A 144179-nucleotide genomic window follows, 5' to 3' on the forward strand; every position below is an offset into this window, starting at 1 on the left:
CAAGCAAAAGGAAGTTAATTCAGCAAAGGTTGGAGTAACTCCGCTGCAGGGCCGCAGAAAGAATAATCGATTGGGCCCTGCTCTCTGAACTGGGTTTTATTTTACACCCCATAGCCTCTTGCTGTACACTCCTGTGGATGGCAAGTTGAAGGTAGCAGCCAGTTACCAGTTAAAGGTGAGGATTTTTTTTTTTTTTGTTAATTCTGGCATAAATAGCAACTAGAAAAGCTTTGCTTTCAAACTGAATAATTCTCTTGATGAAATTAATAATTCATCTTGTTTAAGAAGTTCATGACCACACCCCAATCATTTACACTCTAGTGAAGGTTTTAAACCATTTCTCACCCCACTGCCCAACTGTTGATCTGGAACTGCACACTCTCAACGAGGAACTCCAGATTAAGAGTCTGTACTGAATAGGTATTTTTATATTTCTCTTCTCCTAGAGCATGGCCTCTTGAGAAGTTTCATATAGATCTAAAATGTATCAATACAACAGAAAAAAAGCTCAAATAAGTTTTTTTAAAATGCTTGAATATTGTGCTTTTCAATATTAAACAGACCTAAAAATCAGTTTGTATCATTTCACAGGTTTACTTGTGTGTGTAGCAGGAGAAACATCCTTTCATCCTAAAATATGATTATAAGATACTTCAAGACAAATCCCATTTGCACACAATTCACTGAATGTAATATGCAAATTTTACATTTAATAGAAAAAGGATAAAATCAGAAAAATGTAAAACCAATCAAAGCAACAGATCTATACAATCTTACTGAAATGGTAGCAATATCAAATCCAGCATAAAATATTCATGAAATATGGCCAAGCATAGTTCTTAAAAACCAACACTCATTGCCGGCTGGCTTTTCCATTTTCTGTTGTTTCCATTCTGAAATACAAAAATAGGTCAAGAAGACTAGTCAGTTAGAGCATATCGTTTACTTGTCATGCACTCAAATGATTAAAAATAAAAGGCAAATCTGTGAATTTATATAAACATTTCTTTATACTTTTCTAGTGCCGCAACACTATTTTTTTAGAGACCTCTTTATACAAATATAAAGTATATACTATATACACATATATAGTAATCATTAAACCAGAGGAAAGTTTGCTTTCAAGGAACTTTCTGCTTACAACTAGGGTAAATGAGCAATAAGTTCCATACAGATGCTCCCTGGGTTACGCAAACCTGACTTATGCAAACCCGCACTTACAGAAAAAGTTCCGTTAAGTTTTTTTTTTTTTTTTTTGTAATTGTCGGGTATGATTTGCGCAAAATTTGACTTACGCAAGGCGTTCCGAAACGGAACGCTTGCATAAGTCGGGGAGCGTCTGTATATAAAAATCACAGTTAAGACTGACGTTACATTATTGACTCCAGCAGTGGTTAACAAAGGCAAGACAAAACACAGACTTGTGTCTGACTGTGGAGGGTCTGCTCCTCTGAATCTCTAGAGCTGTACCAGTTTCTGTCAAATCCTTAATAGTATTTAACATTTTTCCCTGTTATTTTTATCCTTTTGCTCAATTTGTTGGCCACTCCCATTCTAACGATTACTTGATGGCAGTTGGATTTATGGGGATGCAGGAGATGTTATTATTCCTTTAATGTGTTGTACAAGATGCAATGGTTTTATCTCTGCCATGTTTGATTTACTACTTTTATGGAGATTTTGTTTTGGGGAGTTTGGGTCTTAATCTCGTCTCCTATTTGGCCCCCTACAAGCATAAGGAGGATTGTGCTGTGTAGACAGTCATTGGGATAGACAGTAAGAAACAATCCAAGACAACAGGGTGGCATTCAGCCCTACTCAGTTACGGGGAGGGTTGCAATGAAGTAGGGGCAAATGGATGAAAACTGAGATTATAAAATTTCTTTGTTGTAAAAAAAATAAATAATTTTTTTTAAATTTTGATTAGTGCAAGAGGTAAGGAATCCTCTTAATAGATTACTACTATGACTAATTTATTCCTGTATATAGCACATTGACTGTTTATAAAATATATTATGTATTCAGCAATACTAACCCATTTTCCTCTTTAAGATGTTGATACAGCTCAGCTTTATTGTTGACAGAGTTCAGACGACCAATAAATTCTTGGTGTTTCCTAGAATTGGCTGTATTAATCCTATTGCTCCACAAAGACAGCAAGGACATTGGCCCTAGGATTAGATTTGAAAATAGAATCAAGGTGATTTGATTAAGGAATTCTCAAATACTAATTCAATATAAGTTTACAGAACAAATTATACTATTTATACAGCACCAGCATAGCACATTAAAGACCAATGTAAGACATGGTCCCTACCCCAAGAAACTTACACTGTAGGTTAGATGAATAAGACAGCTGCAAACAGGTAGGAGGTTTAGATGGTACACCTCTTCCCCGATATAACGCAACCCAATATAACATGAATTTGGATATAACGTGGTAAAGCAGTGCTCTGGTGGAGGCGGGGCTGCGCACTCCGGCGGATCAAAGCAAGTTCAATATAATGCGGTTTCACCTATAACGCGGTAAGATTTTTTGGCTCCCGTTATATCGGGGTAGAGGTGTATAAAGTTATGAGGTTACCTTTTCCCACATTATGTTAGTTCTATATGGTTTATTTTATGGTTTAAGTACATTTGACCAAAATGGATTCTACTATTTTGTGGGCATGAAGCTGGGCCAGGCTTTGTGCCTATGCAGAGCGGTAAATGGATCCAAAGGAGGCAGACCCCATCCCGTTCACAACCCGTAGCAGACAAGGAATTGCTCTGCATCAATCAAACCTTGTCTCAGAGGCAGAATTGAAGCTGTGGCTGCTCTACTGCAATATATGGTAGTGGGGCCATCAAAGGAGCAGTTCCTCCCCTTGATATCCCAGCCTAGGGACTGGTCTCTCCAGCTGATTGACAGTGAGATTGTCAAGTGGTCACTGTCCTTTATGTACCAACCACTGCTGACAGCTCTGAAATACAGCTGTTCAGCCAGCAAGAATGGTGGCCCACTAGCCCAAAAAAACTCCCCACCCAGAACTACCAAGGACAGTGGGTAGCAACAGAGCCCTCTGAGCTTTCCATCAGCATATGTTACATTGGATGAGGGGAATCTCAGTCTGTGAACTACCCCATCCCACTCTTTACCTTTTGTAGACTGCTCCAGAGAGTACTCTAGCTCCAGGTCTGCATAATGCAGCTATCACTAGAACCTTCAGACCACACCACAATATTCTATTTTATATAGTATGTCGATTATCTAATACAGTGATTTTCAACCTTTTTTTCATTTGTGGACCCCTAAAAAATTTCAAATGAAAGTGTGGACCCCTTTGGAAAATCAGCCAGCGGTCTGCAAACCTCCACCATAGAAGTCTTAGCCTGAAAACTGATATTTTGTAAATGTCGTATATGCTCAGCATGGCATTTGATGCAACGTGAGAAAGGGCACTAAACTGTGGACGTCTATGGTAATGACAATACTTCTGGGTTTTGACCTGTAGGTGGGGGGATTCAAATACTTTTTATTGATCAGAAAAACAGAATGCCTTTTCTGGGATCTGAAACTTTATTTTCACAGTCACCTTTTGCGGACCCCTTAGACATAGCCTGTGGACCCCCAGACCATACGTTGAAAACCACTGATCAATAGATTATACACACACAAAAATCAGAAGACATCTCTCAGAATTCACAATGTTCTAATTAAACTAAAACTAACTCTTCAAATCTCTCCAAGACTCAACTCTTCTGCAGTTGACTCCTCACTCTAGGATAAAACAATTTTATGTCCCCTGCTAAGGCTCATTCATTCTGCCTTAACTTGGCTTTTGTGGCCTTCTTTCCCATATAGGTGTACGGTGCATTGTATTCCACCTGTATGCCTTTAGCACTTTACTTGTTGAGGGTTCTTTTCTATAAAGACACACTACCCCAAAATAAATACATTATATATTTTCTAATAACTCTTCCGCTCTCCTCTGTGTTACCCTCATGGCTTTTTATTCTACATTAATGACATCTCTATACAAGGAAATTAATTTTGAACCCAATAAATTTACTACCTAGATTAGGACAAGGCTGTGATCTTTGTGCACATTGAGAAGCTCCTACTCCAGTTGTAATTCCACCGAAATCAGTGGTACCACATACAATGTAAGGTACTAACCACATTTAAAACTATCACAATCTGGCCCTTAACGAACAGCAATCAATCAGATGGAACTCAAATCAGGAACATAGAGGCTTTGTATCAGTCCCCTGAACCTTCAACCTCACAGCTCGTTTTTCATCCCTCCACCTGGACCAAAACTATTCAACTCATAGTAAGATTCTGCTTGACCCCCTCTCACCAACCACTTTGTGTATAAAGACTTAGCCATGACTCTCATTAGCACTGAATGATTAAATCTACACACAGGATATTCAAGAGGTGCACCTTTATCTTACTCAAGCAAATATGAACTGCTGTGACAACCGTATACAAGCTCTTGCAATTCACACCAATTTTACCTGATTTACTATTTTTCAAAATCATTTTGACTTACCTTTTGTTTTTTCTACTGGAGGTATTTCATCTATTGTAATAAGAGGCTTTTTGTTGGGTGGTTCGGGAGAATCAGGAGAATCTTTTATAACTTCAGCTTCTGCCAGTTCCTCTTTTTCGCGATCCAATACACCTTTTAATCTTAAGTGGGGAAGGGAGGGAAAAAAGGGGAGACAACAGAGAGCATCAACACCACACTTCTCATTTACAGTGCTCGTCCAAGTTTATTCATATACCATCCGTCCTAGTGTAACGAATGCTTTTTTTGAGAGTCATGAGATGGATGAAAATAACTAGCAAAGCCATTGGCTAAGTATTTTCTTGGATGCAGACCAAAAGGAAGTGGGAATGAGCTGAAACTCAATCTCATTTCAATTAGTTACCAATATTTATATGGCACTCATTATTGTGATAATTGGTTGTGCTAGAAATTTAAAAGTGCAATTGTTGCTAACCATCCGGACCACACAAATCTACTGCTGACTCTGGGTTTGAGCCTGAACCAGTTTGCTGCCAACTGCATCTCTACCTTTGTCTCACACTAGGAAAGAAAGGAAATCATAGTATTGGACTTGACCACATGCACAGGTAGATCAGCATGCTCACAACACTGCAGGACAAAACATCCATCTTCCCTAGTGGCCATGCTCGCACACAGAACAGCACATACAAGTTGAGCTTAGAGCTGATTAACCATTTTTTCTGAGTCTCAACTTTATGACTTCTTTAGAAGAGACGTTTGAAAGGGGGAAAAAAAAAAAAGTTACTCAAGAAATTCATGACTAGACAGATTAACTGATCCTTCATGATCACGTGTCATATCAGCTAACAGGACAACTTTTTGTTTCTTAAGGCATAGAAAGCAGGTCCATAATCAATAAACCTTGATGCTAATCTACACAAAACTCAGCGCAGAAAAACCTGGAGCATCTAAATGTCTATGAGGACACCTAAACAGTCAATCAGCCAGAGTTCAGGATAAATGAAATTCACTTGTCTATAGTTTTCAGTCTCACTTCATATTAGGGTTTGTTTATACAAAGTTATTAACAGATGTAGTATGTTACAGATGGGTATACATCTAAATAGAAAGTAGAAAGTGCTATAGATGGTGAAGTCACAAGCAAGCAACTTACTGTTATTTTGGCCATTATAACAATTGATTAAACATTTATTAAAAAACATGTATCTTTTATTATCCCCATTCTAAACTATTTATAAGTGTACCCTTAATATAAGCATGAAACTAAATGTCATATTTGGGAAACTTATCTTAACATCAGATAATTCGGGTTTCGATACTTATACTTACACTTACACTTACATTTGTGCCTTTTATAAACAAGCTAAAATCATGTTAGTTAAATCACTTAACCTTTTAAAAATTCTAGCGCTAGACTGTGCTGCATATGCCACATTACATACTAGTACGTGAAAGCATATATTAATTCAGAAAATTCACCTCTCTGATTCCTGCCAGGGTTTTTCCAGTTCATAATCTTTTCCTGATTTCTCTGACTTGTCTTCTTTATCTTCTCTCTTCCTCCCTCGTTTCTTGCGCTCTTCTTCTTCAGGAGGTTTGCTCCTGCAAGCCAGGAGACACTCCAAGACTCGCTGGTGTTTATCCGAGTTATTTATATGCGCTCTAACAAGGGTCTCCAATTCGTTCCACATAATCCGGTATTGTTCATCTCTATCCACAGGCACAAAATAAAATCTTCACATATTTACACACACACTCTCTCTCTCCCCCTCCAGCTTGTAAGAGCCATTTATATATTAAATAATCAAGGTTCAAAACAGTTACTGTCTAGTAGATTGAGCCTAAGTTTTTAAGAAAAGTCTCAGTAAAGTAGGTTTTCTCCAACTCCCTTTACTGGAATTCTGATCACCCTGTATTGTTTCATTCTTGGAAGCATCGGAGCCGCATAGTATGTGGACATGCTCAGTTGCTTCCAACAAACCTGAACTTGTAATTAAATCTAATACCCAAATCTCCCCTTGAGTCATAATCATCAATTTCCCTGGGTCAAAGCTATTGTAGAGACATTGCCAAAACCTATTAATGTCACTTGAGCCAACCAACTCAAGAGGCAAGAAGAAACCCTCTTTTTCAATGCTGGGACAGGTAGAAATCCATCTGTTCATTGCCAGATTCAAATGAATTTTAATGTTTTTCTCTTAGACAAAAATTAAAGACAAAATAATAGGGAATCACTGTAACATAACACTACAGAACTGAATAGTTCAAGTATCTTTTGTAGCTGACTTTTTTTTCATACTCAGGAAACCATCCTGCCTAGGATTAGATTGATGTACAAGAAATGCACATCATTATTCCAATGGATGGGATATCATAGACTTCCAAATTTGTTGTAAGGGAAGTTTCATCTCTTATATAAAATGTTTCAACAATGGTATGACTACTTTTAAGATAATCAAATATTAAAACTATTTTAAATACACAATAGCTTTGGAAGTGTCTGGTTTCCATGAGTCCAGTGGTGACCCGCATTTCCTCTGTTCTAACCTACGTGAGGCTCAAGATGGTGTTTTCGGTGTGATTTTTTTCCCTTTAAAAAGTGTCTTAAATATAATAAAAATATTATTCTTTGTAAGATGTGATTGAATCTGTTGTTTCCAGTTACAACTGAGTTTTTTCTTTAACGTGAACCAGGGGAATAGGATTACAGCTCTAAATTATGCAGCCAAATGATATACAACATTTATTTTGCACATGTATGTAGTTTAGTGGACTCTAAATTACCTTTGATTGTCCAACTTAAAACACAAGGTTCATCTGGAATGTATGCAGATGTGATTTTTTTTGTGTGCAAAAGTACAACAAAATTAATAAATGTTAAACCTTTTTGGACCCTTTCCCCTGGTACCAACTGTTGAAATTGGCAGTGGATCATTTTTCCTCTCCATATCTACCAAGTTGTATATTGTTTTCTGACAATTCAGCACATCCTCATCTGTCAGAGCTTCTTTCACAATAACACTGGCTAATGGCACTACCTTCAAGACAAAACAAAACAGAACAAAATCTGCATTTAGTTAGGGGGTGGGGATTTAGAAGCATATTTGAGCATGACATTAAGAAACAAAAATCCTTTAACGTAGATTCTGAAGTGTCCCCAGCATGCATTACTACATGAAGTCTCCCCCTTAACCCAACAGCTTTGCATCCAACTCAATTCCATGTAATGGGAGTCATTTGGGTACAGAGTTATAGTTGTAAAATATACACAAAGTACTTAATCAAAAGTGAAAGCCAAAACCTTATTCTAACTGATTTTGTTTTTGTTGATTTTTCTATAGTGTGCTATCAGCTATGCAGTTTTTACTGATATTAACTCTTCCCTAAGTACAGTTTTAAAAACTTACTACAGAACAGAACAGAAAAGTTACAAATCCATGATCACTTACAGCTTGCATGTTGAAGATGGTGGTTTGCGAAATAATCATAGGCCAGTAACGAGTATGTTTCTCTAACTGATCTTTTGCTCGTTCCAAAGGAATCTCAAGACTTCCATCGATCTTATATCTGGGGTCTAGAAAAGGAGTTAATCTGTTTTCCCTCATAAATTCACCAAAATCCTAATGATAACCAAACAAGATAAAATTAGGAACTTCTCTAATAAAGTAACTTTCATTGAATGGGTCAAACATCATTACCTCCCTTATGAATAATGCAGAAAGGAAAAGGAATGTAGCCCTAAAAACTATAGGTCTGTGTTCAATATTCTTATGAGCAATTCTACTTTGAATTCATATAGAAAGCATTTAAGGAAGAGGTTTGTCAAATCTTAACTTCATGAAACCTTAACTTCAAAAAATTGTAGGATGTGGGAACAAATGCTCTGCTTTGGATTGGTAATAACGAATTACATATGTTAAAGTTTTATTCTGTTTGTTTACAGTCCACTTTTTGCTAATGTGCACTGAATGCAGAGGATATCAAGTTAAAAAGTGTAAAATGTTTTTTTGTTTGTTTTTAGAGTGCCCCCTCCACACCTGAGTCTATAAGCATCAGCTCTTTTTTATCTGTACAGTCCAGCTATTCTCAAAGACCCTCATTATGACAATTATCCTTCTTATAGAGGGCTGGGTGCAGGGCTATCTGGATCCAGTCCACTTCAAACCTTTGTTGAGATAAACAGTGTTTAAAAAGAGTAACCAATGAGAGTATTTCAGAAAGTTCATATTGCCTACACAGCATGCAAGCACAGATATGGGATAGCGACAGAAGGCTTCTATAAAGTGGTCATATGTGTGTGTCAATAAATGCTATCAATAATAGAATGAAGAAATAGTTGATCCAGGTGTCTTTTTTTTTTTTTTTTTTTTAAATAAGTGACCTACAATTTCTTATGATACAGAATGTCTGTTTCAACCCACCTCACTCCTCACCCCTGAATTCTGATGAATTGTTTAGTAAAACTAAAAATATAAAATAGTAGTATCTTACTGTAATCCTGTAGTCTGTGACTCTCCCACCACATCCTTCACTAATTGAAGGGGGATCTTCTAGAATTGATCGAGAACTGCTCAATACATGCAGGAAAATCTCTCCTCCGTGGCTACTAAGCATGTGGCTAATTACTTTAGAACCAGACTTGCGTGGTTGTTCCAACAAAACAGAACGGCCTATTAAAATTGAGATCAGTTTGATTAGCTACTGAGTACAGCAATTTACATTTAAAAGGTATTCTACAGGTTTATATTTAACCACCCAACCCCCAGCGGTGTTAAGCTAATGTAGGTCTCTTACTAAACTCAAATTAGTAGATCTACAATTGTTTCCTATGGAACTTTAATTCCTGCCTTTAGATAGGCTATTATGGAACATAGCACTCTTCTTGCATTATATAGAAAGGGCTCAAACTATGTACACCTCTACCCCAATATAACACGACCCGATATAACACGAATTCGGATAGAACATGGTAAAACAGCGCTCCGGGGTGGCGGGGCTGCGCACTCCGGCGGATCAAAGCAAGTTCGATATAACGTGGTTTCACCTATAATGCGGTAAGATTTTTTGGCTCCCGAGGACAGCGTTTTATTGGGGTAGAGGTGTACTTTATTTGTTACCTTTTGATCATTCAGAAAATATAGTTCTTATGGAGATAAATGTTTGTAAAAAGTAATGAAAGTGCTATACTGTATTTGGCCAACTCATTATTTTCAATAGTTTACAATATACCTTTGTCAACCAAACACATAACTTGTTTTCACTGAAGACTAAGAGCATGGTAAATATACAGTTTAAAAAACTATCTTGTGTATTATTTGAGCACTAGGGTATCTTAAATTTCTTTGTTTCAAGGGACACTATTTCATGTTCACAAAAGTCAAAAATGGCTTATTTTCTTGAAATTAAGAGTATGCATGAGAAAACTCTACTAAATATATTCTTTTGAGGGTGAAGGTTATGGTAACAGTTGAATGATAAACTGACTAACCAAATCCTTGGTTGACCTCAATGCTAATTAGTATGTCAGTTTCAAGCAGGCAAAATGCCCTCCTAGTATATGAAAATAAATGTAGGAGGTCACATGATTACCTAATTGGATCAACTGTGGGTGGTAAAGATAGTAGTCACCGATCCTTGATTCTGTCCTGATTGCTGACAGCTGCCTATCCTCTCTATATATGACAGAATATATCATTGCTACCTTAGCTCAAAACTGGATTACACTTAAAATGAAAGTTAGCAAGTTTACAGTGTTGAATAGAAGGGAAGATATTTTTTATCTCTTGAATGAGAGAGAGTGAGGGAAAGAGGAATACATTGAGAAGTTCCTATTCTGTTCTGAATCTCTGCAGCATGTTTCAGAGAAACTTGCAAATGCTTTGCAATATAGAACAATTTCCACTTAACTCATAAGAGCAAGAATACCTATTTTCCAGTTTTCTGATGGAAGAACCCTTAGTTATTACATTTCTATTCGGAAAGAATACTCAACACTATTAAGCATTGTGATCAAACATATTATTATCAGCTATATTGTAATTCAAGAACAGATGTAATATTAAAATAAATGTATATTACTAAACACAGAACCTATGTTGGGATTTAGAAAAAACAACCACCATCAGGATTCCTCTCTCTTTCCCATCTCTTCTCCCCTTTTCTAGATTTAAAGTCAAACTGTAATTTTTATTCCATTTGCCTTCAAATATAGTTATCAGTCCAACAAGCATCTAGACTATCTTGCTTCTGTATTATTGTCCTTTACACAGATTACGTGTTAATATGACATCGGTAATAAGGTGAATATCTAACTTTTTAACATTTTGTACAACGTGGATATACCTACACACTTTAAAAAAGGGATCTGCAACATTAACAATTTTTAAAATGTTTAACCAAGAAAACAATTTACCATTGAGAAGAAAGTTGGTAAGACAGGAGGAAGGTCGGCTATTTACATCTACAGGTGAGATTCTGTATGCTCCAGTGCAATAATGCAATTCTGAAAAATAAAAATGTAGAAAGGTTTTTAGCTTAGTTCCAAAGATAGAAAAGAACACACTACACAAAGGGCCTGAAGCTACTCTCTTACAAAATACCTAAATTAGTTGAAGTGATTTGTTTGTGAAATTTCTTTGAGAGAGGGAGGGAAGAAAAAAAGCTGCAGAGCAATGTTACTAGAGAATTATAATACATTTACAAACTGGTGATGCAAACCACAGAAAAGTAATGGAGGGGAAAATACACTGAACACTTTTAGCTAGCGAACAAGCAGTTTACTTGATAGAGCGAGAAAAATCCTGGTTTCCCCTCTCTCCTACATAAATAAGTCAGTGATTAGTCAGCAGCAGGAGCATTCAGTCTGACAAGATACTGACTGTACGGTATGCCAAATCACGGCAGTAGATGTTGCAGCCTCTTTGGAGGTCTGCTGGATGCAAAGTAGAGCTGTGGCAAGAGACACTGGGTATAGGAAACAAAAAGGAGAGGAACAGTAGTGCAATCACCAGGGAATATTATTTCTATGTTTGGATGCCGTTTGGGGGGGGGGGGGGGGGGGAAGAGAACCTAGTGCAGGACAGAAAGTGTTTCTCAAACATTTACAGAAAAATACAGTACCTACCAACACTGTTTGTTCGCGGCGTGCACCATTTTAATGTTACGGTTTCTTTAAATGTACCCTCTCTGCTATTGCCACCTATATGATTATCACCTGCAACATCAAGTTAGAGAAAATGTACCATAATAAATTAGTCAGTAGTCTTCAGTTCATTACATTATAGAATACAAAAATCTTGCAATTATAACCCTTATATAAATATATGATGGTGCTGCACAAACCCTCCTATTATTTGAATGAGAGGGTTTAACGTACAAAATGTCTTATCTGGAATCTGAACTTGATTTTCGAAAGAGAACATGATGATTTTTAAAAAAATAAATATTCAAAATAAGCTTAAAAACATCCCCAAACCCAGAAGTTTTCAGAAGTAACATCTACAATTTTAATTTTTTTTTATTTTTTATTTTTTTTAAAGTGAGCAAAGTTATTGCAGTACAGACAAACTTGGGTGTAAGAAACCATGCATGCAAAATACATAGGTGTTCAAGTAGGCATGTTCAACGTAACGGCTACATTGAGGCTCCTGAAAAGGTGTTCCTCTAAGTCTCATTTTATTATTTAAAGCAAAAATATATTTACAATACTTTTATAGTTGTAACAGGACAAGAAGTTTATTTTAAAAATATGTCTAATATGCTCAAAGGATGGATAATGGCCTTCTGTGCAAAAATTCTGCACCTCCTAGGTGTCAGAACCTTTGTTTTGAAGTGATCAGTTATAATTAAAATTTTATTTTAAACAGCACATCCCAAAAATCATAACTGAAAATATATCTCAAGAGCACATTTGACAAGTTGTATCGCTTTCTTCCCGTTTGCAAAAAATAGTAGGTATTGTTATCGATCTCTTTATCCTTTCTTGTCCAATGCGAACACCTCTCATCATGTAGTTCTGGCCATGTATATTAAGATACATTGCTAAAACACTTCCTTTCAACCGTCTTATTTACAGCTGGTCTGACAGGAAGCAGTGAATTACAGGAAGGCAATAAAATATATAGACATATCATAATGCTTCCAAGACAATGCAGTAGATTCTTACTAATTAGTGCTTTGCTAATCTGAACTTCCAATAATCTGCACACACTAAGGAAAGATAAGTTTTACATGAAGTTTCAAATCGCTGGTGTTGCCACTTACAAAATATTCTTGAAAATATGACACTCTAGACCAATAACTCATGGCTGAACTAGATGCAAGAGTCAATGGGTATATATTGGGTTATGTGGGAGGTCAGACTAAGTGATAAACACAGTCCATTCTGATTATGAAATCACAGAAACATGTACTAATGGGTCTTGCATGATCTGTCCTTTACTTCTACAAGTAGTCTTTACAAACAAACAAACAAACAAACAAACAAACAAACAAACAAACAAACAAACATTGAAGTCAACCCTGCAGGTTGCTGTTAAGGATAAGATAATGGCAATAATTTTATATACTCAAACAGAGATCTTCTAAAGAATGTCAGTCAGATCTATTTCATCTCAATTGTGGAGCAGCCACAATGCCTTAAAAAAAAAAAAAAAAAAAAAAAAAAGTCAAACTGGTTCAAATTACCACTTTCCTGGTCAACAGAGTTAATGTTTTTAAAATTGGAAATGCTGCCTAGTTTGCTCTCTCCTGTCCAATATATTCCTATAGACGCGCTTGAAAAATTCATTTTGCTTCATAAACTTGTCCAAGTAAACTTTCCCAGGTGAGTGTCAATTGACTTCTACAGAATCCAGGCTTCTGTTTATGGCTGCAAAGAGAACATTCTAAATCTGGACAGGAAGTAAACACTGCTGTCCTGCTTTTCTACAGACTACATCTGTGATGCTTCTCACAGCTTTGTTAAACTGCAGCAGACTGAAAACTTAACAGTACTAGCAGTGTGGTGGGGCAGTTGCCCCACACAGGGAGAAGAAGGGGTTAAAAGCAGCAGCAGGGAGGCTGCGCAGAACCCAGGCATCAGGAAAGGGCTTACTGAGCCCATGGATAGGGGGAAGGCTTGCTGGAGCAGCCAATCAGGGCCAGCGAGAGTTGTATATAAAGGGCTGTTCAGCTGAGCAGAGGGGAGTCTCTCCCTGGAAGGCAAGGGAGGAGGACTGGCTAAGAAGCGCCATAGATAGAGCAGTGCTGGGCAGGAGCAGCAGAGTGTGAGGGTGAGTTGCTGGCTGACCACTGCCAGGCTGGGGCCTTGCAATAAGAGCTGAGAGCGTGCTAGGGCTACAGGGGAAGTAGCCCAGGGAAAATAGGCAGCAAATTGCAGGAGGGCAGTAGATCGCTGCCGGCTATTGGGTCCCTGGTTTGGGACCCAGAATAGCAGGCGTGCCTGGGTCCCGTCCCCCCCTTGCCAATGAGGAGGTGGCTGATATCCAGACTGCAGTTTGCCCCTGAGGCGAGGGGCTGGACCTTGGACTGCAGTTGGCCGCTGAGGCAAGTGGTGAGACTAAGGACTGCCAGTCACCCGGAAGGGGGGAGATACCAGAGTGGGGGCACAGCTGGAGGACCGTGCGCAGAAGAGGATGCTGCGGTCCGGGGAGCGATGCGGGTCCAAAGAATGGAGACAGTAGTGACAGCAGGTGTGACCCCACTAGCTGAAGGCAGACCATGGAAGGGCCGAGAGCTAATTCCCAGGACGGCCAGCGGGAAGCACCGCGGTGGTAAGTCCTGCCCCCTTACAAGCAGTATCACTAAATAAATTCAGAACCCTGGATCAGTTTCACTTTCCTGCTGGTTGGGAAGAGAACAGTGTAGGGAAGTACCTTGTCCATCTTTGCAAAAAGGCTTTCAGATGAGAATGATCCTTCCAGAAGCCAAAGGCTTACTGAGGGCGTTTCAAATTTTTCAGACACCTGACATCTCCCAGCCACAGGAAGATATAAAAGATGGAGTCCCAAGGAGGTTTCAAAGACAGTATGCAAATAGAAAACCCTGCACTCCCACCTTTCTCAGTAGCTGGGAGGGGAGGGGGCCAAAGGGTGTAGGCCTCCATATTTATAGATTTACACAGAGAAACAAAGAAAAACCCACATTTTACTGAACGGACTGTGGATGAAAAGAAAGGGGGTGGGGGGGGAGAAAAGAGGATGGAGAAGCAATTTTATTATTCATTTAAGCTGGGAAGACAAGAAAAGACACTCCCTGGCTTATAATACATGTCCAGACCAGTATAAATGCATTATTTTTAAGGATACAATTCTGTCGCGGAGGTCATGGATTCTGTGACTTTCCAGGACTTCTGGGCCTGAGCGGCAGCCGGCCCTGGGGCTATCCAAGCAGCGGCTGGGGGTTGGATCAGCCCCCCTGAGGCTGGAGCAGCAGCAGGCTGGAGCAGCTGAAAGCCCCTGGCAGTGCTTTATTTGTCCATCCTACTGCCCCAGGGTGTTTTTAGTAAGAGTCAGGGACAGGTTGCAGGCTTCCATGAATTTTTGTTTATTGCCCACGAGTTGTCCCTGACTTTTACTAAATACCTGTGATAGAATCTTAACCTTAATTATTGTACATCCCATTATCTCTCTCTTCCCTCACTGCTTCAATTAAAGACAAAACTGCATAACACTTTTGATCACACATCATTCAAATTCTTTGACAGAATAATTGTAAAAGACAATTAGGTAGTTTCTCCCTCACAGTAACCCATGGTAATTCAATCTCTTTCTAAAAAACCAACACACCTCATTAAAACAGGCCACCCGCTTACCCCCAGCTCAGATGGTTCTAAATGAAAAGGGTGGGATATCTGCTTCATATCTTTCAATATTTTAAGGGTGGAAGTTTGTATCTGCTCAAAGTGAGTAAAATGTTTTAGTTAAATCCAATTTTGGCCTTCCAATATTTGTACGCTAAATTAGAGCTCAGACAGCCATACCCTGTTTCTAGACCACAAATATTCTACATGGCAAAGCTATTCAAACTAAATTTATTTCTAAATTGCACTGGAGTTGGGTTAAACTTTATCAGAGGATAGTAAGAGATGAAACCAAAAGCTAAAGATCATACTGGAAGAGAAAAAACTGTGGGAGAATAAGGTTAAATTCTCAAATAATCTCTGTCAATTTTAAGAGGAAGGAATTACTGTTCAGTCTAATATACTGCACTTGTCAGTTGTCAGTATTCTACAGGAAATTTAATCTAGCATGCCCAGATGTACATCAAAGAGGATGATACTTTCATATGCACATTTGATTGTCTCAAATTTTTGGAAACAAGTCTGTGTGTCTGTCAGTGAAGTAATTGGTTTCCATATTTATTTAGACACTGACATGCAGCTACCTGGATAGAGAATACTTCCTATAACATCAAAGAGAATTTGGCCTGTCACACGATCCTCTTGCTCAAAAACTCCTGGACTTTTGTTTAAGCATCTGGTCTCTTTTAACTCATGAACTGGCATTCTTACATCCAAGTGACAAATTGAAATGCCTCTGGTTCCATCAAACACACATTCTGAATGCATGTCTAATCTAGTTTGATGTTTATATGTTATTCTTTCCTTCATTATGTCTCCTCTTTTTAAAAATAATCAGTTAAATTGAATATTCCAAGACCAATTCATTTTACATTACATTTCAAATTGTTGTAAAGAAAATTTAAAATTTCAATTAAATCTGCTATACTTAGTTAAATCTTGTCCTTGCTGAAGAAGCTTAAAGTTTGCATCAATTTAAAGGCCAGATCCTGAGCTTTTGAATGATCCTAAAACAGTTTTTATAAAAGTGTTCTATTAGGCATTTTTAATTCTTAGATTACTCCACCACTTACTTTTTACATTTTCCCCCTACTTACCACTTTTTATAAAGTCTACATGTGCATCTTTGTGATGAAGAAGCTCCACATCATAATTGGCAGATGTGTTAGCATGTTGTTCTTCCTTTAAATAAAAATAAAATTCAAAAAGAATCTGGTTTATTTTTTTTAAATGATTGTTTGTTGTTTTTATAAATGGAGAATGATATTCTACATTTGACCTTTCAGAAGAAAATAAAATTTCAAGTGAATCAGACAATAAGGGGTTGCAACGTTGAGGAAACTGTTTGCTTTCTGATCTATTTAAAGATGCAATAGCCAGCTTTTTCTTTAAATCTATGATATTGCTATTTATATAAATGCCATAAATGTGCACAATGCCTAACACACAGCTAAATGACACTGACAAATTCTAGTTTTTTTCCTTCTTCTTCTTCTCTATATAAAGCTTAAAGATGTAATTTAAGAAAGATACATAGTAGCATCTTACACCCAGAGATGCAAGAAACAGATTGGGAAACTTGTAATTTCCTAACCAGCACCCAGTAATTCTAACTACTAGAGTCTGTTGGCAAAGTCACTTTTTTTTTTTTTTAAATCTTCCGAGAATTTCTTTTTAACCTGAACTAACGAAAGAAACCACTTACAGTAGCAGTTTATCATGTTTCTGCGGTTAAGAACTAGAAGCTATTCAATAGTTCTAACTGCAGGCATGAAGTTAAAGACTGGATGTTTGTTAAAAGAAGGACACAGCATCTTTAAACAGCTGCATCAGCAAACACCATGTACAGTAAATTAGCAAAAACAGAACAGTAATCTTGGGGAATTTATTTTGAGTAAGTAGTACACAGGGAACCCAACATATTCTATTCCTAAAAAAGACAAAGGTAGGAGGAAGAGGCATACCAGCAGCACACAGGGCAGTAAGTTACAAATAAGGTATTTGTGAAACTAAAAGAAAAAAATATATATCTATCACATTTATACTATGATCCATGTTAAAGCTGAAAGTTGTCAAAACAAACTAAAGTATCAGTTTACTTAATTTAACACACACAATCCATACACTACTATCATTTATTCATTTTAAAGAAGTGAGCACTGGGTAATAACTTATTTTTCCTTTTGTGCATTCTTTAGTTTTGCTAATAAACTTCCCCCTCTTTCAATATCGGTGCTCTTGGTCTGGCAGTAAAACGTAATTGAAGCTGGGGGGCTCCTACTTACTAAAAGCCAATCAGAATTTTTAATTACATTAATTGTCATCCCAGTGGCAATGAAGATTAATTAAAAAGAAAAATAAATGAGAAGTAGGGATGTATGTAGCTTCTATGGGGGGGAGGGGAAAGTCTTTTAATATCTTCCATTACTAGAGGCAAAAGTAATGTTCCCCTCCCCCTCTTGGTTAAGCAGCTCAACATCAGTTGAAAAACCATTATCCTTTGGTCAGAAACTATTAGTTACAAACACCTTTATGGTTGGGTGGGCATGAAAATGACACAGAGGAAAAAAGACTCACTAAACCACTAAAATGCACAAAGGTCAAGAATATCTAATGAACACAATTATAAGAGACAAAAGAATCACAGACAAAGTAATTTGAAGTAAACAAGATTATATTTATATAAAATAATATGAAGTGGACTGAAATAACACTTGTATTGCTGAATCGAATTGCTGACATAGCAATACAGCATTTTGTTCTGTGATCCTTCCTTTTTTTCCTTCTTAAAATGTACTAACCTGGTCACAGACATTGAATGTGGGCTAATAAAAAACAGAAAATATGATATGGAGAGAAAAACAATGTAAAAATTCAATTAAAATAAATATTAAAATTTCAAAACAATTTAAAGTAAGTGATTCAGCTACTTATCATAAAGCTATAGATACAATCTTACCTTCATAGGGATATTGGTTATTGTGGTTGAAGCCAGATCGAAGTGCTGCTGTACTAAAACGTTCAGTTTTGTAGCCAGATGCCGTCCAGCACGGACACTATGTACTTCGCTGGTTAAGACTGGAGAAAGCTTTTTTAAAAAAAAAAAAAAAAAAGACAGAATGTACAGTATCAGTGTTTTCAATCATCAAAATTTTAAGCTTGGTGACTTGCATCACCAAGTTCAACAGAAAATGTGATGTATGGTTCCTTAGAAGGATATAAACAGTTTAAAGTCATCTTAGGTGCAGTGATGTTATATAGAACACTTTGGTTCAGTTAGTCATCATAACTTTGTCAAACACCCTGAACACCAGAGTTGTTAAACTGTGACCCTTCCTGCCAACAAGAGGCCACCTCAGTCAAAGTACCGACAGGTTGGTTAGAATAACATATATGTAACATTTAACAATATTCATGCTCTGGCAGGCTATCAAGCTCAGCAGCAACAGAAATTTGTATGGGGAAGTAGAGGTTCCTGGTGGCCAGCAAAGTGTTCTTCCATGGATACAGGAAGTCCCAGTGAAGTAAATATCTCATGTAGGTCTTGTTTTTTCATTGTACTGTAATCTCCCTTCCCACAAATTAAAACTAACGGTTTTCCTTTCAAGAGGTCACTAAACAGCTCAATCTGCAAAAACTATAAGATGAATGGCTTTACTGCAAGTCAATAGTTAGCAAAAAAACTCAAGCAGGCTGACAAAAGAGATACCATAACTGCATGCCGATTGCAAAAGGAGGGGAAAATAGTTATCAGAAACAGACACTGAAAATGTCAATAACACTTCTATGATGTCAGCTTCTTCAGAAACTGTCACATATGCCTCTTCCTTTACAGATAGTTTCCCAGAGACCGGATACTCAAAACATTACTGCTAAATTTTCAGCATGTATTTGTCTACCTAAGGCCAGGACTACACTGCAGACTTATGTAGGTATAACTATGTTGCTCAGAGATGTGAAAAATCCACACCCCTGAGCAACAGTTATACCAATCTTAACCCTTGCGAAGGCAGCGCAATGTTGACAGGAGAGCTTCTCCCGTAAACATAGCTATTGCCTCTCAGGAAGTGACAGGAGAGCTCTCTCCTGTCGCTGTAGGAGTGTCTTCAATTAAGCACTAAAGCCGTTCCTCTGTGCCAACGCAGGGTTTTAAGTGTAGATCTGCCCTAAGTTGACATTCAGTATAGTGGTACCATTTTTTTAAAGCAATTTAAGCTCCTTACCTCTTTTTTAAGGCGATCTGAAACAAGGCTATCTTCACCAACTGGATAGGTGTGGATTAAGACCAATTCACACTTCTGGATCTGCATGAGGCTTAGAAATCAAATGTTCTATTTAGTAGGTCAGCAATGCAGCTGTATGCCGCATAATTCGTGTCAACTCTCTTCCATGCAAGACTAACTCGATTTCCTGAACACTGCGCTAGTCAGAAGCACCAGAGACAAATTCTGCTTTTGAGTAAGTTTTGTCAGGACTTGGTGTTTGTTTATTCCATTTTATAAGCACACAAATCTCCGTCACTGGAGATTTTAAAGAGCAGGTTAGACAAACACCTGTCAGGGATGTCTAGATAATACTTAGTCCTGCCATGAGTGCAGAGGACTGGACTAGATGACCTCTCAAGACCCCCTTCCAGTCCTACGATTCTATGAATTTATAACTGAAAATATGGTCAGATTTCCAGCTGAGAGTTTTGAGGTGCGAAACAACACTGTAGTTCTGTAGCACCTTCCATTTAAGTATCAATGGGGTAGATAGATCCTCAGCTAAAGTCAGTTGTCATAGCTCCACAGAAGTCAATAAACCTATAACAATCGATACCAGCTGAGGATCTGCTCCTAAAAGTGTTTTGCAAATATCAATTAATCCCCATTGGGTAAGGAAGAAAAAATGGAAATTAATAGCCTGAATGATGCTGAGCACCCTCCCCTCCCAATTGCTGGAGTTCCACACACAGCCATTATGCAACTTGCCTGACGTTTTCACAAGAAAACTTTGGCTGCTGGAAAAAGAACCCAGATCTTGTACCTCCAATCCTCCATTGTTTCCAATGTGACGTGTTTTAGCCACAAAATCTTTTCACCTTTACATAGCATTTAAATAAAAACCTTATTTCCTGGGACCCATAGTACCATTTTAACATTTATGAAATTGTAAAAATGCGAACGGTAAAATGAAAGTTAGATGTAATGTGGTGGATTATATTAACAAAGGGGGGAGGGATAGCTCAGTGGTTTGAGCATTGGCCTGCTAAACTCAGGGTTGTGAGTTCAATCCTTGAGGGGGCCATTTAGGGAACTGGGGTAAAAATCTGTCTGGGGATTGGTCCTGCTTTGAGCAGGGGGTTGGACTAGATGACCTCCTGAGGTCCCTTCCAACCCTGACATTCTATGATCTATGAACATGTATTTGTATTGTGAAAATGCCTACAGCCAACCAGGATAGGGCCCCATGTACAATGTAATAGACAGTTCCTGCCCTCAAGAGCTCATAATCTAAATAGACAAGATAGACAGAAGATGGGAAAAGGGATTTAACATAACATTCCTTTTTTTTCCTTCTTCAGTATTTTGTTTCTCAAGTTTCAACAGAGATACCAGGCCAAAAAAAACAAAACAACCTATTTGAAAACTAAAAGCAATTTCCAAGCACAGAAGCTTTTAGTAACTGGCATGTAAAACTAATTCAGTGCTACCACCAATATGCATTGCTCAAAGCATTAATCACCAGCAGTATCAGGTATTCTTCAAATAAATGATTAGTTACAGAGATGTTTTCCACAGCTGGGCTAAATTATCTTCTTTACTCTTCTCTTTTATACCTCCCTGCTTTAAGAGATACCAATCTAAAGAAGCACAGTCTTGTGCAGGGCTATGGTACAGGAAAACATAATGGCTACAACTCAAGACCTCAGACTACAGGGTTGTGTTTTAGTATCTTCCTCATCTAGTTTCCCCTCTCTGTTAAGCTTATCTTGAGGGGCCATTTGGATGTTCTCAATAAACAGCATCATATAGATCAGTGGTAGGCAACCTGCGGCCCATCAGGGTAATCTGATTGCGGGACGCGTTGATCCCCCATCTCCCAGTGGCCGCGGTTCTCTGTTCCCGGCCAATGGGAGCTGCGGAAAGTGGTGGGCCGCAGGGACATGCTGGCTGCCGCTTCCCACAGCTCCCATTGGCCGGGAACAGAGAACCACAGCCACTGGGAGCTGCGGGGGGCCGTGCCTGCGGATGGTCAACGTCAGCAATATGTCTCACGGCCCGCAATCAGATTACCCTGATGGGCTGCATGCGGCCCGTGGGCCAGTTGCCCACCACCGATACAGATCAATATTTCGTAAAAGGCACATCAAAGTTGGCATATGCGAGATAAGAAAAACTGTGCTTGCAGATTGAACACTCACTGATCTGAATTAGCTGCAAGCTTGTTATGCTCATGAATAGTTTCCTGGACACAGTCTTCAAGCATTCGAACATGGCTGTCACTAAAAGAAGAGGGGGAAAAAATTACCTTAGAAAAAGAGAAAAAATTAACCCAAATACTTTAGTAAATGGCTTATTACTTTTACAGGTCAAGAGGATTTTGAAAAACTTTTGTGGCTATATTTGTTTCACTAACATATTGCTCTTACTGTTTTGGCATGTAGATGCAGCACAAATAATAGCAAATGTCTGTTTAAAAATTCTTCAACAAAAGTATAAATAAGTTTTCTTTTGTAATATTTTAAAAAGTCAAAGTATAATTTTAATTAAATATACACAACCTTATCTTTTTCCTAGATGCATGTACAATTGAACAAAATTTCAAATCTTATACACTAAGCCCCAATCTGCAACTTTTTATGCGTCTGTGGACTGCTCTGCCTGTGAGCAAGAGGCACAGGATAGGTCAAAGGACTTGTCTACTCTTGAAAATTAATTTGGATTAAAATATGTTGTGAATTTCAAGCACACTAGCTATTCAGGACTGTACAGACACCCCTCCCTCCTTCCTTATTCATGAATAAGAGTACCTTCTTCCAATTTAGTTTAATACACTCTGATTCCTGAATAGCTCCATGTTCTGTATCAAAATTACTAACCCGTCATAAACCATTAATCCCAACAGAACTACGCTACTATACTCCTTAGCCCACCAAAACTCTTTAACCAACTCTCTCCTGGAAACTCTCTACCATTAATGCTCACTTATGTAAAACAAGGAGCTGTTATCTTGAGTGCCTCAGCTGACCTTTCCTGGTAGAGTACATTAGGAGAGAACTTGTCTGTAAAGTACTGGTAGCCAAAAACTAACTATTAAAAGGCATTATATGTCAAAATAAAAATACTGAACTACATAAAGAAAAAAAAAATAAGAATCAGAAGACAAAGGATCTAGCCTATTTATAAAACCATTAATTTCCAAAAAAAAAATAAAAATAAAAATTGTATAATCCTGTAAACACCTTTTGGCATTCGTAATGCAGATTATTCTTCCTCTGTTTCCAACACGTTCTGCATTTTCCATTAGCATGGTTCGGGCCTCATGCTGGTATTCTGTGATTTTGCAGAGTGTTTCTACTGCTGCAACCAAACCATGCAGTATGCTGCAGCATTCTGGGTCCGCACGAGGATTAGGTGGTCCGACAGCTGCTAGAGCTGCCATTAACTGGTTAAAAAGAAAAAAAAAGTTTTGTTGTGAAGTTATGATCTTCGCTATTACAGTAAAATGATCTGTTACCAGAAGTCATTAATTACAATTTATTCTACATACAAATTAACATTGTCGGGGGGGGGGGGGGGGGGAACAGTGCTCTATTTTCAATATTCAATTGATTTTGACCCATAACCAACTTGCTGGGCTAAATATTTAGCCCTAAACTCACCGTCCCCAGCAACAGCGCAGAAGTAAGGGTGGCACGATATGGTGCATTGCCACCCTTACTTCTGCACTGCCTGTGGAGCTGGGCCCCTGGCCAGCAGCCACCACTTACTTACTGAAGGGCTTTACATGTTTATATTTTGCTGTCTATAAATACACATTCATGCTTTGTTACAACACTGTGAAATTTAAGATTTAAATATTAAAACCGTGAAATTCAAGATTTTTAAAATGTTATGAGCATGAAATTTACAAAAATGGACAATGAATTTGGTAAGGCCCTAGCTAGTAGCCAAGACACAACCCCATGTTCTGAGTATCCCTAAGCCTCCAACTGCCAGAAGCTGGGACTGGACAACAGTGGATGGATCACTTGAAATTGCCCTGTTCTGTTCATTCCCTCTGCACCATCAGGCACCGGCCACTGTCAGAACTAGATGGATCACTGGCCAGACCCAGTATGGCTGTTATGTTCCTAAAGTTGCAAAACCATTTCAATTATCTTCCTTTATTACACACTTCTAGTTTTCTGAAAGCTACTTCTTTTGGGCTGAAAACATAATTTTTATTATTTCACTAATATAATTAGGACCAAAAAGAGGCTCATCTGAATTAAGATTTTTATGTAGGTCCTGACAAAGATGTTCTTGATAGTTCTTTCTTACCAAGACTATGATCATTTGCTGTTTCTGATGGTAAAATTAGACCTTTGATAGTTTACTTCAGATGTTAAAATTAGAGCAGGCCAGGAAACAGGAATTTTTTTGGCCCAAACTGGGACAAAAAAATTGAAAAACCTCAATTTTTCATGGAACTGGGAGTTTTATTTTGCTTTGGAAACCAAAATGTTCATCTCAAGGGGAACATTTTGGTGATTCCAACATGAAATATGATCCCCTAGGTCCCAGGCTCCCTGGAAGCTCTGGGACCCCCACTCTGAAGTAGCCTGCCTGGCAGGCTACCTAGAAGCCCTGGTTCCAGGGCAGCCCACTAGACAGGCTGATTTGAAGTCAGGAAGCCCTGTGAACCCCAGCCTCCCAGAGGAGGGAGGGGATAAGCTTGCAGGAAACCAGCCTGGTTTGCAGGTTTACAACCAAATTTTGACAGAATCAACATGTTTCTGCAGATCAATCAAATTATTATTTTCCAATGAAAAACTGTTCCATCAGAAAATCTCTAACCAGCTCCAGTCAAAATGCAAACGGACTATGTGATAGCACTTATTAGGCATTCTCTGCCCCAAAGCTGGAGGTGTCAACAACCTGACAACCCCCTTCTCAGACTGGGCTACCTACAAGACTTACTCCTCCAGATGCTTAAAAGGACCAGCGGGAGACACTGACCAATTGGGAGATAGCAGGCCAGTTAAGGTGAGACTGGGAAAGAGGAGTTACTTGGTGCCCTCCCAGAACCCCAGGGCCAGGTAAGGGCCTTGCTTTCAAGTGCTGCAGGTAAGTGCTTGCCTTGGCCAGAGAAATAAAAATAGACAAATTTTGAATTTGTCAACTTTTTTGAGACTGACCCTGAGCTTACGGCACAGACCTCCCTACTCCAAGCAGGTGACCACAACTTATAGACCAGTGGTTTTCAACCTTTCCAGAGTACTGTACCCCTTGCAGGAATCTGATTTATCAAGTTTCACCTCACTTAAAAACTACTTGCTTAAAAAATCAGACATAAAAATACAAAAAAGTGTCACAGCACACTGCTACTGAAAAATTGCTTACATTGTCATTTTTACCATAGAATGATAAAATAAATCAATTGGAATATAATATTGTACTTACATTTCAATGTACAGTATATAAAGCAGTATAAACAAGTCACTGTCTGTATGAAATTATAGTTTGTACTGACTTCACTAGTACTTTTTATGTACCCTGTTGTAAAATTAGGCAAATATCTGGATGATTTGATACCCCCTGAAAGACTTCTAAGTACCCCCAGGGGTATATGTACCCCTGGTTGAGAACCACTGTTCTAGACTAATGCAGGGAGTGCTTACAATACTATCCCTGGCCCTGCAAGAGGTACTACAGAGAAGTCAAACCTGTGATGGAGTACCTTTTAATTTTGTCTTTAAATTACTACCTTTTTTCCCCTTTGTATTCCCACTGTGTTTTAGTGAATTTCTTTACAAGATTATTTTGGAACTTTTTGCAATAAAGAGAATTTTACAGCTCTTGCCTATTTTCCTTTGTTATAGTTACATTATTGTGATTTTAAAGGATGAATAATGAATTTTTATTTGGTGTTTCTTTTAAGTGAGTTTAAAAGAGGAGCTAGTTTCATCTAGATTTGTAAGAATACGCAAATAAAATTAAAATTGACACAAGAAAGCTAAAAGTTGTTGTCTCTATTTAAACCATTATCTTAAGATGAAAAGAAACTGAACTGCACACACACAAAACCTTATTCTGTGAGAAACATACAATCTTGCTAAATCCAGAATTCTCCTTCAAACAAATGAATCAATTTAACACTTTCCAATTATTATTCTCAGACAAAATATACAAGACAAAAAACTAAAAACATTGATATGTCATACCATGATAAAATGCTGCCTACTGAATATACTAAGAAAGCATATTCTTTCACTATAATTAATTTAAACTAGCCTCACAAAATAAATAGAGGTATCAAGTACTAATCATACCTCCTGCAAGTTTTGGTCTTCTTGGGTCCAGGAATTTAAGATATGAGCCCCGGAATCACTTACAATGAAATTCACCTAAAAGGTTACAAAGCAAATTTTAAGGTCACAGTAATGTATTCTTTCTTCTTATACGATAATTCTCACATGCCCATAAATAGAGCCTTGCATGGATACAAAATTTTTATCTACAGCCAATCCGCAAAAATGGTCTGCGGATAACTGCATCCGCGGATATAATGTGGAAATCCGCGGCTTAGCAGGGCTCTACTAGCAGCTCCATGGGTCACCATGCACCAGTGACACAGGCCTGTGCCAAGCCCCCAATCGCCCCCTCACTTCTCCCCAGAGATCTCCTGCCCCGCCTCCCACTCTGCCCTCGCTGCACCTCCTTCCCCAACTCCGGACAGAGAGGCTACAATCCTGGGCCCTCGTGTGCGGTGCCGCCCTCCCAGTAGGGGGCTCAGACATCGCTACGCAGCCACGTCAGCTCTAACAAATGCAGACCTGGCCAGGACAGACGGGGCAACAATTACTCTCCTCACAGCACCCGTCGTTGCTGCCTGCTGGTTTAAAGTACAACGACACCTCTTTCAAAATGGCACTTGGCTCACTGCGCAGGAGCATATGGTCATGCTCCCTTTTGGGAGTTGTACTTTAAGCAAGTCTAAGCAAGCCAGGCACTACAACCACCAGAATGCTCAGCGGGCTATTGCGACATATCGCAGCCCCCTGCTGCAGGATTCAAAGAGCTGAGCGGGAGCCTGAGGGCTGGGTGACAGCGGCTCCATTTGGAAGAGTGTGTGCTGCAGTCAGAGCTCCATTCCCACCTCCTCCCCCCCATACCTGCTGTTGGGGCCAGAGCGTCTGCCTTGCCCCCATCCCATCTGTTACAGCGTCACCCTGATTTCTGTGGGGAGATCGCTAGAGCCCTGCATCCAAGCCATGAGCTGCCAAAAATGGTCCACGGATATAAAGTGCATATCCACGGATTTGCAGGGCTCTACCTATAAAAGGCCAGAGTGCCGGAGTATTATCTTTATAGGTCACTCAAACCTCATGTTATTTTTACATCAAACTAACTTATGCCCACAGGTTATAACAACTGTGCTAAATCCCTTTAAATCCCCGCCCGAGCCCAGCTGCCAGAGCTCTGGTGGTGATTTAAAGGGCCCAGGGCTCCCCGCAGCAGCTGGAGCACTGGGCCCTTTAAATCACCACCGGGGAAGCCGGTCCAGTCCAGCACGAGCCGGTACGCCGCACTGGACCCGATATAATGCGTTATATCGGGGTAGAGGTGTACCAATCAATCCTGCATACAAACAAATAGACCAAGAGGGCAGTACATTTTACTGTCATTTCAGCAACAGAGTCAGATATGCCTTGCTTTTACCGTTATCCCATTAAGTACCACTCCATACTAACTTGGAGGCATCTGTGACTAATTATGTGAATGATTAAATAAAAGAGGAAAGTGAGTTTCTCCTCTAAGATGACATACCAAGTATTTTATGTTTCTTATTTTTTCCATCAAATTTTACAAAAGTTATATCCAAGTCTGTGTAGCGTTAAAAGCTGGATTACGTAAAACCCGAGATCAAAAGAAATGATTTAATGTTTAAATGTATGTCAAATAATAATTATTAATATTATTATAGTTGGTATAGATTTAAAAAAACTCACCCACAGGGTTTGCAACCAAAGCAATGAGATAGAGCAGATAACCAGAAAGTGAAAATGCTCATAAACTAAAATAAAACTATTTTCATTGTTCAACTGAGTGAAAAGGGTAATGCAACAGCTTAAACGGTGAAAAATTCAATTTTTAAAGGTTCCACTGTTTTTAATCTAAGACACCTGCTTTTCTATCTGAGAGCATCCAAAAATAATTTTAAAAGAGCACCCATTAAAATGAGATAATCTCTACAATAAGCAGTACTCTTAGAAGCACTTACCAGTTTTTTGAAAGGAAAAATATCATACATTATTCTACAGTATTCCATAGATGATTCCACCGAGCAGGTCCACAGTGATTTTGATATGGGTGCCAGGGGTATGATTCCTTGGGTCCGATTCTTTACTAACATGTCAAACTCAACATGTTGTCTACATGATTCTGCCATATATGGGCAGTGATCCACAACAAAAACAGTTTTATGGGACTCCGAGAAAATTTTCATTTTCCTCCTGAAATGAATAAATCCTGAAATTAGACAAAAAACTTACAAAGCAACAAGAAAAGACCACTATATGAACTTTAAGTCTCTGAAGATGTTTAGTGTTATTTTATTTAAATTTGTACTACAAACATTAACTTTATTAGAGAGCTGCTCTTGGTAAGATTTTAATTAAATATGCACAAATATTTCCACCATAAATACATATTTTCATTGTTTGTTTGCCTTACTTATGGTTGGTATTTAAAAAGAAAATCCTTCTGAACTAAAAACTAGTAATGCACAATCCCTGCCCAGGAAGAAGCTACTTTCCCCAGAAAGGGAAGAAAACTGAAGTGAATGTGATAGAGAAAGCATATAATAAATAGGTATTACTTTTTTGCAGTTCATCCTCACATAAGGATTAAAAATGAAATTAGTAAGCAGTCATGTTTTTTGCTTTTATTTTTAAAAATATACCTTAAAATATTATTTCTCAAAATAACGAATTACAGAGCAGTAAGCAATTTTTCAGCAGCCAAAGTAGTTCATTGCAGTGACCTGAAGAAGAGCTCTGTGTAGCTTGAAAGTTTGTCTCTCTTTCACCAACAGAAGTTGGTCAAATAAAAGATATGATCTTTCCCACCTTGTCTCTCTAAAGTAGTTCATGATATTTGTAGGAGCAGCGCTCAGCACACATAGCAAACCAAATTCAGTCAACCAAATTTAGCTTTCTCAATACATGATTTTCACACCAGAAATTATGCTAACTTGTGCTAGCTATTTCAACTTTTAAAAAACCACTCATCTGTATGGTCTTTTGTTTTTTGTTTTTGTTTTTTTTTAAACCACTTATAGTAAGTAATCTTGGGTGGTGGTACTTAAGACAAACAGTTTTTAAGAGCAAAGAAACTTTTCTTTTACAGTTTGTTAGTTTGTGCATTTGACAGCATTTTGAGGATTGTCAGTTTCTCTTCCACCTCTGCAGACAGAGATTTCCTTTTTGTTCGTATGGATCTTTCACACAGCAATAGGAAAGAAAAGCATTTTAAAGAATAGGAAAATGCGATTGCAAAGTTAAAAATTGTCATGGAAACTTGGGGGCACAAATCTATTACCTGAAACTATTTTAAACTCATTATTTGAAATTAGAGATTAAGTTACCTGTGTCCTTTCAAAATTGTCATGCATCAAAATGTTATTTCCCTGTTCAACATGGAGAACTATTTAAACAAAACATTGCTATCAGAAACCCTACTGTAGTCTCCCCAACATCAGCATCAGGATTTTTGGACAGTTTCTAAACACAGCTAAGACACCATTTGTAACCAGGTTGAATGTGGATGCAAACAGTATTATAGCTGTGCTTCCAAACAAATTTCAAACATTAAAAGGAACACAATTGTCTAAAGTTGCTATTCTATAAGTAAACCAAAGAATTCAGTCCCCAGACTATGACCTATTTAAGACTACCAAGCTTTTGTATCTGTCCTTACATACAGTTATGTTTTTCAGAATCTCCTATTATGAACCATTCCAAATGAGTTAAAAGTATTCTTGATCGATGCTGACCAGACAGGAGAAGAGGTCTTTTAAAAACTGACAAAACTCTAAATTCAACTGTACAGTCCCCTGTGATTTTACTACCACAGTTCTCACACCATTTGGATGTGACATAATCTCCTTCACAAACACAGATTTAAGGTAGAAATCAAGATGTTCAACTTTTAAGTGCCAGAAGAGAATGAACTCAAGATTATGTTCTACCAACCATGTTTCTTCATATTCTGGGCTCAACCTATGATCTCTGTATTTGGGAGTAAGTCATGCCAGTTAAGTAATGGAAAGGTTTCACAGACTCTGAATCATTTTTAAGTTTTCTCTTCAGAATTAAGCCAATGTTAAAGACCTGGTGAAATGCCATGATATGCTCAGTGTTGAAGATGGCATTTTTCAGAACCATCCATGCTGTCAATGTTCTGTTTTTCCACTAGAATTTTGTTGCTGTTGTTGTTGTAGTTCAACAGCGCATTTGAGCTTGAAGATCTAAAAGAAACTCACTTTCTGCATTTTTTAGAATGAGCACAAATCATTCTACTTAAAATAAAATGTAAACATTGTTTTAACTACTGACAATCTGTTTTTATAACTTCAGTCCACTGAATCACTTATTTCTTACCATTTTCTTCAACTCTAGGTACACTAAGTCAGAAAAATTCATACCCTGATGTTTGGTGGCAGTTTAATAATCACCATTCATTATGCGCAGCACTGACCTGCAGAATTCAAATATACTACGCTTACAATGAAAAACAAGCAACCACTTAGTGAATTCAGCACTTATGACTTAAAAATATGAACTAGCCAATGTTATATAGAACAAAGTTATCAGATGCATTCCCCACCTTACAGAAATTTTTGTATTTCAGCAAACCAAGCCTCACTAACACTTAGCAAATCCCTATCCAATTTACAATGGCTGGTCCCACACACTATCCATGTCACACTCCAAATATTCCTTCCAATCCTATTCCCCTCAAGCCTTCTAAATTTTAGAGCTTTCCTGTTACACCCATTAGGAACACTGATGTTCTTATTGTATGCCTTTTTAGTAAGCAGTCATGTTTTTTGCTTTTATTTTTAAAAATATACCTTAAAATATTATTTCTCAAAATAACGAATTACAGAGCAGTAAGCAATTTTTCAGCAGCCAAAGAAGTTCATTGCAGTGACCTGAAGAAGAGCTCTGTGTAGCTTGAAAGTTTGTCTCTCGTTCACCAACAGAAGTTGGTCAAATAAAAGATATGACACGCTTTTGAGCTTACCTAGAGCTCTTCTTGCCAGACCTAAAGTTTGAAGCTTGTCTTGCTCACCAACAGAAATCAGTCCCATAAAAGATATTATCTCAGCCACCGTGTCTCTCATATCCTGGGACCAACACGACTATATCACCACTGCAAACAAAGTTTGAATGACAATGCAGTTTAAAAAAAAAATAATAATAATAAAGGAACCAAGCAACCCACACACACGCTGGGTTTGTTTCCCCCTGGAAATAAACAAGCATGTTTTTTGGCCTAGTGTGGACAGGGTCATACCGTGCTCCACCTTCACGTGAGGTTTTCTTCTTTCAGCCTCTAAAGGCTTATTGACACGAGCGAGCTCGGTAGATGATCTCAGCAACAGGCGCAGCTGTCCGGTTGTTAAGAACAGGTTAAATACGAGCACAGACAGACCGTAACCTCTTCCAGCGCCGTGCGAAGACGACTTGGGCCCAGCATTAGTGGAGGGAGCCGGAAGAGCCAGTGGCAGAGCCGGGAACAGAACCCAGGAGTCCCACTTCCTGGGAGACACACACAGGGCGCGAGGGAAGGGGGGGGGGTGTTCTTACTTTTGCCTGATCCTCTGCCGGAGAAGCGCCGCCTGGGGCGGCCTCTGCCCTCCCAGGGAGCGCGCAGGCGCACTTGGGCTTTACACCGGGACGAGAGGGCGGCGCGGCGGCCTGGTTCCCTCCATCCCCCTCCTGCCGCCGCTGCCCCACAGCCCGCCCCTAACGCTGGGCCGCGCTTCGGCCCCGGCACCCGCGGGGAGCAGCCGGGCTCCCCGCTCCGCTCACCCCTCAGGCTCCGATACCCGGAAGCTGCCGCTTAAGCCAGTAGCCCAGGAGCCCGTCGCCGCTGCCCCGGGCCTGGCCACAGCGATCCCCCCCCACCTGGGTCATTCACTCCCCATGCCCGTGCCTGGCTACCGTAACCACAGTGATATCGCGAGACTCGGACACCACACACCCACCGTCCGTAGAGCCTCTCGCGGGACTTCCCAAGGGGCTCGCAAGAGAAACTGACACTCTCGCGATATTTGGCTGTGGCACTTTACCACAAGCCGAGCAGGTGGAACGGGCTGGAAGTCTCGCGATATCTAGTCTCTATTCCCTCCAGCCTCTTCGTCCCGGCGGGTAGCTGTGGAGCGTCTCGCTCCCCCCTCATGGGGTCTCTCCTCGGCCTGGCGCCTCCCCCCGCACTCGCCGCGATTTGAAGCGGCGGCCTCCGCCCGCTCCCGGCGCCTAGCGCTGCCGGAGCCACCGGCTATGAGTGAGTCGGGGACCCCCCCTGACGCCGGGGGAGGGCTACAGGGAGCGGGGCTGGGGGCGCTGTGCTCTGCCGGGGGAGGAGGCGTTTGTGACGTTCGGGCGCCTGTGGCCGTGCCCGGTGAACGTTAGCCAGAGAGGGCCTCGTCCACCCGCGATACGTGCCGCTGTCGTGAGGTAACACTATCGGGCGCTGCCGCCCGCCTTCCTGTCCCGCCCAGCGCGCGACGCCGCGGCACCCAAACAGCCCTGTCGGGCACGCGCCTGTGTGGCAACTGGAGCCGTTCTCCTGCCGACGTCAGGCTGGGGCAGCCCGCCCTGGCCAAGCACCCCTGCACCCCCCCCCCCGCTCTCCTACGGCTACGGTCCCCAACACACCGCGGCATCGCTTAAATATTTTGCTGTCAGGCGCGGAGGGATTCGCGTGATAAATGTACAAAGGGGGATGGATGCTGCTCGCTCTGTGTTTTACAAGAGAGGTTGCGTGCAGTGCTCGCCCAGAGGTGCCTTTGCCTCTTTGCCCAAGCTCCGTATGGTAAAACTGTTCCGTGTTAGAAAATTAATCATCAAAAGGGAGAGAAATTAAGAGAAACAAACCGGGCAGAGAAGTTTTTAGCAGAGATGGAGACAGGCAGAAAGACACAGGAAGGTTATGTGTGTGTAGGGGGGTTGTATGTTTTTAAGGCAACTGAGTTTGATAAGATTCAAAGTAATTAGTTAACGACAGGAAGTGGCAAGAAGTGAGCATGTAGGTGGCTGTATTGCTGTGCTGTCAGAGCTGTTGATCTTGCTCTGTGCTAACCCTGACATTTCTGAAATCCCTGAAAAAGCCTGGCTTGACATATCCACTTGCCATTTAGATGCATTTCCTTGGGGGAGGAGGGAGGCTACTGTTCTTATAGAATCTAAGATTGTAAGTGTTAAGTTTATTGCCCTAATGGTTGCAAAGAAAACCTTCCAGATATATAGATTCAGTGATGTATTCCCAACTCTGTAGATAGACTGGTCACATCTCTGCTCAAGTTAAAAATGATTTTTCCAAAGCACAGCCCAAACTGCTGAGTAGAAAGTCTCATAAACTCTGTGGTGTAGGGATTATCCTTTTTTTTTTTTTTTTTTTTTTTTATGATTGTACAGTGCCCAGCCTAGTGGGTTCCTGGCTTAAGGTTCCAAGAATGTCAGTCTGTGTGTCACTCTGAAAACTAAAATGAATGTACAGTCAGTGTGACGTGATGGAAGCAGCTACAAGTATAGTTGAAAGTTCACTATGTTTAGAATCTCAACCAGGTTCAGTCTGTTACTGTCCAATTTTTACTTTCTCAGGCACTTTCAGCTGTTTTACACACGTGGCATTACAAATTGCTCCCACTAACATCAGAACTGGGAGTATTTTCTGCACCACCTGGGCTCCCACTATTTTTGGTGGGACATATGTTGCTGTATTTCTCCTGGACTTGCCCCTAAATGTCAGCTGTGCACAAAAAGTCCCCCAGAGCTATGTTTATGCAGGATGTGTGGTTTCATTTCACAGGCTTTCTTAAGTCATTCACTGTAATTCAGAACCTTGCTGGTTCTGCTACAAACAGGCTTTTTACTGCAATGTAGGAAGAGCAAAATTGATTATTTGCCTAGAAAGGTGCGTCAGCACTGAAAAGTCCAGTAATGGTGTAGTCGAATCAAAGTTAATGATATATAAGCTCCAATATAGACTGCAAAAAATGTGCTCACTGTAAGGTGTGAGGCTCCATTCACACCTGTGCTGGAAAATAAATTAAAGAACAATTTTTAAACTATCTAAATATGGTTCTGGCTAACCTTGCTTCTATCACAGTTTTGCCAGCCTGTGTGGCCAAACTTTTTGTGTTTGTTGTTGTAAGTGTTCTCACCTAGAAATAACAAGAACACAGATTTGAAGTGGGGGGAAAAACATATGAGCCAACTCTCCATTAATATTCATAAAAAAAAAAAAACTAATGTCAGCCCGATTAAGACAAAACAAATCAATCTGATTGTGTCTGGTAACCCACACAATTCTGAAGAATTTGGCTAGGTACTGCAAACGAAAAAGATTAACCCACAAGATTAACTGTTAAAGATGCACTTATTTCCTGTAAATGTTTGTAGTGTTAACAGCCATTTACAGCCAGCCTGCATCTGCCAGTTTTTAAGTGAAGCTTACTTGCTGAATAAACAAGCTTTTTTCCATTCTCTACCAATGGGATCCCTGAAAAGGCACCTGGCTACCTTTACATAAATACAAAAGTAAACATGTTTGTATATTACATGTTGTATTCAGGGCAGAGAGGGAGTCTCCGGTCAAATTAATCAAATTAAAACTTCTGTGTAACTTAAATAGATATCAAAATCTTTGCAGAATTAGATTTGCATCATATTCTTAAAATGCCGGAACACTGTTGAGCAATCATAAAATTATTCTCTTTTTTCCCCCCTCCTGATCGTAGTAAGGCAGGAATGGGGATGATTTTGCTTCACGTGTAAATGTTTGATTCATTGAATCATTCTCCCTCTTAACCAGCACACCCTGGACTAGTCTGTCAGAATAATCAGTAGTGAAATAGGGGCTTCATTAGGATCTGCTTAAAATCTTGGCTGTGATTTTTCAAAGGGGCTTAAGGGAGTTAAGCTCCCAACTCTTCTTGACTTTTTCAGGGAAGTTTGGCATCTAAATGATCTCTTGTGCTTTTGAAAATCTCCCCCTTGGCAAATGTTCGGTAAGCATGCTCAGAAGTTATTATTTTAATAGTTTATAATTTTCCCCAAGGCAAATAAAAGCCCTACTCTTCATTGAGGGCTACTATTATGCCGAGTTTCAAACTCTTGCTGTCTTTTTACTGTAGCTCTTTTTACTGCTCAAAAGCATGAGCAGGGTTTTTTTAATGGAAAAAGTGTGTGGGTTTTCCTCCATACTCTGAACTCAACAATGACTGAAGAGATTGCATCAAAATCTCCAAATAAGAAACCAAATATAATCTGAGTACCAAGACTAAGGGTATAAAATCTCATAAGGCCAATGTTTTTCAAATTTGAATATATACAGTTTTGCTACCTTAGCCATAGCGAGGGCCTGGTCACAGTGGCTGTAATGTTAGATCATGAAGTTTTAATTGATTTCTGTATGTTCATTTTGTGTCCTAAATTGATGTGTTACTCAGTTCAGTTAAAAAGTCCATATTTTGACGTGAGGAAAGTATACTGCATGCAGTGGTAGCTGGAGCCATTTTTAGACATAGATAAAAATAACCTATTCTGGACCTCCAAATTTTTCCCTGGGTGATTTCCTCTTGCCCAGTTAGTGGTCATCTCTACACTCAAGATTCATAAAAATGTACCTTTATTCCTAGCCTTTCAGCATCAGTTCTAGATTTCCCCCCCTCTCAAATACATCACTGGGACCTTAAAATATAGGGGGGGAATGACACAACTTTTTTTTTTTTTTTTAGCTTCAACACCATGATCTCTTCAGTAACCAAATTTAGAAATAATTTTTGATTTTCCTCTTTTCATATACACTTCCCAAAAAGGCTATTGCAAGTCACACCACTGTCTCTTCAACTCCTCCAGAATTCTGTCCTTCCTGCTTATCCTTCTTTGCAAGAAGTTGGTCCTCATGTCTCATATTGACTGCTGTAATACCTTCTGGAGGAACGAGCCAAAACAATAGTCCAAAATGAAGGTGCCAGCATCACCTTTCCCCTTATGCTCTGAACACATCTGCCCCTCTTTTCTTTGCTCTAGTTTTCCTTCTTGTTCCATATTAAATTCCAGCTATTCCACTTTCAGAATAGCGAATAACCTATGGTTCCATCTCTGCCCTGTCTTACTGAATTTTATGGGATAAATTTAAGTCTCAGAAACAGAACTCTCTGGATGTCCTTTGAACATAGTGTTCCAGTATTAAGATTGCCAGGAAATTAGCTGCAGTAATCTGGTTGAAGTGTAAATAAAGGGGAAAAGTGCTATTCCTGTATTTTTGATAGCCTTTAATTAGGTGTCTTTAATTTCAGTTAATGTGACATAACTTTTTGTAATTGCAAAAGTTTCAGCTCTTGGCTGTAGTGAATTTGGGGGATTAAAGGTGGTGAAGGAAATGGGGGCCTCAGGGTTCCATGGGGGATGCAGAGTTTCCTTGTTCCCCAGGAGAAAATAGTTCCTGCAATGTGAAGATGTTTCTCCTTATTTGGGGATGAGGGAAAGACTGTAACTGACTGCTTCTGAGTTAATGAAAACACATTTGATGTGTTTGAGGTATGACATGGTGGTGATACAGCTGCATGATAAATTGTCCTTGTTTTGGAAATAATTAAATTTATTTTTTTAGAAATGAGTTGCACAATTGAGAAAGCCCTAGCTGATGCTAAAGCACTAGTAGAGCGACTAAGAGAACATGACAACGCAGCAGAAGCTCTTATTGAACAGACTACAGCTCTCAACAAGCGGGTGGAAGCGATGAAGCAGGTTTCTTTTCCCATTTTGCTTACTCACTTAAAAAGACACTTTGAAAACCCTTCAAACATCGCTATTTAAAACTGGTTTAAATATTCTCGACTCCTACAGTATAGTGCATTATCTGTTTAATATCCAGGACCTCCTCTGGTGATCTCATGGGGATTGGGATGAAATCTATGATCCAGTAGGTCTCTTGTCTCTAGTAATTATGATTCTACAAACAAATTACTTGTCGGTTACTATGACCCCATCCTGCAAACATGTACATGCTTAAAGTTAAGCATGGTCCGGTGTCTGTAGGATTGGGTTTTATGATTTATTGTGGCACTTTCAGTGTCCATGTGCTGCTCTTCTATGAAGTAATTAAAAGTAGTTTAATATTTTTGCTTAATTTTGCACATCTCCGCTAATAAATTTTTGTATAGAGACTTACATAAGAACAATCTCTTGTTTTCCCTTGCGTGAGTATTCTCATCTCATCTTTAGATTTTCTTCTGTGACAAAGTAGCCTATTCAGCTTATTTTGAGTGGGTAAAAATTTCCTTTCTGCTGTTATATTAACCAATGGATATTACTAGATTCTGTGGGTGGGTCGGTGGTGATAAAGGCTGGGTGGTATCCATGTTTGGGAGACCCATCCTGTCATGTTAACAATTTCAGTAAAGTAGAAAAACTAATAAATGTGTTATCTTTATTTAAAGTTGTGAAGTAAATGTTGCATCTCAGGGGAATTATAATGGTCAGCAGAACCTTCAGACATAAGATTATTTGTTAAAAATTAGCTCTTGTTAATTAGGGTTACCATATTTGCACAATCAAAAAAGAGGACACGGGGGGGGGGGGAGGAGCCCCGCCCCTGCCCTGTCCCACCCCCATCCACTCCCTCCCACTTCCCACCCCCTGACTGCCCCCCTCAGAACCCCCAACCCCCCCCCTGCTGCTTGTCCCCTGACTACCCCCTCCTGGGACCCCTGCCACTAATTGCCCCCTAGGACCCCACCCCCTATCTAAGCCTCCCTGCTTCTTGTCCCCTGACTGCCCCCTCCTGAGAACCCCCCACCCTAACTGCTCCCCTAGGACCCTACCTGTCCCCTGACTGCCCCGACCCTTATCCACACCTCCACCCCATATTCACACCCCTGCCCCCAGACAGACCCCCGGGACTCCCATGCCCTATCCAACTGCTCCCTGCCCACTGACAGGACCCCCAGAACTCCCGACCCATCCAACCCCCTCTGCTCCCTGCCTGCCTCGATCCCTCTCCACACCCCTGCCCCCCTGACAGCCCCCCCCAGAACTCCCGACCCATCCAACCCCCCTCCCCCCCATCCCCTGACCAGGGCCGCCGCTCTGGGGCCTGAGCCGGGCCGGAGCCGCTGGGGTTGGGGCTGGCGCGCTCGGCCGGAACCGGGGCTGCCGCGCCGGGGCCGGCGCCGCTGGGGTCGGGGCCGGCGCGCTCGGCCGGAACCGGGGCCGCCGCCCTGGGGCCCGAGCCGGGCCGGAGCCGCTGGGGCTGGGCCGGCGCGCTCGGCCGGAACTGGGGCCAGTGCCCCGGGGCCCGAGCCGGAGCCGCTGGGGCCGGCCAGGGCCGGAGCCACTCGGCCGGGGCCGGACTGGGCTGCGCCGCGCCTCCCCGGAGCCCTCCTCCTCGTGTTCCCCCCCACCCCAGCTTACCTGCTGCTGCCCGCCTGCCCCTGCTTCTTTTCAGATTTCCTGCAAAGATCTGATTCGCGGGAAGCAGGTGAGGGGGAGGAGCAGGGGGGCGGAGCGTTGAGGGGAGGAGGGGGAAGACAGCTGCGGGGCCGGGGGCGTGCTAAGGCTGCAGGGGATGGAGGGAGCCGAGAAGGGGTTTTGGCTGCCGAGCAGCGCCGCTTTTCGATCTATAAATAGCTGACCGGGGGGAAATCCCGGACATTTTTAGAAATCCTCCCCAGACGGCTATTTATAGATCGAAAAGCCAGACATGTCCGGGGAAATCCGGACATATGGTAGCCCTATTGTTAATGGTCTTTAAATGATTGTTAATTAATAATAAGCAGTGTATCAAAAGGGCTATTTAATATTGGTCAGATTCCAACTTTGAAACTAGTCAGTCAGGACTAATACACCTGCTTGCCTTCATTTACACAAGTATTTTTTTTTTAAAATCTGTTTAATTCTACTAGTACCAAGAAGAAATTCAAGAGCTTAATGAGGTAGCAAGACATCGGCCTCGATCTACATTAGTAATGGGTATCCAGCAGGAAAACAGGCAGATCAGAGAACTGCAACAGGAAAATAAAGGTGAAGCTTAATATTTTCTTCTTTAAGGATCTGATCCTGCTCCATTGAAATTAGTGGGAGTTTTGTCATTGACTTCAATGGATGTAGGATCATATCCTAAGAAATTTTTCTTCTAATCTTAAATTCTTGTAGTACAGGGGTTCTCAAACTTCATTGCACCGCGACCCCCTTCCGACAACAAAAATTACTACACGACCCGAGGAGGGGGGACTGAAGCCTGAGCCCCATTGCTCCAGGCAGGAGGATCAAAGCTGAAGCCCAAGGGATTCAGCCCTGGGCAAGGGGCCTGTAACTTGAGCCCCACCACGCAGGCTAAAGCCCTCAGGCTTTGGCTTCAGTCCCGGGTCCCAGCAAGTCTAAGCCAGCCCTGGTGACCCCATTAAAATGGGGTCGGGACCCACTTTGGGGTCCCGACCCACAGTTTGAGAACTGCTGTTCTAGTATAATCAGTCATATACACTGGTTGTGTAGACATTTGGAGATTTGGCATCTTTATTACAATGGTGAACAAAAAAACAATTCAGGCATACTATTTTTCCTTTGAGATTTTTAAAATGTAGTTTTGCTGGTAATTTTCTATAGGTCTTATAGCTCTTATTTATCCTGTGACTTGACTATTATTCACTGTTACTATACAGAATATATCTATCTGTATATGTCTTACTGTTAAGAAAATAACTTATTTATGTACAGGGGAGGCTTCTATTTCTTTTAAAAAAATTAGTCTAATGAAATATCTTCTGACTTGATGGTTTTGGGGTACTCTAAACAAGGGGGCAGTTACAGATTCATATTCACCATTCTCTTGTCTCACATAGGAAGTTATCTACCCTTCTGTAGGGCACTAGAAACTCAAAGATCAGCCCTGCTTACTAAGTACAATTCCACTCCCTTTATTAATTTTGTAATGGTTAATTGCTTTGAGTCTTTGGTGCAAAAAAGCTTCGTTTTGGGAAAATTAACTGCTGGTGCTATATACTGAAGAATCACAAAATATTGTATCTCAAAACAAAGTTTTGCTCATGTTTAAAGTCAGACAAACTCTGCAGAGTTACAGATCAAAACAGTAACCTAAGTAACTTCCAGATGGACTCCGCACTGGGTGTTTTAAGTGGAGCACTAGGAGTGAGATCCTCACTCTTTTCTCTGACCACTTGACTTCAGTTAAAAGGGCTGGAGTAGCATAAAGGGACTCTATAGGTTCTGGCTGTGGGAGAACTTCTCAGCGCAAGTGCTATGCAGACTTTGTTTGGTGGTGTCTAAGAGCTTGTATTAGTTTTCTCAAATGAAGTATTTTTGCATGCAAGTCTTGAAGCAATTTTTAATTGTTTTGGTAGAACTACGTACATCTCTCGAAGAACATCAGTCTGCTTTGGAACTCATAATGAGCAAATACAGAGAGCAGATGTTTAGGCTGCTCATGGCCAGCAAAAAGGACGATCCAGGTATAATAACGAAGTTAAAAGAGCAACATTCCAAGGTAATTTTTTTTTTTTTAATTCTAACTTGTAGTCATGTGTCAATATAATAAGATAATTGAGCAAATGTCATTTTATATTAGAAAGTGCTTTAGCAATTCCCAAGTTTTATAGCATAGCCTAGTTATGGACAGGAAGCTTGTTCAAACTAACAGATCAATCTTACTAGATGCTTGTGATGTGTGCTTATGCATTTATCAAAGAGCATTTCATTACTACATTTCCATAATTCTCTTTTTCCTCTTGTAGACCTGGGGTGGGGGGGAAGGGAGAGGCAGCTGTGCCATATTGGACTTTTGGCTATCCTAGTCTCCAGTAATAATTTAGATCAGTTCAGTGTTCCAGCATGCACTTGTGACTTTAATGGCTTCTGTGATCAGTGCTGGGTCAATAAGGTAAGCCTTGTTTTATTCAATATTCAACCGCTTTTCTGAAGGTATTAAACTAGTTTTGAAAAAACTCTTGAGAGAACCTTCTGAATATTGAATAACCAGGCTTATATTTCTTCTCTTCTCCCACCCCTTCAGGCAGGCTTCCTGTTTCAGCACTAATCAGAGATGCTATGGAGTAACCAGTGCATTGTAGGATGTCTGAGTGGATCTGGAAGTTGTCCATATTGGGTGAGCTGCTTGATGATCCTGGAAAGCTAGAAGAGTAAAGGGTTACTAAAAGGCAATGTTTTTCTAACCTGCCATCAGTGGGATATATATGTAAGTGTGAGGCTATTCAGCTCCTAGTTAAAGCTAACCGATGTTATTTTGGTTCTTCACTTTTTTAATAGGCTTTGCCAGAAGGTGACAATGTTCAATTCATCTTTTTAAAGTAATTAATACATGTATTTAAATTGTACCTTTGTAAGATGGCACAATAAACTAAGTAACTTCACAGATAAATGCTGAGAATAAAACAGTGGGATATTCCCTCAGTTCACTTCTACTTGGAGTTTCCTGTTAACCTTTTGGGTTAAAAATCAGAAAAACTCCCTCTGTGGAAGAGAGAATTTCAAATAGAACGTACATTGATAGATACAATAGGAGTTAAAAAAATGTAGGTACTATAAAGTGAGTTTGTGTCTAGAAAAGTATGAAGAAGAAGCATTCAAAGAAACTGCATTTGTTTCAGTAACAGTTTAAGTCCTAAGCAAGGAAACTATACATCTCCCTCTGATTTATCCCAAGAGTATTTTGTTTGGGGAAAGTATTATTTTAGCAGAGACATTTCAGGGCCCTCTTGATCTTTTTGGTCCAACTCAATCCCATTTGGTATGTCTGTTGGGGAGACTTTAATGTGTCTAGATGCCTGGAATTTCACCATTTGTACTTCTTACTAGTCTGTATAGTCAGTAATGTTGGATAATCTTGAAGTGCAGTCTAAAAGCATCTATCTCTTATGGGCATTAAGAATATAATTACTCCAAATTTTGTGTCCAAGGAATTAACCTTGCTTTACCAGTGAACACTGTTCTACCAAGTGGCAACTGTTGGCACTTGTCTACTGAAGTTTTCCACATTGCTTTCTGCAATTGATTTTTTTTTTCAAACAGAAATTTGAAAATATTTATACCAGTATCATATATACCAGAAAAATATCTGTATGGTGTTAAGTAGTGAAAACTGGTCTAAATATGGTTTAGAAATATGCTCTGAATTTAAACTTGTCATGCAGTTTCCTGCTATGAACAATTTAATCTTAAACTTCCTAAAAACTGGTTTGACCATTTAAAAAAAAAAAAATTATTTTGCAGGCACTTGATCCTTACTGTGGATAGTGCCATATGGTAACTGTTAAAACAACCAAGTACTTCAAACAACAGAGCTATTGCAACTCAAACACTGGTTACTGCACACCTTTTAACTTTTTTTGTAATACTTTAATTTTAAAGTTTACATCCATATTAACATTGTAATGACTCTAAACTAAAGATTGAAATGTGTCCTTGTAACAACAAGGACTCCTCTTCATCAGTGCAGCTCAACGTGTCCATGAAGCACTTAATTATGGACTGGAGAGGAGGCAGTTGGCAGCAAATCAGAATGTACATTTTAAAATTGGGTTGTGTTCTCCCCCCCCCCCCCCTCCAGATCTTATTTAGTTTTACTTTACCTTTTTGAAAATAGTAAACAATAGAAGAATATTATTGTTGTGACCCACACCAAAAAAAGAAAATTCCAAATCTCTTGTAGCAGATGTCCTGAAGATCAGGCATATTTAGCAAGATCATGGGCTTTTTCAAGCCTCTGCAATACGTAGGCACAATGGGGCAAGCTAAAGATGGAATTAACTTTGTAACTTACTTATTAAAGCCGAAACATTATTTCAACTTCTTAAATAGTTACAACGCTTTTGATTTCACCTTCATTTTAATATAAACCCTCCTGGGATATACAAGGAATTCCTTTGTTTTGGGGAATCGTTTGAGCTTTGTTGTTTAACTAATATTTGGCTTTCAGATGCTCTTGAATGATTTTAGTGTAGCCATACTATTTTGATGTCATCAGATATACCAAGCAAAGCAGAATTTAAATGGAATACGTCAAAATCAATAGATGCAGAAAATGGTGTAGGTATATGGGTGACATGCATTCCTCTGGCTTGGTGTAGAAACAATTCCCCAGCATGGTGGGGGGAGATGACAATAGGGGACTAATCTTCCAGGTGAGGTGTAAAATAGAAAATTTTGACCAAAGAACAGATGTGTCTTTTAGTGGGCAGGCAAGATAACAAAGATTGATTAAAGTGCAAACATAGATGAAGGACACCTCATAAAAACTAGAAGTTGTCTGGACCATCCCACAAACAGAGATGGAAGTAGTAGATGTACTGCAAGGACTGTCAGGGATGAACAAGAGCAACGAAATCATTATTACCTCTGTAGGGATTATGTGGTCAGTTTTGGTGATACTGTAGCAAGCTTGATCCAGACTTCCACAGGCATGAGACTGAAGAAGAAGCCTTTTGCAAAGATAACTTTCTTCTTTTAAAAGTTTACTGGATAAATTGTCACAGTAATATTAGTTAACGTTGTGGGGCTTTTTTTACTGCTAGATCTAAATTATTGTAGAATTCAAACTTCTGATAGCTGGCACAGTAGTTAAAATGCAGTTAATGCTCACTTTTATTAATGCAGGAAAGAATATATTGGTAAAGCTTTTTATTTCACTTATGGTTTAGGATCTACAAGTGCATGTGGACCAAATTACAGAAATGGCAGCAGTAATGAGAAGTGCCATTGAAATTGATGAGCAGCAGGGTTGCAAAGAGCAGGAGCGTATTTTTCAGCTTGAAGTAAGTATTCCATCAAAGAAGCTATGGCAGCCACAAGGTTTTCTCTTCCCACCTCCACCGCTAAAGTGTTATCACATTTTGAAATAAAATTACAATGTAGCATGTATTTTTAAAGCAGAGGAACTTTCTAGCTTTGAAATGCTCTCTTGCTCAACATTACAAGGGTTTGCTCAAACTTAAAGCTATCTCTTTATTTGACCACCTATTATATATCTATTTTTTTAATCTACATCCCTTTTTTGGCATTAAACATATTTATTTTGCTTGGCCCATCTCCTCTCTCTATCCACTTTTAGTCATGGTGACAGAAGCAAGTACTTGAAGTGCAGAGTTGCTGAAATAAGTGTTTATATGAGAATTGGGCTACATACTATCTACATATTATGCCTAGGCTTAATTGAGTGCATTGGGACCACGCTCAGCTTTTATGTCAGTGGAATTAGCCTTTAATACATTATTTCCTTTTCCTTGCCCCCCCCCTTTTCCCCTCTATTTATTCTTCTAGTTGCACTACTTGGCCACTGTGAAAATTCCTTGTTGCTGTCCTGGTATGATAAATTGGGAATATGCCTGTTCAGTTTATGAATTGTGTGAGATTGTGAAGCCTATATTTGTGTCAGGCTGCAAACTCTCTATTTTGAAAATGCAGCCTTTTGCTTTCTCTGTGGTCTGCCTGCCTCCATGTAGGGTTGCAAATTCCAAAGGCTGGTGGCAAAACAAAAATAGAGAGTAGTTGTCTCAAGTACCCACTCACTGGAAATCTAGTCACTCTAGACAAGAGACTGGTCTCTGCCCTGAAGAACTGCTTTAGCAGGTGGGAAGTGACTTTGTGCTCCTATAGGGAAGCTGGCATGAGTGTCACCTGACAGATGGTGAAGGTTTTAAAAGACCACAGGCTGGTCTCTGCTTGGGGGCTGTTTTCTGCAGTCTTTCCTTGTGACAGCATGCATGAGGCAGGGGATACCCTGCCCACCTTGCAGAACACAGATTATTCTTCAACAACTTCCAACAGAAAGGTGAGCTAGTGAGAGAGATTGTTGTTAAGATGTTTTATTATTTTCCATGGTCTGTTTTCTCCTGTGCTTTACAGGATTAAGTATAAAAGAGGATAAAGGTGTTGGACAAGGGGTGGGCAAAATACGGCCCGTGGGCCAGATCCGGCCCGTCTAACATTTCTTTCCAGCTCGCCATGACTAACATTTCTGTCCGGCCTCCTCTGCCCCCTTGCGATCTCTGAGTCCGGGCCGCTAAAAGTCCCGCTGCGCAGTGGGGAGCTCAGGCAGGCTGCATGCCTGCCGTGGCCCTATGCCACTCCTGGAAGCGGCTGGCTGCTGCTGGCATATCTCTGCGCGCTGCCTCCGCTCCCAACGCCGTCCTCACAGCTCCCATTGGCTGGAAACTGGCCAATGGGAGCTGCAGGGGTGGCGCTTGCGAGCGCGGGCAGTGCATGGAAATGTGCCAGCAGCAGCTGGCCGCAGCCGCTTCCGGGAGCGGTGTGGGGCCATGGCATGTGGGCAGCCTGCCTGAGTCCTGCTGCGCCACCGCCAGGAGCCACCTGTGGTAAGCGTCTCCCGGCCAGAGCCTGCACCTCGCACCCTCTCCTGCACTCCAACCCCCTGTCCCAGGTCCTACAACCAAACTCCCTCCCAGACCCCGCACTCCCTCCATTAATATAGTAGAAACGTGCGGCCTGTGACGACGTACCAAAATTAGTGAAGTGGCCCTCCTGCGAAAATTATTGCTCACCCCTGTGTTAGACTGTACAAAGTGTAAACTGTAAGTGTGTATGCATCACAACTGCTGCACTGTAAACTGGAGGCTTCACACCTTTTGGGTGGCATTCTGGGAAAGGGGTGGGTTTAAGTGCAGGGGAGTCAGTGCTGAGCTAAGAAGGGGTAGGTGGCTGGATAGTGGGTTCACACTCAGAAGGGGTGCCAGTTAGAAGAGAGATGCCCTGAGATTGGGGCAGTGGCTGAACTCCACTCAGGCTCCAGAAGCTTAACACACCCCAGGGGATCCAGAGCATAAAGGCCTGGGTTCCTCACATCAGTTCTGGGCACTCACTAGATTCTGAGAGACACTTGTCCAAATATTTTCCTTGGCTCCAGTTGTCTACCTTGACTTCTAATCTGTCTCCTTAGATGCTATATTCTCTGCAACAGTGTCCAGACTAGAGAGAGCCTTACCAGTGGCACTTCTTTGTGCCCTTTACAGAATGCTATGCTATTCAGCTTAATTAAAGATCTGTATGAACCATTCAAATAACTGTTTTCAACATTCATCACCTCCAACCATGAAGTCTGCAAAGCCAGTAATTTTGAAGAAGAAAGCTTAATCTTCTCTACTCTTATTGCCATTTTAATCCCGCATGGCAAAGGATGCTTTGCATTCTTGGTTTTCAGTCTCCGCTTCTGTTCTATGTAAATTTTCCGATCCTGTTGTTCCCATCATATTAGTGCCACCCAAAACAACCTCATCTCATGACAAAATTATCAAAATGTAATATGTTATTGAATTAGCTTGATCTAATTTATTTTTATGCTCCTATTTGCATTATGCTCTATTTGGACAATAAGACTAGTCAGTTTTGCTCTGTTTCCAACTCTTGTGATTTTTTTCATGAGTCCTGCAATAGGATGTTTTATGTAAAGTTCCAGCTCCTAGAGAAATGATTGAGGGTTTCAGCTTTCATTTTTAAACAATTAAATTTTTAGCCCTCATGGTTGTAGACAAAAGCTTTAAAAATGTGACAGGAGTGTATCCTGAAGGTTCAGAAACTAGAAGGCAAATAGCCTCCAACCCACATGCATGTCTTTGTCTTAAAAAACATTTTTTAAAAATATTTTTGGGATCGCTTTTTGAATGTTTAGGGTAGGCAGTGCAGCTTTCTGGTTATGTGCTTGCACAATGCTTTGCCACAGAGAAATGTTTTAAATAAGTGTTTTGCCATTGGGGATGAGGGGGGGGAAATCTTAACTTAGCTTAAATTTAAGCTTTGTTTAAAAAAAATCTTCTTCCTTTGAACGCTTTTCTTGATACTGAAGATATCTGTTCAGTACAACAAAAAATAGAACTAAATACTCCCTCCCTCTCAAATCACAGGTTAATGTAAGACTACTTTCTTCCTCTTCCATCCCAAACAATTAATCTCCTCCCCAAATAGATCTTATTTTCATTTTCTTTGTCCTGATTTCCACCGGGAATTATTTTAAGTGTCTCTTTTTTTTATTTTGGCATGGTCTAGCAAGAAAACAACGGCCTGAGGGAAATCCTTCAGATCACCAGAGAATCATTCCTGAATCTCAAGAAAGATGATGTATCGGAGAGTACATCTCTGTCAGCATTAGTAACGAGCAGTGATCTGAGCCTGAGGAAGAGCTGAAGATTCTGTGAAGTCAGCAAACTTTGTTGCACATTTAACAGCTTAGGGTATCAGGGTTCACTTGTCAAGCATTTGTTACTGAATAGGGCACCAGAAAGCTCCTGTATCTTAAATCAGACTTCAGGTTAATGCTTTATACAGTGTACAGTATATCAAGGTTTTTAGCACCAGATTAGTTGATTGCCATAGACCTAACTCTTGTAGGAAATTGCTTCTCAATGCAGTTGTGGAATTGGAGATTTTGTATTAATCCATTCAAAACAAATGACAAGCTAAACATTCACATATAGAAAATGTGTATAAACTACTGATCATAAAAAGGACACCTGCCTAAATAACCTGACACTTGAAATCAGTCTCCTTGGCCAAGAGTAGTTAAAGTAACAGGTAGACCCTATGTACTATCCATGTTGCTGTTTGTCTTTTAACAAATTTTATAGTCAAAACTACCTTTCACAACAGGAATTGGTAATACTAAGGGCCTAATCCAATTCCTGGTTGAAGTCAGTGGAAACACAGACCTCTTGAAGAATCCCTGTTCAAAATATGATCATCACTTGCATTTGGTATGACAGTTAGGAAATAGCTAATTTAAAATGACACGTCTTGTTATTCCTAATGCTGTTAATCTTTATCAGCACTCAGCTGTAAACCAACTTGTAAATAATATTTAATATTAGAAGGTACTTTCTGTAGGTATCCACAGTATGTTCTGCTCATATGTATGTGCAGTTCTAAATACTTCTGTTAAAGTATTTTGCAGATACTGAATCTATTTTTAAATTGTTTCAGTAACATTAAAAGAGCTGCTCCCATCTTGCTCAGTTCTTTATGTAGCCAGTCACCTTTAGAGAGGGGAAAGGGTTCAGACTTTTGTTTCAAAACTGTAGAGGACTAGGTTGGTCTGTTTCTAGTCTGTAATTCGATGTTTGTTCATCACAACGTGGGAAGCAGCAGTTGGGAGACACCCAAACTGAAGTAGCTGAAATAAGGTATACTGAAAGAACCATTAGAGGAAGTTGGCACTCTAGCAGGCTCTAATAGTGCTATTAATCCCTCACTTTCATGAGGTACTAAAAATGTTTTTAAAGTTTGCTTCAACTCCATTTATAGATTGAGTTGTGCTTTTAACATGCTTCACTGAGCAAAATAGGGCCAGTTCTTTAAGTCCTGAGGCAAATGCAGAAATGAAAAGTTGGCACTTCCCAATTAAACTGTTGGAATCACACTAGATGGGCTACATGTGCTGCAATATGTAAGTGTGAAGTGAAAAGCTGAGGAAATAACTCTTGCATTGCTTTTGTCCTTTTTGAGTGTAAATTTGACAAATTGCTTCCCTGAATAAGAAAAGGAGGTAAAAACCCTCAATTGATGTGTGGCTTCCTTTACATATTTTTTTGTCTGGCATGTAAAACAATTCATAATTTAAAGTAAATCTTCAAATATGTATAGTAAAAGCCTTCACCAAAAATTGTTATACACACAAGCACTAGCCAAATCTGAATACTTTGGCAGCTCAAACTTTCACATAGCAAAAGTTGTTTGAATCCTATTGCTCTGCTACTCAAGCTTCATTTGATAAATCAGATTAAATACTGTAAATGTAAACCAATATTTTTTTCAAATTAAAAAAACCCAAAACTCTTGAGCCCTTGTAGGCTAAAACGTATCATGGTATAAATGTCTAAGACTGAATTATTAGCCTGTGGAAAAACTTGGGTTTATAAAGTTACTGATTGAACCATTGGTATAGAGATGCTACTAATTCCCACTATAATTCACATAGTAACTTCCCCTCCCTTGAAGCAAAAGATTAAGTCAAATATTAAAAGTAATTAATCTGTATGAACTTGCTTGGTGAAGACTGTAAATATGCAAGTTAGTCATTGGAATAACTGAACTGCTCCTATGGAAGTGATAAAAGGCATTGTAATGATGAGAACTCAGACAACTGTGGATTGAGTTCTCCAAACTTTCCAAGGAATCTTGCTTTTTACAAAATAAGTTCATAAAAATTATTGAAAAGATCACTCGTTCTGTTTCTTGACAGTGACTACACAATCAGCATCTTATCTTTTGGTTTAGGAACTTAGAAAAAACTGCATGTTATAGAATGCCTCTTTATTGCATCAGCCTTGGAAAGATTTTATTTCCATTTGAGAGCTGTAAAAAATGACAATTTCCCTTTAGCCATTACTGACTGGTGTCCAAAGACATCTTAAATTTTATCTTGAACACATTTTATATTTTTTAAAATGTAATTTCCTAGCTTGTATAACAGAGGAAGCTGTTAGTCTGTGGCAATTCCTTAAGGTTGCTCTATTATGAAACAATGCTTGATTAGTGCTTCTTTGTAAATACAAAACATGATTTTAATTTATCTATTCCTAATCTTCACCTACATGTATTGATATTTCTCTCCATCCATCCCCCAAACAAACTCAATTTTAGGGTTTTAAATATATTTCACATTGTGTGGAGTGACTACTTTGCATCACATACCCACTATTTTTGTAATGCAGATGCTTGAAGTGAACATACGGCTGGGAATGTGTATTGTACAGTAAATTTATTTTATGAATAAAGATGACTGAAAATGTAGATGGCTTAATGATTAAAGCAACATTCTTGAATGGTACGTTTTGCTAATTAGCATGCTTAGTATTTTATATTTATAGAAAAGATGTCCAATTGGTGGGGTCGTGGCCTTCCCTGAACTTCCTTTAAATGTTAAGGAGGCAGGTTTTCTTGTAAAGTGACAAGGAACTAAAATTTGAAAATCAAATGTACTTTTCACTTAATCTCTGTAGACTCTGGTCAGTTTGGACAAGTAACTGCTTAGTCACTTTTAAAGGTTGTCATGCAGCTTTCAAACCAAGTATTACAGGAGTTTGCTAATACAGAACACTTTACAAAATTCATTTTTCTTAAATTTTGAAAACACTTTGTTAAAATCTGACTTTTCCTTCAGGGTTTAAAAAAAATTTAAATCAGCATTCAGGTTGCTACTTCTGAGTATTAACTCACATATATAATAAAGTTGGGTGATTACTAGAGCTGTTGATTAATTGCAGTTAATTCACACAATTAACTAAAATGTAATTGATTAAAAAAATTGGTTTTAATCAGTGTTAAATATTGGATGTTTTCTACATTTTCAAATATTGACTTCAATTACAACACAGAATAAAGTGTACAGTACTCACTTTATTACAAATACTTGCACTTGTAAAAATAAATAGTATTTCAATTCATCTCATACAAGTTACATAACTGCACTCAAACATGTAAAACTTCAGAGCTGACAAGTCCAATCAGTCCTACTTCTTGTTCAGCCAATCGCTAAGACAGATGCATTTGTTTACATTTACAGGAGATAATGCTGCCTGCTTCTTATTTACAATGTCAGCTGAAAGTGAGAACAGGCATTTACATAGCACTTTTGTAGCCACAATTGCAAGGTATGTGTGCCAGATATGCTAAACATTCATATGCCCCTTCATGCTTCAGCCCCCATTCCAGAGCTCATGCTTCCATGCTGATGACACTCATTTAAAAAAAAAAAAAAAAAAAAGAGAGTTAAATAATTGGTGACACAATTCTCCCCCAGGGAGTTTGATGTCTCCTGCTCTGATTTACTCACATTCTGCCATATATTTCATGTATAGCAGTCTCAGATGATGACCTAGCACATGTTCATTTTAAGAACACTTTCACAGCAGATTTGACAAAATACAAAGAAGGTACCAATGTGAGATTTCTAAAGATAGCTACAGCACTTGACCCAAGGTTTAAGAATCTGAAGTGCCTTCTAAAGTCTGAGCAGGACAAGGTGTAGAACATGCTTTCAGAAGTCTTAAAAGAGCAACACACTAATGTGGAAACTACAGAACACCAAAAGAGAAAATCAACCTGCTAGTGGCATCTGAGTCAAATGATGAAAATTGACATGCATCAGGGCTCACTGCTTTAGATTATCAGGAAGAAGAAGTCATCATCAGCAAGGACACATGTCCTCTGGAATGGTGGTTCAAGCATGAAGAGACATAGGAATCTTTAGTGCATCTGGCATATAAATATCTTGACACTGGCTACAACAGTGCCATGTGAATGCCTGTTCTCACTTTCAGGTGATATTGTAAACAACAAGTAGGCAGCATTATCTTCTGCAAATGTAAACAAATGTGTTTGAGCAATTGGCTGTACAAGACGTGTAGGCTGTAAAGTTTTACATTCAAATATAAAAATGCTTTTTTTGTACATAATTCTACATTTGTAAATTCAATTTTCATGATAGATTGAACTGCTGTACTTGTATTAGGTGAATTGAAAAATACTTGTTTTACACAGTACAAATATTTAATCAAAAATATAAAGTGAGCACTGTACACTTTGTATTGTGTTATAACTGAAATCAATATATTTGAAAATGTAGAAGACATCCAAAAATATTTAAATGGTATTTTATTAACAGTACAATTACTTTTTTTAATTGCTTGACCATGTCCTTTACTGGATTTAAGTTCTAAAACTTATTTCAAGCAGTTTTAGAACTTGGAGGTTTTATTGAACTAAGTATGGAGTTGGTCAGTACAGTAGCCTCTCTTTAGTTTCAAATTCAATCTCATGCTGTCTCCATCTTGTCTTCACTATATTGTAGATTTTGCATTGATAATACCTAAATGCATTAGGGGTGGTAGTAGGAAATTGGAGGGCCTGAGAGCTGCAAAGGGTGGGGAAGGCTGGGATAGATAGATAGCTACATGTTTTTTTGAAAATGATGCATGAAATAGTTCTGAAACCTGTCACTTAACCATTTAAAAAAAATAGGCTAATTCATGTCTGAGCTTTTGTTTCAGGTTGACTGTATACACTAGTTGAGTTTACATTCTGCTCATGCTTTCAGCATTAGCCCAGCAGCTATAAGAACTAAAGATTCTTGAATAAAAACAGATTCTGGAACAATTTCGCAGCCACAGGGCCCTGAATACAACCATCCCCACAACAATCAGTACTGTTCCCACTGGCTGACATTTATAACTATCTTAGAGTGCTTTACAAACCAATGTGCATTATAGTGATCATCTCACATTAAATTGACAAACAGCACACTCCATGGAGAGTATGACCCTTGCTCTCTGGCCCACATGGTGGAAAATTGACAGGGCCCATTTTCTCTCACCCAAAACTAGTAGTCCTAATGATTAAAGGAGGTAGGATACTTTAAGGGATAGCTGTGGCATGGCCAGTAAGAGTCAGACAAGAAACCTTGGTTTGAGGGAGGAAGTAGCTCTAAAGTCCTGGTTGCTAAAAAGTTGTCATAGCAATGTAAGAGTTTGGTGCTGGTAATTGACTACACTAATGTTGTTACAGCTGCAGTGCTTCATTAAGTGTCTAGGGTCAGAGGGCATGTGGGCTTTGTTGTAGAAGGGGAGCTTGGTGTCATGTTAATCTTTCACAAGTCATGACATGAATTCATAAGTAGGCATAGGGATCAATGCTGGAAAACATGGAGCAGTGCTGAGGATAGAGTTACAAAAACCACTGCAAAAGGACATTTCTCAGAGCACTCAAGTGGATTAGAAAAAGCTTTGTTCAAAATTCAAGAGGATGGTCACAGTTAAGGCTGTGACTGGGACACAGGAGATCTGATTTTCATTCCCATCCCTGCCAATATTTTCCTGTGTGACCTTGGGCAAGTTGCTTAATCAATTTCCTCAATGTGTAAAATATGGCTATAGTTTTCTTTCTCCAAATCTTTGATTATGGTGTAAGGTCTTTGGGACAGGGACTCTGAGCACAATGTGGCCCACATCTCAGATGGGAACTCAAGATTTTACTGTACAAAAGATAAAATGAAGCCTCCATACTCACCTTTTGAACGTCTCCACAAGAGACTTACAGAACAGACAAAAGGTGTTTCCACAGATTGGTTTTGATCATGTTTGTACAAAAGGTGGTAAAACTCTCTACAAGAGCAGACTTCAATTCCATGTACTCTTTTAAAAAAATCTTTATTATAAAAGATAGGAACAAATGCAACTCATTTTCTCTTTCACAATGTTAATCATGGCAATTATAAAAACAAGGTAAACATATATAAGGGTAGTTTCATATCCAAGTTAAGTGTTTGCTACTGTGGCCATCGGATGTGGCAAAGTTACTCAGTATCATCAGTGCTATGAAAGGTAGTCAGTGAGCATCAGTCCAGTAGATGATGAGAAACAGGTTTTCCTTGAGACACTTGAAAGACACACCAGTTGAAGATATGGTCCTGAACATGCTAAGTCAACATAGTTCTATTGATTTCATTTGAGCTATGCTATAATCTGGCCCTTGTGTTTTAGCTCCCACAATGAATGACTGATTTAAGATTAAGTTAAATCAGCCTTTGAAGAAACTGTGAAACTATGCCACATCTTTACTAATTTTCACCCCATAATGAACATTTTAAAAATTAGCTTAAGTAGTATTAAAATGGTCTGAAGTATCAAGATTTCAAGGGAAGGCTTCTTCTTGTTGTTAAGGTTGTGGTCCACTCATGCCATCAGATGTTTTGCAGCTTTCAAAAGCTATAGTTAAAAAACTCGATTCTTTTACCACTTTGTAATTCAAGGTGGTATCCCATATTGAAAGAATTTCAGTTTAGCCATCAAGTTGCACTGGTAAGTTTAGTATTTTACTATTTGTTAGTGGTTGTTCTAATACAAAGTTGAAGAGCATTACAACAAAGCAAGAGAGGTCAATGCTGTTTGCTGCCTAGGAGTTAGAGGTATACAAGTGGGGGTGATGAGGGAAGAGGAAGGAGGTACAACTGCCTGCATAAGCTAGATCAGGACTTGGGAGGTATGGACTTTATCGCCACATACACACGCAAGGGAAAGGACTGCATTTGGAGGCCGGGGAGGAGGAGCTGGAGGAAAGCTTGGATTTGTGGTTTTACTGAGTGATCCAAACTAAGCCACTCTTGTTCCCTTCTCCAGCAGTGATTAAAAAGAAAAGGACACTAGCTCTCAGGAATATGAAGGATGGTCTGGTAACTCCTTTCACACACAGTGTGCTAACTGGAGTGTCAGAGAAGTGTATGTATTACCAACCAGCAAGGCTTCAGGTCGATGCTTTACCTGCAGTATACTCTTCCTATCCTCAACCCAAAAGGGGAGGGGAGGGAAAAGCACGGATTAAGAGGCAGGGTTAGTGTTTTGAGCAAGCTCAAAAAAAATCTGAATTTAAATACAGAAGTGCTGAATTTGGGGTTATTCTTCTATGAAGAGCTAACAATCAATTCTCAGGAACCAAAAGCTATTTACAAAGTACAGTAGCCGAAACAAGGAGGCCATTAGCCCTTAGGTGTTCCTAGCTCAAAGAAGCAATTAGGGAAGCTAAAGCAAGGGAGGGGACTCTCTTGTGTTTGATCATCTCTTACAATTTACAACTCCAGCTTTGCCTCACTGCTTCTTGTAGTTCTCAGGGCAACTCTTCAAGCAGAGACCAGACAAGCAGCTTGGTACCGAAAGGACATCATCCCACCCCACAGATAGTTTAAAAGGGAGGGTGAAAAGGAGCCTTCTTATTCTCTCTCTGAGGCAGAGTCCAGTTGCTGAACACACAGGAATACAAATATTAATCCAGTGCAATTAAAACACAAGTACAGTTTGTGATGGTTCAGTAATAGACCTATTAAAAACCATTACTGTGTTCAGAGATGTAGGTTTCGTACCAATATTGAAGGTTTAATAGTTGTGAAGACACTGCAGTTAGGATACTTCAATATCTAGTCTGTCTTTAGTATTTCTTCCCTTGTATGTTCGGCATAGGATGCTCATGTCTGGTGAGAATCAAGGTGGTCTCTTGAAAATCCATTACAAGATACAAGGGAAGAGTTTTGACATTGCACATATTTAAATCACAAGTTACCTTCTCAGGCTTTTGTTTTTAGACTTCACATACCTAAACATTTCCAACAAACACAAGACTCACAAAGAGAAACACCTTAGTCATTGCACTCAAATATACTCCACCCTTAGTGCAAGGTCTCTGCAGGAACCAGAAGTTTTTACAGCAGGACAAATGGGCCACTGAGAAAGAGCACAGGACAGCATTCAGCTTATCAGCTAGATAAAGGTTTGTCTTCAACGTCCAGCATACACTGTAGCTTTGTTAAGCGGGATTAGGTCATAAGAACACCAAGTCAGCATTGCTGGACAGATGCTGGTCATCACCACCTCAGTTTAGATGCTTAGAGCCCTTTTGAGTAGCTATCAATGTGCACCATTTGGTTAATTACAGAAGCAATGGAGTTCTTTCCCCAGCTGGCTGCTCTTTTCGGAAGAACTCCTTGATCTGCGATAGTTTGTTATGGATCCTCTCTCTCAGAGGAGGGATGTGGTGGCTAGGATCCAGGATGTTAGTAATCCTGCGCTCCCTTTCTCGCTTCCAGATACGATAAGGGTGTGGTGGAAAGGGTATCTCACGTCTCTCTCGGCGAAGCTGCACCATTATTCCACCGACTGCCAGCATCCCCCATACTGCCAAGATGATTAAATCTATAGGGGAATAGGAAGCCATTCATTCAAACAGTATCAGAAGGAAGGGATTTTCCCACTCCAGCGACGTTGCTTTTGTGGGGGGAAAAGGTCAGGTTCAGATTTAGATGCTGATTTGCATACTGACATGGCTTGGAGCAAACTGTCAGAGGGGAATGGAAAATACAGGGCTGGGTACCTACTACACACACAGTATGTTTGTAGAGGGAGAGGGGGCTCTTGTAGTTGAAGTACAGGACTGAGTTAAACTTACAACTCCAGCTTTGCCTCACTATTTTTTATAGGACTCTGGGCAACTCACTTAAACTCCGTTTCTACATCTATAAATGGGGGATCATTTGTCTCAAGCATGTTGTGGTGATTAAGATTTTTTTTTTTTTAAAAGTGAAGATTAGCATGTGGGGAGAAAGTTTCCAAAACCAGTTCTTAATCATTAAATGGACACCTTCGCCTTGGCACGATCCAGGCATTTGTTACAGGATTCACACTGGGTAAAAGTTAGCCTCTCTTAAAATCGGATTGGAATTTGGGATTTTACAGAAGCCCAGAGCCTTTAGTTGCATCTGGAAGCCATGTACTTCAGCCTATCCTTGCCAAGTAGCCTGGAGCTGCTCTAAAGAAAGTTGCAAAACCCACCTCCTCACCCATTAATTTACATTCAAGAAAAGCCTCAAAAAATCCCTCAGTAGAAAGGGAGAGAGAGAACACAGTCATCTTAATGCATGGGAGGTGCTCACATACCACAAGGCAGAAGCCATGGAAGTTCCAGATAGCTATGGCTCTGGAACAAGTAGCTCTTCTCAGTAAGAGCTTCAGAGTCATTTTACTTACTTAGTGGTTTGTGAAGAGACAAAACCTAATTACTCACCATTTGTTTGGAAGGGCACATTGGTGTAAGCTTGGCTGAAATCGTCATTCAGAACCCTCCTGAGTAGGTCCAATGTGATGTAAGCGAGGCTTGTGTACAGGTAACAAGCAATAGCTAAGATGACTGAATAAGAGCCTATTATGCCACAGGCCAATATGTTCAGCTACAAAGACAGAAAGGTCAGATCTTTCAGTAGCCAGCTAAAGAACATCCTCTTTTTACCTTTTCCATACTGACAGCACAGGGAGAATTCTTTTTTTAACCTTGTCTTCCCTCCTATGTTCCCCATTTTTATTTGTTTCAAAACACTTGTTGCAGCTTGTTTCAGTGTACGTCTACACTGCGGCAGGGCAATTGCAGCACGTGTAGACATACCCGAGTTTGTTATTAAATTTGCTAGATCAGAGCTGTAAAGCAACGGCAGCTTGAGCTGTACAAGCCCGACCAGGACCCCAGATATGTACTCTAGTGCAGTGTTTTTCAAAGTTTGGGTGGGTCGTGGCATGTAAGGCAGTGGGTTGCCCAGGGACCCTAGCGGCTCTGGTCAGCACCTACCTGTTCCGACACCGCACTGCGCCCCGGAAGTGGCCAGCAGCGGGTCCGGCTTCTAAGCAGGGGGGCCACAGGGCTCCGCGCACTGCCCCGGCCCCGAGCACTGGCTCCGCACTCCCGGCCAATGGGAGCTGGGGGGGGGGGGGGGGGCCATGCCCTTGGGCAAGAGCTGCGCAGAGCTGCTTGCGTGCCTCTACCTAGGAGCCAGACCTTCTGCTGCCCATTTCTGGGGCACAGCGCGGTCTGTGGTGCCAGGACAGGCGGGAAGCCTGCCTCTGCACCCTGGCTGTGCCGCTGACCAGGAGCCACTAGAGGCAAGTCCACGCCCGAACCCCACGTCCTAACCCCTGCCCCAGCCCTGAGCCCACCCCCAAACCCAGAACCCCTTCCTGCACCCCAAGCCCCTCATCCTCAGCCCCATCCCAGAGCCTGCACCTCCAGCCCAGAGCCCTAACCCCCTCCCGCACCCCAACCGAAGTGGGTCATGACACGGTTTTAATGGGGTCCCCAGGACTGGCTTACACTTGCTGGGCCTGGGGCCAAATCCAAAGCCCGAGCCCAACTGCCCCGGGTGGCGGGGCTCAGGTTACAAGCCCCCTCTTGGGGCTGAAGTGCTTGGGCTTAGACTTTGGGCCCCCGCCCCCACCCGGTGGTGACTGGGCTTTGACTTTGGCCCCCTACCTGGGACAGCAGGGCTCAAGCTCAGGCTTTGGTCCTCCTTCCAGGGGTCGTGTAGTAATAAGGGATCATAGTGCAATGAAGTTTGAGAACCTTTGCTCTAGGGGCTAGCCCATGCTGCCATGGCTTCATTGCTATTGTCTGAGCTAGTCGAATCAAAGCTAATTCGGGTATGCCCACATGTGCTGCAGTGACACCTCCGATTGCAGTGTAGACAGACCCTTAAAGATTAGAGTCTCTTCAGGACTGGTTTTTGTGTCTGTACTGTACCCAGCACAACGGGGTCCCAATGCAAACAAAATATGCCACAAATTATGTATTTAACACACAAGAGAGGAGCAGGCTCTAAAGGTTTCGGCGAGTCAGGACTCTTTGAGAGCTGCACAAGGCTCTTTGATTACATCCCTGGGCAAACCTCTTCCTCTACCAAAAATTTTAGAGGAGTATGTTGTTTTCAGAGATACACATATGCTCAACCGTTGTAGAAAGTGAAGCCAGGTAGTGCAAATACTTACAATTCTTGGACAGCCAACAAAGACTATTGGCACCATCAATGCTATGCAGGAAAAGGTCACCCAAAACACAGCATCGTCACGAAAAACCTTGTAGTCTCCTGTGGAGAGACACCACATTGTGAATCAGCCACAAGTAAGACTTCATGTGTAAATGGAGTTGATTTTGCAAAGTAAAGGACCACAACACTTGATAATATTTTAAGACTAGAGTCTCATTCCAATATACAGGGAGTTCTGGGAATAGGTTCCCAGAGTACTGTGAGGTGAAATCGTGTAGTTACATATGGGCAGCAGGACAGATCAGCCACTGAATTTCTCTCTTTCCATTTCTGTCCATTGTGTTATACAAAATCGACATCTTCATCATTTGTGGTCCATCGCAACAGTCAGTGACCAGTCTGCTGGGTTTACTGTAACTACTGTACAATAAATGTACACAGTAGAACTGATCCAAAAGTGAAAAAGTTGATGAAAAAATTTGCAAAAAATCATGTTAATATCTGAAATGTCAACAAGAGATTTAGAAAAAATTCTTAAGATTCCAAGCGGTTCTCGAGCACAGTTTTACACACAAATGAGAGACTGTCTTACTGACTAGATGGGCTTACAATCCAAGGCCCCAATCTCACAAGCTCTGCATGGGCAGATCCCTGTACCAGTTTGGAATGCCACTAGACTTCAACAGAGGTCTGCACACAGATACTGATCCTGCAATAATCTCTAAGTCACGCACTAGTGAACTCTTTCATACAGTTCATTTAACCTAACTGAAAACCTACAGCTTGGAGCTGTCCCTTCTCCCAATCGGATCTTTGGCTTGAGGGTTTATGCTAGCTGGAGAGAGAGAGAAAAAAAGACAGCCGATCAATTTTGAGTTCAGTATTGCCATGGCACAGCAAGATGAATGCAGTCTCTGGAGATACAGAGAAGGAAGCAGCTTTGCTGACACCACTATCCCAGAAGTACTTGAGTTCAATAGCCTAGCTGTACAAACAGCCTTTTAAGTAGTGTCTTTTTTAAGATGCCCTAGGGGGAACAGCAGCCGCACCTGTTAGTGAAGTCAGAATAGACACTGAAGAGCACATTGGTACAGCTAGGAGTAAAACTCCTCCCTCCAGGACATGACTGTGCACAAGGCTTTTTGTTTGTATTTTAATCTCCCAACACTCAAACCAGAAAAGGAGCAGCTCTCACAACATCTTCAAGCACAGTCCCTTCCCCAAGTTACAGGCTTGTAGACTCTTGGTTGGTGCAACCTGAATCAGTTTGGGGGGGGGGGAAGGGGGAAGGGAGAAGCAAGAATGGATCTACGTGCACAGGGACAGAAATCTAATTTAAATACCAAGCACTCTGGGGGGAGCCCCAACATATTCAAATACAAAGTCATTTGCGGTCTGCCACCTTAGGGGATCTGGTTTTTTTAAAAGCTCCTATTATAAACAGCATTCTGTCCACGTGCAACGACACTCATCGCTTCAAAAGTGCTGCAGACACACTACATAATCCTCCCAACCATTCGGAAGTACATAATTAGTTAACACCCATTTTAATGCTCCAGTCACTTGCCACAGATCAGCCAGCACATGGCATCCTCTCCAGAAGCCCAGTCTCAAGCTGCACAGGAAGCAAGACATCAGAATCTACTTCAGAAGCCAGCCCCCACCCCAGTAGTTTGGTGTTACTGCAGCAGTACAGTCTCTGAATGACTATTCAGACAGTAACAGAAAATGCTACAAGGCATACCTAGTGGAGTGAAGAAGATCACTGATGAGAAGAAGAATCCCAGCACAAGTCCAACAATTGACATACAGAGAAGGACAAAGCCAAATCTCCACCAATAAGCAACCAAGAGAAGCCCTCCAACGAGTCCAGCTACTGCTGTCAGAATCAGACAAACTGTAAAAGAGAATGGGGGGACGGGGTGTGGTAAGAAAGTGTGTCCAAGATGTCCAATTCCTGTAAAAAACAGTTTTGGTAAGGTCCTAAAAGATCGCAGTTGTTGAGCTGGTATGCAATGCTACTTCAATTATATAAGTTTATTAAGTCTACCCTTATCTGATGAAACCCAAATGTTAATGAAGCCATTAAAATTGGCTATAGCCATGTGTACCTGTTGAAATGCCTTCTGACACCGATCAGAATACCAGAGAGTCAGTATGAGACAACAGAAGTATTTCTGGATTTTGTACGGTCATTGCAATAAGAGTGCCAAGCTCATGCCTTAACCACAAGACCATCCCTTCTTACTGCAATGACAGTGGAGGAAGAGGCACAATACAACTTCACTACTTTCTAAAATAATGGCCTTCCTCTAGTATCCAAATCCAACCAGTGTAACCTCTGCCATCCTACAGTTCACTCTAAATCAAAAGTAGTAGCTCATGAGCCAGCAGTTACTCTGGGCTTTTGGATACTATTGGGACAATCTGTATTATGGCTCAGGAAAGTGATCCAGCTTTTTAATTTTAAGGATGGCACAGTCACATGTTAATTCATCATAACAGAATCTTGTTGGCCTGGTTTGTGTCCGGACAACTTTTACTTCTATCAAAGAGCCATGATCCAGTCCCAACGGATTTCAATGGGACATTGCCATTGACCCCAATCTTGCGCACGCACTTACACACACGTTTGTCCTTACTTACCATCATAGCTAAGGGAGGTTATTCTAGCAAATAATACAAAGAAAATGAAGCCCATGACAATGAAGCCCATGTAGAACAAATCTAAAAAAATAAAGAGAAAAAAATAGTTTGATATGCTCTGACAATTTTCCATTCTAAGCCTACTTTTATGTACAGTTAAAAAGACATCTATTCTCCAGGAAATGAGATTTTCGTTATAAAAATGTAGTTTGCATAGAGTAAATAACCAAACAGCACAGGCCCACCCAAATGTCTGGCACTGGTAAATAAAGTTAGCTCACTTCTTCAAAACTCAGCTAGTCTATGATAAGACTGCCCTGTCCCCTCCAGCTAGTTTTAGCTTCCTGTTCTGTGACATCTATAGCCAGTTTCTCACCAACTGCAGATACAAGTTTTCAGTCCATTATAAAATTGTGGGATCAAGAACAGGGGGTCCCCTCCCATAACACTTACAGCAAACCTCATTAAACAGGAGATACATGTGGGATCAAGAGTGAGGATTATGCAGATTAAGCTTGTTCAATCTACAGCCAGGAAGCCCTATTACATGCAAAACAAAGACAGCCACACCTCAGCCCCCACAATATGCAGTACCTGTTTTCCAGAACCTGTGACCAAAGAAGCAAATAAAGAGACCAAGAACAGCAAAAGTGGTGAAGAATATTTTGGTGGAGAGTCTTCCTATAAGGAAACAAAAAATAAAGTTGGGCGTGCATATACACACACAGATGTGAATAAGGTAACGAGCCATGGCCACATATGCTTTCACTGTGGACACTATGGGTATCGACAGCTCCTACACATGAGTACTGCATGAGCTGAAGGAGCATCTCCTTTAACAGAACAGGGTTTGGAACTACTGGACAGTTCCAATTCCATCCCACAGAGGGTAGTAGTTCCTTCCCATTCTAATATCAATGCAGGAGTGGGGCTCCAAAGAGTAGAGCCCGAAATAGAGCCAGATTTTCCTGTCCCCATATATCAGGCAGGCGTAACATGCTATAAGCATTGGAATGACAGCTTGGCTTCCCTCCCTCACAATAATCCCCCATGCCTCCCACTCACTTTGTACAGGTGTAAGCAACTTCGTGAGCTGCAAGGAAGCGGCGAATCAGGCACTACACTTTCCTGCGGTCGACACTCACTTGTGCAGTTATGGTCAGAAAGGCAGTTATGTAAAAAATAATGTCACCTTCTTACTCAAGAGATTAATTCACTACATGCAGAGTCATATTTCAACAGCTTGGTGACAGATACACTTCATACTTTTTTTAATTCCCTTTTGCACTACCATGTTAACACAACTATTGGAGAGAGCTGGGTCCTATTCTAATCCATATGCCATATTCATTAGCCAATGAATTTCATTTGCTGCATCCTTCTTACTGGTGGTGCACGAGATTAAGAATACAGCTTGGGTAGGCAGTTGAAGTGTAGATGCTATACCTGCACTTATGTACTTGACAAGTTAGATCTGGGGTCACTGAAAGAAGCTAGGGAAACTCCCTATCATAGAATCACTTCTCATGCTAGTAACACACTAAAATGCCATAAAGTTGGCAGTTTCTTGCTCTGCGTTAGATATTCTCCAAAGCTGCTGACAAATGCAGAAGCCCAAGCCCAGGTTTGAGCACGTTAAATAGAGCAACTCACACTGAAAGCACAAGTCCATATAAAAAAAAAAAATACAGGTCTACTGGACTTACTGAGAGAGAAACAATTATCCACGAGGGCAGTGAGGCTACAGGCATAGGTATGAACAGGTACATATGCAGCAGAGGTATTCCAAAGTGGATCCCACACAATGACATTATAGATCACTCCTTGTCCAGGGAGTGAGGAGAAGTGGACATTGGTCTTTTCGTCAGTTGTTAAGGAAACCAGCTGAAAAAACAAAAATTTGTCACTGTTGATAAATACTCTTGTCATCTTACAAAGGGCTCTGCCCCTTTCCTCCTTTGCATCACGCCTGGGGCACATGCCATCCAACCAGGATGCCTTGGTAAGCCTATCTAAGAAAGTTCCGAGGTTAATCATGTTGGGTATTGACTCTGGAACAGTGTTTAAAGATCTAGAGGCAGAGTTAAGTAAATGTGGGATGTAATCCAAGAGTCATCTGTGTGCCAAAGCCTCATTGACTTCAGTGGGAATTCTGCCTATTAAGAGCCAGTTCACACAAGCCGTCGCTCAGTATTGCCAATCCAACCCAAAATTCATGGATCAGATGCTACATCTACCCCCCAGGCCAAAAATACCCCCCCGCCCCCGAGATTTTTAACACCAAATCATGAATTGCATTTTTTGGGCCTGCATTTGATCCCCCTTCTGCACTTTTAGTAGGAAGCGACCCGCTCCCAATTTGGGAGAGAGCGAAGGGTCAAAAATTCAGCGTTGAATAAATATGAAAGTGCAGCCATACTGTTCACAGGGAGCTCTACTTCCCCGTCTTGTCCCCTGCGATGTGGAGAGCTGCCATTCTACCCCGCTCTAATCCTCTCCCTAGCTAGACTGGAGAAGTAGTGTGCTAGTCACATTCTCTCTGTGCTCCCCAGTCTCCTGCAAGCCCCCCACATTCACTTGCTCCCACCCCACATTTCCTCCTCAGCCGAGGGATAGAGTGGCCATGTTGCTGGGGCCAGCCTGTGGCCTCAGCACCATTGCTAAAAAGGAGACATGGTGGCCATATTGGCTAAGGCTAAACTTCAGGATTGAAGGCAGAAATCAGATTTTTGATCATTCTTAAATTTGTATTGAGACTCACGATAAAAGTTAAAAAAATAAATAAATAAAGTCACAAGGCAAATATAATCAAACTCCACAGGAAGTTAGAACCCAATTTCCAGGTAGCTCCCTACACCAAAGCTCTCTAACAGAGCATCAGTTTAGAAGTTCTCCCATTATCAGAATGGGCCAGCTAGCTGATCATACCCCTGAAGGCAAGGCATATATACAGCAATTTCTGACAGTTAATAGCTCTACGAGATACCCATTTCACAGATGTCACACTCCACAAGTAGAGGTCAATAGTTGTGGTGTTATGACATGGAACAGAACCCAGAGGGAACATAGCATCCTGGTGTTACAACACTGCAACTGTTTCACTCCTTCCCCCACACATTCCTTTGTTGGCAATCCAAAAGGCCAAAAACTTACTCTAATGCCATTAGCTCGGACACTCTGCACGTCAGACATCTTTCGCAGGTGGTTCAGGAGTGCAGTTTCCGAGAGATCATTCTCTGGTAAGAAATACTGATAGATGTCATAGCGCAGTCGCCATCTAGAGTTCTGGCCTGTCCCTGAATCACACGAGGGAGGGTTGGCACCTCTGGAATTAGACAAACAAAAGTTTATACTAGCCACATGCCCAGACCAAGAGTCCTGATCTTATATTTGTATCGATAATTGGCAGAAGCAGAACTCCAGATCTGAACACTGATATTTCAACATCCAGATCCACATCTGGGCTTCGGGATTTGGCTCTTTCTAAAGAAGTTCAGGCTCAGAGTTTAGATTTCAATCTGTCTTCAAGCTATACATGCAGGTTGTAAAATCTTCTGGGAAAGAGAATGTTTTACTTTGCATTTCTAAAGCACATACAACAGACCTTGCCATTATAGCTAATGCTTAACATAAGCCATTGCAAGGAAATAGAACACAGATTTTCCAAGTTGTCATTTAAATTGTCACAACAGCCAGACAGACATTAGGAGAGAATTCACATTTTTTCCCCTCGAGTAGGTTAAAATGCAGAACAGATCAACCTTAGAATCCATCCAACAACATAGAGCTTTAGGGCTTGTCTACACTGGCACTTTACAGCGCTGCAACTTTCTCACTCAGGGGTGTGAAAAAACACACTCCTGAGTGCTGCAAGTTTCAGTGCTGTAAAGCGCCAGTGTAGACAGTGCACCAGCGCTGGGAGTCGCGTTCCCAGCGCTGGCAGCTACTTTTAACGTTGCCAGTGAAGACGTGCCCTTAGAAAAGCCCTTCCTTAGAAAGAGTTTCTGCTTTGACAAAGGCACAAATTCCATCTGGCCTTATATCCTTCCCCACCCTCTGCCAACAGCCATCTATCATGATGCATTACACTATGCAGAAGATTAGGACTGCAGGTGATAAGCAGTAAGATTAGATAAGACTTCCAGACAAGGATCCTGCTATCATGGTAATAGAACAGGGGTGGGCAAACTTTTTGGCCTGAGGGCCACATCGGGGAATAGAAATTGTATGGCGGGCCATGAATGCTCACAAAATTGGGGCTGGGGTGCAGGAGGAGGTGAGGGCTCTGGTTGGGGGTGCATGCTCTGGGGTGGGGATGAGGAGTTCGGGGTATAGGAGGGTGCTCTGGGCTGGGACCGAGGGGTTCGGAGGGTGGGAGGGGGATCAGGGCTGGGGTAGAGGTGTGGGAAGGGGTGCAGATTCCAGCTGGGAATGCGGGCTCTGGAGTGGGGCTGGGGATGAAAGGTTTGGGTTGCAGGAGGGTGGTCCGAGCTGGGATCGAGGGGTTCGGTGGGCGGAAGAGGGATCAAGGCTGGGGCAGGGGGTTGGGACACGGGGAGAGGCTCAGGGGTGCAGGCTCCAAGCAGAGCTTACCTCAAGCGGCTCCCAGAAGCAGTGGCATGTCCCTTCTCTGGCTCCTATGCGGAGGCGCGGCCAGGTGGCTCTGCACGCTGCCCCGTCTGCAGGCACAGCTCCCATTGGAGCACGTAGGAGCTGGAGCGGGGCCATGCCACGGCTTCCGGGAGCTGCGCAGTGCAGCCCCCGGCCCTGCACCCCAGCCGGAGCGCCGGAGCGGGGCCGAGCTGCGTGGTGCAGCCCCTGAGCCAGCGCCCCGGCCAGAGTGGGGTTGAGCCGCATGGTGTGGCCCCTGACCCAGCGCCCCGGCTGGAGTGCAGCAAGCCCCAAACCCCACTCCCCAGCGGGAGCTTGCGGACTGGCTTAAAATGGCTCGCAGGCCAGATCCGGCCTGTGGGCCATAGTTGCCCACCCCTGTAATAGAATGAAGGGGAAAAAAACCAAAAAACCAGTTGTATAGAATCGTTTCTAGAACAGAACAGATGTTTTCCGATGAAGAATCATTAGTCCCAATAACTGTGTATTCTTCACTAGGGTAAACATCAGAAATGTTAGGTAGTATAGCTTCTCTCACAATCTATGGATAGTCTCCTCACCCCATTTCCTCTCTCCCGCACAAAATTAACCTATTTTGAGGATCAGCTATGCATCTCCCCTCATTTGCTGTCTAGTTCTTTTGCTATATGCAAAATTCTCTCTTGCTAAGAGAGAGAAACAACCTTTCCAGCAGGATAATATTGTTTATTAAGCATTTCCAGCTCTGCACAAATGCAATACAAGGAAGGCTATTTGTTAAGTTACACACACCTGGCATATCCCAAGTTTGCAGGGGCAAACTTGATGCGTGTGTCAATTAAGTTATACTCTAAATAAATATTGGGATCAACTTCCAAGTTAAATTCCAGATTGCAGCCTCCAGGGATAGGATCTAAAAACAAACAAAATAAGACAGTTAGATGTAGCAAATCTTCCTCTCCCTCATGCAGCATTCTCAGTAGTGCAATGGAATGAAGCTATAGTTCGCTTTTGTTGTATTTATTATTAGGGCCTCATTTGGTATGTACCAATAGGCATAGTCCATTCTCCAAAGATCTTGAAATCTAGAGTCCTGATCCTATAGGTATATACATACAAATAAGTCACATGGACTCACCTTAACTGATTACTCTCGTTACAGTTGGTATGGCAACACCCATTTTTTCACATCCTCTGTGTGTATATATATATATATATATATATATATATATATATATATATATACACACACACACACACACACACACACACACACACACCTTCCTACTGTATTTTCCACTGCATGCATCCAATGAAGTGGGTTTTAGCCCATGAAAGCTTATCCTCAAATAAATGTTAGTTTTTAAGGTGCCACAAATACACCTCGTTCTTTTTGGACTTCAGTGAAACTCTGACTAGTCTTAAACATGGGAATAAATGTTTGCAGGACTGGGGCTCTAGACTAGCAAAGCCTGTACAGCCAGCTCCAATATAGCAATTGCTTTAATGTTAGATCTCAGTACAATCAATCAGTTGATTAAATGCTGAACCCAGATTTGGCATCCATTCCCCACAGTAAGTGTCAGGACTTCTGGTGTGTTTAGTGCAAGCTCTATATATTACTGGGCAACAAATATGGCCCTCCAGAGAAAAGATCTGTAGTTTAACTCTGTTATCCCAGAACAGAATGAGAGGGAAAGAAAATTTACCTCTCTCAGAATAAGCAAAAGAAACGGCTGTGCTCAACACTTGGCTGGCATCCGGAGACTGCAGGTACCATGTACACACACTCTGCTGAGGCCGAAGGATGGAAACTAACCCTTTGTCCACTCCAGTTCCTGAGCTATTTGCAGAGGAATTCTGAAAACAAACAGATAAAACCCAAGCACATTTTAGCAAAGCAGTAGGTTTTTGCAGTGACAGACACACAGAGAGCTCGTTCCTGAAGGCACACATTACCTGGGGCATGCATCCCATTGCCAGCTATTAGATCACTGCATACTCCAGACAAGTCAGCCAGCCACAGGCTTTATTTTATCTTTATTCCTTTAAGAGGCAATATCGTTTAGTTTGGGCTCAAAATATGACACTGGAGTGATTAGTCTGAGGCAATGTTCTCAGTCTTCTAAGTACCTATGTTGCATTTGTGATTTTTTTACATTGATCATTCTGTTGATTTTTTTTTTAATTATTATTATTTGCTTTATTTAGGACCTACATAAAAAGCAATGCTTTATGCAGTTACCTCTGCAGCAATAGTTTAGTACTACTGAATATTCCAGAAAAGCGAGTGGGTTAAAGCGTTGGGAGAAGAAACTTGCACAGCCACCACCTCCACCAATCACAAGTTCCCCAATTTTGTCCCAAATACCCTGTGAGTGAGTCCTTGCTGAAATGCCCATGAAAGTTTTGCTTAGGAGAATGGGGTCAGTCACAGGAAAGCTACCTAATGGTACAGAGATTATACTGAAGAAGGTACATTTTGTCCCACCAACTAATTACATCCTCCTTGCAACAGAATTAGATTACGCTGTCCATTGCTACTGTTGCTGAACTGAGCCTAGAGTTCAGCAGCAAGAATGTTTATGCTTCATTAGAAAGGGGGGGGGGGGGAAAATCATGTTTGTGAAAGAAAAACGGAGAATGAATTTGAGCTTTTAAGAGCATTTCTCCCCCTCATCCCACACACTAAAGTTAAACAAAAATAAATCCAGAAGCAGCAATTAGGGGAACAAAACAAAAGCCATACACAAAATTTTAAGAAGGGCCCTATAACATCCACACCTATAAATATGAATTGCAACAGCCAAAGATTTGTATCCTAGTGGAGACCACTGAGTGGGGAACTGGTATATTGATGTCAGTCCTAGGTCAAATATGAGATGTTACAGCATGTTTCAAAGGTCATGTGACAGAACCACATTTAAAGCTTCAGAGCAGTTTGCAGCCAACTGCTCATTCATTCAGAATCCCAATATACAAAATGGCTCCATGTTTTTTGAGAGACATAAGCTACAAGAAAGTTGAGTAGACATGAGAAAGATTCTTAGTTCTAAAGTCTGGGAGCTAGACTAAAACTTTAAAAACATATGCATGGTTCATGCAGTTTCATTCCCCCCCGCCCCTCCAACGTAAAATTTATCCTTACCACAGAGTGTTTTTCTAATCTTCCTCTTCTAATGGTGAGTACCATTAGTTAATGTGAACACAATGGAGGAATTTGGATTCCAACTTCATACGTACCTTATCAAAAGAGATGGTTACATTTTTTTGGTGGGAATGTACTTGAAAAATAATGACAGTCACGTTGCTTGCAATATTCCTTATTACAGCTTCCACTGGGATGGTCTTGTTCAGTAGCACATTTCTGAACTTGTCCAAAGAGAGTTCAAGAAGACCTGTATTAAATAAATATCCAACAATCAAAAAAGTTATATTGGTATCTTTGAAAGGGAGGGGAGGAAGGAGATAGATGTAATGAGTTTAAAGATTTACGGGGTCCAAAATTAATTATCTGGAGACAAAACAGAATTTGGTACAAAAAATAAATAAAATTAAATTAAAAAAAAAATAAATTCACATCACAACACCACAGACCATAAAAAGATCTGCTTCTCCAGAAGAAAGCCATAATGAGCGTTTAAGCCTGGGACCCACAATGAGTGTACATCAGAGGGGCTGTCCTCACTAAAAATCTTACATTGTGCAGAACTGAGTTAGCCGACAATGCTGGCCATGCCTGAACTGACTGCAAATAAGGCAAACGGCATTCGGTATGGAATAAATATGATGAGTTGAGTTAGCTGACATGATGCTGAATGCCACTTTCCCTTGTCTACTGGCATAACTGACTGGTCAGTGCACTATCCTCACAATATAGTCTTTAGACATATCAGGAGGAATCCAGAGCCTGCTGAACTCAATGGCAAAACTTCCAGAATTCACCCAAGATTTCCTAGTGAAGACACGCCCAGCCACTTTAGAGAAGTTTAACATTTTTCCTTGGTGCACGTTGATCTTTGAATTCTGCATTGATGGCACAATAAGTCTCTAAGTGAGGAGATCTGATAAAAGTTAATTCATTCAAAGAGAAGTTTGGGGGCTGAAGCCAGGGCAGTTTCCCTTAAATAATGCAGTCTTGCTGGAGTATGATCCTTAGATACCCTCTGCATTAGTTTAAGAGCCACACTGTGTGACCCAGCATACAGATAATGAGAATTAACATATTAACTAGTTATTCAGGTTCTGCAAGAAAGCCTAATTAGTGCCAGTAGCTGAGAGGAAAAACAAAAACAAAAGACCTCAAAATCCATTTGTCACGTAGTTAAAGAAGCTCATTTTTTGTAATCAGTGGGTCTTCTGTTTTTGTTTTTAATAGCTTCTTTCAGATATATGGTTAGGTCTCTATCAGCCCTAGTCTACACTACAAGCTTATGCCAGTATAACTACATTGCTCAGGGGTGTGGATTTTCTATACCCCGAGTGACGTAGTTACACCGACCTAACCCCCGGTGTAGACAGCTCTATGTCGATGGGAGGGCTTCTCCCGCTGACACAGCTACCGCCTCTTGAGGAGATGGAGTACTTACACCAATGGGAGAAACTCTCCCATTGGCATAGGGAGCATCTTCACTAAGCACTACAGCAGTGCAGCTGCAGTGCTGTAAGTGTAGACAAGCCTTCAGTTTTAAACCAAGAGGCACAATTCATGCTAAGTTCTCTCTGCCGCCAACCAGTAGTCTAGCTAGCAGAGAACTTACCAGGCATAAAAACATACATGAGCTACTTCCTCAGCAGAACAACTCTTATCATGGAGTAAATGCTGACACAGATGTTGCCTATTATTCCATGCCTCTGTTAGATGGACTGGATTTGCTTTGAGGACAATCAGTGCTGCTGCTTCCCTTCTCCAATCCCCTCACAGAATATGCAGCAGGTCAGGTGCCCTTTTAAACCCTCAAGAGGATACTGTAAAGTTAGCCACACTGAAGGTATGAGACTTGGGAGGACTGCAGTAGCAGCAACCACAGCCAGACTGGATTATATGCACAGGAATTCAGAACTATCAAAAGAAAACTTTATCCTTGCACAAGATTTACATGTTATGTCACTGGCTTCTAAGGCCTTGTCTATGGGGGAAGTGGGGGGGACGATCTAAGTTACGCAACTTCAGCTACGTGAATAACGTAGCTGAAGTTGACGTACTTAGATCTACTTACCGCAGTGTCTTCACTGTGGTAAGTCGACGGCTGACGCTCTCCCGTCGACTTCGCCTGTGCCTCTCACTCCGGTGGAGTACCGTAGTCGACGGGAGAGCGCTCGGCGGTCAAATTATCGCATCTAGTTTAGACGCGATAAAAATCGACCCCCGCTGGATTGATCGCTACTCGTGGATCCAGCGGGTAATGTAGACATGCCCTAAAAAGCAGCTGTCTCTATAGCAGGGGTCGGCAACCTTTCAGAAGTGGTGTGCCGAGTCTTCATTTATTCACTCTAATTTAAGGTTTCGCGTGCCAGTAATACTTTTTAATATTTGTAGAAGGTCTCTTTCTATAAGTCTATAATATATAAATAAACTATTGTTGTAAAGTAAATAAGGTTTTTAAAATGTTTAAGAAGCTTCATTTAAAATTAAATTAAAATGCAGAGCCCCCCAGACTGGTGGCCAGGACCCAGGCAGTCTGAGTGCCACTGAAAATCAGCTCGCGTGCCGCCTTTGGTACGCATGCCATAGGTTGCCTACCCCTGCTCTATAGTATGCTTTCAGATGGTCCCGTTCATTGCAACAATAGCCCCATTTACGGTTTTAGTTTTTACTTCATACAACACAGGCCTTACACTAAGACTGCAAGGAATGCATTTTCTCCCCCCATCTCAACCTTCACTAAGACCTTGTCTACACTAAAGTGTTTTGTTTACAAAAGTCAGCTTTCGTTGACAAAAAACAGTGGAGGTGTACACACTACAATGCTCCTCCCGCTGATTTAACTCTCCTGCTATGCCAACAAAATAAAGCCACCTCGAGGAGAGGTGTAGGGCTTTTTGCAGCAAAAGTTAGATTGACGCAGTGTCAGTGTAGACACTGCACTTGGTTATGTCGCCATAAATGGCCTTTGGGAGGTGTCTCAATGCCCATCCTGACCGCTCTGGTCTGCAGATCAAACTCCACTGCCCTACACCCAGGTACACAGGCATCTGCCCCTCCCGCTTTAAAGGGACAGGAATTTTTGAAATTCCACTTCCTGTTTGCTCGGCATGGAGAGCTCACATTGCCTCTTTCCAGCTGACCACAGCAGCTCCACACACTAAATGATCTCCTGCATGGAGTACACTAGAGTAGTTGGATCTGCTGGCTCTGTAGGGAGGGGAGGTTGTACAGTCCCAGCTCCGCGCCAGTCATAAAAACTTCTACACCTATGGGCAGATTTCCATGGCATGTTGGATAAGGGCTATGAACGGGACATGCATCAGTGCTGTGCGAAGATAAAGAAGCTGAGGCAAGCATACCAGAAGGCAAGGGAGTCAAACTGTCACTGGTGCTGCACTGAAGACCTGCCGCTTCTACAAGGAGCTGGATGCCATCCTCGGCGGTGACCCCATCTCCACCACCAAGAGCCCCATGGATACTTCAGGGGGGTTGGAGATAGCGGCCAGCGGACTCAACCCTGAGGACGAAGTGGTGGACAAAGCAGTGGAGTTGGAGGATGAGATAGGACAAGCAATAGGGTCATCTGGTAGCGTGTCAAGCCAGGAACACTTCTTAACCCCAAAGGGTTCGAGCCAGTCCCAGCACTCTGGCGCGCTTGATGCAGGAGAGGGCAGCTCTGGTAAGTGCTCATTTTGAGTTGATACTGCTCAGTTACATGAGGCAGAGCTGTCCTTTATTTTGTTATATGCTAGAAGTGAGTTAAGGGATAGAAATGTACAAAACGAGCTGTGTTTGTGTCTGCTTCACATTCCCTTGTGCAGCTTCGCAGTGGAGACCCTGCGGAACACACTGAGTAGACAGCAATGCAGGATCCATGCTTTCAGGTGGAGATGGCGGGCACAGAGTAACCAGGGACTGTTGAAAAATGGCACAAAATGTAGTCGGAAGCCCGTGGAATGATGGGACAGAAAAAGCTGCATCATGGGATGTTGAGCCTGAACCTATGATGCACTGTGATCCACTTTGCCTTCCCACAACTCCTAGCTGCAGAAGGTGCAGTGTAGCACAGACTGATAGTTACCCACAGTCCACTGCTCTCACTGTTGATGCTAGAGCAGAAACTGAACAGGCTCTGCTGACAAAACGAGTGTTGTGTGAACATGCGCAAGCAACCTAATTAGAGCAGTTTATGATAATCAGCGTAACTTGTGTCAACTTATCTCTCTAATGGAGACATAGTCTAAGAAGTTGCAACTTTAAAGTAACTACCATTTACCATAACAGACCTAAAACAAAACAGACCTAAAAGTGGCAATTCTTCAACAAAAAGACTTCAAAAACAGACCAACATGAAGCTGGAGAACTGGAATTAATTAGCAAACTAGATACCATCAGATTAGGCCTGAATAAAGGCTGGGAGTGGTTGGGTCATTACAAAACCTAAACTTAATTTCCCCAATACTAATTTCTCCCTACTGTTACTCACACCTTCTTGTCAACTGTCTGTAATGGGCCACTCTCTTACCACTTCAAAAGTTATTTTTCCTCCCTTGGTATCCTGCTATTACTTGATTTCATCTTGTTAGATGACTTCACACTTGGTAAAGCAACCCCCATCCTTTCATGTATTTATACCTGCTCCTGTATTTTTCACTTCATGCATCTGATGAAGTGGGTTTTAGCCCATGAAAGCTTATGCCCAAATAAATGTGTTAGTCTTTAAGGTGCCACAAGGACTCCTCGTGGTTTTTGCTGATACAGACCAACACAGCTACCGCTCTGAAAACTGTTACCATTTACCATAGGTGTTTTGTTTGTTTGTTTGTTTTTTTAAAACACTCATTAACACTTTTAATAAATAAAAAAATAGAGATGAGTTTCGGGGGGGGGTGAATTTTTTTCACATTTCCCCCCCCTCTTTCTGTGTGTGTGTGGGGGGGGGGGAGCGGAGAAGGAAGAATAGAACTAACCCTGATAGGGGGTGGAGGTGGGGGATCTGTGCTTCACACCATAGTTAATAGTTAGCAACAAAACCCACAGTGCTTAAAGTAACTGCTCAATATGCTGACTGCTCAAAACGGCTCACGACTCATAATGCCTACTCAGCTGTTTTTTCACACCAGCTGAACATTAATCAGTGTGACCATGTGAGGATTCTTTCCTCGAAGGTCTGCAGGTTAGACTGGTTTAACTACTCTCTGGTGTGGATTTTTCACAATCCTTGAGAGGTAGCTATGCTGATGTAACTTTTCAGTATAGACCAGCCCTTATTCTGGAAACAAGAGCGTTTTTTTCCAGTTTAGCTTAATCCACAATAAGAGTGTACACACTTGGGAGTTATTTCAGAATAACCCATGTGTAGGCAAGCCCTTATATACAGTTAGTGTTTGTTAAATGATTTTGCCGGTCTTATTCTGTGGCCTTGAGCTGGCTCCAAATCACTTACACCTGAATGGATCATCCAGAAAAAATAAGGTCAGCGCACAAACAGCAGTTCTTTTAGAGTCAATTTCAAAACACATTCGGTGGAGAGGTCTGAAGTCCAGTTCTAATTATTGTTCATGGGCCATAATTACAGATTTAGTACTCCATATTTCCTTCAGTCCATAGGGATAATTCCCATTTATGTCAACAAGAAGTTTATACAAAGAGCCAGGGCAGAGTTAGAACTCAAAACTTAGCTTTTGTTTTGTAGTACCTTGATGCTGCATTCAGCATCATTCACTGGGAAATAAGCTCACTTTTAGGATCCCTGTTATTATTTCTCTTCTTTCATCATCCGTCTGTTTCTTTTCTTTGAATGTCTCTCTTCCATAGTTTCTTCCATGCAACAACTTCCAGTCCCTTCCACCTTATCAGCAATCAAACAGTCACAGTTTGCGACCATTGTTTCAGGTTGTCTGCAGATTCAAGAAGACAACACAGCCACCCTCTGTTCACATTCTGATAGTTACCTTCCTGGGTGCTAAAAGATTTCATATTAAAAGTTTTTACAGATTCTGCAGAACTAATATGCCATGCAGGCCACATAAACACCACTTGATAGACTTGATAACATGCCTACTTTTGAGTCATCTGTCACATATTAGGCTTCCCCTCAGTGCAGCCTCTGAGCATACCATTTCAGACATTGATCTTTCTTAAATCTAATTTATAAACACAATACAGAACATAGCAAAGAATTCCACAATTAAAGCAGTAGCCTGATCTATTAATGAAAGTGAACTTATTTCTTACTCCAAAAGGAAAAGAAAAATGGATTCTTGGTGTTTGGCTTTTAACTACAACAAAAAAAGCTGCCTTCTAGAATCAAGATAGTGATTCCCAAACTTGTTCCACCGCTTGGCCTGTGCCGCTCCCAGGAGCTCCCATTGGCCTGGAGCAGCGAACCGCGGCCACTGGGAGCCACAAGACACCGAACCTGCGGACGCGGTAGGTAAACAAACCGGCCCGGCCCGCCAGGGGCTTTCCCTGCACAAGCGGCGGAACAAGTTTGGGAACCACTGACTGCTAGAATCAAAGAGGAATTTTTCACAGGCACTAAATTCACTCAAAAGAGAAAAAGGTTATGGAAAATTAACTCTTGTTTAGCCACAGTACAGACACAGTATGGCCAGTGAAAGGTTTTCCCCACTGCCTCAGCCCCAAACTACAGGAACAAGCAGTGCTTAATTTATGCCAGGGCTTGCCAGTGCTGAGCCCCGGCACCTCTAGGCTTGGCAGTTCATAGCCCTGGCATCTCTGGGCTGGGCGCATTAGTTATTAATATAAAAAAAAATTCCTTGAGTCCCGGCAACTCTTTCATTACAAATTAAGCACTGGGAATAAGGGTTCAATTCATCTTGGTTCTCATTAAGCAAGCTGAGAGGGCAGTTCAGTCTCCATGCCTATGCAAAAAGCCCCCAAAGGGTGCCAACTGAGGTGTTTGTTCTGCAGTGTCCAAGATCAGTCTGTCCATCGAAACCTGATCAACTTGTTTCTACAGAGGCCTGTAAACAACAAAAGGTAACACCTACAAATGAAATGCATCATTTATTAAGAGTTTAGGAGAGCCAAGATAGAGGTACTAGAGAGGACATCTTTCCCTCCCATTCAGTTATATCAAGTTGGAAAATTCCTTACTCTGAGGTTTCCTATTAAAAGTCTCTAGTTATTTTGGCATCCCAAGCAGACATGTATTCTGCTTGTACAGCATTACTGGTTGCATCAACAAGCGATGAATGGAAAAGAAACAGCCTACTTAGGAGTCCCTCACCATTATATGACAAGTTCTCAGTTACATGTCAGGGTGTATAAAGGCATAAAAATACATGTTTAAGCCATGGGCAGTTTAATACACAATTGTTACAAGTTCAGGGAAGCTTCAGTCTACTGCTGCAAATCCTACCTCGACACCTCAATGTGGCGCAGCGGTGACCCTGGCTGTTCGACAGTGATGATAGCGGAGTGTATTCTCCGGCAGATCTAACCATGCTATCAAGGTGTCGGACTGTCAGCCCAGCAAGAGGGTTGCTTCCTCTGCGGAGGGGCATATAATCCCTGTTTCTGAGGTTGTAAGCTAGCTAAATTGAGGCGGTAAACGCGCCACTGACAGCCCCGCCAGCGGGTGGCTGAAAATAATGGCTAAAACAACACAGAAAACCAAGTCTCAGTTCTCTGCACGTCCCTCGATCCCCACTCCGGAGCCAGTGAGGCATTCGATCAATGAGAGGCTGAAAAGAATCTCAGGTGCCAGGTCGCCAAAAGGAAACCGGACAACTCTCTCAGTGTGCACTCGTAACTGCAGAACACTGACAAGGGCAGTGACAACAGATGGACTGCAGCTATATCTGAGTGGTATCCGCAAGAACTGAAACGGCCACACGGTCGGCCTCCAAAGAGGTGGGATGATTTCCTAACAAGGAGATATGGACAAGCATGGCGATGGATGGCCAGAGCGAGAGAAGATTTGAAGACGTGTTGTGATTGGCTCAGTCTTAACTGATGAAGGACCGACAGTCTACGCAGCAGGGAAGCTTAATACTGGTGGAAAAGTGTCATATTGACAGCCAGGGGAACAAAGTCCTCCACCCACAGATCACTACATAGCCTGCACTACCACTTCGCTGTGTTGCTGTAGCCTTCTCTGCATTGAATATAGGTATCACAGTAGCACTTAGGGGGCTCAGCTGAGTTTGAGGCCCCATTGCGCTAGAGAGCTTTCTGTTTAAGTAGACAAAAGTGGGAGGGAAACAGAGAGGTGACGTTATCTGCCCAAATTCACATAGCAGGTCAGTGGCAGAGCCAGAAATAGAATCCAGGTCCTCCAAGACCATACCTTAGTCACTGGACAAAAAAAGTGGGATCAGGAAACCCAAACCTGAATGATCACCTCTAGGGGATATTAGCTTAGTTCAGTCTACAGGTCTATTCCATTCTTTGCCTCCCTTCTAGAAGGTTAACAAACAGCCAGATGGTGATGACTTTTGGTTGCTACCAAACCAGGCTGGATTTGAACTTGTGACCTAGAGATAACAAGGAATTTTGTTTGCTGGAACTGGAATTAAAAGCAAAATATAAGTAGAGGAAACAGCATTTGGCAAATATTACTTAGTGTTTGCTTACTGGATATTCATTAACAATAAGATCAGAGCACAATGATTTTAATGTAGAACAGAAAAACTGTAGAACTAAGTAAGTAGGTGCATCTCAAAACCCACTGCTCCATCACTTTGTATTGTATTCCATCCTCTCTCTGGAGGATGCTAGTTTTGACCCTCCTCCTGGACTGATGAGGCAGGGATTCACCTGCATCAAGCTCAGTACAGCATCATGGCCTTTGATATTCACCTTTTTGGGGGCCAGGGATCTTGCATTTTTGTAGAGTGCTTAACAGCCCTGGAACATTTATGTCCCATTACCACTCTAGTCCAGCAGCCAGTCTGGTCAGCCTTGCTTTAGGGTCCATACAAGGTTTTTTGTTAATTTTGTATCTCAAGACTATACATTTTAAACGTCTGCCTGATGATTATCACTGTTGAGCATTTGGAATTATCGACATTTCATCCCTGCCTTACCACCCCACCCATCATCAAGTGTTCACACATTATTTGGGGCATACAAAAAACAAGGCACAAGAGTTAATACATGCATTTCATGTATTAATATTTGCAATATCATTAATATGTATATGAATAATTCAAGTATATAAGACAGGAGGTGGGGGGTACAGTATGAACCTTAATTTTCAATTCATATGTTGAACACTTTTTAATGTGAAAAAATTCAAAATATATATTTGTTAAAGTTATAGTAATATTTTAACCAAATACTCCAAAGCACTTTTCCCACACTCATGCCTGAAGATGTGCTCATTTTCTATAAAATACTTCAGTTGGTGGTGGTAGGGAGCTGAGCTTTGGTGTTGACGTGGTACCTTTACCAATTTTCACTGCATGTTGTTTCTCCCATGCTTCTGACATGGTGGCACAGTTTGTTTGCCAGTTCAAAGCCATCAGGCACTGCTGCACTGATGTCAACCAGCTCACAGAATCTTCACAGTGGCAAGGCCAAAATAGGATGCTACTGCATCACTGCCCAAGGGTGCAAGGGCAGCTAACAGTCCAGGCACAATGTTCTAGTATTGCTTTGCAGTAGCATGAATGTCTATTACAGCTCTCTCTTGAACTAGAGATTCCATAATCACTTAAGAAATTAGGCCCTGTTCAAGGTGATGATGCAAGAGTAAGACAAACATCAGTGTTATCTGATAATTCCCACAGGATTCTCTTTCGCAACCATCACCATTTGTTGTACAAGGAGGTTGTCTGACTCCTCAGGTGGCCATATCTTCCCTGTTGATCACCACACCTCCTTCTTTACTTCAACTGGGGTGTGGTCTCTACCTGCAATGACTAGCTTGTGCTCTAATAGGTTCTCTTGGTCAAAATTCTGGTCTTGAATGAGTTCTGTACAAATGATTTTAATCAACAGTTTCTTGTTTCCAGTTACTGTCAAAACAACTTTCTGTGGCAGTAGCTCTGTACTTGCATTCAGCTGATGCACCCTGCTTGCTTCTGTAGCTCTGCTAGATCTTGTGACACTCTTTGTGATGAGGTCTTTGCACTTTTCAAAGACAAAGTGTACATCACCTACAGCTAGCTTGTGTTCAGTGAAGTCTCAGAAATTGGACACAGAGTCCTTGAATATCACTTGCTGGCCAGCATACCACTGAAAGAATGACTTTACAGGTGATGTCTTGTTAAGTATGTCTAGTTAACACCTATCTGCAGCTGGTTCTTTAGCTTAAACTTAGTCTTGGAAAGCCTCATGTCACCAGCATCAGAGAACATTGACATTGGTACAGGAACCAACTCATGTGACAAAATATTCTTCATGGCCACCTCTCGTGAACTTGCTTGTAGGCAAGTGTCAAATGCCTTTGTTGGACAAACCTGTACATGCTTTGTCCATGCCAGTGGCTCTGCTATCCTTGGTATTGTGTTACAGAACCCTGTGGGCCAGCTACGTTCAAATTCTTGCATTTGGTGAATTCCAATTGTAAGTGTCATCTACACTGATGGATAGCGGTGCCACTCTATCACGGACAATGTTTATTATTTTCTCTGGGTGCTTAGTGGGGTTTAAGGGATCAATACACAGCTCTAGCTTCTTTTTAATGCTTTCGCTGTCTCTTGCAACTGCAGGAATACTTGACTTGATTTCTTCTTTGTGGATCTCTTGTATTTCTGCCTCATGAAGGTGGTTTTGAAGTACATGCCATTGCATATACCATTCCATGTTCCTGGAACATGTGTTTGTTTATAATCTGTTAATTTTGAAATATTGGACAGTTATAGACATTACTTCTCAGGAGTGAGTATGTCTGACGCGATATATCCATCCCCGATAGATCGATCGCTACCCGCCGATCTGGCGGGTAGTCTGGACATACCCTAAGCGAGCATGTTCAGAGAACAATAAATTGCCTTGTGTCTCTGGGAGAGAAGGGAACATACTAGTAAGGTATATTCTTAATACAGACACTAATACAGAGATAACATATGTACCCTTCTAGCTAATTTATGTTCCATAACAAAATATTAGTGTGGAGTTTATTAAAAAAAATGAAGTTCAGTGAGAGGGGGTTTCACTGTCACCTCGCTTGTGAATCAGGAGCAGTGTGGAATTAAGTGCTAAGCAGTGACAAGGGGTCATCAGGCAGGTTTTTTTTTTTTTTTTTTTTTTTTTTTAGAATTTAGGGTTTTTCAATTCAGAATCCACAAGAAAAAACAAACACACACACACACACAAACCAACACTGTGTGGACACTAAAACAAGGTATTCCCCAAAACTTGCATTTGGCTACCAGACTACTCCCCCAAGCCATTCAATTTTCCCACTAGGCAAAAATCACCTTCAGTTGTTTCCATGTTTGTCTCAATGATTCCATACAAACTCTCTCAATCAAGGAACCACATTCACAGCGGAACCAAATTAACTCAGCAAATAAAAGGGTAGGGGAAACCCAACCACTCCTCTATAGTCCCTCCTTTTACTCTTAAAATGTCACAAGGGACTCCGCAAAAATAACAGGAGTACTTGTGGCACCTTAGAGACTAACAAATTTATTAGAGCATAAGCTTTCGTGGGCTACAACCCACTTCTTCGGATGCGAAGAAGTGGGTTGTAGCCCACGAAAGCTTATGCTCTAATAAATTTGTTAGTCTCTAAGGTGCCACAAGTACTCCTGTTATTTTTGCGGATACAGACTAACACGGCTGCTACTCTGAAACAAGGGACTCCAAGTCTTTAAGATTGTCTAGAGGGCCCTTTTATATGTTGGTATTTTATGTGCAGGAACTATCAGCATAAGGAAGGGCCACTGACAAGCCCCCAAACACACTGCAACTATAGCAGACCCTGGAAAGGGAGTCAAGTCAGTTAAGTTCCACCTGTGCTAGGTCTCTTAACTGGCTCCCTGAAACTAGAAGACAGCATAGACTACACGAAGCTTTCACTTTGTTACAAAGGCATTGTTACCCTATCTGCACTATAAACACGACTGTTGTAGTGATGTGCCATTATGTGACAGGCAAATACAACTGTTTTCTTCCATTTGAGGAAAGAGAAAGAATCCCTGTGAAATAGGATAGCCTAAATCTCCTGTACCAACCTGGTGTTGTTCACCCAGTAGTACTGCTGTGCAGAATTGTAATCTCTCCTGAAATTCTAAGGGGAGTATTAGAAACTAGATAGTCACACACATCCTGTAATGCATGTGCAAGGACACAGATCGGACACACCTAACTTCTTTCATACACCAATATACATTTGAAAGAGTTAATTAGAGAGCTAGCAAAGAAAACCCAGCCACTTCCTCCAAACTCAGAAGATATATTGTTAATACAAAGCACATAAACAATCACTGGATACTCCTAGCCAAATGGATTATTAATTTATATTTCAGGTTTACTTTAAAAAGTGTTTGGTCATAGATGTGTTAAATATGTTTATCTAAAGCTGGTTGAGGGTGTTTCCTACATTTTTTGACCAGCTTTATAAAAATGTAGGTCTGCCTTGCAACAGTAGCCAGGCATCCTCCAAGGGGAAGTGGGTTATCACTTTGCTGTTTCCCCATTTAAATGTACTGCGGAAACCAACAACACACAACTATAAAAAGTGTGAAAAACGACTTCTTCCTCTGGTCTCGTTTGGGTGAGAAAGGAAGTCATTACCAGCATTTTACAAACACAGGGATTCAATCCACTTCAACCCAGGTTTTCATAAGTGCTCACTAATTTTAGGTGCCCAATTTGAGATATTCAGGGCCTGATTTTCAGAAGCACACCCCCAACTAACTTCAGCTCAGCATCTCCAAGGGGAGGGAGAAAAGGAGACTCAATGTGTCTCAAGTTGAGTACCAAATTAGCAAACATATAATTTTTTTAAATGTTGGCGTAAAATCTTATTACATATGACAAGGGCTGGAAATACCTTGTTACCAAATATTTTCTATGCTTTACAAAACGATATTAAATTTAAAGCAAAGTTGTAAAAATCAAATCAAAGTTTCCCCAAACCATCGGACTGATGTGGTGAAGGCAAGTCAATTCCATAGCCTACAGTACACAAGGGAGAGAGATGTGGCCAGTGTCACATCAGACTACCTTTGACTATCCCTAACCCCATGGACCAGGTATCCATTTTGCAGCTGGGTGAACTGGAGGTGGCCTTTCCATGCAAGATGGAACACGACTCAAACTCACGACCTTCAGGATTATAGTCGAGTGCCTTAGCCACTGTAAGAGTTACAAGCTAAAAAGGAAATTCAGAGTTAAGGCCAACACTCCATCAAGTTGCCATGCATGGAGACACTAAAGCTTGGTCTACACTACAAACTTATATCAGTATAATGGCATTGCACTGCTGAACTATTTTGGAATAATCAGATTCAAGAACCAGGCTTTTAGAACAATTTGCTTCATAGTCATGGCTATTTCTTGGATCATTAGCCAAGAGACGATCAACACTTCGCAAGCTTTAATAAAAAATAAAAAAAACCCACACACAGGTCTACTAGACTATTCAGTTTCTCTAAACCTCTACTGCCTATTGACTCAACATGGTGACACACTGATCCAAAAGAGTCCATATGCTTGAATTAACCATGATATCTGTAGTACTAAAATTCAGGTATGTTGCTTAACACTTTTTTTGCACAACTTAGTGCTTTTGAAAGAGAAATGTCAAGTTAAAACACGAGCCACACTGTTTATGAGTTGTCAGCAAAATTAGATTAAAATCAATCTGCAATTCTTAAAACAGATTGATATCATCAGAAGTTTGGAACCAACCAAAAAACCACTTCTGCATTAAGATCTTGCATAGCAAGTTTCAATCCAGTGTATCCAGACTGTCATTCAGTTTATGAACCAGGGAAAAGAAGGATAATTATGGCAATGTTAATACAGCCTCAAACTATAGTGCTGTGAACAATACATCTATAATCTCTTCATACTGAAAATGTTGTTACAACTAGAACTTCAAAAGATTTCAGAGATATCTTTGCATAAAACAGATTGCTTCCACCTGATGGACCTTTATTTTCCACATATATTATTCAAACACACACTGTCCAACCTTCATTGTGCATCACAATCCAACAGTTTGAATGAAACTGTACATATTTCAAGGAGGAGGGCATACCAGTAGTTGTTCAATTTCTTATTTTTGTTTTAACCAGTCTTGAGACTGTTCTGTTTTACCATTCAATGAAGTTATGCCCTCCAGGAGAAGTACATTACTTCTTGCTTACAGGCTAGCCATAGTGCTATTAAGATTCTCTCTTCGATAATGAAATGCTTGTTCACGGCAGGAAAAAAGCCTCACTGTTGCCGAAACATATGACTGAGCCCTGACCCACGAAACACATGACATGCTCCTTTAAAGCCTATAGTGCTCATGATCACTTTGCTGCTTATGCAAACCACCTGATTTTGGTAACCAACCCAACTCATGCCAATTCCCCACTGTGCAGAATGCATTCTAGTGTGCAAAGTACTTTGACAGCTATTCAAACGTTATTTGTAAATAAATAAAGATCCCAAGAAGGAACCCGGCTACCCCAGGACTGAGAAATTATTAGGAATTTTGACAAACTATTCTAGGCCACCCCTTATTTTCAGCTCATTGAAGCCTCTAGCAGCTGTGATCCAGGATCATCTTTGCAGCCTGAGAGATTATCCCCGGCTATTAATTATCTCTGTGGGGCAAACAATCCCGAGGTGTCCACCTGCTTATGAAAGTATCTTTTGCAAACACAGTTCAAAAATATCCAAAGAGGGCAAATAAGCTGCCAGCGATCTGTTTTTAAAACACATGCATGCTTGTTTTGACCGTGCAGAAGTGAAAGAGGAGCCAGCTTTCTATTTCAAGCCACAGATTGCCTCTGCTGTGGGAGGGGGCGGCTATTCGGATAGTCCAGGCCAGAGGGGACCCTTTCTTTCCTTCCCTATCCCACCCCCCTTTATATCTTACCCGCGCTGGAGTTGACCAAGGCTTCACGCCTGCAAAAGAGCCCCAAGACCAGCAAGGCGCTGGGGAAGAAGCGCGGGAGCCACATTGTGCCTGGAAAATCCCCCGCCAAGCCCGAGGTGAGGCGGGGGAAGGACTCCCGGAGAGGGCGGCTCGCGAGACGCTAACTCCGCGGCGCGGGCGGCTCTAACCCGGGCAGGCAGCAGGCACTGCCCCTCATCGCAGCCCGGGGGCCAGCCCCATGCGCCCTAACGCCAGCCCGAGCCGGCCTCGCCTCCGCTCGGCCCCATTTCTAACCGTCAGGCTCAGCGAAGGCTCCCACTTCCGGCAATCAGCCCTTTGCTTTGCTTCAGCGGCGAGCGCCTCTCTCGCTCTCGCTGGTTCGCTTGCAGAACAACAGCTGGGCTGCAGAGCAGGAGATGCCAAGTTCCCAGGAAAGTGTGGGCGCCGCGGAGCTATGCAAGGGCTAGTCCTGCTTAACAGGGCACACGAAGGGCCTCGAGAGTGGCCGACAGTAGTTGCGCAAGGGACAAAAACGAATCATCCAGGACTAATGGAGGAAGGGCTCCCGTTTGTATTGCTTATGCATGTCATTGTCAGTGATTTTTCAAGTCTCATCATTAGGGTTTGTGTTAAGGTAAATGTTAGCACTAGGGAATGTCTGACTGTCTCCGGAATGTCTGGCTGTCACAGATGTTATTGGTCCTGGCAGAAGTCACCAGAGTCGGAGACCTCCTGGACTATGACCATGGACTCGGAGACTGGGTGGATCCCCTGACGCTTGCTCAGCGCATGGGGCTCTCTGCCCTTCGTACTCCCCGGCGCGTACTTCAGGAGGTGAGGGCAGCCTTACTGCCCACTGCTCAGGTTTACCTTGACCGGGTCCTGCACCCCAGGCCCTCCAGACCTTTTCATCAGGCCCCGCCCCATGAGCCTCCCCGACTGTCCCACCTACGGTGACCAGACAGCAAATGTGAAAAATCAGGATTGGGTGGGGGGTAATATAAGAAAAAGCCCCCAAATATTGGGACCATCCCTATAAAATCAGGACATCTGGCCACCCTAGTGCCACCCATACACTACAAGCCGGCTCCACGATTTGCAGCCAGTTCGCTTCTGAAACACACCAAGGAAACACCTGTACATGCTTGTGCTTTACATCCTCCATTTCCTCACCCTCATGTCCCGCCCCGATACGAAGTGGCGGGACCTATTGCGACCTGTTGAGAGTGAAGAACCCCAGTGGGCCAGCCTTTTTTCCACCCTAGTCCCAAGGCCCACCGGGGATATTAGTTGGCGGCTCCTCCATGGAGCCGTGAGCACGGGCATGTACTTGGTGCGCCTCACCCCCGTCCCTGACGCCTGCCCCTTTTGCAGCATGAGGGAGACCCTGGCACATGTATACCTGGAGTGCGCCAGGTTGCAGCCCCTGTTCCGGCTCCTCCTGAACATCCTTTTACATTTCTGGCTGCACTTTTCCCCTCACCTTTTCCTATACTCACACCCTATCCATGGCCCCACAAAGTCGCGGAACCTCCTTGTCAACCTCCTCCTGGCGATGGCCAAAGCGGCCATCTACAACACCAGGGAGAGGATGTTGGCTGAGGGGGTTCTTTGCTATTGTGGGCCCTATTTCTGGTCTGCCCTCCATTCACGCATCTGGGCGGAGTTCCTCTGGGTGGTGTCTGCTGGCTCCCTTGACACCTTCGAGAAGCAGTGGGCGCTGTCCGGGATTCTCTGCTTGGTGTCCCCTTCGGGCTTCCTTTGTTTGACCCTTTGACCTTCACACCTGCCCGTGTTACATTTTTGGTTGTCCCCCGTAATTATTTGAGTTCCTGGACCTTGTGGATCCTCCCCGAAGGCTGGGGGAAGGTCCTTGAGCAATGGGTGGGCTTGCGCCTGCCCGCTTCCCAGAACCCAATAGGACCAGTGCCTAGAGGCCTGTTGAGATCAGGGCTCTGTTGTGCTAGGTGCTGTATGCACATAGTAACAGCTGCTGTGACAAGGTTCCAATCTAAAGCGTGGGCAGCATGGGAAAGTTGCACCAGTTTGTAACTTACCTTGGTTTTGAAATGACATCGCAGTGTCGCCAACTTTCATGATTTTATTGCAAGTCTCATATTTTGTGTTTTTCTTCAAGCCCCAGAACCTAGAGACATGTTGTTATGTGGGAATCTCAGACTTTATCTAAAACATAAATGTTTCTAGCCCTCATGGTTGTGGAGAAAAGTCTGAAAATGTGACTCAAGTACACGCTAAAGGCTCAGGAAACAGATAACGGGTTAAAAGATCACCACATTTATTATTTTTAAATTCTAGTCATTTTTAAGCCAAGCTCATGATTATTTGTGTTTGAATGTTTTGAAGTTGGGAGTACTATTATAACTAAAGCAATACGAATCTCTGGATGGATACTTTTATTTTAGTTTGAGTATCTTGTTTTGGCTTAATTTAACTGGCTCCCAATCAACTCAAGCTAAACAAAAGAAAAAAAGCACTCAAACTGAAATAACACAGGAGTTTGCACTGTGTTAACTATAACAGTTTACATTTACACTTTAGGGGTGCAACTTTCTTGTATAGACAAGTCCTATATAAGTGTTTGGAGGATTGACGTCTTTGTCAGTAGGGATGGCTGTCTATTGTGATTTGTCTCTGCCCATGACACTGTCTCTGTTAGCCAAATTCTACTATATTAACATACTAAGGTAAGGATCCATCATGATTGTGACAGGATCCCTGGGGTGCAGCCTGGGACTGTGGGACTGCTGTGCCCCCTTAACTCTCCAGCCTGGGCTGTCTCTCACAATGCTTTGCTAGTGACAAGCAGCAAACCCCTCCAGATGCTGTTATCACTCAGCACAACCACATGTGGAGCCCCACACCCAGCTAGATTGCACAAATGCTCCCAGAGCCACTCATGAATCACACAGAGAAAGGTACCAGCCAAATCCTCCCAGCTCCCAGCCTTGTACCTCAGAAATATACCATATTGCACTGCTCAAGGTGAGCAGTGCAAGTTTATTAATTGGTTCACCACTTCATCAATGGAAAGTGGATATACACCAGTCTTTGTAAACCTGAGCAGATTTACCAAACACTTCAGGCAAACTCACTGGTAAACATAAACAGTAAAACAAGTTTATTGATTACAAAAAATAGATTTTAAGTGATTATAAGTGATAGGCAAAAAGCCAGAGTGGTTACCAAAAGAAAAGAAAATATAAGCACTCAGTCTAAACTCTCAACCCTATTAGACTGGGCAACATCTATATTAAGCAGTTTTTCTCACCCCACTGGATATTGCAGTTCATAGTACACAGGTTTCACCCTTGAAACCTGGGCCAGTCTCCTCTGATGGAGTCTTCAGTCTTCTCAGTGTCCTTGCTGCTTGCAGCATAGGTCGTGGGGAGGAGAAAAGGCCAAGCATGTGGCCACTGTGTTCTGTTTTATACCCTTAGTCCATGTGCTTGGAGAACACAAGTCCAGGCATGTCTGGTGGGCATTGCTGAGTCACCAGGCAAGGTTGAGCAATCTCTTGATGTGGCCTTGTGCAAGTGTGTCATTGCATTGTAGTTCCCTTGCTGGTCAATAGCTGTTGATGGTTGTTCAGCACCCACCCAGGTGTTGGTTAGCTCCCTTGTCCTTATCTCTGGGGATCTAATATCTGGACAGTTCCCCAACTCACAACATGTTTTAATGACAATCATACAACACAATCTCATAACTTTATATGCATTAATGATACACATATTTAGATAGAACCATAGCTTTCAGCGGATCATATCCTTTCCCCTGATACCTCACATGACATGCTTTATATGAAATATCACAGTAATATATAAATGATGAATATGAAGGTTACAGGGTGCTCCCCCCGAGGTATAGAGTGTCACAATGATATCAGCCCTCCCCTCCCCAGCATCTTGATCTAATTCAAATATAATAAAGTCTGAAAATAACTCCTAAAACCTCAAACCTCCTCTAAAGCTGCAAACTCAAAATTTAACTTAAAAATCAAACACAGGAGCTGATACTGCAATGAGCTCTGCAATGGCTACTCCCAATGGGGGTCCATACAGGTTCATCAGGGTCTGCCTGTGTGGAGCTCGTTGCAGCTTCAGTGCTAGAGATAGAAGGTTAAAAATATTGTTCAGCACTTTTCTTCTTCGAAGGTCATTGCAGAAAATGAATTAATCCTCATAGGTGGTAGTGTTAACATTGACATTTAAAGTTAATGACCCAAGAAAGGTTAAGTAGTTTTCCCAAAGCCAGAGATGGCATGAGTACTAAGGCTATGTCTACACTACCATTTATGTTGGTATAACTCAGGGATCGGCAACCTTTGGCATGCGACCCGCCAGGGTAAGCCCCCTTGCGGGCCGGGCCGGTTTGTTTACCTGCCGCATCCGCAGGTTTGGGCAATCACAGCTCCCGAGGGATGTGCTGGCCGCCGCTTCCCGCAGCCCCCATTGGCCTGGAGCGATGAACCGCGGCCAGTGGGAGCCGCGATCGGCTGAACCTGCGGACGCGGCAGGTAAACAAACCGGCCTGGCCCGCAAGGGGGCTTACCCTGGCGGGCTGCGTGCCAAAGGTTGCCGATCCCTGGTATAACTTATCTCGCTCAGGGGTGTGACTATGCTACCTGCCTAACTGACATAAGTTACACCAACCTAAGCGCTGGTGTGTACAGCGCTATGTCAGTGGGAGAGCTTCTTCCGCCGACATAGCTACCGCTGCTCATTGGGGGTTAATTAATTAAGTCGACGGGAGAGCTCTCTCCTGTTGGCATAGAGCGGCTACATTAGAGAGCTTAAAGTGGTGCAGCACAGCTGTAAGCTCTCTAGTGTAGCCATAGCCTGAGTAATTTCTTATTCATAGCTCAGTACTCAAACCCACTAGCCCACGTCTGTCAGTGCTCAGACAACATTTGCTCCTTAGTGTGCTTAAGTTCCACTGACTTTTAATGGCAGTTGGATCTGGCATGGCCAACTGCTGAATGGCCAAGACAAAGTTAAAGTACAAATATGAATTGATTTGCACAACTTTGGTATCCTTTATCTGCTAACCTGACTTAAAATAAGAGAGCCATCAGTGTATGCTTGCTTTTCCTTGACAGCCTTTTCTCAGAACTGATAGAATCGTAGAAGTGTAGGGCAGGAAGGGACCTCAAGAGGTCCTCTGAGGCAGGATTAAGTATACCTGAGGCCATCCCTGAGAAATGTTTGTCTAACCTGTACTTATGTACATTAACTAAAAGAACTACTCTTGTAATATCAGTGCTTTGTTTTGATAGTTTTTCCCATTCAAAGCACATGGTGTGTGAAAATTATTAGCATTTCTATTTAACAATGGTGTATGTGAAAGGAGGATCAGGCCCATCTTTTTTACAGAAGTAAGGCCTAGATCCTCAAAGGTATTTAGGCGCCTAGGTCCCATTGATTTCAGTACCTCTGAGGAGCTGGGCCTAAGTCACACGTAAGTCAGTAGCAATTTGCTTTATTTCACTGTCAAGAAAGTAATAGATTTTTAAAAAGATATCTAGAATCCAGATATTTTTCATCACTGTAACAGTGTTAAAAAAGATCAAAATTTAAATGAAAACAGGTTAACAGATTCTTTTGAAACATTACAAATGCAACATTTTTCTATATTGTGGAAACCAACATTTCTTTTTCTCATGTGCTGTATTTATTTTTTTCCTTTATTGAAAAATGAACTATAATACAAATATGATAAAAAGTCTGGACAGGAATCCTAACTTCAATCATCCTTGCTTTAAACCAAATTCATTTAAAGTCAGATAATATATTAATAAGACATACCACTTAATTAATCCTCATAATCCCCCTGTGAGTTAGGCATTATCATCCCCATTTCAAAGAAGCTGAAATTTAGGGAAAGAGATTAAGTCCGTGATCCAGCAAAGCACTTAAGCCTGCTCACATGGTTAAAGCTAAGCATGGCTTAACTACTTTGCTGGGTCAGGGCCTATGGAAGAGGTTTTGAAATTAGGGGGGCATGGAGGAATGTTCGGGGTGGGGGAGCGGCAACACCAGCCCTGTGCTGCGGGGCTTGGGCCAGCCCCACGCAGTGGGGGTTTGGGGCGGGAGGACCATCTCCCCCCTCCGACTCACCTCAGTAGGGCACCCAACCTTGAATGTGTCTATTTTTGTGTGGGTTGGGGGGGCGCAGCCAAAAATTGTAACTCAGAGGGGGGCTCAGCTTAAAGTTTAAAAACACTGGCCTATGAGTCTAACCAAATGCCCACTGAAGTCAACAGGAGTCTTTCCACTGACTTCAATGAACATTGGATCAGGCCCAAAATGACTTGCCTAAAGCCACAGAGGGAGTGAGGCCCAGGCCCTCAAAGGTAGTTAGATGCTTAACTGCCATTGAAATCAATGGGAGTTAGATGCCTAAATACTGTTGAGGATCTGGGACTAAGGGTTAGCACATGGATTCAAAATCAGGAATTTCTGGGGCCCAGTCTTTTGCTCAGGTCATTAGAACACATTACATGTAGTGTTACAGGTCTGTCGCATCTTACGTGCATTTAACATGCGCGATTTCAACTTTACGCAGTCGGCAAAAACAAAAAACAAAAAAGGAGAAAAACAACAGTTTTAATACTATACCTGTAGTGCGGGCGATTTCGCCCGCCATTGAACTCAATGGGGTTTTGGCTATACGCGGTTTTCGCTTTACGCGCTAACCGCGGAATGGAACCCCTGCGTAAGATGAGACAGACCTGTATTTCAGAACATTTTCTACTCACAGAGGCTGCTGAGTATTCAATATTATTTGTAGATACAACATTTCTCCTCAGTCTCAGTTGGGAATTATATCTTTGCATTTAAGATACAGCACTTTTTTCTGCTATATGCTTTTGCATATAGTAGCTAGTAAGGGCAGACTGCAAATTAGACAAGTTAGACAAGGTAATGTGGAAGCAAACAAGGTCATTGTAGTTTTGGGCTGAACACTGAGGCATCAAAACTCTCTAAGGATCTGGTGTGACTCTAGAATATTTGTGTTCAGTTCTGTGCACCTCATTACCAGAAATATATTGATATTTGAAGGGAGTTCAGAAAAGAAGAAAATGATCATGGAGTCGGAGAGACTGATTTATGAGGAAAAATGTTGAAATTGTGTTGCTTGAGTGACAACTAAGGAGGATTTGTGATAGCAGTCTACAAATATTTGAAGGGAGTAAACTCCAAGGCTGGTAAAGAATTGTTTATAATAGTGCAAGGGAGTAAAAGTGGGAGTATGAGAAGAAATTAAGATAGATAAAATGTAAACTGAATATCAAGAAAAGTTTCTTATTTAGTAAAATGTATAGGCTGTGGAATCATCTCCCAAGGAAAGAGGTGGAAACCAAATTACATGAGACCTCTGAAACTAGACTGGAAAACACACAAGTAATTATACAGTAGGGACTTAGCTACACTTGCGAGTTAGAGCGCATTAAAGCAGCCCCGGGCACCCTAACTCATGACGCATCCACACTGGCGAGGCACGTAGAGCACCCAGACTCGGTGGCTGGAGCGCTCCTGGTAATCCACCTCCACGAGAACCATAACGCTTGCTGCACCCCGGCTGGAGCACCATGGCATCAGTGTAGACGCCCTGGTCTATTAATGCACTCTGATAGGCCTCCACAATGCCTGTTCTAGCCACTTTGGTCATCACTTTGAACTCTACTGCCCTGCCCTCAGGTGACCAACCATCAGACCCGCCCTTTAAATTCTCTGGGAATTTTGAAAATCCACTTCCTGTTTGCTCAGCAAGGCGTGGAGTGCTCTCAGCGAATCTTTCCAGGTGACCATGCCTCCACGCGCCAGGCGATCCCCAGTATGGAGCAATGGCGAGGTGCTGGACCTCATCAGTGTTTTGGGGGGGGAAGCTGTCCAGTCCCAGCTGTGCTCTAGCCGTAGAAATTACGATACCTTCGGGCAGATATCAAGGGACATGATGGAAAGGGGCCATGACCAGGACGCACTGCAGTGCAGGGTTAAAGTGAAGGAGCTGCGGAATGCCTACCGCAAAGCCCGCGAGGCAAACCGCTGCTCCGGTGCCGCCCAAGCAACCTGCCATTTCTACAAAGAGCTGGACGCAATATTTGGGGGCTACCCCACCTCCACTCTGAAGACCACCATGGACACTTCAGAGCCCAGTTCAACAAGGCAGAGGAGGAGGAAAGCGGGAGCGAGGGTGCTGAGGAGGAGGGAGACAGCCCGGCATCCCTAGATGCATGCAGCCAGGAGCTGTTTTCAAGCCAGGAGGAAGGTAGCCAGTTGCAGTGGACAATGCTTGGGGAAGAACAAACACCAGAGGAGGTGCCCGATAAGTGGCTTTTATTTTGGGAGGAAGTTGTTCGGTGCGGGCTCTTGGGACGAGGCGGGTTAGGGCTGCATGCATGCCTAGATGCGGAATAGGGTGTTGATGTGCTCTCTCACATTGCGGTAATCGGCCTCAGTGATCTCTTCAAAGGTCTCATGCAGAAGCTGGGCAATCCGCTTGCTCAAGTTCCTTGGCAGAGCTACTGTGCTCCTTGTCCCAGTAAGGCTAACATGTCCACGCCACTGTGCTGTGACAGGCAGGGGGACCATTGCTGCACACAGGCAAGCTGCATATGGGCCAGGGTGGAAGCCGCATTGTAGTAGAAGACCCTCCCTTGCTTCCCAGATCACCCTCAGCAGCGAGATATCTTCCAGGACGAACTCATCCTGTGGAAAGTGTTCAGTATAGGGGCCCCCTGCAGCTGTTGGCTCTCCCCAAGGCACAGAACCCCAGAGGACAGTACGGCCGTGAAACAATTAGTCCCTCTTGCCCCTGTGTCTACTCACCATTTTGGGGCTCCTGTGGGTTATGTGCACTCACTTTGGGATGGGCAATTTCTACTATTGTGTACACTGTGCTTGTCTTTAAGTATGGCCAAGTCATTGCTCTGTCTGGTGTGAACAATGCTGCCTCTGTTAAGTGTTGCATTTTGGCTTTACAGATGCAATCTTGAGATCCCAGTCGTCCTTGTTATCAACGGCCAAAAGACTCCAAAGAATCAGGAAGCGGCCGCGAAGAAGCAAAGAGGACATGCTGTATGAAGAAATGCAGCAGTCCCTTAACGAAAATCAAAAAGTGCAGGAGTGGCAGGAGAGTGAAAGGAGGGTCCGCCAGCAGAATGCAGCTCGCTTGCACCAAAGCACGGAGCGGACTCGATACAGGCGCTTGTAGCAATGCAGGCGGAGCACTTCCGTGCCTGCCCCCCCCCCCGCAGCCTTTGTCCCAAAACTCTTTCCCTTGTGTCCCCATGTCACCGCCAACCCACTTTCCCCAACATCCGGGTTCTTATCACCACCAGCTGCCTCCAACATCTGTAGCTTTACCACCCAGCCCTGCAAACTACGACCCTTACCCACTGCACTCAACCCCCATCACCATCCATTCTAGCCAGCCTGAAGTGCAGCACTCATTGCACAGCACTCCAGAGAAGAAGGCTGAGTATGATAACAGGACATACGCAAATCTGTGATTGTCCCATTCCCCACCCCACCCCCTTCCCTCGTCCCAAACAGCACAGATGAGTCATGCCCTTTCTGTTTCCCAAGCAGTTGTGTTTCTTTTCAATAAATGAATTTTTTGGCTTTGAAAACATTCTTTATTATTGCATTAAGTAAAAGATACCATAGCCTAGGAAAGCAACAGGCACTGCGAGTCAGTGCATCATACGTAGTAAACACAGATTCCTACTAACATTGGAACCACTGCACTTCACTCCCATGCAGGGCACCAAACATTACTGGTGGCTTTCAGCCTCAGATTGCTCCCTCAAGGCATCCCTAATCCTTGCAGCCTCTCGCTGGGCCCCTCTAATAGCCCTGCTCTCTGGCTGTTCAAATTCAGCCTCCAGGTGTTGAACCTCCGAGGTCCATGCCTGAGTGAATCTTTCACCCTTCCCTTCACAAATGTTATGGAGGGTACAGCACGCGGATATAACCGTGGGGGTGTTGTCATCGGCCAGGTCCAGCTTCCCATACAGACGTCAGTGGCCCTTTAAACAGCCAAAAGCACACTCCACAGTCATTCTGCACTGACTCAACCTGTTGTTGAACCTTGCTGCTGTCAAGGCTCCCTGTGAGGGTTTCATGAGCCATGGCATTAAAGGGTAAGCGGGGTCTCCAAGGATCACTATGGGCATTTCAACTTCCCCTATGCTGATCTGGTCTAGGAAGAAAGTCCCGGCTTGCAGCTTCCTGAACAGGCCTGTGTTTCGAAAGATGCACGCGTCATGAACCTTTCTGGACCAGCCTGCGTTAATATCAATGAAACGTCCACCGTGATCCACAAGCGCCTGGAGAACCATAGAGAAATACCCCTTCCGATTTATGTACTTGGAGGCTAGGTGGGCTGGTGCCAGAATTGGAATATGCATCCCATCTATCGCCCCTCCGCAGTTAGGGAAACCCATTTGTGCAAAGCCAGCCACAATGTCATGCACATTACCCAGAGTCACGGTTCTTCTGAGCAGGATGCGATTAATGGTCCTGCAAACTTGCATCAACATGATTCCAATGGTCGACTTTCCCACTCCAAACTGGTTAGCGACTGATCGGTAGCTGTCTGGAGTGGCCAGCTTCCAGATTGCAATAGCCACCCGCTTTTCCACCAGCAGGGCAGCTCTCAATCTCGTGTCCTTGTGCCACAGGGTGGGGGTCAGCTCAGCACATAGTCCCATGAAAGTGGCTTTTCTCATCCGAAAGTTCTTCAGCCACTGCTCGTCTTCCCAGACTTCCACGACGATGTGATCCCACCACTCAGTGCTTGTTTCCCGAGCCCAAAAGTGGCGTTCCACCATTGTGAGCATGTCCGTGAATGCCACAAGCAATCTCATGTTGTATGCGTTATGCGAGTCGACATCATCGTCAGACTCCTCGCTGTCAGTTTGTAGCTTAAGGAGTAACTTGACTGCAATTCGTGACGTGCTGGCAAGATTCGTCAGCATATTCCTCAGCAGTTCGGGATCCATTCCCGCAGACCGAAAGGGAAGACAGCGCGCGCAGTACAAAAAACGTTGAAAGATGGCGCCAAATGTGGACAGAAGCACAGGGATTGCTGAGATGCGAACCGATGGATCACAGGGCATTGGGACAGGACCCAGAATGCCCCACACCCGCACGCCCCCTTCCCACAAGCCACAGCGCCAGAATGGGAAGAGGTGCTCTGTGGGATAGCTGCCCATAATGCACCACTCCCAATGCCACTGCAAGTGCCGCAAATGTGGCCACGCCAATGTGCTTGCAGCTGATTGTGTGAACACACTGCAGCGCTTTTTCTGCTGCGGTCTCCGAGGGCTGGTTTAACTCACAGCGCTCTACATCTGCAAGTGTAGCCATGCCTTTGGAAACAATCTTACATTGGCCCTAACATGTCTCTTCCATCCCCAACTTCTAAGGGCTTGTGTACACTTAAATAAATGCTACAGCTGTGCCACTGTAGTGCTTCAGTGTAGACACTACCTACGCCAATGGGAGTGATTCTCCCATGGACGTAAGCAATCCACCTCCCTAAGAAGTGGTAATTAGGTTGATGAAAGAATTCTTTGCTTGACCTAGCGCTGGCTATAGGAGGATTTAGGTTGACTTAATTACGCTGCTCAGAGGTGTGGATTTTTCACACCCCTGATCCATGCTGTTAAACTAATCTAATTTTCTTGTGTAGACCAGGCCTAAGATTTTGTACCTACTTGCACAACTATGATTGCCCTAGTTGACTGAGAGTTTATCAACAACATGCTCAGTTTTGTCAATCCCAAAAATACAAAAATCATGAGATTGTCTTAAAAATCATGAGATTATTTTAAAAATAATGAATACGGAGTTCTTTTTATTTGCCTTGTGCTTTCTGAGTCATTAGGGTATCCCGTGGGCACATTTTCCAACTTTTCTCTGGGAGAATGAAGGGTAGAAACTTGTTTTTTTTAATCTGAGATTCTGGTGTGTTCACTGGACTACTGGAGCCTGAGTTGGTAACACTGCAAATTAATGACAAATCTGTGCATCGATGGACGAGCTACAATTTAGCTTCCATCCTAGCTCAAGGCTGTTGCAAGACAGCAGGATGGGCCAAATTGTGCCATCACAAAGCACTGCGTTTGTCACTAAAAGAATCGGGACCTGAGAGCAGGGCCGGCTTTAGGCCGATTCCCCTGATTCTGCGGAATCAGGCCCTGCGGGTAAGAGGGCCCCACGCCTTAGGCTCACCCGGCGCCGGTCCGCTCCGGCAGCATTTCGGCGGCGGGGGGGTGGGTCCTCTCCGGGGTCTTCGGCGGCGAGGGGTCCTTCAGTGCCGCGGAAGACGCGGAGCGAACCCCCCGCCGCCGAAGTGCCGACAACGACCCGGACCACCGCTGGGTATTCGAATCGGGCCCCACAGGTCCTAAAGCCGGCCCTGCCTGAGAGCCTTGCTTGTGTCCAAACTCAACTCAGTCAAGAAAAAGGTTGTGATTGTGATTCCTGGGCAGCGAGATTTAAAACAATCCTGGGCCAGCTTCTTTCCGTCCCTATTTATATCACATGACTGTGTTCATTGCTAGGCACACTCAGACCCCCCCCCAGGGTGCTCCGCCCCTTCATCCAACGCCCATTGAAGTCAACGGGACTCTTGGCCGACTCGCCTCTCAACCAGCAGGGGGCGCGCGCCCCGCAGCAGCCAAGGCATCACCTTGGCCGCAGCCGACAGTCGGACCCGAAAGAGAACGCAAAGCCCCGCCTACTCTCCCCTCCCCCCTCAAGCCCAACCGTCCAACACCAAGCGCGCCCATTGGCTGCGCAGCCCGGCCTCGCTTAGGCTCTGTCCAATAGGCAGGAGGGAATCGGGATGGGAGCTGGGGAGGATCATGGCGGATCGGCTAACGCAGTTGCAGGACGCGGTGAACTCGGTGAGGTTGGAGCCGGGGCGGCTCAGATCGGGGTTAGACCGAGTCGGTTCCCGCCGTGCTGCGCCGAGCGCGCGTCGGTCCCTGCGTCTCCGAGTCGTTCCCGTGCCCTGGGGGGAGGGATTCTGGGCCCCGCGGGGGCGGGGTAACAAACCTGAGGCGTCTGCTCCCTCCCGGAGCGGGGATGACGGTGGAGTCGGTTTGAAAACAAAACGCGGAGGCCGTTGGGCTTTTAAGCGTTCTCGGCTGGTCTCGCGCCCTCCTCCCCCTGTGAAGCTCCGCGGGGGCGCCCCACGCTGAGCTCGCGCCGCCCCGGGGCTCGCCTCTCCCCGCCCGCGCGCCAGCACTGAGCTCGCTGTTGCCAGTGTGAGGAATGGCCAGAGCAGCCCGTTCCTGGGGCAGTGGAGTGGGGGGCTTTTCCCCGTCCCGGGCTGCTGAGGGGGGACGCTGCTTTTCCAGGGAGTCGCCCCCAGAGGAGCAGCCCTGCAAGCTCTTTAAGTCACTCTTTCGGCTCCCTCTTGAAATGGCTGGTTTGAGGCTGAACGCTTTGTTAAAAAGGACTTGCCCGTGTGAGAATGAAGCCATGTGTCTACTCTACTCCAGCGAGTCTCTCTGATAGGTGCTGGTGAGAGGACACTGCTCCCTCTCTATCTCTGATCGCAATAATCTTCCCACTTAATTTCACCGGGCTCAGTAACTGGCTGGGTAGCACCTATCCATGCGGCCAGGGGAATGGGAGAAAGCATTTTATCTCTGCAGCGGGCTGAGCTGCTAAAGGCCAGGATTTAGGAACCAAAATTTTGTCCTGGACTTGAGTATGCTAATGGTAGCATCTTAATTAATCTCTGATCCTGCTAGTTGATCTGTGGGAGTGGACAGTTGCATTGTCATGGGGTCCCAGTGCAATTAGAGTCATCCACTTGCACAGAAGGCAGGATTGGGATCTTCACTACAGACTTGGATTAACTATTTTCATTTATTGAAGTAACAGAGGGTCCTGTGGCACCTTTAAGACTAACAAGTATTGGGAGCATAAGCTTTCGTGGGTAAGAACCTCACTTCTTCAGATGCAAGTGAGGTGAAGTGAAGTGAGGTTCTTACCCACGAAAGCTTATGCTCCCAATACTTCTGTTAGTCTTAAAGGTGCCACAGGACCCTCTGTTGCTTTTTACAGATTCAAACTAACATGGCTACCCCTCTGATATTTATTGAAGTGCAATTCTATGTAATAGTGGTTGGGGCAAAAAGTTTAAACTGACTATCTTTAGTGTTGTAAATACAGACTAAAATGATAGTATGATTGTGTAAACCTATTTCATCTTGCCTGTAGCTTGCAGATCAGTTTTGTAATGCCATTGGGGTATTGCAGCAATGTGGCCCACCTGCCTCCTTCAGTAACATTCAGACAGCGATAAACAAAGACCAGCCAGCTAATCCTACAGAAGGTCAGTTTTACGTGTGTCCATTAACTAAATACGATTACTCTCTAGTAAAATAGTAGTGTCAGTTTAGAATTAAGTAACTTCAGGCTTAAGAAACTTTCTTTGGAAGTTGTAACAGTTGTGATTCAGGCCAAGTTATGGATAATTGCACATTCTGTAGGGAAGTGAATTGATTGAGACGTGAAATATTTTTTGACAAAGCTAAGCACAGAAATGTGTGTGTCTCATGGTCCTTTTTTTATATAGATCTAATAATACAAACATCAGTCATTTTATAAGGATAACTGTTATGAGGAGATTCTTAGTGTTCAGGAAACTTCTGTTTCTAAAAGCCAAACCAAGTATGTACTAGTCTTGTGAAATTTTACATTAGTTTGAGTATAAAGCTTATCTATCTATCTGTCTATCTATGTTTTTGCTTTTAATGTTTTTGGAATAATACCTTCTCTCTAATGTCTGCAGTTATAAAAGTTAACATCCATATTAGTTTACCAAAAACTCTTTTCCATCTGTACTTGTTTATAGATTAATTCTGGCCATTTTTCTAAAGATAAAGTATATGATCTAATATTATCATACTTCATATGAAAAAACAAAGCAAGCTGGGAAGAAAGCTCAGTCATATGGATATGTGATATTTAAAAATATTTATTTATATGCACGGGATGGCCCTAATTTTTTGAATATTTTTAAACATGGCTTTCTAGTTAAGACACATTATATGCCTAAATGGCTCTTTAGTCCCCTATATTTTACACGTGTCTTGGGTCAGATTAGGCCTGACCTCGGGAATCTCAACTGAGGCTAGCACAGTGCACAAATGATGCTCTGTTGCAGTTCTGGAAAACTGTCAACCAATCCTACAGTGGCCTATAAGGGCTTGCCATCTGATATTGGAGACAGCTGTGAGGAGCTAGTTAAAGGTGCAAAAAGCAGAGCTTCCACTTGCTCCCTTTCTAGTGGCAGCTGGTCCAGTCCCATGTACTGGTATCTGCTAAGTGATGGTTCAGGAGCCCAAGTTTTTGTTTAAGGTTTAAAGACATTAGATCATGTAAGATGACTTGATCTAACAGTCTTAAACTAGAAAAGGCAAGTTGTATTTCAGCATATTGTAACTGTTCAAGTTAAAGTCCAGATTCTAGACAAGCCACAGTTTTCTTGGCAGATCAGTCTCCCTGTAAGTTTATCTTCAGGTAGTGATATCTTTGAAAGCTTAAGTACAATCTGTAGAACTTTAATATTTCTATATCAAGGTGATATATGGTGATGGCACAGTACACATTTAAGTAAACATTGTCATTTTGAAATACAATCAAGTTTGAAAATATAGTTTACTACACCTATCCCCGAGTTTTATAGTCTGTTTCCTATCTTAAAATTTTCTCTCCGTTGTAGCTGTGTGAGAGACCTATACAAACGGGAAACAGTGAATATGACTAAAAGTATGGCAAATGTACAAAGTAAGCCGAGGAAATACAGCTCTCCCTCTTAATTTTTTAGCTATAATAACCTGGGGTTTTACATGTAACATGATTTAAAACATTTTCATTCAGAGTTGACTTTAAACTAGCAATATCCTTTTGAAAGTACGCCACACATTTTCATGTTATTTAGAAGTTAAATTAAAATCATGTCACTAACAAAGTGATAACTAAGCTTTTCCAGGTGCATTTGTACATTAACAAAGTAAAAGCGTTTTAAGTTTAAGTGGTAAAATTAATTGTCGTAGTTGTAAATCTATTAAGCAACCATATTAAGAATCCTTCTTCTTTTGATCTGTTACCAAGTTGGTGTAAACATTTAATAAATTTCACACTTTAATCGCATTATCCTAATCTAATCCTTACTCTTTTTTAACTAGCACAATGGCCAAATTCAAGGAAAGGATTGAAAGATTAGAGCAGGGGTAGGCAACCCATGGCATGCGTGCCAAAGGGGGCACGCGAGCTGATTTTCAGTGGCACTCACACTGCCCAGGTCGTGGCCACTGGTCTGGGGGGGCTCTGCATTTTAATTTAATTTTAAATGAAGCTTCTTAAACATTTTAAAAGCCTTATTTACTTTACATACAACAATAGTTTAGTTATATATTATAGACTTATAGAAAGAGACCTTCTAAAAATGTTAAAATGTATTACTGGCACGTGAAACCTTAAATCAGAGTGAATAAATGAAGAGTCGGCACACCACTTCTGAAAGGTTGCTGACCCCTGGATTAGAGCATCTCGATGCTCCAGAATATGTAACATATTGTAACTGGAATGTTTGATATGCTGCTAGAATGCAGTAATTGGTTTAAGAGCTGCCTTATTTTGTAAGGAGACTGCTATTCCAATGCCATTGGTTAGATTGTTTAAGATAGGATTTAGAATCAATCTTTGAACATTAGCATGTACTAGATTTGTTTGAGATGGAAGATATTGCCACTGTCTTTAATACAGGAAAGAGGTTTTTAAAGTTTTAGAATACATTGGCGTTAGAAATCAGTGTAAGTCTTCTGGAATTCGGAGTAAAATTCTAGGTCATTTGTTCCTTCAATGAGCACTAAGTTTATCACAGTTCTCCTCTAAAAAGGTAAACTAAATTGTAATAGATATAGTAATAGTCTGATCTGATTTTTTTTTTAATAGAATATGCTCAGTTGTTTGCAGCATTGATTGCACGAACTGCTAAGGATATTGATGTTTTAATAGATTCATTACCTAGTGAAGAATCAACAGCAGCTTTGCAGGTAAGAATATCACTAAAATCTAAAATACTTGAAACACACCAAAAAAATCTCCACCCTCTTAGTCCCTTCTGGATATCCCAGCCCAAAGTAGCAGGTGGCGTAAAGGATATAATCTTAGCTCAGTTTAAAAAAAAAAAAAAAGTTTGAGGGAATGTTTTGTCCACCACTCCCTCTCCCCAAGAAAAAAGTACCTGTAATGAACCACTTCATTTATTGGAAATATTACATAGCCTAACTTAAAACTTGAAGCAGGATGGGAAGGCTTAAATCTTGGAACTCTGAGCTATATTAAATTCATTTTTCTTTTCACAGGGCTCCTAAAGAAACAGCCCTCTCCATCACCATCTGAAACTACTTTTGAGAGCCATGTGTTTTTTTTCAGTTAATATTTAAACACACAACTGTTTTAATATACCTTTTGTTTTTCTCTTATTAAAAGAAACTGGCATGTTTTCTGGCTCTCTCAAAGCAGGTTTCATCCAATCTCTGTAAGAGCATGTCACAAGCGAGTTTCACTTAAATGCTGTATCTGACATGGTCCTATTGTTTTGTGTCTAGACCACTCATTTTCTAAAGGACTTTCAGCATTTCTGAAATGTTACAGTTCTTTCCACTTCTTGGCTCCATAAGGAAACCTTCCTGCAGGTCAGCAGATCAAACTTGCTTCCCCAAACCTTTTTCCCTCCGAAGGGCCCATGTGCATCCTGCTAGGGTCTCTCCAGCAATCAGTCCTACCTCTCAAAAGAGTTTACTGCAATGCTCATCTCTTTCTGCAAGTCTTGCTTGGTGGCCCTCCTTTCTTGCCCTTCCTAGCCCTAGCTTCTGTGTTTTTGTTTTTTGTTTTTAAATTACTTTGTGTAAATATGTGTACAAAGACAAGCCCTAATTCCCTATGCTACACTGAAGCAATTTTAAGACTGATGAGTAAACTTTGTATTTTCAGTTCTTGGAGATGAGTTGATAGTCTGATTACTAAAGAGATTAGACATATCTTAAACTGGAGAAGCATAAATAAGGCTTAATAAATACTGTTCAAATAGTTTAAGGATATTGAACAAAAGTGCTATATTCTGCTAGATCTCTAGTTATAGTAGTATCTAAACATATTAGTTACATTAAAAACTCAGACCATGTAAGCATCAGTGTAATTTCACAGTTCGTATAAATAAGATTAAAATCTATTCAGGTTATCTGCAGACATACCACAGATTGATCTTGTCATGTTTCATAGCTGAGCCATATCTGACCCTAATGACACTTGTGTGGGAAAACCAAGGCACTAGAGCAGGGGTCCCCAACGTGGTGCCCGCGGGCATCCATGTGCGCCCATCTACTGGCTGCCGGACAAGCAGTTGCCGAAATGCCGCCGTGAAGCGCCAACGTCAAGAAGCGCTACCGCCAAAATGTTGCCGCTTCACGGCAGCTGCTTGTCCGGCGGCTAGTCGTTCGGCGCCCGCCCCACGGAAAAGGTTGGGGACCACTGAACTAGAGAAACTGGTTTTGATGACCCAGTAGACAGCATGCTTTCCTCTGAGCTGATATTGCACCAGTGCCTATGCCTGATTTTTAGCAGCCACTGCATTTCCATTTTCAAAAAAAGACCTTGACCAATGCCTGTGATAATTAAAGATTCCATGGCCCCTTTGTAGATGTTAGTCCTGGTCAAATTGTCCTCTGGTTACACTTCCAATTGGATATGGCTTTTTGTTTATTCTTTATTTCCATTCTTAAATTGGTGTGTTGTCGCAAACAAATATCACAATCCACTCTTACGGGGCTATGTTATAGGGATGGATGAAGTTGGCTGAACGCTTACCTCAGTAAAACAGTGGAGGTTCTAAAGGTGCAATATATATATTTATTGACACTAATGCGTAACTTAAAATGTAGCTGGACTTGAAACCTGATTTTATGAATTTATCCTAAATGATGTTGTTCGTCCTTCGAGTTCGAAGATGACATCACTGATTGGTTTATTTCTGTGAACATGTAAGTGGCTGATAGGTCAGTTTGAGTTTTGAACTGTCCGTAGCACGCCAGCAGCGTAACTCTCACAACAGTAGCATGTTCGCTGTTAATCAAGTAACCCTTAGCTGCATTTCTTGTTCAGTGTGCCACAGACAGTATGCTGAACATATAGATAGGGCTGCCACATTTGTTCACCCAAGACATGACTTTTTTTCACTTTTCTGTTCAGATAGCTAGTCCATTACCACATCTTTAGTATAAATGCCCATATTTTAGCTACCATCACATGTCATACGATTTACAGTTAAATTATTGAACAAATAGTTGGATTCTAATTCCCATTGTCCTCCACATGTATATGTCTAATGGCCCTCACTGCGGGCACTGGCTGTACAGTTCCAAAGATGAGCTTGTTGGGGAATGTAGTACAAAGTAATTAACACTGTGAGATCTGAAAGTCTTACAACTTACTCATTTCTTTTGAGTAGGGACAAAGATTCTGATTTTTGTTTGTTAAGAAAGCTGAAATTGAGTTAATCTAAAATTGGCAATCTGAGATACAAAAACATCTATTTTTGTTGATGAATTTAATCTCCACGCAAGGAGTGCATTTTTAGATGGCAAACTTATAATAGGTAAATTATAGTCATGGACTCCAGCAGAGAATGACTGATGTAGGAGCTAAAGATGGGGCTCTTACTGTGTTTCATCACGGGCATGGACAACTCCTCCATCCATCCCCTTGAAGAAAACTCTGCCTTATGTGATGTTCAAGATCGCCTAACTTTTTTTTCTTTTGTATTTAAAGGCTGCTAGTCTGTATCGGTTAGAGGAGGAAAACCATGAAGCAGCTGCCCGTCTGGAAGAGGTTGTTTATCGTGGGGATATGCTACTAGAAAAGATACAGAGTGCCCTAGCAGATATTGCTCAATCACAGCTGAAGACCAGAAGTGGTACTCATAGCCAACCTGTTCCAGATTCATAGCAGCAGGGGGCAGCATTTTGCTGCAAAAGTGAACTATTAGATTGTGAATAAAATCATATTTTTGAAAAAGGTTCTGTATCAAACACTTACAGTAATTGAGCCATACTGTTGTGTAAATATTTTGAGTGAACTGATTATGGTAAAAGCATGTCACTTGTCAAAGCCTAAAAGTCGTCTTATATAGCCTCAAGTTTGGTATGCAAAGCATTTATAAACTAAGAATTGGTGTTCGTGTTGCTGGCACTGCACATTTAATGCATTTCCTTTATTTCAAAATACTAATTTTTTTTTTAAGTTTAGCTTCTCTTATGCATAGATGTGTATCTAATGGGCTGTCATCTTCACAATGTAAATTTGTATATTCCTACTGGGGAATAAGGGAAAATTCTTTCTCAGCATATTTTTGGTAACCTCTCTCTCCTCTAAATCTTCAAGATTAGGGGGTCTTATTTTATTGTGAGGCTTTTGCAGGAAATAGAGCTTCACTGTGCAGAGTTCTGTGAGCAAAGTGCTGTGCATTCTGAGGTTGTTCCAGTGCTCACCTCCTGCATTGCTGTATATACTGTTTAATTACCATTTCTACTGTGACACTTTGGCATACTTATTACTTGACTGTATTTTATCTTCTTTGGCTGCAAGCTAGTATACAGTTTTCTTGCCAGCTGCATCCTGTTAAATGGGACTGTGGAGCAGTAGTGATTCCTGATGGACTTCCTGGTTCCTTGCAGGCTGCTAGCAGGTCATATGGGATTGGCTGTACCCCTTTGCTTCCGGCTGCTTCTACGCATGCTAGGTTTCTCATGACAAAGAGTGTGCCTGTAAAAGCAGATGCTCCTGAAGAGGAGCTGCTGGTTGTTGTTGCATCAGAGGAGTTGGAGAAGAAACAAAAGGTGTCCAGTAGGGATAGCTTCCATTGCTGGCTTCTAACTTCCTTTCTAATATTTCTCTTGTGTAAGCAGTTGCTGTAGCCACTCCTTGAACATTGTGTGAGTGTAAATATGAAAGGAGTAGTCCCTGAGATATTCGAGCTCTTCTATACTGAAAAAAATTGTGCCCCTAATGGTGTGAATTAAAAACAGAAAAATTGTGCTCGTTTCAAACAGTATAAGCTTTTAGGGATGTTTGGATCAATATTTGAACTTTGTGGCATAAGTACGGGAGTGTACACCCTTCTCCCTTAGCAATCTAAAAATTTTACTTTGGCTACTTTGTTGTTGAAGATAGACTGGCTTCTCTTGGAGTCTGTGTGTATATAGTCTACTCATTTTCCTGATTCAAATTGTTTATCTGTGTGTACCGGTCAAAATTTCCCTAATGTACATGGAACTGTTATGCTTCTGTTGTGTTCAGCTGGTCTGAAACAATTTGAACTTGTTTTTTGGCAACCTACCAATGGCAATGGATGCAAGGAGCCATACACCCATTAAATGGTGCTGTAAAAGGAAGAGTGGAGCAGGTCATGGGACACGCCTTGTACACTTACAACTGTAACAGTATGCTGTTCTAAAGAGGACTTTCACAATATAATTAAATACAAAGTGGTAAGTACTGCTCGTTGTTGCCAAAATGGAAATGTAGGATTTAATCACACTTAAATGGCGAACTTCACCTGCTATTGTGAGACTCCTGCAATACCTAGATACAAGGAAGAAAGGAAACATGGTCTATTAATTCAAATAGAAGTGGGGCCCATGCTGTGGTCCCAGCTATGCCATAGGCTTCTTTTGTCTCTTGGTAAATCACTAGAGCTCAGTCTTTCACAAATATGTACTAATTTTAGGTGCTGACTCTGAGGGCCTGACTCTTTTCTTTTTTTAAATAGATGTCAGACACCAACTGCAATTGAAGTCATGGGAGATGTGCTCAGCACATCTTAAAAAACATACTCATGTCTCAAGTTCTGTGCCCTGAAAGTGAGGTACCAAAATTAATGAACACTTAACTTGGAGCTAGCCATCTATTTTCTCATCTGTAAGATGGAGAAAACTTCCCCATCTCACAGGAGTTTTGAGGTTTAATATATTGCTATAGGAGTTCAATAGAGATGGATTAAATGGCATGGTAGCCCAAATCTTGAATTCACACTCTCAAATGGATTCCCTAATTACATTTTAACATCTGTGTAGTTGCACAATGGCTCTAAGATCTGTGTTGTCAGCTGTTTACTTGCCAGAAGTAAACCCAAGCTCAATATTTCTTAGCCATTCAGAAGTTCTCTTTGCATGGTTACATCATCCTTGGATACTTCAGTTTTGTGCTCTTTGTGTTTCAATATTTCCTTGTTTAAAACGTTGCCTTAGTGTAGTATTTTCTTCATGCTTGCTGATTACTCTAATATAAAGGTGGCTGGCACATTAATATACTAGAGTGCGTACTGGTTTCAACAGCTATTTCTGTTCTGCATGTGAAGAACTTTAACTCTTATGCTGGTGGAACGTAGGGCATGCACATATTTTGTGTGTCCCCTTGATGTCTAGCTCAGCATTTCTACTAAAATGTCAACATTTGCTTATTGACAATGTAATAAAAATAAAACAAAGCAAGGAAATTGGTTAAATGCTTCTTTTTTTCTTTTTAAAGACGGTGATTGTTTTTCAGTTACAACCTCTAAAACACACTTCCATCTGTTACTCAGCATTGGTGGGTCACATACTGATTGCAATGTGGGACTCATGCACAACTTTCACCTGCACTTTATAACCTAACAGCTCAACCTACACCCCCTTGCTTCTGTTGTCCGGTCTGAGTCATAGGCAGGTCTGCAGCACAGAATGGGGGAAATAAGGATGATTCATATAACAAGTAGTAATATGTTATGGCAGTGCTTTCATAGACAGCATTTGTTTCAGTACTAATGGAAAGTGGATTAAAACTAGTATTCCCAAATTTACTGGTTATGTTCAGGACAAGGTAGAGCTTGAAAGCATGGAACTGCTTGCATAAAAGGGGAGGGCCTGAGGCTGTGCAGTGCATTCCCGCCCCCAACCAATACATAAGTGTGTAAGGAGTAATTTAGCTCAACTGGGGGTTGGGGGGGAGAGAAGTGACAGCAGTAATGATCCTTGAGATTTGTCATGGCCTCAGTTTGGTGGTAGAGATAAAGGAAAGCTGTTGGTGCAGCTCAGCAGCACCTTGGGGGGAAGAAATGAAGCAGTGGAAGCCATCTGGAAGTTGAGGGTGACTGCCTACATATGTAATGTGTATCTCACCATGCTGTCTAGGAATAGTAAAAGGGTCTATGAATTGCACTTTAAGTCTTATTGAGCCTTTAAGGATGGAGGTTGTATATCTTCATCTTTAGGCTACCATAATGAGGTGCATTTGAAAATTAGGAGTCTCCCTTTGTCTTTAGCTGCCTTATTCTGATGTTTGAGGACATCTTGCACCCACATGTTTGGACCACCCCAATATTAGCAGTGCTGAGGCTTAGTGGTAAACTAAGCTACACTTCAAAGATGCCTCCCCTCCAAAAAAAAATCCCAAAAATGAAATCTTAAAAAACTAAGAAGTTGGGTTCTCTTTATTTGGCTTATGGTTTCTGAGACTACAGTTTAGATCTGCTTCATTATCTGTGTCTGCTCCTCACAAGGTCTTGAGAGAAGGCACTTTATTCTAGCTGAGATCTTTATTACCTCCACCAAATGGCTCAGAATCTGCTCAAAAACATAATAGGACAGCAAATATTAGAAAAATCTGAAATCTCTTTTGGTCCCTAGCAAACAGAACTCATTTTTTCCACAGAAGCCAGAATAAATGGAGACATGCTGTTATGGAAAGGAAAAAAAAATGTTGAGCAAGAGGTGAAATAGCTTTGAATATTGGGCTCGACAAGTAATACTTCCCAGGGAACAAATTGTGCTTTGAGGAAAGATGACCCAGCACTTAATGGAAGACTCCAGTGAATAATAATTTAAATCACTTCAACTGAGCAAGAGCATTTTATGCTGAGAATCCACAGCACGCATTAGTAAAGATTGCAATCAGTTGAATAAAAAATGGCTGCTTGAAATCTCAGATTCTTTACTATAAACATCTATGCTAAGAGGACAGGAACTCCTCACAGTGCCCATTCAGTTTCAGCAAAATAAGCTACCAGACTAGAGTGGGGTAAATTCAGAAAGAAAAGTACTTTCAAATAGTGTGAATTCACATCGTTTCTGTATTTTTAGTCCTGTATTATTCACAGACATTGAGGTGGATGACTTATTTGCAATAATAAGTGTCTCAAGCACTAATGGGAACAAATACTCAGAAGGGGTTCATAGCTCTTAATGAGTATGAAAGAGGAAAGGAGGAATGAAGTTGTAGAGGAGCTATGTTGGTGTTGTGTTGTTTTCCCTACTGTACTATTCAATCAAAGGTTATTTTTTCCTGTAGGCAAAGCAATGGAATAGATAAGAGTATTAATATCAGTCTCATTCCTAGTGATGACCGTCAGGGTGCTCTCAAAGGTCTCATAAGAAACTGCATAGAAACCCATTCATCATAGAGCTGGTCTAATGTGGAGTGTGAAATTCCACACTAAAGTGGTGATGGTGAGGTTGATGCTTTATCTGAAGCCCTGAAAGAACATGGCATGCAGGATCTGCATCCTGTAATTACAGAAAATCAATCATGTGTAATATACCCATCTGCTCCAACCAGATGATCCCTAGTCAGTGCTCCAGACAAAGAGAAACTTCATTATAATCACTTCCAGATCACTACTGTGTCATAAAGGGAAATAAATTATATTTCTGTATATACACATTAGTTTGTTAAATCTATTTACATATGAAACAATGGAAGCCCTGTCACTCCAGATATCTAAACTTAGACTGGAAAAAAGGACTATAAATGTATTGAATTTTAATGGACATTTTTCCATTGATTTCAATGGGCTATGGATCATGTCCTTGATAATCTAATAGGATCTTTTCATCTCTAACTTCTATGAATCTGCTCCAGCATCAAAGAAGATAAAAATATTAGGTTTATATTACAAATGAGTATTCCTAGTGCTCCAGTTATGCTATCTAGTGTTTGTTTCATTTGCTTGTATTACACTCAGTTTCAAATTGGGAATATTTATGGAACTGGTGTTTGGGAAATTTTTGGCTGTCTTAGTGTAGCTAACGATTTGTGTGTGTGTGTCCGTCCTTATAATGAATATTTAATTTGAGGGCCATGTACACTTTTGTGTGAGTATTTGAATCCCAGAAGGCCATATAACAACTTCCAATTTTTTGGAACCAGCGTCAAAAACTCGTATAGCATTCAATTCTGCATTCAGTGGATACAAGAAGAATTGTATAGTCTGTCTGTTTGGTGGGAAATTATGGGATTTTTCATTTCTTAGTTTCACTAGTGTGAGATATAAATGCAGCATTCTGTACAGATTTATTATATTATATAGATGCATGTCTAGCTCCAACTCCAAATACAAAAGGGCTGTCTGTTCTGTGAACTGTTAGACTGCCACCAGTATCAGGACTGGGCTTCTCCTGAATCTCTCTTTATAATTAGCATTCACACAGCATAGCACAATGTTTATGTAAACATACCTTCCTCTGCATCAGCTTTTCCTCTGTTGACAGACTTGATATTTACTTATTTAAAGGAGTAAATATTACTTACCAAGGTTGGAAAAGGATATGGTAATCAAGTCTAATAGTAACTATATAGCATATATTCTACTGAACTCGACTCTATTCTCTTCATACTTTTAATATGTAAATCTGTACATTTATCATGTTTTTGTATAACATTTTGTATTTGTAATAGTGCTTTAAACCTGAGGGTACCAGCTTCTACTGTCAGTTACACTGGAGTTACTTTGGATTTACAATGGTGTAGCTGAAAGTATTTCATAGATTTAATAATAGGTACAATAGAAAAAAAATATTTATCCCATTTTATAGATGGGGAAACTGAGATTGTGATGTGGCCAGCTTTAGTATGGTCATCTGTGGCAGAGCTGAGAATAGAACCCTAGCTTTGTGGCTCCAGGCCCTGTCGTGCAGCTAAAAGACTATCCTTCCCCACCCAGTACACTTACAGAATAAAAATGGAAATAGAGGCCCCCATTCAGGAAAGCACTGAAGCACATACTGTCACTTTCAGCACATTTAAAATTAGCACGTGCTTCAGTGTTTTTCTGAATCGCAGCCCTAAAGGATAGAAACAAGAGGGGGGGGGAGGGAAAAAACCTTTTTTCCAGCTGAGATTTAAAAAGATTGAAAAATAATGAGGAGGAGGCCCAGGAATATCATCGCAGATGCAAGGAGCTGCAGAGAAGGAGGTTCTTGCACCCACATAGTAGTAAAATTGTGGAATGAGGTAGAGGAGGCAGCTGCTGAAGCAATAGGAATGGGAAGGGAGTGGAGAGAGAAAGGGACAAATCCTGCTCTCCTTAGTATGCTGATAGTCCATTGAACAATTCTGCTCTATGGGAGCAAGAACATGTGAGGTTTTAAAATTAGGGTAATTTTGACTTGGATTCTGAAGAGGGTGAGAAGCCAGTGGAAGAATTTGAGGAGGGAGGTGATATGACTGTGCTGTTTGATATAGCTGAGAAGTGGATAAGACGACTTTCAAAGTTCTCTCACACTTTTTCTCTGCAGGTATCTGAAAAGTGTAGATTACTTTTTTTTTTTTTTTTGCCTGCCACCAACTTCATTTAAAACATTTATATTGATAGAGTAAGTAAGCACATTAATTTTGATATCTGGACATTTTCAAGATCCTACAGTTAGATAAACATCTTCTCACGCCCCAGCAAGCATTGTATGTGTGTACTGAACATAGAACTCAAAGGAGAGTTCTCAGACTGTATTTGACAATGAGTGTTTTCAATGCACCGTTTTCACTCAGCATTGTTTCAAAAACAGTAACAAACTCCTGTCCGGCTCCTATTTAAACTCATGCAAGTGAGGTGGTTATGGTGCTACATGAGTTCTGCAATTACAAAACCACCACCCGGTAGACTACACTGCTATATGAAAATGTAAGATGCAGAGAACTAAGGACCCCATCCTGCAAACACTTGAATTAATTGAGACCACACATATGCATAAAGCTAAGCATGTGTGTAACTGTTTATGGATTGGTTCCTATGGCTCTGTGTGTGTGATTCACCCTAAAGAGATATAGTATGAAATGATAGGAAAGGAAACATCACAATGGATAAGAAAACCCACCTAGCAAAATACGGCATGGCAAGCCAGGGTATGAATCTACAGTGCACCAACTTGCTGCACTCCTTGTGTGGACACTGCTATAGTGCAGTGAAAGACCCTCAATGCAGTTTAGCATATTACTACTTGAAAATGTAGTATGCCAAGTGCCAATCCAGGACTTTCAGTGCACTGTAGTAGCATCCACATACACTGTTACTGCAGGGCAAGCTGGCTCCCTGTAGATTCATGCCCTGGCTTGCTGCGCAGTAAATTGCTGTTCTTCTTCAGGTAGTGTCACAATGGGTGCTCCACTTCAGGTGCACATGTACCCCATATACCTTTGATCGGAGATTGGTGGTGGTAATGCCCATTTGGCTCATGCATGACTCTACACTATCTTGTGCCCCCTGCCAAGGATATACAGCGCTGTGTGAGCAAACCACCCTTCTCAACTGCCTTGTCCTGAGATGGAGCATTTAATGCGTCCGCTTATACTAGTCAAGGCTTGTTCCTCAGTCTAGTTCTTTAATTTATTCTTATACTTAATTCATTTTGTAGACGGGTTTGTTTTATAATCCCTTTCCCCTTAGATTTTTTAATTTATTTTAGATATCCCCGTCATCCAAGGGCATGCCAGGATCTCCAGGCTTCAAACATTACCTCACATGCCGGGAAGCTATTACAGCAAGTGACGGACGTTCCCGGTGTACCCACTGCTTAGGGAAAATGCGTATCCCTGAAACGTGTAGCACCTGCTCAGCAGTTAAAAGAAGAGCTGGGAAGAAATGGGAGCTAAAACTTAAGCTTTTAATGATGGAGCATTCTGTCCATCCAGCTTAGGATCCAGGCCAGGAGACCCCTTCTGGCCATGAGTCTTTCAGTAAACATAGTGCCCCCTCCACATCTGCATATTTGCCTTGACCTACACCAAGGAGATCTTTGGAGGAGCCAGGAAAGACTCATGAAAAGAGGATTCATTCTCCTCTAATGAGTTTACTTCAATAAAGACTCAGTCTCTTCAGCATAAGACTGTATTGGAGACCTCACATCCTGATTTGGGTACAGGTGAGCCTCCATGCTTCATCAGTACGGACTCTGTGATTAGGGCTCCAAGATCCTCTAGGGCTGCAGCTACACTTGTGACTGTACATGGTTACATGTGCGTTGTGCCACATACCCATATTGTCCACATCTGAAGCCCTGAAACATGTTCCTGGAGGACAGCGTAGTGCAGGAAAACTAGCACACATGAAGGATGTAGGTATGTACATGCCTCTACTGTGGCATGGCTCTGTACCCATTCTACAGTGCAGTATGGATGGGGGCAAGAGCTGTGTACCAGGTCACATGTACTAATAGTCCTCCACGGCCATTCCCACAGGGCATTGACCCTTACCCAAAGATCTAAAGGTCTCTGATCCCCCAGTGCCAGCGGTAGTAGCAACCTGCACTGAGCTCTTAAGATAAGTTCTCCTGTGAAGACTTGATCAGCACTGGTGATCATGGATCATATTCCAAGAGCAGCTGCTTGGTCTCTGGAGCATACTTGGGTGCAGATGAGTGTGTGGTCAGGATAAATCATCCTCTGTGACTTCACCTAGAGTGGCAGGAACATACACCTGTACCGGGAGATTTCACGGAGGCTGGAGGAGGTGGGCATTCACTAGACTCCATCTTCATGACAGGAGCACATGAAGCACCTCAGGCTTGTTTACAGGAGGGTGAAGCACGTCAACAACAGCTTGGGGAAGAGCAAGCCGCCTCACTCCCCCACTGCTGGCTCACCGCGTTCCCTCCTCACTCCCCTGCCCCTGAGGAGCAGGGATGCGGCGAGCAAAGCAGGAAGCCTGCCTTAGGCCCCCCCCCCCACTGCACCGCTGATTGGGAGCTGCCTGGGGTAAGCCCATGCCCCAACCCCAAGCCCCAACCCCCTGCCCCAGCCCTGAGCTCCCCCAAACCTGCAGCCCCCTCCTGCACCCCAAATCCCTCATCCCTAGCCCCACCCCAGAGCCTTCACCCCCAGATGGAGCCCTCACCCCCCTGCACCCCAACCCCCTGCCCCAGCCCAGAGCCCCCTCCCACTCCCTGAACCCCTCTGCCCCACCCCCCAGCCTGAAGCCCCCTCCTGCTCCCCAAACCCCTCATTCCCAGCCCCACCCCAGAGCCCACACCCCCAGCTGGAGCCCTCACCCCCTCCCGCACCCCAACCCCAGCCCAGTGAAATTTAGTGAGGGTGGGGGAGAGAGAGCCACCGAGGGAGGGGGAATGTATTGAGTGGGGGGGGGCAGGGCCTCGGAGAAGGAGCAGGGCAGGAGGCATGGACTCAGGGAAGGGGTGGGGCTAGGGTGTTGGGTTTTGTGCAATTAGAAAGTTGGCAACCCAATGCCTGACTCTCAGTTTGCCCTCTAGCCTGTCTTGGACTCTTACTCTCTGGTACCCGACTTGGCCTGACTCCTGCTCTGACCACTAGGTCTGACTGTCCACAGTGCAATCAGATCCAGGTTCAGCAATTGTAAACCCAGGTTTACAATGCAGCATGGATGCTCATGCACGGGCCTGGAAACACTGAGTCCACAAGCTCAGATCCCACAGACCCAGACTGAGTGTGAAGTGTAGACATACCCTTTGTGTTATAACAGAACATATAGTGGGACCTGTTTCTGAGCCTTATCTAAAGCCAAGTGAAGTCAACATTGAAGTCATTGGAAAGACTCCTGGATCAGGCCATAAGTGAAGTTGGACTGAAAGAGTCTCCCTTTATAGGGAAGCAGAATGAAAATTCCTAAATTGTTTCAATGCACTGAAGAGTGTGTTACCCCAAAATCTCTGTGTAGAATAAGAAGGAGGTGACATATACCACAGGTTCGACTCCTACCAGTGTCTATCAACTGGGAGAGTTAGAAATCTGTGTGCCTCCCGCCCGTGTTGCATTGAAATAAAGGAAAGAGAGAATATAACCTTAAACAGAAAGAAGATTTATTAAGGGATAGAAACAACTGGGGGAAGATTCACTATGGGAAACACTACAAATACCCACAAATAGATTCCAGCAAGGGGGCATAAAGCCCGGACCCTTAAACTGTCCCTTGGTTGAACTAATAAATGCCCGAAAAACAATTACTGTCTCTCTTCTAACTGCAGATGGAGGACACCGGCAACGGATGGTCCGTCTCAGGATCTCTGGAACATCGGAGGATCTGGCTCTCTACCGCGGAAGCAGGAGATTAACAGATCTGGGCTGATAGCAAAGCTTTCACTGGATCCTTTGGTGGACTACAGGAGTCAGGCAGGTGTTAGTAGCCAAAGCCTCGATCCAATCCTCCTTGACAGATGTGAACATTTTTAACAAACATCTGGCATTATTGTTATATTAATACCACTGAACATTGAACCCATAATGTGGTTGACACATTACAAAAGGCATTACTATAGAATCTTTAGCTTTAGATTTCTTTCTACACACATACACAGCTATAATTACTAGATATACGACTTTAACTACCTGTATGAGGAGTATTACTACAATTGGGTGGAGCATGATTTCCCAAGCCTTTTTATATTCACCTGATCTAGTTGTAAAAAGATCTTCCCACCAATAGGACGATTTGGTTTCATCACCAATTCTTTTTAACACCTTTTTGATTTGACCTACAGAATGATGTACAGTGAGTAAGGTGTGAGCTCCTAGAGCCTGAAGCTGTTTTAGGTGGTAGACCATATCCTTATGGTGCATTAAACGTTTTAATCCTTGTAAATCTGCTCCTATATGAATAGGTGGAAGATTGTCATAGATAGATTAAGATGCTATTATGCTCTGCACTTCCACATCTGACAGGGTAATATTTATATCGCAGCCCCTAACAGAAAAGACTGCACATAAACATATTATCTCCTGCATCGTGTTCAATGTGATAAAAACCATGAATTAACAAATTTTTACATAAAGTTCTTATACACAGACAATGACAATCAATAACCACTCTAGCTGAATTTTGAAAATACATAGGGTGGTGAAGCTGGTAGTTACATTTCCCTTCATGAGGATCTAAATAAATATGAGTCTCCTCCCATACTCCAGTGGTACAGGTAAAACCCAATTTGACTTGCTCCATGCAAGCTTGCAAATGTAAAGAATAATATTGCTCTCCTCTTACATGCACCCATTTGGAATTTTCCATCGGCATCATTAGGGAATTGTTCACAAACATTCCCAAAGGAATCAGGGGGTGAATTATTTCCTCTATGGCATCCCTTAAAGTAAGTATGTACACCACAAATAGTCTCATTAGCATGGTGTGACAGACGCAGACCAGTGGGGTACAGGAATCTGGTAGAGGGCAAATATACTGGTCACTGGATGAGTAGTTTTCTGTTCCCTGAGTGACCAGAGCAGGGGCTGCACTAGAGTAATCAGGAACCTGCTAGAACCAGTTAAGGCAGGCAGGCTAATTAGGACACCTGGAGCCAATTAAGAAGAAGCTGCTAGAATCAATTAAGGCAGGCTAATCAGGGCACCTGGGTTTTAAAAAGGAGCTCACTTCAGTTTGTGGTGCGAGTGTGAGGAGCTGGGAGCAAGAGGTGCAAAGAGCTGAGAGTGAGAGGGTGTGCTGCTGGAGGACTGAGGAGCACAAGCGTTATCAGATACCAGGAGGAAGGTCCTGTGGTGAGAATAAGGAAGGTGTTTGGAGGAGGCCATGGGGAAGTAGCCCAGGGAGTTGTAGCTGTCATGCAGCTGTTACAGGAGGCACTATAGACAGCTGCAGTCCACAAGGCCCTGGGCTGGAACCCGGAGTAGAGGGTGGGCCCGGGTTCCCCCCAAATCTCCCAATTGACTTGGACTGTGGGTTCTTCCAGAAGGGAAGGTCTCTGGGCTGTTCCCCAACCCACATGGTGAATCTCTGAGGCAAGAAAATCCGCCAATAAGCGCAGGACCCACCAAGATAGAGGAGGAACTTTGTCACACTGGTGTCAGCGGTGGGATCTTGGGGTGCACAGCGTGGTGGAAGAAGGAGGGTGATTTAAAAAAAAAAAAAAGGGAGAGGGTTTATTTTTTTTCACCACAATGGATGACGTAGTGCGGGCACTGATACAAGCTACGGCAGCCCAGCAGGAGGCTACCCATGTCCAGGCAGCCAACCAACAGGAGGCAGTGCGGCTGCAGCAAGAGACTAATCGCCTGCTGATGGACCAGGCTGCTCAAGACTGAGCTATGTTGCGGGAACTGGTAAACCAGGTAAAGTCCCTGACAGAGCTGAATCGCGGCCATGATGGGACGCGGCTCATACGGGCCAGCCATTGGCTGCAGAAAATGACACGGGAGGATGATGTAGAGGCATACCTTCTGGCCTTTGAGAGGACAGCCCTACGGGAGGCCTGGCCTCCGATCAGTGGTCTGGCATCCTTGCCCCATTCCTGTGTGGGGAGGCCCAGAAGGCCTACCATGATCTGCCTGAAGAGGCTGCGGCAGACTACCCCCAGCTGAAAGCAGAGATCCTGGCCAGATCTGGGGTAACGACAGCAGTGCGGGCCCAGCAGTATCACGGTTGGAGGTACCAGGAAGACAAAACCCCGCGGTCCCAATTGTATGACCTCATCCATCTCGCACGAAAGTGGTTGCAAACAGAGTCCCGGAGTCCGGAAGAGATACTAGCGGTTCTGGTCATCGACCGATACATGAGGGGACTACCACCAGACTTTCATGCCTGGGTAAGCCAGAACGAACCCACCACCTATGACGAGGTTGTCGCCCTGGTAGAGAGGCGAAGGACAGTGAGGGAGCTGACCCGACCAGTTAAGGAAGAGGCACCCCGGGTTAAACTAGCAGCACCAAGCCCTAAAGTTCGGGTGACTGGGCCACCAGGAGGGCCCAGGTCGAAAAAGAGAGAGGCTGAAGGCCCATTAGAGGCCACAAAGAGTCGGAGCACTGAGGGAGAAGAGGATCGTGATGTTAGACTGCCCAAACCAAGAGACCGGGGAACGCCTAGGGCTCCATACAGATGTTATGCCTGCGGGGAGTGGGGACACATAGCTGCAGTGTCCCAATGCTGAGGAGCCTATGCAGTGTAACCTGGGGAACTGGGCAGATCCATGCTCCCTAATCCACCTTATGGGGGTCTCACTAACCCCACATATGTATACCAGACCAGTGAAACTAAATGGGGTAGGGACCACGGCACTGGTTGATTCGGGGAGTGCTATCACGCTTATCTCAGGGAAGCTTGTGAAGCGTAGTCAGCTGCTACAGGCTAAACGTACGGGGATAACATGTGTCCATGGGACAGTTAGTTACTACCCCACCATCCCAGTAAAAATCGAGATCCAAGGGAACACTACTGAGGTAGCAGCAGGTGTAGTCCCTAAACTCCCATACCCGGTGCTCATAGGGAGGGACTTCCCAGGGTTTGGAAACTTACTCCCAGTAGGGGGATTGGAGAAAGATGGGGACCCTAAAATTGGTGAGGCATCCACAGCAGACTGTCAACCCCCAATCTTCTCTGAAATATCCCCAGATTTGTTCTCCACTCCCAAACACGGTAGAAAGACAAAAAGGGAAAGAAGGGCAGCTAAGGCCTTGGGAACCCGAATACTGACCCAAAGCCAGAGGGTCGCTCTTGTAGGTAGGCGGACCCGCGCAGCTGAAAAGGAGGCCACGCAGGAGGGAGAAGCACCTGAGTCTGACCCCCACCCTAATGCTTCTGAACCAGTAGAGGCAACAGAGACTGGGCCCCTAGATCTTGGGCAGATTAGCCCCGGGAGAGGAAATTTTGGACGGGACCAGGCAGAAGACCCAAGGTATGACAACATTAGGAAGGAGATGACTGAAATAGATGGGGTCCCCGTGGAAGGGAAAACCCAGGGACCAGGACCCTACTTCATAATGAAGAAGGATCTCTTATACCGGGTTGCACCAGTACAGGGGCAGAAGGTACAGCAGATCCTAGTACCTCAAAAACACCAGAATGCTGTATTAAGTCTTGCTCATAGCCATCTTTTTGGGGGGCATTTGGGGGTAGAGAAGACGCTGGCACGAGTCCTACGACGGTTCTTCTGGCCCGGAGTACATGAAGAAGTGTGGAGGTACTGTGCCTCCTGCCCAGAGTGTCAGCTGCACAGTCCCCGTCCCCACTTGAGGGCACCTTTAGTACCCCTTCCCATCATAGAGGTCCCCTTCGAGCGAATAGCCATGGACCTAGTGGGACCCCTGGAGAAGACGGCTCGGGGCCACCAATATATACTTGTTGTTTTGGCCTATGCTACTCGCTACCCAGAAGCCGTCCCCCTGCGGAACACGGCCTCTAAAACTATAGCCAAAGAGCTGGTGGGGATCTTTGCCCGAATGGGGCTACCGAAGGAGATATTAACCGACCAAGGAACCCCATTTATGTCGAAGCTAATGAAGGACCTCTGTACGCTTCTCCATATACATACCCTGAGAACTTCAGTCTACCATCCGCAGACTGATGGGTTGGTAGAAAGGTTTAACCGAACCCTCAAGGCTATGATAAGGAAGGTGGTAAGTCGGGACGGGAAGGATTGGGACACCCTACTACCCTACCTTATGTTCGCTATCCGGGAGGTACCTCAGGCCTCAACTGGGTTTTCCCCCTTTGAGTTATTATACGGGCGTCACCCCTGTGGCATACTAGATATCGCCAAAGAGATCTGGGAAGAGGAACCCAATGAGGGGAGAAATATAATAGAGCATGTAATGCAGATGCGAGACCGGATAGCCCGGGTTACCCCTATTGTACGGGAACATTTGGAGAAGGCACAGGAGGCCCAGCGAACCCATTACAATCGCCAGGCAAAAGTGCGATAGTTCCAACCAGGGGATCGGGTTATGGTGTTGGTACCCACGGCAGAAAGCAAGCGTCTGGCCCAATGGCAGGGGCCCTATGAGGTGGTTGAACCCGTGGGGGAAGTAACCTACAAGGTGCAGCAGCCAGGACGCAGAAAACAAGAACAGATTTATCACGTTAACCTTCTGAAACCCTGGCATGCCCAAGAGGCATGCACAACGGTCCAAAAAGACCTAACCCAGGAAAACAAGCCTTCCAAACAGGTGAGAGTGTCTCCCGATTTAACATCAGACCAGAAGAATGAGGTGTCTGAGATGATCTTCCGGAACCAAGATGTGTTCTCGACAAAACCGGGTCGAACAACCGAGACATATCACCACATCGTCACGAACCCTGGGGCCAGAGTAACAATGAGGCCCTATCGGGTGCCAGCGGCAAAAAGGGAGGAAATAAAAGCAGAAGTAAAAAAAATGCTGGAGTTGGGGATCATCGAAGAATCCCACAGTCAGTGGTCCAGCCCAATCGTGCTGGTGCCCAAACCTGATGGCACCACAAGATTTTGCAACGACTTCCGGCGACTAAACGAAGTATCCCAGTTCGACGCGTACCCCATACCTCGCATAGATGAGCTAGTGGACCCTCTGGGTAATGCCCGGTACTTGACTACCCTAGACTTGACAAAGGGGTTCTGGCAGATTCCCCTTGCGGAAGACGCAAAGGAAAAGACTGCGTTCTCTACACCAGAGGCTCTTTTTCAATATAATGTCCTCCCTTTTGGACTACATGGGGCCCCAGCTACCTTCCAGCGCCTCATGGACAAGCTATTAGGCCCACATAACAGTTATGCTGCTGCCTACTTGGACGATGTGGTCATTCATACCCCAGACTGGGAAACCCACCTGGAGAAGGTGGAGGCAGTCCTCGATACCTTCAGGCGAGCTGGCCTTACAGCAAACCCTGCCAAGTGCGCTGTAGGGTTTACAGAGGCCAAATATCTTGGCTACATTGTGGGAAAAGGTCTGGTAAAACCCCAAGTGAACAAGTTAGAGGCCATCCAAAATTGGCCCCGACCAAGTCGCAAGAAATAAGTCCGGGCGTTCCTAGGTGTGGTGGGGTATTACTGATGATTTATCCCCCACTTTGCCACAAGGGCAAGCCCCCTGACAGACCTAGTGAAAGCCCGTGGACCTGATCTGGTGAGATGGTCTGACGCAGCAGAGGAAGCATTCACAGACCTACGGACTGCCCTCTGCAATAACCCCGTACTGATAGCCCCTGATTTCACCAAGGAGTTTATCCTGCAGACGGATGCATCGGAAGTAGGGTTGGGGACCGTTCTATCACAGATGGTCGGGGAGGAGGAACACCGAATTCTATACCTCAGTCGGAAACTCCTTCCAAGGGAACAAAAATATGCAGTGGTGGAGAGAGAATGCCTCGCTGTAAAATGGGCCATGGAAACATTGCGCTGCTACCTGCTCGGGCACAGATTTGTACTCGTGACCGACCATGCCCCTCTTCAATGGATGCAGCGGAACAAGGAGAAGAACACAAGGGTGACCAGATGGTTCTTATCCCTCCAACCTTTCCAGTTCCGTGTGCAACACAGAGCAGGGAGCCGTCATGGCAACGCTGATGGCTTGTCACGTGTGCACTGTCTGGCGTCCCAAGCTGCCCAACCCCTTGGCGTTGAGCAGGGGGGAGAGATATGTGACAGACCCAGACCAGTGGGGTACAGGAGTCTGGTAGAGGGCAAATATACTGGTCACTGGATGAGTAGTTTTCTGTTCCCTGAGTGACCAGAGCAGGGGCTGCACTAGAGTAATCAGGAACCTGCTAGAACCAGTTAAGGCAGGCAGGCTAATTAGGACACCTGGAGCCAATTAAGAAGAAGCTGCTAGAATCAATTAAGGCAGGCTAATCAGGGCACCTGGGTTTTAAAAAGGAGCTCACTTCAGTTTGTGGTGCGAGTGTGAGGAGCTGGGAGCAAGAGGCGCAAGGAGCTGAGAGTGAGAGGGTGTGCTGCTGGAGGACTGAGGAGCACAAGCATTATCAGACACCAGGAGGAAGGTCCTGTGGTGAGAATAAGGAAGGTGTTTGGAGGAGGCCATGGGGAAGTAGCCCAGGGAGTTGTAGCTGTCATGCAACTGTTACAGGAGGCACTATAGACAGCTGCAGTCCACAGGGCCCTGGGCTGGAACCCGGAGTAGAGGGTGGGCCCGGGTTCCCCCCAAACCTCCCAATTGACCTGGACTGTGGGTTCTTCCAGAAGGGAAGGTCTCTGGGCTGTTCCCCAACCCACATGGTGAATCTCTGAGGCAAGAAAATCCGCCAATAAGCGCAGGACCCACCAAGATAGAGGAGGAACTTTGTCACAATGGTCATAGGTGAAATTCACCATTTTCCACCATTGCAGCTTTTCTTTTTCGAATTTGGTGGCATTAGACTAGATAATGTGTTTAATTTCCTGTGGCACTATACCATTATAACCATCCCTGATTATAGCCTTTGCAATATTGAGCAGCAGCTGCTGCGCTTGCATACATGCAAGTGCCTCTGTTAGATTAGACTGCAGTATCTCCAGTGCTCCTATAATCTGAAGGTGATCCATTTCTTGCACTTTTAACCATGTTGGTAAAGTATTAGTAATATTAAAACCTAATTCACCCAAATCATTCAATGCTGCTGAGAAGAGGTTGGCTACTGAGGAGATATTGTGTTCCACTTCACCTATACGTGACGCCAGGAACTGCTGATCTACTGTATTTAGTACTCCTAGTCCAGTTTCCACCCCTCCTAGGATCTTAGCAGCTAGATCTCTCTTAACTCTGTGGGGAGATGGTTGTTGCAAGACATTACCTTGTACCCATGCCATCCATCCCATTAACAAAGGGGTCACATACCGGGCACATTCTGTATGCGTAGGAATTACAGAAACTTGAACTTTTAAAACCAGTTTTTTTAATACAAAGTGAGGGTTTATCATCAAACTGCGAGATACATCCCATTTTTACTACAAATGGTCCCATGAAACTAATGTATGGCACAGGGGCTACAAAAACTTTAAATGTCCTTTTTAACCCAAAAGGACCTTTCAATTCCCAGTTTCAGGTATCATTTACAGAAACATTCAGTTTTTAACAAAACGTGGCATATTGCTCCAAAATTTTTAGGGTCTTCTTCCATTTCGCAAAATTTTGATTTTACAGCGTCCTCAGGAGCCTTATTACAATGAGCAATACATCTCTGACATTTTAGTTCAATATGATACATTTGACGACTAGGGAGGAGGACTTTTACATTTATTGAGGATACATTAGTGGGGATAATACCCATTATGATGGATACCTTGAAAGGACCTGGAGCCACGCTGTTATTATATTTAATCATGGCATAAATACATTTTGAACCATGCCAATCTTGTATACTGCTAGAACAGCCCCCAAAACTTTGATCATCCAGCATCCACTTACATTGCCCTGTGCCCTTTTTAATAAATCTTATTTGCATCTGAGTATTGATCATCGGGTTGTGCTTCCTCTGGCCATCATGGATAGTGAAAGCTATGATAGACTTGTTCCCTTCAATTTCCTCAAAAGATAGATAACAATATCCATTCAAAGTATATGCATAAACATTCACTAGTCCTGACAATACATCTTCCGGCATAACCCAATAATCAGGCTCTAAAGGTATTTTAGATGGAACACCACTGACGTTGTCCCGCTTTTTATGACCGAAACGTCGTCCTCCTACTCTAGATGAACCTGGTCTCCAAGGCCTCTTGCTTTGACCTTTTATCCATTTGGGAGGAATTTGTCTGGTTGTGGTTGTCTGCACATTAGGCATTTGGGATCTCTTTACTTCGGTTGCCTTATTAGAATACCATTGTCTCATCGAGGCTTGTAGGCTGGGTATTAGTGGAGTTGTTATTCCTTCTTCAGGCTCCCTGTCCTTTTCCATATTATCCTCTAGCTCCTCCAAATTAACTTCTGGGAATATGGGCTCTGCCCATTTATGTGCCAACTCGTGGTTCACTAGATAATACCAATGTTCATTTTCATTAACCAATAACACAGAAGATATCCTATTGGTATTCAATAAACCTATGTACAAAATCATGACCACAAAAGGGGTCTTGTTTCTTTCCTATAAACAAACAGAGAAAGAGACACAATTACAACCTTATGGTAGCTTAGCGTCATCTTTTACTTGCTCCCTTTTTTACTTTTACTTGCTCCCTTTCCATGACTTCAATTGCGAAGAATGAAACCATTTGGGAACCCTCTTTTTCCCTGGGGAAATTTCTAATAAGTACACAGTGGGACTAGCCTTTTCCAGTATGACAGCTGGACCTGCCCATCTAGGGGACAGCAGATGGTGTTTTTCCGAAAAATATCGGAAGAGGACTTCATACCCTATGTCCCATTCCACAAAAGATAAATTGTCCTTTAACTGTTGGTCCATTTTCTTGGTAACACCCTTTAAATTGACAGCAACCTGCTTCTGCACTAAGCTGATGATATTCAGCAGTTCTTTGATATAGGAGTCCAATCTGACCTGTGGCGCACCCCTCTTTCTAACCACCAGTATTCTGGAGGTCTCATCATTCGTCCAGTAAGGGCTTCATGAGGAGAAAACCCAGTAACACTGCAGGTCAAACGAATGGCCATAAGAATTAAAGGTAGTGTCAAAGTTAGACTCAGGACTCATAGTTTGTCAGACCACTCTGTTTTATTAGCACAGCGCTCTGCTAATACATTCAGATAATGTGAGCCTTCATGCAAGATTCAAACAGTCTTATTTATATAGATAAAAGGGTGCGAACTAAACAAAGGGACAGAGAGAGCAAAATAGTAAGATATGCATGGAGCACAATATGCATATCTTGCTTCCTTATTAACTCTTATTGATCTAAGACTAATGCTTCACCAATTGCCCTTAAGTGGGGCAATTCATTAAGCAGTTAATTAATGTCTGCTTTCCTGCCCCCCTGGCTTGCAGCATTTCTCATTTCTACTTAAAGGTACATACAGCATTCTTTAATTCATTCTATTTCTTTAATATAATTCATTTCACTTTCACAATCCCTCCTTTTGGTCAAGCTTACGCAAAGACCAACAATTACTGGGTTCCACATCTTAATAGTTCTTTATCTCTTCGTTCATCAGTGATATTTAACATCATCATATTAGCACTCTGTTTTGGGGCAGTCACCTGGGTGGCATACCTTACACAATTCTGGATACAACAGGAGATTAACTGAAAACATACAAAAATCATTAGGATTTCACACAGGATAGTCAGGGCTCCCTGAAACAACCAGTTTCCTATGCCAGAGAAATTGAATAGGTTACTTAGCCACTTCCATAAAGAACTTGGCTCTTCATGGGGAAGATATGCAATTTGTTCTAAGTGACTAGCGCGATCTATTACCTCATTGGTGTTGTCAGGTATGAACACACAACATTCTTTTCCAATGAGAGCACAGGTCCCTCCTTTGGCCGCCAGCACTATGTCCAATGCCTGACGGTTTTGGAGGGCCATCTGTCGGATCGCCCCTGTTTCTTTGGCCAGGGTTTTTTAAACTCTCTCTGATTTCATTTGCCATTATTTCAACTACTGCTTGTAACCTCAGGAGCCTTTTTGCATGGTGTTGAAAGATTGTATTGTTTTCACTAAGGTTCCTTTAGGGGGAACATGAAATTGATTTTTTTTTTTGTTTGATCCTCAGGTCAAGAAAAAATTCATATCCCCATACCCAGCCCACCACTTTTTAGTTTTATTCGAATAATCCCATACACCATTGGCCACAGTATGCTGAAGGCAACGGCTTTTTCCCAGATCCAGCCCTGTCCATTACACACCCAACACCAATGACCTTTTCCCTCCATCACACTTATCCATTTAGATACATTTATTCCCACTGCTTCCCAAGTGTCATTATTGTTCCATGTTTTGTTAAACGGACGAGGTCCTCCAGTGAGGTCTGGGGAATTGAGTGGGATTGCCAGGACAGGAACACCAGCTTGAGAGTGGGCTGGGATGTGGCTGTAGACCCAGCAATTAGAAATATTAAGGGTCTGAGCTATCCACACTTGCTGCTGGATAAAAGAATTGTCATTGTGGACTCCCCAGACCTTAAGACACCAGTAGCCGAGGAACAGGTGCCACCAGAGGCGCATGTTGGAGGCAAGGCCCTTCTGGTTCTGACAACCTCAACTGAGGGAACCGCAGTCACGGTTTTACATCCACCAGGCAGCAGGCGCTAGGCTCACTACTGCTTCTTTTTGGGCCTTGCTTTAGGTCCTCGTCTGCTTCTGGCAACCCTTACGAGAGCGTAGATGGTAAGGTATTTCAGGCTGTTCCTCTACGTCTTCTTCTGGAGTCAAAATTGACTCTGCGTGGTCCTGAGGTGATTGGTTTGCTGGGGGTGGTGCCTTCTTACACTGCGAAGCATGTATCCACGCTGTGATGCCAGACAGTTTAACAGCCATCTGGATAGTAAGCAGTACCTGATGATTCTTTGATGTCCTTTAAGTCTCTTTACTTCTTCTTCCTTGACTCTGACTATAACAATGGCCTTCACACCTTATCTTTTCCTGATGCATACATTCCTTATTCACACAGATTGTGAATACAAACAGTAGTATTTTATATCGAGCAAAAAGGCATTGCAAATTAAACCTTGCTAAGTTTTACAATCAATAACCAAGACAATTTACATTGAGACCCAGGCTTTCAATGTTCCTCTAATCTACTTAACATAGACACAATAGAGAATCCTGTTTCTTACTTACTAAACCTTAAAACAAAGAAATGTATATTTAACTAGAGGCCTACTTTGTAATACATATAGGAAACCATAGTAGACATTATAACTTATTCTAAAACAAAAGGGTGACCATAATCAGTCATAAGGATTGTTCTGGTCTGTCATTCTTTTCTGCTATTCAAAAAGGGTGGCTGACAGGATGAAATCAAATCATACATTAATTCTTATGGGACATTATAAAATCCTGCTCCTACATATCCCCCTTTTGACACTAAGATTATTAATCGCCAGTGTCACTTCTTATTTAGTCCACATAATAGAAAATACTGGGAGGTGATTTGGGCCTGTGGCTCTAGCTTTGCATACATTTGTTTTATCCAACAGCACATTTCAAACGTTACAATTAAACACATACAATTTAAAATAAAAAACAATTAGGGTTAGTAACATTAGTATGCCAGTAGTTGTGGGAGACCATTCAGAAAATATATTATACCAATAGTAAGCTGTTATGTCTTTCTGCAGTGGCAATTCTTAACATGTTGCCATTTGCATGTATAATATGAATGGTTCGGTTTCCCACAGTGCCTTTTTGTTTGTTTTAGGAACTATGTTACCTTTTTACCTTTTGTAAACACATTACTTACATTACATTTACATTTGTCTATTGGAAGGTTGCTAACACTTCCATTCTTTTAAAACACTTTCCCCCCCAAGAATTAACACATACACATAGCCCATTATACAGTACTTTGGTCGCATTATTCATTTTATCCCACATACAGGATCCTAGTGAGATGTCTTTACTACAGGGCTTTGGAGCAACAGGCATGGATAAGCATACCCACTTTTATTTGTTTCTTATTAGGTTGTCCTGTAGCTGATATTAGCTTTTTCTGAAAGACAAAAATAACATTTTTCTACCCCTTTTGGGGTGGCATACATTATTGCTTAAAATATTCCTTTCTTTTACAAATACCCTTGCTGATTGCAGGCAAAACAAGAGGAATTACCTCCATATTTTCCTGTGTTTTTGTTCTATAGGCAGGCCAGGTTTCAATGGCTTCTATCTTTTAAGAGTTATGGGGAAATTATCCCACTGTTCAGTCATTAAATCCATGAGGTGGTGTACCTCAGTTTTCCCTTTACAGCAGACCAAGTTTACAATGTCTTTCCTGCTGTATTAAGCTTTAAGTTTGTTCACAGGTAACAGCTGAAAAGCATCATTACCATAAAGGATTTTTTTCAAAAATCATACACACTATACATTGTTACAGGGGTACTTATTAACATTAAATTTATTTTAATTAAAGGTATCTTGTTATACCGTGCCTTTTATTTAGACAGTTTGTTTGCTGACCAGGTATGTTCTTTATCTGCAACTTCTTTGTGCTGGCAGTTCTCTCACTTCCTTTATCAGTTAGATAATTTGCATCAGCACAGGCTTGGCTTTTGGATTCAAAACCATTAGCAGAGCTCAGAGACTCTGTCTTAAAAGGAACACAATTAACTTTTACCAGAGTTTTGATTACTTTTAACTCTTGCTTCCAAAACACACACACAGCTGAAAAAGAAAACACAGTCTATTGTGCCTCCTTTGGAGCCCTAATAGGATTTTAATTAAGTAGCATGTTTCCTTTGCATTTCTTTTACCCCCTCTATAATATACACTGCATATGTCTGCACATTCCTTCTATACTTTAACTTTTAAAACATTCGCCATATTAATTTTTACATAAGGTGTAACTGTTTCTTTTGTTCTTACAGAGTTTTATGTACCCTTATCAAAGTGACAGTCTGATTACACAGAGCCATTGTAAGGCTCAGTGTTTCTAACATTGCTTCTTTTTGTTTTGTGCACCTCACCCCTGCTGTTGCTTCAGAGGGCCACTGTCTTTATTCTTTTCCTACAGCTTTCATTTGCTATTTTGTTACAAAAACAAACAAACAAACAGAATCCAGAATCTCTCCCTATTCTTCTGATTTTGACTGCCCTGCTGCAGTCATGACGTGGTCTTTATTTGAAAACATTTAAATTTTGTAAAGAATCAAGTTACCCCTTAAGGGTTAAATACCAAATCTCAAAGTCAACCAACACTGATTACCTGTGTCTGGCAAAAAGGTCTGTCAGTTTTGCAACTTTGAATTAAAGAGTCAAATGGATTTTTAGTGGCATTATAAACAAAACAAAACCAATTTATCTTAAACTTACAAAACAGGAGTTTTACAAACCTCACATATTCCCACAGACAGACAGATACATACACATGTTCTCTCCCTTAACATCCCTCTTACACTGCTTTGTTTTTACATAGCTGTACATAGATTACATTACCTTTATACATTTGGGGCAGTTAAGTTCCAATAGAAACCCCCCCCCCTTATGTTCTTTTAGCAAATTTGACTAAATTGTCCATAGTCAAATGATTTTAATTAGATAGTCTCTTTACCTGGATTATTTACAGACATTCCTCTGGAAAAGGGCCCATTTTTCCTTTAGAATGGCTGCAAAGAAACCAAGAATTCTTTTAACAAGGCCCTTTTTAACATTTTCACAAAGTTTAACTGTTTAATTCTCTCCAGCCTCTGTAGAGTTAACTTTTCACTCTCTTTCCTTAAATCACTTGTTTATTTCCCAAAATGACACCTTTATTAACTCAGATTTCACCATTTTAAGTATTGTTCCAGGGGTTCATACTTGCACTTACTCCTGACACTATGCCCTTAGGGCTTCCAACCTGTTTTTCAGTTTCTTTATCTGTTGCTTGCCTGCTTGTCTGGGCCCGATCCTGCTTTTTCCAATGAACCATTTTTTGTGAGTGATATTGTGGTCATTTCACAATTTTGAAAGAAATGCTTAAGGAAAGGGACCAGGAAGGAGAGTTGAGGAGCCCACCCTCCTTGCTGAATTAGTAATGGAACACTAAAGAATCAGTTTCTGAGGCAGACAACGAAGGGGAACAGAACAAGGGGCATTTTATCCTTTTTACAATGAGAGGGGAGTATGAAGGGAGTTGGGATCGACCCGGGGTTGTTGTTTTTTTTGTCAGAGAACAGGGTGAAGGGGAGCGCTCAGTCTGGTGGTGGGAGAGGAGGCTTTTAATAAAGCTTTTAAGTTATTATTTGAATATTTGAGAGAGGCGAGTTTTAATTTTGTCCACCTATGATTTGCCTCTTCCCACCACTGCATGAAACAATTAACCTCTCCTCTGGCCAATTTAGTTTTAGATTGGCCGAGTTTGTCTTTTAAGACGTTTACTCGGTCCTTGTCCCAAGATCCTAACAGTGGCCACTGAGTTTTGGGATCTCCCTGAGTTAGCCTAGACCATTTTTCCAGAAATTTACAGGAGTCCGGACCCTTCCTAAAATACATAAAATGAGCCGGCGTTCCTTTAGGGAACTGTCCCGACTTAGACGTCTGGTTACCCATACAGGAGGACTTTACACACACCAATCATACAAGAAGGAAATTCGGGGTTGTCAGAGCGATGCCCGGTGCAACACACAAAAGGAGCCCACAGGCTACTGCCTCAGTCGCCCTTGCTTTCACACCAGGGGTTTTACCCAAGGTGCGGTGCGGCTGCGATTGTACAGATTTCACTCACTCAGACCGTGGGGACAGGAACCCCTTGGTCGGCCGATCCCCGGATGGAGACGGCACCCAGACTCAAACACTCCACAGGAGGACGGATAGACACAGAGACAGGACAGTCCTCAGTCCGGACAAAACACAGAAATAATTACCTGACCAGATTCCTGATGTCAGATCCCGGGATCCCTACCAGAACAGAGTGGGAACCAACAGGTTCGATGGCGTAGACCTCACTGTGGTCGTGCGCCCTTCCATTCAGTAGGACCACCACTCGGGCCAAATGCCCAGGTGCCGGCTGCCACGGTCATCCTACAAAAATGGTCGGGAATCACACGGCCCCAGTGAAGACGGTTGCCATCTCGGTGGAACCTCCAAATTGTCAAAGTTAGACTCAGGACTCATAGTTTGTCAGACCACTCTGTTTTATTAGCACAGCGCTCTGCTAATACATTCAGATAATGTGAGCCTTCATGCAAGATTCAAACAGTCTTATTTATATAGATAAAAGGGTGCGAACTAAACAAAGGGACGGAGAGAGCAAAATAGTAAGATATGCATGGAGCACAATATGCATATCTTGCTTCCTTATTAACTCTTATTGATCTAAGACTAATGCTTCACCAATTGCCCTTAAGTGGGGCAATTCATTAAGCAGTTAATTAATGTCTGCTTTCCTGCCCCCCTGGCTTGCAGCATTTCTCATTTCTACTTAAAGGTACATACAGCATTCTTTAATTCATTCTATTTCTTTAATATAATTCATTTCACTTTCACAGTAGCTTGACATCCCAATTTTTTCCTGAAATTTCTACTACCTTCCTGAGAGCATTCTTTAATGTGCGGTTGCTTCTTTCAACTTGACCAGATGCTTGGGGGTGTCCTGCAACATGAAATTTTTGCTTGATGCCAAGTGTCACACACAGGGCTGGCTCCAGGCACCAGAGAAGGAAGCAGGCGCCTGGGGCGGCCAATAGAAAGGGGCGGCACTCCGTCCGGTATTGGGGCAGCAAAAAAGCTGGAGCCGGCCCTGGCCACACAAAGCTGTCGCATTAGCTCGCCTGTAAAATGGGAATCTATAACTTTTGGTAACCCAAACCTACTAAAAGCTTGCTCTAAAAGTACTCTAGCGGTGGTGTTTGCAGTGCAATTCTTCATGGGATAGGCCTCTATCCACTTGGTGAAAGGCTCTATAAGCACTAAACAATACAGATGCCCTCTGCTTGTCCTTGGCAATGGACCTATGAAATCTATTTGCACTCTTGTCCTAGAGCCATCGACGGGCTGGTGAAGTAATGGTCCCTTTTGGATCCTTGAATCCAGGTTACACATGGCACAGAAAAGACAGTTGTATATCCAGGATTCCACTTCCTTGACCATTGAAGGCCACCATCCTAAGGTGAGTAGGCGCTTTAAGGTTTTCTCTGTTCCATAATGACCTTGCTCGTGGGCTAATTTAATGAGCTCTTGGCGGAGACAGGATGGAATTACTAACACAGGAATGCTTTTGATGCCTTCCTGCTGGTTTTCTTTTCTTGCCAGAACTAATCCTGTCTTATCTGTATAGATGGTAAATCTTTTGCACCGCTGCGTGCTCAACAGCTCCGTCACACTGGTGTCCTTCTGCTGAAGCTGCCTTAAATCCTGATGTTGCAGGGTTTCAGTGGGATGGACAGTGTTTACAACATCCGTTGGTACATTCCAGTCAGTTTCTACGCCCAATAAGGCAGCCTGTTTTGCCAATTTATCCACAGCACTATTCAGGATGGAGATTATCTGACTGATTTTTCCTGTGAGTCTTGGCCTTAAATAGGAAAGTTTTTCCTTGCCTTCCTTCTGCCAGCTTCCAAGCATATAGTAAATATGAAGCATGAGCTATTGGCTGTTGGTCCACCGAACACATGTTTCTCTCCAGCCAAACTGCCATCCAATCAATGAACGCCCTCAGGACCCAGTCGGAGTCTGTACACACCGTGATGTTCTTCTGTAGATCTGCTGATGTTAAAGCAGCTATCAATGCCGCAATTTCAGCCGCTTGTGCTGAGTGATGGCCGATGGTGCCTTGCATTGTCTTCCCTGAAGAAGCCTGCATAGCTGAAAAACCAGTAACAGGGGATCCATTATGATGGTAACTGGATCCATCTACCAAGCAGATTTCCCAAGAGTGTTCTTTAGCGTCTTCATATTTAGATTCAAGGAGAAATGGAGTCTTAAATGCTGGTGCATGCATATCAGGTAATGGGCATTCATGAGCTTCTCCCGCAGACATCAAAGCATAGGGTACAGCAGCCAAGTGTTGAACCTTTTGCACTTCTATCTCCCTATTTAAAAGGGTTAAAGTCCATGCTGCCAGTCTCGGATTGCTGACCTTCCCTGAATTCGCCTTTCCTGACAAGATGTACTGTACAGGAGTCTGCGCTGTTTTTAGTATATAGGAGACATGCCTATAATATAAGCCCAGTGTTGTAAAGCCCATACCAATGTTAAAACTTCTTTTTCACAACTTGAAAACCTGGACTCTATTTCTGATAAAGTTCTTGAGCCATAAACCACCAGTTTTAGAGTGGTGCCTTGATGTTGGAATAACACAGCACTAATAGCTCTTTCAGTAGATCCCAACTGTAAGTAATAAGGTTTATCAGGTTATGGATATGCCAGGGCAGGTGCTTCAGTTAATGCCTGCTTCAATTGGTATACTGCTTCTGCCTCCTTGTCACCCCACTTCCCCATTGCTGATCTTTTCTTAACAAAGAATACAGTGGCTTTGCAATGCTGGCATAGTCCTGTATAAAATCTCTGGAAAATCCTACCAGGCCCAGGAATTATCAGAGCGTACTAACGTCCACAGGTGCGGGCAGTTTGCAGATCAGTTTCACCCTTTCTGTATCTGGGCACCTTCCTGCATCCCCTAGTTCTACACCTATGTATGTAACTCTTTTGGACACCAACTGGGCCTTTGATGGATTCACCAAAAATCCAGTAGTTAGAATTTTGTTCAGAACTGCTTGGAGGGCTTCTATGTTTTCCTCTCTAGTAGTGGTTGCGATCAGCACATCATCTACGTAGCTCATGATGTTGTTTTTATAGCATAGCCCGTGCCACATAGCTGCTACTATTTTGAGGCATATCGTTGGTGTGTTATGATCTACTCAAGTAAACATCAATTGCTTATCCTGATAAGTGAATGCAAATTTGTAGTAGTCCAGATGGAGAGGAATTGAGAAAAAGGCGTTCGAAATATTAAGGACTGAAAACCAAGTAGCTCCTGCAGTAATTAAAGACATAATTTTTGGATATCTCGCCACCACTGGCGTCATTCTCGGTGTTACCTTATTCAATGCTATCTATTGTGAGACGCCACATTTTGCCATCAGCTTTTAAAACCAGCCACACTGGTGCGTTGCATGGGATTTTGCATTCAGCTAGTACACCCTGTTTTTGTAATGCGACTACAGTTTCCTTTATACCCTCCTTAGCCTCAGCTAAGGCAGTGTTTCCCAAACTTGGGACGCCACTTGTGTAGGGAAAGCCCCTGGTGGGCCGGGCCGGTTTGTGTACCTACCGCGTCCGCAGGTCTGGCCGATCGTGGCTCCCACTGGCCGCGGTTCGCTGCTCCAGGCCAATGGGAGCTGCTGGAAGCGGCGGCCAGTACGTCCCTTGGCCTGGCCCGCCAGGGGCTTTCCCTACACAAGCGGTGTCCCAAGTTTGGGAAACACTGCACTAAGGGATTGATTAGGAATATCCACAATAATTCTTAGCTGTTTCAGTAAATCAATTTCTAATATTCCACAGCCCCCTAAGGATTGTAATCCCCAAGAAGCTAATACTGATAAATGTCCCAACGTACTTTTTATGCCTTAGACAAGGGTACAATACTGGTCTTACAATTATAACTTTCAAGAGTCTTTATACACTTAATAGGCAGCAATTTAGCTTGTGGTGAACCATCAATGCACAAGATGCTGGTTGACGCCCCCATATCCACGAACACCTTTTGACAGAATGACCCAAACTTTTCCTCCAACATGATGTTAACTGTTGGTCTCCCCCATTCATCATTTATGATGGGAGCCACAAAATCGGAGGAGTGAAAGCTGGGCCCCTTCACTGAGGCTCCATGTGGGGAGAACACTGAGTATTTCCCTCTACCTGCTGCTTCTCACCCTCATATTTAAGCAGTCTCTTAAAGAGTTCAGTAGTAGGAATTCGATCTAATTGCTCCCTAGTTTCATATTTTAAAAGTCTTTTCCAAAATACATTTCTAAAAGCCTTTAGCTCTTCAGCGGTACCTTGCAACCAAGATGCTGTTTCTTCCTTAAACCCATTGCTCTGCTTATTACTATTGCTGCCAGGCTCATTACCAAATTTCCCAGTTTGTGAACTCAGAGACCCTTTTACTGCTGATACCTTCTTTTTAGGGATCATACCAGTTAATTTGGTTGCATCCTTGGTTAGCTCGTAGGCCTCTCTTACTCTTGATTCCAGTTGCTGAAGTCCTATGGTTGCTGGGTTTACTGGTCCTATAGCTAACCTCAGGGCAGGTGTAAACCCTCGTATCACCAATTCACAAAATGCTGGCACATTATACTGTACAGTATCATTCTGGTCTACTGGTGCCAGACCAGCTAACCGATATAACAACCTTTTTCTTGCTATAAAGGTCTCTGGATGCTCTGTAGCTTCCTGTTTTTCCGAATACACTTTTCCAATAAACATTTTTCCAAAAACATTTTATACACGCCCATATATATATATCTATAAGTTCAGTGACATGACATGACCCATAGACAGTCCATCTGGTAAGGCACTGAAATCCTCTGCACTCAGACATTCCCTAACTATCATAAGGGAATCCTCCTTGCTAAGGTTAGGTAAGCAACTTAAGTGTGCTAGCCAGTTCAAAGCATTATTTTTATCAAGCTGGCCCAGCTGCTTTCTGAAAGCTTTTGCCTGTTCTGCCGATAACACCTTTGTTTCATAGCGCATCTCAGTAGGCCATTGAGCCCCATACTGCATAACTATAGTAGTGATCGGGGTAATCGGTGGATTACTTTGTCCCGTCACCCTTGGACCTTCATTTAAATTAAATGGCGCTGATGGAATAAGGCCTTTTTCTGCGGTAGAATAACATGGTAGATCATCCCTGTCTTCCTCAGGCTCTATGTCTGAACCTTCCCCAGAAATGAACTCGGCTATTGTGTTAGTTTCCACCACACTAATCATACCCCTAGAGATCTTTAGCAGCTTCTGAATCTTGTTCAAGCAGGCTGGATGATTTATTGTTTCTGACCCTTGAGCCTGCTTGGCCTCCCTTAGGAGCTGCCTAATAGTAGCTAGGGCCTCTTCTAATTTTGTGACCAGGATTTGATTTTCCCTTTTGGCCCCTGCCCTGCATGAGTTGGCCTCTTGCAGCTGTTCTTCTAGGTGCATGATTTGCTAGCTTGTTTTGTCATTTGGGCAGTATCCATCTGATGTTGTGTCACTGCCTTCTCCAATTCTAACCCATTTGTTTTCTCCTGATCTTTTGCCTGGTTGGCTAGGGCTTTAAGGTGACTTACCCTACCATCCAGTTCCCTACACACCATGGCAAGCCCATAAATCAATGCTCGCTTCTGCAATTTTTTCTTGGGAACTGGCTTGCTTACCAAATACCATCCCCACAATATTTCCAATTTCTCTAGTGCTTCATCTCCCTGGAAAGCTCCTTCTTTCCAAGGGTTTTGAGATTTCCCAAAAACAGACACTGTACACGCCAAACTACTTTTATTAGACTGCCGGGACCATCCTTCTAGGCTGAAGACCTTCTCCATACTTTACTCGCTTACCACGGATAAAATAAACAGTAATTATGTCAAAACCGAATAGCCCACCGTCCTAGACTTGTGGTGGCTATTCGCCTATGGTCAGTAACTCACAAGAATCCACAGCTGCCTCCTTTCGGAACCCAACAGTGCTCAGTCATGACCATGGACAAGTGTCCTAGAGGCGGACAGTTAGGGCCTTACCCTCCACCTCTGCCTTAGATTAAGTGACTGGCCAGGTCCACTTAACCCAGGACTTGACAGTCTGTCTTACTGCAGGCTGCTTGGATCTGCTCTCCAAGCTACTGGCATAAGCAGAAGCCTACACTACAGTGAGCCTTGGCCTGTGGGCCTCTGGCTCACTCTACATATACTACAACCAAGTGGGGATACAACATATGTCTGAACAGGCAGTGACCTGGGGAACCCGTCCGACCCACTGGTCGACGCCCTCACCGACACTGTTCCAGACCCTTCCCTCCCCGAGTCTATGGACCGTTAGCCGGAATCTATTCAACCTAAGGACCCCAGTCAGAGAGCTAAATCTCTTAGGAGTCCTGCTGTGGTCGCCAATAAATGTCACCTCCTTATTATTCTACACAGAGATTTTGGGGTAACAAGTGCAAACTATAATTCTACTTATAGCATTAGAATTGTTCTGGGCAGAAATTAATTTAACTAGGGGCCAATCTTGCTCCCACTGAAGTCATTTTGTAACAGTTGATGGTGAGATGAGAAGAGAACCACCTTCACCTGTTCCTTTATAGGAAGTCCCTAATTGGCCAGTGCACATGAAAGAAGCACTGGGAATTAACCAGTGACAGCCTCCCTAACAAAGGAGGATGGCCATTGGCTTGTCTAGGGGTGTGACTCCTCTCCTGACATCAACCTGACATCTGGGCTGGTAGTAAGGGACTAAGTTTATTTATACAAAAGTGGACTCAACCTTATTTTTAAAGGTCACTAATGTATAAAAAGTCACTGTGGAATCCAAGTAATCTTCAATATTCTTTACGTTACCACTCTTCTTTCTAATCATGTTACTGCATTTTCCTTAATAGGTCATTTTTAATCTTCTGAGGTGTAATGTTATTCTAGGCTTCATCCAAAGGCCATTGGCGTCTATACGCTTTGGATTAGGCCCTATCCATTAAAGTATCAAATTCATCCCTATAAAATGATACCAGTAGAATTACCTATTTGATTAATCTGGCCCATTGGATTTAATACATGGAAAGGATTAGCACTTCAGTCACAGGAAGAAAGATTATTTTGTAGTGTGTATAACTTTTACACTTGATCCCAGCCAGAAAAAAAATCGGCAATAACATAACTTGTCTTTTTCTAAAGAAAAAATTTGAAGTTAAACAGTTTGCAACCATTCTGGGATAGCTCAGTGGTTTGAGCATTGGCCTGCTAAACCCAGGGTTGTGAGTTCAATCCTTAAGGGGGCCGTTTAGGGATCAGGGGCAAAAATCTGTCTGGGGATTGGTCCTGCTTTGAGCAGGGGGTTGGACTAGATGACCTTCCAGAGGTCCCTTCCAACCCTTTTTCTTAAAAAAAAGGAACTTGTGGTTAGTTTCTGTAGATAACATCTGACGCTGAGGTGTGGCAATTGCATCTTAGCAGTTAACTGTGAACTTGCCAGTTCACAATTGCTTCTCTTTATTAAGCAAGATGTTTACTGGTTTGAATTTCTAAATGGCAGGTTCCTTGAGTTAATCATGAGTAAGGCTATGATTTTGGCTGGGGTATTTTTATTAAAAATTACGGACAGGTCGTGGGCAATAAACAATAAATCATGGAAATGTACACACAGTAATGAAGCCCAAATCCTGCTGCACAGGGCTGAAGCCGAAGCCCGAGCAGGGCTGAAGCCAAAGAAATCACCAACATCTCTTAAAATAATCACGGAATCCATGACCAAATTGTAGCCGTAATCATGAGCACTTAGACATTCAGTAGAACAAGCTGGGCACAGTCACTATGTTTAAAACCTGACATTTTCTCTCTGGTATTACATGTCCATTGCAAATTTAGTAGGAGACTCCAGTAAGTTCAAGTTTTGTCTAGTTTTTTGAAACTGGAAGTAGGAGAGTAGATCCTTCTGTATAGCTTTTACGACAAGAGACATTCACCTTCTGAGTTAGATGGTGAGGACAATGAACTATTCTCTGCTGCTCAGACAAATTACATACACCAAGTATGGCTGTGGCAAACATTCCTTTGGTTTCTCTCACATGTGGCTTGAAGGCAAATGATTCCCAAAGAAACCTAAAATTGATTGGATAAATCTGAACAAGTGTAGTGGAAAATTGTTTAACTGATTATACAAAAGTGGAGAAAATATCCTTGGACCTATGCAGAGTAATTTTCCTTGGGTAAGATCTTTTTGTTTATGTTTATTTCCTATTTCACAGAATCTTGCTATTTATCCTCTTAAGTATGATACATTGTTCTCTGTAGCAAGCCTTATTTTTCTCATTAATGTGCAAGTGAATTTAAAGCTTGAAATAGCTTCCAGATTGACAGCTCCAAAAACTCAAGTTCTCTTTTTAGCCACAAAATGGCTACAGTGCGAGCAGTGGCAATGCAAGCTTCCTTCTCTGATAGTGTTTATTAACCCTAACCTGGAGGGACCTTCTCTAAGGGGACTGTGGTACTCTGCCATTCTCCATGTCCATTCAACCTTTGGCACCCGGGTTAGCATTCTCAGCAGAAAAAAACAATTAGTGCCATTTACTGTGGTGGTTTTGCTTTGTGGTCATATATCCCCTGGACTGAGGCCACCAACTCATGTCAGATAGGCCATCAAACATTCATTAAATGAAAATGACCTTTGATTAGTAGTGATCTGGATACCTTGAATTTTACAAATGTATGTGGGGATGGAAGGGCATTTCCCATTGACTAAAGGACAAATTAATCAATTGATCTTGCTAATGAGGACAGAGCATGAGACTAGTATGACAAAACCACAGAGTCATCTTGTCCTCTTCCATAGTAATCATAACAAATATTAGTTTTTCCTCTCTGTCCAACACACTGTCCTGTTATTGGTTTGTGGTAATGCCAATGATGTGCAAGGTACTTTCCAGATGGACAAGAGGGGCCAGTCCTTACACTGAGGAGGTTCCAATTTAAGGTTGGGCAGAAGTACACAGAGGTCCAGGTGGGAGAACATCAAGAGGGATTTTTCCAAACAAATCAACAAGACTCATTATAGGCAGCACAACAGCCATGGGATCTTATGTAGGACTTAAAAATGGAGAGGCCACGAGGAAGAATTCAGGAAGGTAAAACCATGAATAGAGAGTCATATGAAGGAAGCACAGAGGTGATTGTCTGAGCAGCTGACAAACAGGCAAGTGTGAACAGTGGTGGAGCTGAAGCGGCAGGAAGCCATGTGGAGCTCAACGAGGGATTCTACATAAAGGGAGGTAGATTTATACAGAGCCCTGAAACAGGTGTCCAGTACTTTTTAAGTAGTAGCTGATAGGCAGACAGTGAAGGGATTGAAAGAGGGGAGTGATATTGTTGCCGGCCCAGAGGGCCCGAGGGGGGCAACAGCGTTCGTTGCCCGGTGTGCGCCGCACCAATAGACACACCAGGGTGGAGAAGCAAACCAAGTTTATTCAGGAGCTCTGAATAGGCACTAGGAGACCAGCATGTCTCAAATCAAGCACAGCAAATACAAGCAAGTTTCTCATTTTATATTCCAAGCTGTTTGTGTGCAAGCCTTTGTTCTGTTTTCCCTTCCCGACAGTGGTTACAGTAGGTACTACATTGTGGTATGTGAGAAAAGTTCTCGTCCGCATGTTTATCTTTGGCCTTGCAAGCTCTACGTAGTAGTCTTCTCCCTCCCCCTTCTTATCACTACTGCTTCTGCTAGTGTGAGCGAAACTGCAGCTGTCTGCTAAAAAAGCTGACTATTACATATGCTGCTTCAGCATTTAGGCTGTTAGCATGGAGGCTGGTTAAAGTTCACAAGATGGAGTTACTGTGGCTCACTTAGATCCAGAGCAGGAGGGTTTCATCGACACTTATGGCCTTCCACCCCCCTGAGTTACCTGGTAGCTATGCCTAGTGACGCCAACAATTCCCTCCTTTGAGAACACTCAACAAACCTTCGGCAGAGTTTTCTCATACTCTAAAGACAAAATGCGATTAAGCTCCATGCAATTGGGATCATCAATGAGAGGGTATAAAGGAACTTCTGGGGAATGGGAGGTACAAATCTTAGGTATGAGCACTTTACAGCAAGCGAGCAAAAGAAAAAGAAAAAGAACAAAACATATCACAATACCTGTGAGAAGGAGGTGAACAATGCCTCCCCCTAGTCCCCCTAGACCAGGTAACCAACCCCAAAGGAAATTAAAAATAGTGGGTTCTCCTTCCTGGGCCTTCCACTGGTTTAAGGCCTGTTCGGCTGACAAGATGTGCTTGTTAATATCCTGTGAAAACTCTGGGACATAGGTACAACATTCTTCTCCAATAAGGGCACAGACCCCGCCCCGTGAGGCTAACACATAATCTAGGGCCTGGCGGTTTTGCAGAGCCAGCAATCGAAGCTGGTACAGTTCGGAGCTTATGCCTTTTTCTATGGCCAGGGTATCATTGGCAAACTGGGTGAGAAATTTAGAAAGTCTTCTGTAGAGTTGGGTTAGCCATCCCACCCCATTGGTAGGGAGGAATATCATCCCAAACCTGTCTCCCTCCCCGATGGGTTCAATGGTAGCTCTCAAGGACCGATAGTACCTGGGGCAACCTGAGGGAGCCTGGGTCAGAACACGGAGGGGAGGAGCGAGATAGCCTTTATAACAGCTACCATGCCAACCATGAGGAAGCCATTTGTAGGCACTATTACCACAAACCCAGAATGCTTCACCATAACTAGCCTTTCCATTGTTACCTTGTAGGTCCCGTAGGGTGGCTTGTGGGGAAAGGGCAAAAAATGCAGCACCGGTTTGCCAACCGGTGGCATTTAGTACAGGAATAGTGAGACTTATACCAGGACCAATATAAAATCTACATGTACTAATGCCGGCAAACCAGGTATGATTACTTGTACTGGCTTGCTGAAAACATATGAGACCAGTGGGTGGAGAGCGTAAACGAATGGGCTGGGGCTTAAGAGTGCTACTATAGTGGGAATTCCAAGAGCCATTGTGTAGGCCATAAGGAGCTTCCGCGGTACAGTTAGATCGCAAACTTAAATTGTCAGAGGTGCTGCTGCTGGTAACCATCCACCTTTGACAAAAGTCTGACCAATTTTGGGGAACTACTCTCCAGGGCAATCCAGCCAAATGGTGGGGAGTCTGGGCACATATCCAACAGTGGGAGAGATTGAACTCACGGGCAAAGGCAATTTTCAGGGCCTCATAGGTATTGGTAGCCATATCTGCAGGGATGGCTCCCCATCCTGCATGCGATGTGGGTGAAACAGTAGGTAACAGAAGGATTGCTTCTGTGATAAAAAGGAACGTTGTGAGAGACCATAAACCTGAACCCATATTGTGATTACAACAACCCAAACGCCCAGAAGATAAAAATTACTGACACCAAACAAATTAAAAAATAAAAGGACCAGGACCATAGGCTAGGTCAGCCTTCTGTGAATAGATAGAACCAATGCTCAGGGTTTTCACAGGGAGTGTGCTGTGGCTGTTCGGAGAGATCACCAGGCATTCCCAGTGACCCTTACTGTCTTTTGAATAACAGCTTAAGTCCCAAATCGTCGCTGGCAGTCTTTTCTGCAGGCTGGACAGTCCACTGTTCAGGAGTGGGTACTGCTTTCAGTCGAGAGTGATGAATCCAGTTCTTGTGCCCTTCGACTTTTGCTGCCATGTGGGAGACCAGCAGGACGGTGTGGGGTCCCTTCCACTTCTCTTGGAGAGGCTCGTCCTTCCAGGTCCGAACGAGAACGGAGTCACCTGGCTGCAAGGAGTGGACCAGGGTATCCAGCAGAAGAGGCTGTGAATCTTTGGTGTATCTGTGAAGAGAAGAAAGAACAGCAGACAGAGAGCACATGTACTGAGACAAGAAACCACACCCCATTTCCCACTCTCCTGCCAGAACCGGTGTACCGTTCAGAGGCCATGCCCTTCCAAACATAATCTCAAAGGGACTAAGCCCTAACCTGCCCTTGGGGAGAGCACGAATGCGGAGTAACACAAGGGGCAAAGCATCAGGCCACCTAAGAGAGGCCTCCTGACAGACCTTTGAGAGGTGTCGCTTGAGTGTCTGATTTGTGCGTTCCACTACTCCACTGGCTTGTGGTCGCCATGGTGTGTGGAGCTTCCAGGGGATTTGCAAGGCACTTGATATCTTTTGAACAACTTGAGATGTGAAGTGTGTTCCATTATCAGATTCCATCCACTGGGGGAGTCCAAAGCGAGGAATGATCTCCTTGACAAACTTAAGAGCCACCATTTTGGCAGTGTTGTTACGACATGGGAAGGCTTCGGGCCATCTGCTGAATAGATCCATCAAGACGAGGAGGTACCTGTACCCTTGGGTCCGGGGAAACTCAGTAAAGTCTATTTGCCACACCAGTCCTGGGCCTGGGGTAGGTTCCAGAGTGGCTGGTAAACACTGCTACTCCTGGTCGAGGGTTATTCTTTTGGCAGATTAAACATTCAGCTTGTACCTGGGATGCTAGGGGTTTAAGTCCAGAGGTTAGAAAATATTTATTCATAAGCTGGGTAAGAGCCTCTCTGCTTGCGTGGGTGGTTTGATGCAGTTTTTGCAACACTGGTCGGATCAGGCCCTTGGGCAGGAGGATTTTTCCCTCTGTGGAATAAAGCCATCCCTCCTTTTCCTGGAGACCGAGCCTGTCAGCCAGGTTTCTGTCATCATGGGAGTACTGAGGGGCTGCAAGCTCACCTACTGATGGGATGAGGGCATGCATTTGGGCATTCTCCTCTGTTGGTGATTTCAGGGTAGCAGCGCGCTTGGCTTCCCTGTCTGCTCTGGCATTGCCCTTGGTTACATCTTGATCTTCCTTTTGATGGACTCTGCAATGCACCACTGCTATTGCTGAGGGGAGTTGTACCGCTTCTAACAGCTGAAGAATTTGAGACCCATGCTTGACCGGGGAGCCTTGGGCTGTTAGCATCCCTCTTTGCTTCCACAGACCAGCGTGAGCATGCAATACCCCAAAAGCATACTTTGAATCAGTAAAGATATTAACCCGTTTGTCTTTTGCCAGCTCGAGTGCACGAGTCAGGGCCACTAGTTCAGCAAGCTGGGCAGATGTCCCAGCAGGTAAACTCTCAGCTTCCACGGTATCATGAAGGGTCACAATAGCATAACCCGCCCTCCTTTGCCCATCCACAATGGCACTACTGCCATCGGTATACCATTCCAAGTCAGCATTTGGGAGTGGTTGATCTTTTAAATCTGGGCGGCTGGAGTATTGGGCATCTATGATCTCCAGACAGTCATGTTCCTGCTTTTCTGTTTCTGGTAGCAGGGTAGCTGGATTAAGGGAGGGACAGGTTTGCAGGGTAACTTCAGGGTTCTCTAACAGTTTTGCCTGGTACCGAGCAACCCGAGCCTGGGTGAGCCAGAGACCACCCTTAGTGTCCAGCAGGGCTTGGACCATATGGGGAATATACACTTGCACAGTTCCTCCCAGTGTCAGTTTTTCAGCTTCCCCAAGCACTAGGGCAGTGGCTGCGACTGCCCGCAAACATGCCGGCCACCCCTTGGCAACTTGATCCAGTTGTTTAGAGAAATATGCCACAGGATGTTTCCAGGTGCCTAATAACTGAGTAAGCACTCCCAGGGCTACCCCTTTTCTTTCATGCACATACAGTTGGAACGGCTTAGAGAGATCCGGCAGACCCAGGGCTGGGGCTTCCATCAGCTTCCTTTTCAAGATTTTAAATGCCCTGTCTGCTTCTGGGGACCAGTGAAAGGGGTCATGATCCGCTTCCTTAACACATTCATACAGAGGTTTAGCCCACAGTCCATACTCTGGGATCCATATTCTGCAAAAGCCTGCCATGCCCAGAAATGCCCTGAGCCGTTTACGGTTGCTTGGGATAGGAACTTGGCAGATAGCCTCCTTTCTTTCGTTTGAGAGCTGCCTCTCCCCCGCCTTATGTGAAATCCCAAATACTGTACTTCTGAGAGAGCAATTTGAGCCTTGCTCCGAGCTACCCGGTATCCTCGGAGTCCAACAAAGTTCAGGAGGCTCACAGTGGCTTTGAGACAAGGGATCAGACCCACAGCAGCAATTAGCAAGTCATCTACATATTGCAGGAGGAGGACTCTGTCCGAATTATTCCACTCCTCCAAGTCTCTGGCCAGAGCCTGGCCGAAAAGAGTGGGGGAATTTTTAAATCCCTGGGCCAATACTGTCCAGCAAAGCTGCTTTTTAACCCTTCTGTTGTCCTCCCACTCGAAGGAGAATATCTCCTGAGATTGGGTGTCGACTGGAATCGTGAAAAAAGCGTCTTTTAAATCTAGGACCGAGAAATGGGTATACTGCCCCCCCTTTTCTTGGTTGTCAGCCAAGTCTTAGCTGTGAACAATGCCCTTGGATGGGGCCAGCATGACTGAGCTTGCTAGCTATATTTTCCAGTTAACTCGTTCTGTTCTTTTTCCTTCTCCCTCTCTTGGCTTCTTTTAACCTACAAAGGAACCTTCCACTCTTCACTCATACACCTTTTCCCAACAATGAACACATACACATTGCCATTATACACCCTTCCAGTAAAATAACTTTTATACAGAGCTTTGAAGCAACAAACCAGGACGAGCACACCCACTTTTGAGGATTCCACTCGATACAACCTCTGGTGTCCAACAGCTTTCCTTTTTAAACCTTAAATGCCTTCTTTGTGCCTCCTCCTTAGCCTTAGCTATAACCTGATTCCGCTCCACCTCAGACAACAAGGTTCTTATAAGTATATTGCAATCATTCCAGTCAGGCTTATGGCTTGCTAGACACCCTTCAAAGATTGAAATAAACCGATTTGGATTTGTGGAGAATTCCCCTGCTTCTGCCTTAAAGGCAGCTAGGTGCACTGGGTTAAAAGGAACAAGAGAATACACTGGCACAATCTGGGCTGCACGATCCTGTGTTCCTGGACGGGCTACCACATTCTCCGTAATCAGCGGATACAATCCCACCGAGGGGGTACTCTCTGGAGCCTGTGGGGGTGTTGGAGCCGAAGGGGATACCGATTCTGCCATTACAACTGTGGGAGGGTTCTGGGGATTAGCAGCAGGTACTACCGAGTTTGTCGGAGTCAAATGGCACTTGTGCAAAATATCAGGCCTATTTCTTAACATCATAAACGTATACGCATAGAGATGTTCATTCCATTTACCAGTTCACTGACAAAACAAAAGTAACTGAAGGATTGTGTTGTAATTAAGTGATCCTTCCAGTGGCCACCTTTCCTGGCACTCTAGCTGATATTGAGGCCAGTCAACTGTACAGAATCTTTT

The 144179-nt window shown here is 42.7% G+C and overlaps 4 protein-coding genes across 6 annotated transcripts; 2 read left to right on the forward strand and 2 right to left on the reverse strand.

Moving 5' to 3' along the window:
• Positions 1-235: 235 nt before the first annotated feature.
• Positions 236-31112, reverse strand: INTS13 (integrator complex subunit 13). Its single transcript, XM_065414129.1, has 17 exons — positions 31092-31112; positions 27793-28024; positions 25841-25915; positions 22769-22971; positions 21728-21808; positions 19545-19635; positions 18281-18409; positions 16419-16503; positions 11644-11733; positions 10933-11022; positions 9012-9190; positions 7970-8140; positions 7404-7558; positions 6000-6230; positions 4539-4678; positions 2036-2171; positions 236-893 (listed from the first exon to the last, which is right to left on the reverse strand). The coding sequence occupies exons 2-17, from the start codon at positions 28015-28017 to the stop codon at positions 854-856; spliced, it is 2121 nt and encodes a 706-aa protein (XP_065270201.1). The 5' UTR covers positions 28018-28024; positions 31092-31112; the 3' UTR covers positions 236-853.
• Positions 31113-31922: 810 nt separating this feature from the next.
• FGFR1OP2 (FGFR1 oncogene partner 2) lies at positions 31923-49606 on the forward strand. Of its 3 annotated transcripts, none has more exons than XM_065404348.1 (6): positions 31923-32084; positions 36420-36556; positions 38713-38830; positions 40168-40310; positions 43480-43593; positions 46838-49606. In XM_065404348.1, the coding sequence occupies exons 1-6, from the start codon at positions 32081-32083 to the stop codon at positions 46973-46975; spliced, it is 654 nt and encodes a 217-aa protein (XP_065260420.1). In that variant the 5' UTR covers positions 31923-32080; the 3' UTR covers positions 46976-49606. The 3 variants fall into 3 exon arrangements, with proteins under 3 accessions (XP_065260420.1, XP_065260427.1, XP_065260411.1); XM_065404355.1 differs by lacking the exon at positions 31923-32084 and adding an exon at positions 32203-32257; XM_065404339.1 differs by lacking the exon at positions 31923-32084 and adding an exon at positions 34704-34812.
• Positions 49607-54270: 4664 nt separating this feature from the next.
• Positions 54271-83621, reverse strand: TM7SF3 (transmembrane 7 superfamily member 3). Its single transcript, XM_065416234.1, has 12 exons — positions 83537-83621; positions 68613-68767; positions 67079-67229; positions 66162-66282; positions 63933-64104; positions 62486-62663; positions 61374-61460; positions 60780-60860; positions 59878-60030; positions 58135-58232; positions 56390-56552; positions 54271-55521 (listed from the first exon to the last, which is right to left on the reverse strand). The coding sequence occupies exons 1-12, from the start codon at positions 83619-83621 to the stop codon at positions 55259-55261; spliced, it is 1707 nt and encodes a 568-aa protein (XP_065272306.1). The 3' UTR covers positions 54271-55258.
• Positions 83622-96395: 12774 nt separating this feature from the next.
• On the forward strand, positions 96396-104236 carry MED21 (mediator complex subunit 21). The gene is made up of 4 exons (XM_065402210.1): positions 96396-96473; positions 97801-97915; positions 100543-100643; positions 103420-104236. The coding sequence occupies exons 1-4, from the start codon at positions 96432-96434 to the stop codon at positions 103594-103596; spliced, it is 435 nt and encodes a 144-aa protein (XP_065258282.1). The 5' UTR covers positions 96396-96431; the 3' UTR covers positions 103597-104236.
• Positions 104237-144179: the final 39943 nt, after the last annotated feature.

This window comes from Emys orbicularis, chromosome 1, assembly GCF_028017835.1.
Source record: "Emys orbicularis isolate rEmyOrb1 chromosome 1, rEmyOrb1.hap1, whole genome shotgun sequence".
NCBI lineage: Eukaryota > Metazoa > Chordata > Testudines > Emydidae > Emys > Emys orbicularis.

Excerpts from the sequence above, each read along its gene's own strand:
- TM7SF3 (XM_065416234.1), bottom strand. The coding sequence starts at position 83,621 with ATGTGGCTCCCGCGCTTCTTCCCCAGCGCCTTGCTGGTCTTGGGGCTC. Across the intron at positions 61,461-62,485 it reads GGATAATTGTTTCTCTCTCA|GAAGACTCTCCACCAAAATA; the intron begins GTAAGTCCAGTA and ends GTTTCCTTATAG. Across the intron at positions 60,031-60,779 it reads AACCTCCCTTAGCTATGATG|TTTGTCTGATTCTGACAGCA; the intron begins GTAAGTAAGGAC and ends TCTCTTTTACAG.
- INTS13 (XM_065414129.1), bottom strand. The coding sequence starts at position 28,017 with ATGAAAATTTTCTCGGAGTCCCATAAAACTGTTTTTGTTGTGGATCAC. Across the intron at positions 11,734-16,418 it reads TGTAGACTTTATAAAAAGTG|GTGATAATCATATAGGTGGC; the intron begins GTAAGTAGGGGG and ends TTGATGTTGCAG. Across the intron at positions 894-2,035 it reads CATCTTAAAGAGGAAAATGG|AATGGAAACAACAGAAAATG; the intron begins GTTAGTATTGCT and ends TTTGTATTTCAG.
- FGFR1OP2 (XM_065404339.1), top strand. Across the intron at positions 36,557-38,712 it reads GGGTGGAAGCGATGAAGCAG|TACCAAGAAGAAATTCAAGA; the intron begins GTTTCTTTTCCC and ends TAATTCTACTAG. Across the intron at positions 40,311-43,479 it reads TAAAAGAGCAACATTCCAAG|GATCTACAAGTGCATGTGGA; the intron begins GTAATTTTTTTT and ends CTTATGGTTTAG.
- MED21 (XM_065402210.1), top strand. The coding sequence starts at position 96,432 with ATGGCGGATCGGCTAACGCAGTTGCAGGACGCGGTGAACTCG. Across the intron at positions 96,474-97,800 it reads TGCAGGACGCGGTGAACTCG|CTTGCAGATCAGTTTTGTAA; the intron begins GTGAGGTTGGAG and ends TCTTGCCTGTAG. Across the intron at positions 100,644-103,419 it reads AATCAACAGCAGCTTTGCAG|GCTGCTAGTCTGTATCGGTT; the intron begins GTAAGAATATCA and ends TTGTATTTAAAG.